The sequence below is a fragment of the Pelodiscus sinensis genome, chromosome 4, assembly GCF_049634645.1.
Source record: "Pelodiscus sinensis isolate JC-2024 chromosome 4, ASM4963464v1, whole genome shotgun sequence".
NCBI classification, from domain to species: domain Eukaryota; kingdom Metazoa; phylum Chordata; order Testudines; family Trionychidae; genus Pelodiscus; species Pelodiscus sinensis.
The window spans coordinates 125,141,928-125,264,324 of NC_134714.1; the positions used below are offsets into that span (position 1 = coordinate 125,141,928).

At 54.4% G+C, this 122,397-nt stretch overlaps 7 protein-coding genes across 11 annotated transcripts; 5 read left to right on the forward strand and 2 right to left on the reverse strand.

The window, feature by feature from the left end:
• Nucleotides 1-9,167: 9,167 nt before the first annotated feature.
• On the forward strand, nt 9,168-17,289 carry LOC102443439 (zona pellucida sperm-binding protein 1-like). The gene is made up of 12 exons (XM_075928393.1): nt 9,168-9,400; nt 10,743-10,864; nt 11,137-11,542; nt 12,634-12,777; nt 13,437-13,621; nt 13,706-13,803; nt 14,667-14,794; nt 14,888-15,077; nt 15,163-15,313; nt 16,059-16,143; nt 16,553-16,675; nt 17,112-17,289. Exons 1-12 carry the CDS (start codon nt 9,208-9,210, stop codon nt 17,258-17,260), a joined length of 1,974 nt encoding a protein of 657 aa, XP_075784508.1. The 5' UTR covers nt 9,168-9,207; the 3' UTR covers nt 17,261-17,289.
• Nucleotides 17,290-25,554: 8,265 nt separating this feature from the next.
• On the forward strand, nt 25,555-50,861 carry LOC106732265 (uncharacterized). The gene is made up of 24 exons (XM_025187329.2): nt 25,555-25,756; nt 26,453-26,574; nt 26,981-27,164; nt 28,122-28,265; nt 28,983-29,167; nt 29,249-29,346; nt 30,071-30,198; nt 30,279-30,468; nt 30,540-30,690; nt 30,848-30,932; nt 31,749-31,871; nt 32,386-32,528; nt 42,904-43,108; nt 43,768-43,889; nt 44,880-45,102; nt 45,751-45,894; nt 46,680-46,864; nt 46,944-47,041; nt 47,328-47,455; nt 47,536-47,725; nt 47,809-47,959; nt 48,705-48,789; nt 49,294-49,419; nt 50,678-50,861. The coding sequence occupies exons 1-24, from the start codon at nt 25,570-25,572 to the stop codon at nt 50,839-50,841; spliced, it is 3,561 nt and encodes a 1,186-aa protein (XP_025043114.2). The 5' UTR covers nt 25,555-25,569; the 3' UTR covers nt 50,842-50,861.
• A 3,634-nt stretch (nt 50,862-54,495) lies between these two features.
• LOC102443930 (zona pellucida sperm-binding protein 1-like) lies at nt 54,496-65,295 on the forward strand. Its single transcript, XM_075928397.1, has 13 exons — nt 54,496-54,758; nt 56,212-56,333; nt 56,575-56,775; nt 58,066-58,528; nt 59,218-59,361; nt 60,177-60,361; nt 60,446-60,543; nt 60,830-60,957; nt 61,038-61,227; nt 61,315-61,465; nt 63,505-63,589; nt 64,083-64,200; nt 65,158-65,295. Exons 1-12 carry the CDS (start codon nt 54,572-54,574, stop codon nt 64,190-64,192), a joined length of 2,064 nt encoding a protein of 687 aa, XP_075784512.1. The 5' UTR covers nt 54,496-54,571; the 3' UTR covers nt 64,193-64,200; nt 65,158-65,295.
• A 2,523-nt stretch (nt 65,296-67,818) lies between these two features.
• Nucleotides 67,819-76,495, reverse strand: PRPF19 (pre-mRNA processing factor 19). Its single transcript, XM_075928394.1, has 16 exons — nt 76,276-76,495; nt 74,935-75,084; nt 73,885-73,961; nt 73,523-73,664; nt 73,221-73,294; nt 73,067-73,129; nt 72,818-72,859; nt 72,484-72,558; nt 71,929-72,004; nt 71,532-71,641; nt 71,148-71,303; nt 70,942-71,011; nt 69,973-70,058; nt 69,021-69,191; nt 68,535-68,640; nt 67,819-68,317 (listed from the first exon to the last, which is right to left on the reverse strand). Exons 1-16 carry the CDS (start codon nt 76,292-76,294, stop codon nt 68,220-68,222), a joined length of 1,515 nt encoding a protein of 504 aa, XP_075784509.1. The 5' UTR covers nt 76,295-76,495; the 3' UTR covers nt 67,819-68,219.
• A 586-nt stretch (nt 76,496-77,081) lies between these two features.
• TMEM109 (transmembrane protein 109) lies at nt 77,082-85,309 on the forward strand. 4 transcript variants are annotated; one of them, XM_075928395.1, is made up of 4 exons: nt 77,082-77,154; nt 77,950-78,206; nt 81,873-81,975; nt 83,267-85,309. In XM_075928395.1, the coding sequence occupies exons 1-4, from the start codon at nt 77,097-77,099 to the stop codon at nt 83,653-83,655; spliced, it is 807 nt and encodes a 268-aa protein (XP_075784510.1). In that variant the 5' UTR covers nt 77,082-77,096; the 3' UTR covers nt 83,656-85,309. The 4 variants fall into 4 exon arrangements, with proteins under 4 accessions (XP_075784510.1, XP_006110342.2, XP_014429649.1 ...); XM_006110280.4 differs by lacking the exon at nt 77,082-77,154 and adding an exon at nt 77,535-77,631; XM_014574163.3 differs by lacking the exon at nt 77,082-77,154 and adding an exon at nt 77,538-77,645.
• Nucleotides 85,310-87,682: 2,373 nt separating this feature from the next.
• On the forward strand, nt 87,683-103,608 carry TMEM132A (transmembrane protein 132A). 2 transcript variants are annotated; one of them, XM_075928399.1, is made up of 11 exons: nt 87,683-87,925; nt 93,653-93,867; nt 93,984-94,202; nt 94,500-94,897; nt 95,045-95,194; nt 95,953-96,145; nt 96,234-96,377; nt 97,026-97,231; nt 99,856-100,132; nt 100,607-100,798; nt 101,719-103,608. In XM_075928399.1, exons 1-11 carry the CDS (start codon nt 87,775-87,777, stop codon nt 102,916-102,918), a joined length of 3,345 nt encoding a protein of 1,114 aa, XP_075784514.1. In that variant the 5' UTR covers nt 87,683-87,774; the 3' UTR covers nt 102,919-103,608. The 2 variants fall into 2 exon arrangements, with proteins under 2 accessions (XP_075784514.1, XP_075784513.1); XM_075928398.1 differs by having other exon boundaries at nt 87,685-87,925; nt 99,853-100,132.
• A 132-nt stretch (nt 103,609-103,740) lies between these two features.
• SLC15A3 (solute carrier family 15 member 3) lies at nt 103,741-118,023 on the reverse strand. The gene is made up of 8 exons (XM_006110321.4): nt 117,231-118,023; nt 115,831-116,114; nt 115,577-115,742; nt 110,970-111,053; nt 108,605-108,773; nt 108,262-108,420; nt 106,945-107,103; nt 103,741-106,621 (listed from the first exon to the last, which is right to left on the reverse strand). Exons 1-8 carry the CDS (start codon nt 117,792-117,794, stop codon nt 106,470-106,472), a joined length of 1,737 nt encoding a protein of 578 aa, XP_006110383.2. The 5' UTR covers nt 117,795-118,023; the 3' UTR covers nt 103,741-106,469.
• Nucleotides 118,024-122,397: the final 4,374 nt, after the last annotated feature.

Here is a 122,397-nt window from a genome sequence, read left to right on the forward strand (position 1 = left end):
CATCACATGTACGTAAAAATCACAAAAATAATAGAAATTTCTTTTCTCCTTGTTTTTGACTCCTGGCCTCCTCACCCACTCTCACTGTGCTGCGGGGAGACAACATGGCCTGATCTGACCCCAGGAAAAAGAACCAGGGCTCCTGGATTCTGATTCCAAGTCTGACACTGGCCCACCACTGGGCTATGCCGGTTTGCTGGGTTTCGTATAGTTCGCTGAGTCACTTCCACTCTCCTGCGACTCCAGCTCGGGGCACCTCCATAATTCTGCCAGGGGGGTCAATCCTGCCCTGCTACTGCCCCACCTCCCATATTCTTGGGCCCACTCAACACTCACTTCTATTGTCAGTTCTGTACATGCGCTCACACTTGCGGACAGGTGCTGGGCTCTCACACTTGTAGACAGATGCTGGGCACCAACACTTGCAGGGGGTGCTGGGCGCTCTCACTTGCAGAGGGGTGCTAGGAGGTCACACTTGCAGAGGGATGCTGGGAGGTCACACTCGCAGGCAGGTGCTGGGTTCTCACACTTGCAGACTGGGGCTGGGCGCTCACACTTGCAGACTTGTGCTGGGCTCTCACACTTGCAGAGGGAGTCAGTGGGAGTGGCAGATGCTACATCTCTGAAAAATCAGATTCTAGGCTTCTCATATGGGGCACTGGATTATTGAGGCACTCACAAGCAGTGGACGAATGTGGCCCTTGCCCTCTTTATGCTTCCATTCTCTTCCCCCAAAATGGGGATAACAGTACCTTTTACCTATCAGGGTGGGGTGCTGAGAATAAGCCCATTAATGCTGGTGGAGGGCACGGGGCTGGGGCGATGGCTGCCATAGAAAAGCCCAGGAGGAGAGTCATTTATTCTGTATTGTGGGCAGGAACCCAGGCACACACATTGCATGAGGTCACAGAGAAGTATTATGCATTGGTCATAGCTGTGACTGCTGACGCACTGAAAGAGGTGGGGAGCCCACAGAAGAGAACAGCATGTGATGGTGCAATAAAGACCATCATAATGTAAATGCACGAGGGAATGTGGCTATAATTTACCTAAATCCAGGTCTGAGCTTCACAGGGACAGCGAAATGCACCTCTGTGACTCCAGGGCTAATACCCTACCATGTTTTCAAGTACCTGTCCCCATCCTCCCACTCCAGGGACTAGACTTCTTAAAAAAAGATGTGGAAAATGTGCCTGGAATTGGGCAAAAATCCCTATTTTTCCTAACAGTGTGAGTGAGGTCAGAGCCATTTGTGAGGAAAGCTGGCCAAAAACATTAAGCCGTGGGAGGGAGCAAATAAGGGATGTTTTATCCTAGTTAACGTTTGGCCAGTGGTGAAAGTAACTTAAAATGTCTTACAGGGACTATCCTATTGCAGCCCAGGTCCCTGCCAGCTCTTTAAATAGCTCCCCGCTAGCTTTTTCCACAACTCAGCCAGCTCTTGCCAGAGCCGCGCACCAGGGCGCACCCACGTACTTTTGCCTCTGCGTTTGGCTAAGTTATAAGCCACTGGAAGCAAGTGAGGAGGTGGGTGGGGGTAGGGCAGTGATCTTTACTCCACTTATAATACTTTGGGCCATTTCCAGGATTCGCCCATTTTTGAACAGCGATATTGACGAGCCAAGATGATCAAAGTTGACTGAGGGCTCTTATCTCTGGCAAACTCTGCAGCCTGAGTCTGGTTAGTGACAGGCGGTGGCAGTCACAGGGACTCTTGCAATTGGCCTCCCAGTGAGTGGGAAGGCAACAGTGTGAGGAAAACCCACTTGGAGGCCAAAACATCGGATTAACCTTTGCTAGGGTGCTTAGGTTCCCGACTTTCTCTCTCCTGAGCATGCTCATTGTCTTCATCACACTTGGAGCTTCCATGGCCCGGCTGGACCCCTGTATCCTTGGTGCAGCATCACTGATCACGTGGGGGATAGATTCAGCGTATATCTCTACACCACTGTACAAGCACTAGTGCATTCATCCTCCTGGCTCCGCAGCACATTGCAAGGGAGCATCACTGAGACACAATAGCTCCAGGAAGGCTCTGAAGCAATGCTCAGACATGGGCTCACGCTGCAAAGCCCCAGTCCAAAGCCACATCCAGATTTCAGATCTCTCAGAGGTAGGGGTGCTGCAAACCGAAGAGCCAGTTCTTTCCATGTCATTGGGAGTTATTATTACCCTGCTGGGGGCAAATGGGTTTCCAGGGTTGGTCCAGGCTAATATGGACACTCAGAGCCAACCGTACCCATACGCAGAATATGCAGCTGTATAGAGCACCTGAACATCCATCCACCCATCTCTTCCTATCCCCAATCTGTGGCTCTGCTTCCTCTGGAGAGGAGCTAGTTAACTTAAAAGTGAGTAAGTGCACCAGACCCATCAGTGCAACACGGAACCCGTGAAAGAGTCAGCCAGTTTCACAGGCATTGCCAACCCCAGGTACATACTGTCAGTTTCTGAATGTGCTGGGTTAAGCTCCGGGGCCTTAGTTTAACGTTGTTTTAAAACGTCTCACTAGTGTGTTCCTGATGATTATAAAATCACATCTCTAAAAAATCATTCCCCCTCCCCCAGCTGCCATCAGGCATAGGGGCACCAAGTTACTAGCACTGCGTGGGGCCCCATAAATCCTAAGGACCACCCGGAGGGCCCAGGTGACATGCAGATCCAGAGCTGGGTTCAGATTTCGGACACCCTCAAAGTTTGCATCTAGGTATCTTGGGACAGGCCTGTCTCTGGTGATGTTTGAGCTAAGGCAGCAGAAAACACTCCCACCCCTCCCCCATCTCCCCTTCCTGTCCTCTTAGGTTGTACAGCGGTGAACCATCTCAGGGACTTTCCTGGGACCTGAATGCAGAGAAAACACTTTCTTTTTTGGTCACGTAGGCACTTTTGCACACAGATAAAATGGCCAGGTTGACCAGACAGGCAGCACACAGCAAGGCCAGGAAGGACACTGACAGCTACAGAAACTGCCTGACAGTGGGCTAGAAGAGCAGGCAGGAAAGTCTCTTGCTACCTTCCTCCATTTTCTTCTCTTGACACTGTCAGTCAAGAAGCAGATCACACAGGAGAGGTGTTTGGGGGCTCAGAGGCCGGCTCTCTGGGAGTCAGGCATCGATTCTCTTTCCTTCACCGTGTTACTATGGGGCTTTTTTAGCCTAGCACCGATTAGTAGGCTCAATGTGGGGACCATGGGGAGGATGATCTGTGGTACACAGGAGGGCAGACACAGTTATTGAACGGTCGCTTTCCTGGCCTTAATAATATCTATATAGCAGGGCAGAGCTAAGGTGGTTGGATGCCTCCCCTTCATAAATAGGGGGGGGGGGGGTGAGGGACAGTGCTGTGTGGAGTTAGCTGCTCTGTGTCAGCGGTGTAGACGGCTTCAGACAGGGAAGGATGAGGGGGCTAAGGAAGGGTGGAAAGAGTTAGGTCAGAGAAGTGAGAAATTGCCTCTTTTATCCACCACCCCATTAATTCTGCTCTCCCATCTTACCCATTCCCAAGCCAGACTAACCACAGTTTTCTACATAGCCTGCTTCTTCTATGGGGAGGGATAGCTCAGTGGTTTGAGCATTGGCCTGCTAAATCCAGGAGTGTGAGTTCAATCCTTGCAGAGGCCATTTGGGCAAAAAATTCATTAGGGAGGGTACTTGGTCTTGCTGTGAAGGCAGGGGACTGGACTTGATGGTCCCTTCCAGTTCTAGGAGACAGGCAATCTCCATTTGTTTATTCTCCTTCATTTTACAATAGGAAGGGGGGAACCTCAGAAGGACAAGGGACGCTGGAGGGACAGAGCCCTCCCCTCTTGGCACTCAGCTCCCCCCACCGAGCTAGAACCAGGACAACCCTTCTATCATCCCAATGAGCAAAGAGCTTCCCTGCACTCCCCATCCCGCTGGGGCCATATAAGCCTGTGACTAACCACACACAGATGTGAGGCTTCGGTGCAGACACGCCCACGCCCAGGCTGAACAAACACTGTGAGTGTCATGAGAGGGCTCTCCCAGGCAAAGGGGTATTACCCATACCCTGCACCCCTGCACCCGGAGGGGAGCTGGAAGTTGCGTTTCCAGGGCAAATGTTTTTAATTTCAAACACACATTGACCCCAAGTTAGGACCCATCTCATGGATTTTTTTCAAGCACGGTAATGGGATCAAGTCCCCTGCCCCTTGGTTCCTGTTTGTCACTTGCAGATTCTCTGCTCTCCCAGCTGCTGAACTTTCGACCCTGAGACAACACCTTTTGCTTTCGGTTTCTGTAAGCTGGGAATTATAGCCTCAAACTCCAGGGGTTTTCTATGGTGGTGACTCCAACATCCCCAGGGAATGTCCTAGGGCCCACCAAACAACACAGCAGAGCTTAAAGGCAATAGCCATCAGAAAAATAAAGTGTGGATAGGAGACAGCTGTGACGTAAAGCTAGTGGGCAAGGCGGTTCTGCTGGCTAACAAGGACAGCCCGAAAAAAGGGGTGAAGGAGGAACCAGGACAACCATGCAAAGGAACGAATAAAATAAAGTTGGGTTTAATTTTGCAAACCTGCCAACCCAGATTTTCTCTTTATCAGTCTTTGTTTTTCTCTCCTCTTTCTCCCTATTCACAGTCTCACCATTCCCCTCCCCCTCCCCCAGCCGCTTTTCTCTTGTCCCCGATCCCTGTTTGATCATTGACTCAGAGTATCTTTGTGTCTCTGTGCCTTTGAGACCTATACTGATCTGGGTTGCCAAAAACAGAGGGGAAAATGAGCAACTTTATTCTCAATCAGAGCTAAAATCCTCACCTTGCAAATTATAGAATTGTAGGAATAGAAGGGCCCTCGAGATGTCATCAGTTCAATCCCTTGGACCGTCATGCAAGGACTATGTAAGGACCATCTTTGGCAGGTGTTTGTCTAAACTGCTCTTAAAAAACACCAATACAGAGATTCCACAACCTCCCTAGGCAATTTATTCCAGTGACAACAGGAAGTTTATCCTAATGTCCAACCTAAACCCACCTTGCTGCAATTTACATCTGTTGCTTCTTATCCTATCCTCAGAAGTTAAGAAGGGAAATAAGGACAACCCAGGAAACTACACACCCACGTGGGTGTCCGGTATGTTAGGCAGGGGAAGGCTTTGCCTTCCCAAACAGCCAGACTGGCCCCGCCCACACTCCACCCCCAAAACTCCTTGCTGCCCCCAGCACTCATCCTCCCTGTGATCCATAGCTGGGGAGGGGAGGAGAAGAAAGAGGAGGGGAGGACCATGCACCACCTGCCTTTGCCGTGCTCTGGGGCCAGAAAGGCTGGGGCTGTGGGTCACCCACTTTCCCTGTGCTCTGGGCTGGAGAGACTGGGGCACACACACACCCACCTGTACTCCCCTCCTCATGGTGGAGGGCACCACACACACCCACTCAGTGCATTGGCCTGGTTCCCCATGGTGGGGGAGACGGCTTGGTTCCCATGCGGGCGGGGCCTCAATGGAAGGGACAGAGCTGGGGGGGAGGCTGGGGGCTTGCCTCTCCCAGCCCTAGCTTCACCGACTGCCCATGCAAACCAGTCAGCTTAACTTCTGTTCCCAGAAAGATAATGGAGCTAATAATCTAGGATGCCACCTGTAAACATCTGGAGGATAATAAGGTGATAGGTAACAGCCAGCATGGATTTGTAGTGAACAAATCATATCAAACCAACCTGATAGCTCTCTTTGATAGTCTAGCAAGCCTTGTGGCTAAGAGGGAAGCTATAGATGTGGTATACTTGGACTTCAGTAAAGCATTTGATACCGTGGGCCATATGGCTCCCCAGGGGGCACGCCCTACTTCTAGAGGGACACATGGAAAAAACGGAACATTAGGTAAATAACGTACCTTTTTTTCCAACTAACAGCAGCTATGAGGGGTTCGCAGGGGTAAACGAGGCTCAGAAGGGGCCATGAGCAAAAAAAGGTTGAGAAACACTCTAGAGAAATGCAACCTAGATGGGTGCTACTAAAAGATGGGTGAATAACTGGCTAGGTAACCATTCACAGAGATTAATTATCAATGGTCCACAGTCATGCTGGAAGGGTATAACAAGGGGATCCACAGGGTCAGTTTTGGGCCCTAACCTACCAGTTCCCTGAGTTTGCTAAAGTCTGACTTCCTAAAATCCATTGTCTTTACTTTGCTGTTTTCCCTCCTACCATTCTTTAGAATCATGAGATCTATCGTTTCATTATCACTTGCACCCAAACTGCCTTTTTCTTTCAGATTTTCAACCCATTCCTTCCTGTTTGTTAAAATCAAACCGAGAACAGTCTCCCCCTGTAGCTTTCTCTAGCTTCTGAATTTTTTTTAAAAAAATTGTTTCCAATACATTCCAAGAATTTGTTGAATAATCTGTGCCCTGCTGCGTTATTTTCCCAACAGATGTCTGGATAGTTGAAGTCCCCAATCACACCAAGTTCTGTGCCTTGGATGATTTTGTTAGTTGTCCAAAAAAAGCTTCAGCCACCTCTTTTTCCTGGTTAGGTGGTCTATAGTAGACCCCTAACATGACATCACCCTTGTTTTTAACCCTTTTATCCTTATCCAGAGACTCGCAATAAGTCGGTCTCCTACGTGCACCTCAACCTCAATCCAAGTATATGCATTTTAATATATAAGGTAACACCTCCTTCCTTTTTCCCTGCCTGTCCTTCCTGTGCAAGTTGTATCCTATCATATTCCAGTCATGTATATTATCCCACCAACTCTTTGTAATGCCAACCATGGGGTTTGTTTACTAACAGTACGAGTTCTTCCTGTTTATTTCCCATACTTCTCACATTAGTATACAGACAACTAAGATATTGATTTGATTGCCCCCCAGTTCATAGAATCATAGTACACTAGAACTGGAAGGGACCTCAAGAGGTCATCAAGTCCAGTCCCCTGCCCTCAGGGCAGGACCAAGCACCGTCTAGATCATCCCTGACAAGTGTCTGTCTAACCTGCTCTAAAATATTTCCAGTGGTGGAGATTCCACGGCCTTCCTAGGCAATTTATTCCAGTGTTTAATCACCCTGACAGGCAGGAAGTTTTTCCTGATGTCCAACCTAAACCCACCTTGCTGCAACTTAAGCCCATAGCTTCTTGTACTATCCTCAGAGGCCAAGGAGAACAATTTTTCTCCCTCCTCCTTGTAACACCCTTTTAGAAACTTGAGAACTACTATCATGTCCCTTCTCAGTCTTCTCCTTTCCAAACTAAACAACCTCAGTTCTTTCAGTCTCCCCTCATAGTTCATGATTTCTAGACCTTTAATAATTTTTGTTGCTCTTCTCTGGACCTTCTCCAATTTCTCCACATCTTTCCTGAAATACGGTGGCCAGAGCTGGACACAATACTCCAACTGAGGTCTATTGAGTTTCTGTCTTGTCCTTTCAATTTCTAACCCTTCTCCCAGGCTTCCATGTTTTTCACTTACTTGTGGGCTTTGCTCACCTGCCCCCCGTCAAACCTGGTTTAAAGCCCTCCTCACTAGGTTAGCCAGTCTGTGTCCAATACTCTCTTCCCTTTCCTCCATAGGCAGACCCTATCTTTGCTTTACAGACCTTCTTCCTGGAACAGCATCCTATGACCAAGGAAGCTGAAACCATGTTGGTGACACCATCTTCGCAGCCAGGCATTTGCCTCCAGGATGCATCTCTCTTTGCCTGATCCCCTACCTCGGAGTCCATTGGTCTCATACAAGCTGAGAACTAAAAGGGCCAGAGAACGTGGGGCAGCAGGGAGTGAAGAACCAGGCCAACCTGGTCAGCCTATTCAGATGCGTGGGGGAGGGGGCTGGGAAGGGGAAGCAGGAAAAGGCTGAGAGGAGAAGGTCCTTAATCATAAAAGCTGGAAGCTGTTGGTATTGGAGAGACGCCAAACCACTTCTAGGCCCTTCTAGGGTGCCAGCCTACACCACATTCTAGGCACTGGTTGCTGGGCCTCGCTTTTCACGCCAGGAAGGTTTGAAAAAATGCCATTTCAAAGACTGTCTTGCAAAGCTGTTGGTTTGTTTTCAAAATACACCCCCTGGGTGGAAAGTGGAAATAGACTAAGACCACTATTAGCCAACCAACCGGATTCCTTTTCTCCCAGGGCTTCCTTTCCCCTTTTCACTTTCATTTCCAGGCATACTCCCGTCAAACTTCCACGTTGAAAGAGAGGCAGCACGGCCTACTGGTCTGCATATGGCACATGCAGTCATGACCCCTGAGCTCTAATCTTCAGACTGGCGCTGCTCCAGCTCCATGACCTGGGGCATGTGGCTGTGCTGCTCCATGCCTCAGTTTCCCCTTCTCTTTAATGGGGATAACGATACGTCTCTCACCAGAGGTGTAGTGAGGCTCAGTGAATGTGTGTGGAGAGCTCCGAGCCACTTGGCAGGATGAGGAAGTGGAAGAGGGAAAGAGTAGGAAAGTAGGCAAGGGAGGGAAATACCTGAAAAGAAAGGACCTCAAGTGCAGCTCCCTGCTGTCACAGGCAACCCCACCAACCATGCCAGCTCCCCAGCCTGTTGCCTGACAGTCCATGATCTAAGGGGTGGGAACCTTGGCTTACCTGAATCAGGACTCTGAGGGTTGGGGCTCCCCCCCACAGCACTGTGGGACCCCCGCCCCCCCCCCCCCGCCCCAGTACACAAAATCTACTAGCCTAGGGGAAATGTCTTTCTCCTTCCCATTTGGGGGCCGTCAGTCAGTCCGAGGTGGGGTGGTTTGTTTTTTGTTTAGTTTTGTTTTCTTGGAGGTTTGGGGGGTTTTCGTTCGTTTGGTTTTTGTTTTTGCTTCTCATTTGTGTGCGGCTCCCAACTGATTTTTCTGTGGGTCAGCAGTTCCCAGTCCAAAATAGATTCTTCACCCGGGCCTACATGAAGGAGGATCACAGGGAACGGGAGTGGGAAGAACAAGGGGAGATGGAATTTTCAAATCCATCCAAGATACCCACACAAGAACCAGGAGGGAGGGAAGGAGGAACCAGGGTGACATTTGGAGATGGGGGAGGGTCGGAGCTGTGCTGATGTTTCCCTTTCACCCAGAGCTTTGTAATTTTCACCAAGACCCTCTGCAGCTGCTGGCAACTCTCCAGGTGCAGCCTCTCTGCTCACCTGGTTCACACCCCGCCCCTTCCCATACTGATCCTATAAAGCCTCAGCCCCACAATCCAGTAATGAGAAGTGGTTGCTTGGTAGGGTTTTTTCTAGCAGTCCCTGGAGCTATGGGGTGGGGCTGTAGGTATTTTGGGAGCATAGTGCTGCTCTGGTCCCTGGGATTAGCCCTGGGGCAGGGGGAGTTCCGCAGGGTCAGTTTCTCTGTCTTGCAGCATGGGTATGAGTATGAGTGTGGAGACTATGGGATGCAGCTGCTGGTCTTTCCCAGCCAGGGCCACACTGTCCGCTTCAAAGTTGTGGGTAAGTGGCTGCTTGGATGCCTTCTCATCTGCTAATGGTGCTCACTTGCTTCTGTTGGGCAGGCTAGAGAAGGGAGGTGATTCTTAGTTTTAGTAACTTGCCTCTTGCTGTGATCTCAGCTGGCTTGTCTATTTCCACTTAAGCTCCCAAGTGCCTGGACTAGTATGCAGCAAGTTGCCCAGCCAGGTCTGGGGAGGCCTGTGTTTAATGCAATAAGTAACTTCCAGTGCATTGTTCTGCCTGGCTTACGGCAGCTGTGCAGCTTAAAAACAGTGAGAGGTGACTGTGTAACTCCCAGAGAGGTGGTACCACCTGGAGCTGCCACTGGAAACTAGTTCAACCAGGGGACCAACAGTCAAAGGACTCTTGGACAAAAATCTGGAGTCTTAAATGGACCCAGGGCTGCTTTTCTGCTCAGCAAAGAGGCAGGCCCTTCTCCCTGGCATTGGGGGCAAGGCTTGTAGGAAGCCTGGAAGGAGTGATTCTTATTAGTGCCGGAGCTGGCAGTTGGGTTGCCCTCTGGTCCGCTTCTTGGCAATATTTGGCTGGCTGAGTGTGCTTAGCTTGCTACAGCAGAACTGGCTGGACACCTCCGCTGTAGGGCCTTGCTGAACTTCTCCTGTCTCAAGAATAAACAGGCTGGCTTAGAAGGTGCTGATATACATTCTCCACGGAGAGAAAGTGAAATGCAGCCACTGGCCAGTCTGGCTTGCTGGGGATACCTCTGTCTCGGCAGGGAACATGCTGGTCAGGAGGCAGAGGTGCAGGCTTCTGGGCAAGAGGTGGTGGCTGTGGAACCAGGGGCCTAGAGTGATGTTCTCAAGGGGCCCCAAGGAGGGGATACAGCTGCATTCACTCTGAACGGACATGCCTGTGATCCAATGGTCCTGAGGTGTAGCTGGATGTTCTAAATGAATGGACCCAGCCCTCTTCCTCCTTGCTGATATCACTGCACGTGCTCCTGTCCCCAACAGACCTCTGGGTTGTAAGTGCTGGAGGGAAGGCACAGGACACGCCTTGTGAGCGCACAAGGCTGAGGAGTCGTAACTAGTCTAGTCGGGTGGGAGAACACTCCCCTGCGATCACTGCAGTGTCCTACTATGGCTGTGCCTCAACTTCACTGGGGTGTCAGCTGATCCTCTCTAGAACAGGGAGATCCCCGTTTATAACTGGGCCTCCCTGAGCTGCACTGAGATGACACAATATGGTGGGCTGCTGCCCCTGCTCCACATAAGAGTACCTAAGACGCTGGTCGTCTCCACTACTGGGGGGGGGGGGGGGGGGGGCGGATGGAGCCATTTCATGGCAAATGCTACTTGCCCCAATCCTGCTATCCCCACAGATGAGTTTGGGACTGCCTTTGAGGTTACCAACTGCTCCATCTGCCTCCACTGGGTCACCTCTACCCAGGAAGGGGTTGTGATCTTCTCAGCGCGCTACAATGGCTGTCACATGCTGAAGAAGGTGAGTCTGTGTCTGGCATCCTTGGTGCTCCTGTTAGGAAGACCTGGGCCTGTATCTCAGCAAACCATGGTCCCTGGCTCTGGTCCAGAAAGTGTTGCTGAGCTGTCACAACCATAAGTGCCGACTCTGGGATGTCCAGCTAATCTGCATGTTTTCCATAACCCCCAGCAGAAAGATACAGCTGGTGACCCCCACAAGTTCCCCTGCTCCTTGGGGGTATGAATGCCTTGGGGTTGATTGATACAAACTGTCACTCTTTATTTTTTGGACAGGATGGCCGTAACCACCTGAAGGTCCGAGTGGAGGAGCTGCAGAGCACTGGGACTGTCGCTGCTGCCTACGATGTGAACATGATCTGCCCCAAACCCACTGAACATGACTTAAGCCCAGAGGAGACCATGCGTGCGGTGCCGCAGCCCGGCCTGGTGCGCCCGGGGCCCGTGCCGCAGCCCGGCCTGGTGCGCCCGGGGCCCGTGCCGCAGCCCGGCCTGGTGCGCCCGGGGCCCGTGCCGCAGCCCGGCCTGGTGCGCCCGGGGCCCGTGCCGCAGCCCGGCCTGGTGCGCCCGGGGCCCGTGCCGCAGCCCGGCCTGGTGCGCCCGGGGCCCGTGCCGCAGCCCGGCCTGGTGCGCCCGGGGCCCGTGCCGCAGCCCGGCCTTTATCCTCAACCGTGGGCTATAGGTAAGTTTTTCTATACATCCACCAATGGGATTCAAGGAAGCTGGTTTTGGCCTTTCATGCTTTTCCTGGGACACTTCTGAATTTTAATGTTTTTCTGCACTTAATTCACCTAGATTCTGAAGTATCTACTGAGAACTAATATGGCTTGTTGGGCTAGATGACACGGTGCAGCTACATCCTTACCCACCCCAAGCACTCAGTCACATAAGTGTCAGTACAAGTATCGAATGCCTGCGGTCACTGGGCCTGCAAACTTATTTTGAGTTTGAATGTCCCCTATCTTAGCCAATAAAACTTCACCTCTATTTCTGAGGGATGGGGCAGAGGAATTTAAAGAGTTCATATTAGTCTAGTCTAAATAAAAGCCTCACTGAACTCAAAGCCTGAGTTGAAATCCTACTCGGTGAAAACAGATGCAGAGCCAAACACAAATGGACATCTGATCAATGGAGCCTGAAAAGATGAGTTGGTCTACCCACCACTTCCTTTTGGGTTGTTTAAGACTTTGGCTGTGGAGGAAGATAACAGAGGGAGGCTATGAAAGTGAGCTTCATCATGACCACCACCCATGGGCTCCTAGGCTCCTTGATCTCTGCTCTAATCCTGAGGCATATCTGAGATGTCTTTGGGGTTTCACTACAGAGTGGGTGAGATTAGACAAGGTTGGGTTTCAGTGACTCTAGCATGAGCCACTTCAGTTCATCTCCCTAACTTTCCCCAGAAGGGCCACCTTTGATCTGCTCTAAGATGCTTTCAAACAAGGAGCTTGTTCCCTTTAGCTGGAGAAGTTTTAGGAGCAAGAGGAAGCCAATTGATGTGTCCTTCAAGGCTAAAACCACTTAATGGTACTACAATACTAAGCAGACCGAAGTCTACATTCCCAACACCAACTCGCATTCTCAACTGTGGAATGGTGGATAGTGCCTGTGGGGTTCTAACACCTTTGGCCCGCCCCTTCCATCTAAACTGCAAGGTCTCTTGTCCAGGGACGCTGATGTTCCTCTGCAGTGGTATCTTGGGGGTGGCAGAGTAGCCATGTACTGGGCTCAAGCCATTTCCTGTGCTCAGGGGACTGTACCTTGCTTTTCCAGGGGCCCACCTGACTCAGGAGCAATGCCAAGAGGTGTCTGGGAAGATCCCCTGTGTGAACGGCCATGATCCAGCTGCATGCGTCCATGCTGGCTGCTGCTATGATGGGACTGACATGACAGCTCCCTGCTACTATGGCAACACAGGTAAGAGACCACCTGAAAACTTGCACTGAGCTCTGGAGGGCATGTAGACAAAATTATGGGAATTGTTGGAGGGAGGAGAGGTGAGGCCAAGGGACAGTGATGGCTGCTATCTTGCTCTATCTCCATTGGGTGGGGGTATAGATGCAGGGATCAAATGTCCTTGGGTCACTTACTCATTCAAGGCCCAATCTGATCTAAAGTGAGTGCACCTGTAGATGTTCACACCTGGGCTCATGCTCTTTCCACTTGAAGCAAGGGAGCTCTCCAGTGATTCCCACTGCCCCAACTCTAGAGGTGGAGAGGAAATGGCTGAAGAATACAAGCCTGAACTCTACCACAACATTTGAGAAACTTCAGTCAGTTTAAAGGCCTACACATGAACATCTCCCTGCAAGGCTCTTGCTTATCCCGGGGGGGTCCCATTGGGAATATGACCCCAATGCTCCTTTTCAGTCTTGTGTTTTTCCTTGAGGGAGACAATGGTGGGGGAGGTGTATTAATATCGCCTCTGCAGCATAGTGAATATTGGCCTATTCCCTCAGCATGTCTCAACCCAGACCTTACTCTCCATTGTAGTAATGGACTTGAGGTTTCTGCCCCACATGTTCCAGCATCATTAGGCTGCACTTGCCGTGCTTAACCTTTCTGCTTTGTTCCAGTCACTGTACAGTGCCTTGTGGATGGTCACTTCGTGCTGGTGGTCTCCAGGGACATGTCTGACTACCCCATCGTCCTGGACAGCGTCCGGCTAGCCTACGCCCAGACTGGGTGTGAGCCCATCAAGAAGACTGAGGCTTTTGTGCTTTTCCGCTTCCTTCTCTCTCAATGTGGCACCACAGTCCAGGTGAGAATACCTCCCCTAACATCTAGTGTAGACTGCCTCCTACCTCTCAGAAGGGATTAAACAGCCCTTTCCATTCCCCTCCAGGTGGCTAGAGACAAACTGATCTATGAGAATCAGCTGATCTCTGGCATTGACATACGGGCTGGGCCAGATGGCTCCATCACCCGGGATAGCACCTTCATGTGAGTTGGCTCATTTCTCTCCGGCTTAAACAAGTCTTCCATTCTGTCTGTGAGGGACACATTCTTTCTGAGGAATCTACTAGACTTGTCAGCTCCCTTAGTTTTTAGCTGCTTCAGGACAGAAGAATCTCAAACTAAAGATTTCCCCCTTCCCCACTCAGATGGTTGACTCACCATAGAAAGACTAATACCACCAAGTTACCCTACCTGCCAGTTAGAACTTGACCACTCCACTTTTCAGTGGAAGGCAAAGTTCTTCTCTGGAAGAACCAGCAATCAAACCTGGTCTCTGAGTATTTGTAGAACTCTAATTTTGATTAAAATATTCTAAAACAGGTCAGTGTCTCTTTTTCCAGCACTGCAATTGCCTATGCTGGGGGGGGGAGGGGGGCGGGAAGACTAACAAGACCGAAATGAGGCTGGGAAACTAGGATAATAGCTTCTACTGTAGCATACCTAGGAATACTCTAGTTGTTCACTTGCTGAATCTGAGCAGTGCCTGCACACCTGGGTCCCTAATTAGGTGCTGACCTCAGAACCTGTCAGACTGAATTGTCAATTCTTCATTGAAGATATCCAAGAGAACCTTCAAAGGGCTGACTCTTTAAATCAGCCAGTGAGGTTCCATGTGATGCTAAATCCCAACTTGAGACGTCAAGGCCCAAAAACCTCAAACTGGGGCAAGGAGTGAGCAATTGGGCAGGACCTTATGCAGTCAGAGAGTGGCACTGGGGTCTTGCCTGTTGAGCAGTGGTTGGCATTAAGCTGAATGGATGAAAGCTACAGGGCAGGGGAGTGAAGATGCACAAAGTGACTCTTAAAACATTTTGACCTGACCATCCTCCCTCTGCTCTCTCCTGCAGCCTCCATGCTCGCTGCATCTACAATGCCAGTGACTTCCTGCCACTGCAGGTCCAGGTCTTCCTGCCCCCCTCACCTGTTCCAGTCACCCAGGCAGGACCCCTCCGCCTTGAGCTGCGCATTGCCGCAGGTAGGCTGCCCCTCTTGCTCCAGGGTAGAGATTCCAGCCCCTGGAGGGCCCCGGTGTCTTAGCTCTGCTCGACTCCTGCCCTCTTCCCCGCAGACCTGAGCTACACATCCTACCTTGAGGAGGGAGACTACCCTGTGCTGAAGGTGCTCAGGGACCCTGTCTACGTGGAGGTTCGCATCCTGCAGAGAACAGACCCTGCCTTGGTTCTGGTTCTGCACCAGTGCTGGGCCACCCCTAGTGCGAACCCCCTGGAGCAGCCGCAGTGGCCCATCCTGGTGGACGGGTGAGTGGCCGGAGGTGAAGGGATCACTGTGCTCAAGCAGAGGTACTCTAGAGAACCAGCTTCAAATTTTAATCCTTGTTCCCAGGTGCCCGTTCCTGGGAGACAACTATAGAACCCAGCTCATGCCCGTGGGCCCAGCCTCCTCTGAGCTGCCCTTCCCGGTGCACCACCAGCGCTTTGTCCTCTCCACCTTTGCCTTTGTGGACTCTAGCACTCAGATGATGATGGAGGGACTGGTAAGGGGGGGGGGGATTCTTATAGCTTGTAACAACCATTCCTACCTCAGCTGGGGGGGCGGGGGGGAGGAGGAGAGACCTGAACAGCTGCTGCCAGCTCAGCCCACCCAACTGGCAAGCTCCATTTCTAGGGGTGGGGGTGTTTAGCACAGCACCTGAATGGGTTGCAGGCTGAATCCCAGTGCCTGGGTCACCTTGTGGTAGGAGTGTGGGGCCAGCTGGCTCGAGCTCTGCTCCTCAGGAGCAGTAGAGCATGAAGTGCTGAGAGAATGGGTCCTGAGCCCTATGGCTGCTGGACTATGCTGTTCTGGCCACTGCTGACCTGTATATAGCACTGATCTTGGGTGGCAGCAGCTTTAGCACAACCTGCCTCTCTATTTCCAACACATGTATGTGAAGAAAATATGGAACTCTGGCCCCCCTCCAGTGGGGTCTCCTTGGGTGAACAAACATCCCAATACCAAATCCAAAACCAGAATAACCAAGCTTTTCCTGTTCGGAAAAATCTTCCTGAAATCCTCCAGTGACTTGTATGCACTGGCCCCTCCTTGGATAATGTACCAGGGAGGCATTGCCCTCTGAATACCGTGACTAATACTGGGCTTGTAACATCACTGGGGAAGTGCCTAATCCTGGCATCAAGAAGGGCTGGCCTTCTAGGCATGTTGGAGGTGCTGCACATGCTGACTGAGCCTAGACTGGCCAGTGCATTATCTGACTTGGGTTCCTCACATGTCTGGCTTAGGTCTACATCTTCTGCAGTGCCTCCGCCTGCTCCCCATCCCTGCTGGAGCCCTGCAGGACTGTCTGCCCATCAGGGGTGACAGCAAGTAAGTCTGGCCTTCATGCTAGGCATGGGGGGGGGGGGGCATGCTGATCTGGTTCCAGACCCTCCCCGGTCAGAGCGCACCTGACGGTAGAAGAAGCTCACACCAAGCTGGGGTTAACTGAGTGGTAGCTGAGTTGCATGAGTAAGTTGCTCCACATCCCCTACAGAGTCACCTCTCATGCCGACAGACCAGTCAGGCCCCCCTCCCATGGCAGCCATGAAGGGACAATGAGCTGACCTGCTCATGTAGCTACACAGGAACCAGCCAACATACCTGGCACTCCACAGCTCTTGTCTTTAGCCCTTGCCCCACGACACCCATGAGTGGAGGTCAGCAGCCCAGCCTGAATGAGCTCAGCTTGCACTGCAGACTAATTCTCTGCCTCTTTTTTTAACCCCGTCCACCCCAGGAGGTCGCCGGTTCCTCACTGCCCACAATGGAACAGAGTCTCTCAATGTGGTGAGCTCTCCTGGGCCTATCATCTTCCAGGACAGTCCAGGAGCACCTAAAGAGCTAGTCCATGGCAATGGAGGTGAGTGACTCAGTTCTGGTCCCCAGCATGGCCTGGCTCGTGGCACCTTAAAGGGATGACCTTACAGAGGCACCCCTTCCTGTGAAGAGGCAAATGGACTGACTCAGTAACCAGCATTGTAGGAACAGAAGCTTCCCATTTGTCCTGGCTCTTGGCCAGCTGTCCTGCCTCCAGGGGAGGGGAACATGGGACTGAGCCAAGGGAGTAACTGAGGTCCATTACAAAAGTCTGTAGCCGGAGTTCAGAGGCCACTGAGGGGGCAGGGAGTAGTAGAAAGAACCGTCTGCCTGCTGCTAGCTTGGGATAGGAGTAGGGGTGGAGTCTGTCCAAGTGCAGGTGTGGACAAGACAGTATCCTTCTCTAGCCCCACCAGGGATGGCTCCGATTCCTATCTCCTGACACCCTAGTGGAGCTGGTATCTCCTCTTTCCCCACAGACCAAAGCTCTAGACCAGACCTGTCCCCAGTGCTCCTGGCTGGGCTCTCATTGATGGCTGTGGCCTCCATCCTCACAGCTGTGCTCATCCTCTGGAGGAGGAAAGGCTGGAAGATCAGCTCTCCCAATCCTGATGAAGGAACATTGTAGCAAAAACCAATAAAACTGGTTGGATTGTGCTTGTGGTCCCCATGCTTTTTGGGGGTGGACCAGGACATGCAGTAGTCAGAGCAGCTAGATTTCTGTAGGCAAGTTTCAGGGCAAGTAACAAAGGTGGTATCCTTCCCCACTGCCCCAGGCAAAGCCTTCAAAGGGACCCTGTCCCTTAGTGATACAGAGGGGACTTAACTCTAAGGAGATCCCTAGGAGAATCCCATCACTGCTCTTAGATCTCTGTGCATTAGAGCTACCCAGCAACAAGGCTTTGTCTCTGAAGGGATGGTAGCTGGCCTTGGCAGTCGCGCCTTCTGAAGCAGAGGTCAAACAAAGGCAGCAAATTCTAAGGATGGAGCAGCCTAGAGCTGACACTAACTTCCTGGGTTTTTCCATACACTGCTGGGTGAGAGCCACTATCCCGCTGCCTAGATCACAATGCATCTCTTGAGGTCGTGTGATTGTAAGGGGAGATTCCTGACAACCCAGCAAAATGCTTGGGCTGCTGCTAGTATGGGAGTAGCTATTGTAAGCTCTGCCTAGCAGGCTCAATGACTAGAAGTCCACATGACCATGCTGCCTGCCTTTGTTTAGCAAGTGCAAAAGTGCACAAGCAAAATCTAGCCTTCTCTAAAAATAGATCTTTGGGTGGTTTTGTGTAGAAGTACAGCTGTATTCCTACACCAGCCTAGAACTAAATGGTTTTTTCTTAGCCTGGTGTGGTGGTGTAAGTTCCATCACCACAAACTAAGACTTACCCAGCATTGCCTGACTCCTTCAGGGTAGAGGCTAGCTGGGGGGGAGGGGGGTGCATGCAGAGAGCAGGGTCTTGAGGCTGGGGTGGGGAGGCTCAGGATAGGAGGGTAGGGAATCCACACATCCAGGTGGGGAGTTGAGGAGCTCAGGGGTTGGGGATGCAGGGGCTTGTTGCTGGGGAAGCAGGCAACTACCCCACCCCACCCACTAATTTGCCCCTTGGGGAGAGGAATAAATCCTGACCACCAAATTCTCAAGGGCTGGTCCATAGGGGTAGTGGCCATACAGCCCACCCACCAACTTGTGCCTGGAGCTTAGGACAAGCCCATTCTGGCACTGCATCCAAGAGCAGAAGGGAGGAGTTTGGGCCAAGGTCACTTGACCAGCCACCACACTGGTTAAGTGGAGCCCTGTCCCAGCTGGCTGATCTCTTGGTAGGGCGGTCCCCCTCTACTCCACCCTATCCTGGCCATTCTGCATAGCACTCTTCTCTGGTCAGCCCTCTCCCTTTCCATCTTATGGAAAACAATTCCATTCTAGGCAGATCCTATTTTTCCCAACAATGAAACCCTAATCTCTTTGTCAGAGGAAACTACATAGCAAATTTGGCCCTAGCTTGTACTAGTTTCTGAAACTCATGGACAGACACTTCTAAAATAGATTTAAGAGGTAGACTGGCTTGTTGGGCATTGACAACTTGTACATTTCTTGGCAGCCCTAGTGATGGGTGGATAGTTTGCCACTTGAACCTTGTTTGACCACTTGAGACAGGTAACTATTGTTTGGGGTAGCGTTGCCTGCCAGCTTTGTGTTCCAGGACAACCTGGGCATAATATCCTGCCTGTGTGACTCTCAAAAGATCTCTGCCTTCCAATTTCTACTCAAACCAACACTGATCAGAAGAGACTTTGGCTGTATCTACATTGGCACGATCTTGCACCAAAGCGGCCACTCTAGCACACAAACTTGTTGCCTGTCTACACTGGCAGGGAGCTCTTGCGCAAGAACACTGACATTCTAATGTGTGAAATCAGTGCTTCTGGTGCAAGAACTATGATGCTCCTGCTCAGGAATAAGCCTTCTTGCACAAGAGGCCAGTGTAGACAGACAACATGAATTTCTTGTGCAAGAAAACCCTACAGTTAAAATGGCCATCAGAGCTTTCTTGCACAAGAGTGCCTACACTAGCACAGATGCTCTTGCACAAAGCACATCTTGCACAAAGGCACATGCCAGTGTAGACACACACTTGTGCAAATACTTTAACGCAAGAAGTCTTGCATTAAAGTATTTGCACAATATCATGCCAATGTAGACATAGCCTTTAAGTGTTCAATTAAAAGGCAGCTGAAAACATACCTAATCCCCTCCACTCCAGAAACAGCCCTTGCCTTATTTGCATAGAGGCGCAAAGGCATTTATTAGCATTCAGATTGGAGAACAGATAGTCAAAGGCAGGAACCACACTAAACTCTGGGACACAAAGCAGGGAAGCAGTGCTGGGGGGGGGGGGGGAGAGGAGAATCCTCTGCTCTAGATGTTAATGAACCCACACCTGCATAGTTTTCAGGCCAATTCTAGTAATAAATTCTCCATGGGTATCCAAAATACTGAAGCTGCCTGATTGCAATATGAGCTGTCTGGAAGGAACACTGCCCACAGCTGGGAATGAACAGTTCTTATTGTCTAGCCTAAATAAAGCAATTGTAGAATACTTCCTTTAGATTGGTTTATGGGTAAACTAACTTATCTCCTTTGAACCATTATTCTTTCCCTACCCCCCAAAAAATCCCTTTGTTCAAGTAAAGCATTCTGGTACCTGGGTCTAAAGTCTGCATCAATTACATTGAAACTTCATCTTTCACTGACTGATTATGCTGGGGCATTTCCTCTCCCTGGCTCTAGCCACCCCTTACCATCACCACCTAGTAATCCTGATCCGCTCAAACCTTCAAAGAGTGGTGAGATCTCTCTCTCTCGGCATAGCCTCCTGCCTTATGGTGTCAGTTATGGTTTGCTAGCCCTAACTTTTGTGGTCAGATTTAATATTACAGGGTGAGCCTCTGTCCTGCACCATGCATGGTTTGGCATGATTTTAGTTAGCCAGATGTCTACTTATCATGCATGTGGCTAAGTGTCCTGTGGGCCCATAAAGTTTGTTTAAAGCCACCAGTCCTGGCTCTGTGTTCTCTGCTGTTCAGCTATAATTTACCCCTGGGCTGTGTCTAGAGTGGCCAGTTTTTTCCAGAAAAGCAGCCGCTTTTTCGGAAAAACTTGCCGGCTGTCTACACTGGCCGCTTGAATTTCCGCAAAAGCACTGACTTCCTACTGTAAGAAATCAGTGCTTCTTGCGGAAATACTATGCTGCTCCCGTTCAGGTAAAAGTCCTTCTGCACAAATTTTGTGCAAAAGGGCCAGTGTAGACAGCTGAGATTTGTTTTTCCCCAAAAAAAGCCCCGATGGCTAAAATGGGGATCAGGGCTTTTTTTGCGGAAAAGCGCGTCTAGATTGGCATGAACACTTTTCCGCAAAAGCGCTTTTTGCGGAAAAGCGTCCGTACCAATCTAGACACTCTTTTCTGAAAATGCTTTTAATGGAAAAGTTTTCCGTTAAAAGCATTTCCGGAAAATCATGCCAGTCTAGACGTAGCCCTGATGTTTTCTAAAAGCCCTGTAACCAGTAGAAATGTTGGGGATGCTGCCACATAATACAGATCTCTGATGGTTTGGCAAATTCTGTGCTTGGTACCGGTTAGGTCACGAGGGTGCTAGGCTAGAGAGGTTCAACCCGTAAAACTATTTTGTTTGGCTTCCCTTGCATGGTTACTATCTGACTAACTTCCATGGTTAATAGTGGTGTCTCTCTCCCACCTCTGCTTTGGGAATGTTGTTTTTAGCTTCTCCATTCACTCTGCAGTGAAGCCCCTTGTCCCTAAGCTAAACTTGCCCAAAAATCATGTGGGGTTTGTTCATTGAGTGGGTTGCTAGCAGAAAGGTGGTGGTGTGAAAGTGGGGACAGGGATGTGCTGAACCTGGGGGCACACAAGTAACCCTAATAAAGGAACATATCCCAATGTAACGGGCGAATCTGGTAACCATTTTGCATATCTGATGTGCTTGAGCTCTAATAAAATAAGTTTGGATGAAAGCCATTTGGATTTGTGACACTCCTGAATCAGAGGCCTTACGTCCCCCCGTTGATTTGTTCCTGACATGGCCTCCCGAAGAGTACAGTTACCCTAAGCTGTGAGTTAACTCGGTAACTGACTCATCAAATGAAGCAAGTTCCAGGCTGCCATGCTAGCGCCTAGTCACTGAGCCAATAACCCAGTAGCAGGCATAGCCAGTACTCCAGGGAGAATTCTGCACAAGCTATTTTCAAATTCTGCATCTTTTATTTGACAAAATAACACACTAGAATCACACTAGTGTCAATTATTTTGTTTTTTTTTAAATAATCAGCAAGTATGACTGCAAACAATACAGACAAAAATGATTCAGACAATGTTTTGATACAGATTCTCACTAGGCATATTAAATGAGTTTGGTATTAAATTATACTACCAGCCCATATTTCCCATACACCTGACAAGCATGCTGTGTCTACATTGGCATGATCTTGCGCAAATACACTTTAACGCAAGAGTTCTTGCATTAAAGTATTTGCACAAGAGAGCGTCTACACTGGCATGTGCCTTTGCACAAGAGCATCCGTGCCAGTGTAGATGCTCTCTTGCACAAGAAAGTGCAGATGGCCATTTTAGCCATCGGGCTTTCTTGCGCAAGAAATTCATGTTGCCTGTCTACACTGAGCAAGTACAGTTGTGCAAGAGGGCTTATTCCTGAGCAGGAGCATCATAGTTCTTGCACCAGAAGCACTGATTTCATACATTAGAACGTCAGTGTTCTTGCTCAAGAACTCCCTGCCAGTGTAGACAGGCAGCATGTTTTTGCGCAAAAGCGGCTGTTTTGGCGCAAGATCATGCCAATGTAGACACAGCCGCAGGGCGAAAGCTGTGGGGAATTGAAGATAATGGAGGAGCTGAGGGAGAGGAAAATAATTGCTGGGAAGGAGCCTGGGTGTGAAATTGGAGGGATACTGGGGGTGTGTGGGAAAAGTATTGAGCATGGTTTTTCAAGAGGGGGGACTGTTAGGGAGTTTCCCTGATAAAATCTCTATCTGACCCCTCGTCTCTCCCATTCAGTCAGGTACATGTGTCCTGACACCCATTCCCTTGTGTCCTTGCACCCCCTATCCACATGTGCCCCTCCGCTCTCACATTCGGTTGCCGGGTATCTGGTTTTCACACAGAGTGTCCATTATTTCTGGCCCCTGCCCGGTAAAAAACCCAGAAAATACCAGACATGTAAAAGGTCTGGCATTTTCTGTTTTTCTCGGACAGAAAGCTGGCAGAGACATTGTTCCCTTGCCATGTCTGGTATGGGTGGGGGGGAGCGAGCAGTGGGGGGCTTCTTAAAAGTGCAGCAACTATTTTGTTCTCTTTCCTCCCCCCCTTTTTTTTTTGCTCAAGGAGTTTGGTGTTTTGTTTTGGTTTTGCTCTTGCTCAACCAAGTTTTTTTCCTGCCATGTTCAGGATTTTTGGTGAAAGCATCTGGCAAGCCTACTCACACACCCCATCCCTTGTGGCCCTGAGCCTCTACCCCCATTCAGCCCCCGCCCCAGTCTCTCTTCCCTTACTAGCCCTTATGAGCCCCCTGTCTGACCCTCCCCCCCCCCCCCCATACTTTTGTCTCCCAACCTGGCCCAACAGGTGCTGTGAAGAAGGCAGGCTCTATCTCCTCTCTCACTGTGCTGTGGTCTAGTGCCACAGAGCCCTCTGGTGGGCAAATGACAGGACTGCAGCCACGTGAGCCAAACATTGTGTCTGAGCAAAAAATTAAAAATATGTACAACTTGTTAATTATGCGCACGCACACTGGTGCCGGGTTCTCCCAGGAATGCCTGACCAAAAGGCCAATGCGCGCTCAAGGGCACAGAGAAGGGGCCTTATTACGTGCTACGCACACACATTCCTGGGTCCACTCACCTGTTTCACCAAGGTTCCCCTTCTCCCGCCAGGCTCTGGCTCAAAGGAAGCGAACAACGCAGGCTCCTTTTCTTCCTTTGACAATCCCAGCCTCTCTCACTCCCTAGTGATGCCACCTCCCCTCATCTTCCTGCTCCTCTTAGGTGGTTGTTTGCGCCTTTGCTCCGCTTCCCCAAGCAGCCCCCTTTCCCTGTTCCTTTAGAGCCGAAAGGTTCACATCCTACAAGACGAAATAGAAGCCCAGTTGTATTTCTCGCATCTAAGGCATGGTGAGCATGTGGCGCTAGCAGCGTTGTGCACCCATCCTGCGTCTGACACTAAGAGCCAGGTGCCTGTGATAGAGATGACACTAGAACACAGGGGTCTTGACTCCAAGCACTCTATGGGCTATCCCCCAAGAAGCAGAGCTCTAGCAACTGCAAAGAAGATAGACTGGGAGGTGGGGGTGGAAAATGGCCAGAGCCAACATATAGGAGGAAGGTGTGAAGGGTCATGTGCCCCCTTGCCCCCATGCAGAGGCCTGAAGGCAATCTGGCCATTGGATGGTTCAGGGCAACCACCCCGGGCTCTGCATGTCGGTCAGAGGCTGCTGAGATTGTCCATGAACGACACACTATGCCTTGGGGGAGCACCCTGGAGAACCCTCCTATTCCTCACGTGTGTATGACTGTGATATTGCATATAGCGCCTAAAGCTAACTGACAGGACAGTCCCCTGTTCCATAAAGTGTAGCTCAGCCAAAATTTGTCTCCCTGCATCATACAGCCTTATCAGCTGTGATCTTCTGTTCATAGCACAAGCCAACCAGCAGCTTGCTTGTTTCCCTGTGAAAGATAAGTGGGTGTGTCTCGGCACCCGCAGATGTGATCCCACTGAGCCATTGTCTTCACTTGCACACAGCGTGACCTCCTACTAGCTTATTTCTCCCTGTAAACTCCCTCTCTGGAAGCTGCTACACTCCCTTCGTGAGTATTTGGCTCAGACTGTAGGTGGGCATCCGCTATGCTTTTAATATGGTCAGACAGCCAAGCATCTCTGGCTGGAAAGAAACTTGTTTATCGCCTTCTGGTGACCAGCCCCAAGACACAGACCTGAAGAAGATAATTTTCTGTCTAGATTCATATCTACACATGACCCATCCATCCATTGCTGTTGCAAGGCTTATGAGGACCTATGAGAGACAGGCTTTCAAGAAAGACCTTCCATGATACCTTGTGGCAAACTAGGATGTTGTCACCAGACCCGGGGATCCCTGTGACTCTGCACCGCTCTGCCAATTGGCACCAATAGGTTCCATTCTCCCATTGCCCAATGCGGTACCTCAGCCAGGGAGAAGTGTATCATGGGAGATGTAGTCCTTCCAGAGAGCACAGCCCAGAGGAGAAAGGGAGCAGGAAGACCTGAACTATACCCCCCACAAGACAGAATGGTGGCATTGCCCCATCAAAACGTTCACTTTTCAGTTAAAAATTATGGGCAAGAAATGTTGATTTTTCAACCAACTTTTTTTTTCTCAGTTTTAGTCTGAAAAATCTGAACATTTTGACTTTTCATCAAATAGTTAACATTTTTCTACTGGGGAAAAAAATGGCAGAGTTGCCTAACCCTTATTCAGGCTGATCAGTAGTTTGCACCAGTCGCGGTCCCAGCCTGGGATGCAGAATCTGGCCCTTTGACCAGAATGTCTTTGGAGGCAGGAACCGTTTCTTACAATGCATATATTCAGCGTCCAGCACGATGGGGCCTTGATCTCAGTTGGAGCTTTTGGATGCTGCTGTAATACAAATAATAATATCAGTCGAGTGATGTGCCCAAGGATACACAAAATCTGTGGCAGAGCCACATTCATATTCAGGCCATAGTGACCCACTGCCAGACCTGGCTGCCCCCAAAAGTCACTGTACTGAACTGCGGCTAGTGTGCTGCCCCATTCCTGTGTGTACTGCAGAATTGGTCACAGGCCAGGAATGGCTCTCACGGCAATAGCAGAGGGCACAGGCTAGGATGGATAATGACTGGAAGCGATGGGCACTAGGCCTTGCTCAGAGCAGAACTCCAAATTAGTCCCTCTCAGTAGCAGTTTCTTTAGTTCCTCCTCACCCACTGGGAAGCAAATGAATACTGGAATGAGTCCCCCTTTCCCTCCCATGTGAGAGAGAAAAGTGGGAGTCAGGCAGGGAGAGAGAGAGAAAGCCAGAGCAGGAGAGGGGACAGCCAGGGGGCATCCCAAAAGGAAGATATAACAGTAGGAGTAACTGGGAGAGACTTTAGTTTGTTTTCATTTGGGGGATTCAATGGCTATGGTTCTCTTTCACCCTCAGCTTTGCACTTTTCACCCGGCCCCTCAGCAGCAGCCAGCCGCTCCCCAGGTGCAGCCCCTCTGCTCACCTGGTTCACACGCCGCCCACTCCTCTCTGCTCATCCTTCAAAGCCCCAGTTCCCCAGCTTCCCTAGCTATGAGAAGGGCCTCTTGGGTAGGGCATCTTCCTTAGTTCTGCCAGCCATGGGATGGGGCTATAGGTCCTTTGTGGGCTTAGTGCTGCTTTGGTGCCTGGGGACAACCCTGGGGCAGAGGGACTTCCGCAGGGTTAGTTCCTCTGTCTTGCAGCATGAGTATGAGTGTGGAGACTATGGGATGCAGCTGCTGGTCTTTCCCAGCCAGGGCCGCACTGTCCGCTTCAAAGTTGTAGGTAAGTGGCTTCCTGGCTGCTTAATAAGCAGCCAAACCCACTTCCATCTGTGCTCAGGCTCCCTCTCAAACACACACACATGGGAGGGGTTCTGAGGCTATTGCTATTTCTCCTGTCTCTTGTGTGCAGCTCTCTCCCAGCATGTGCAGTGCCTTGCTCTGTCATTGGGGGTGCTAATCTTTCAGTGTGTCTTACAGCTGTCTGGCTTAGCTGCAGTCCTGAACCCCTAGCTGGTGTTGCTGGGACTGGGGAAGGGTGGGGGTACTGTAGGTGTTATCCAGCTGCTTCAAGTAGAGCCTCTCCTTGTAAGATGAAGGCTTGACCCGGTAAGTAATCTCAAAAGCTTGTGAATGTGTCTCCCCATGCAGGTAAGTCTCCCAACTCTGGCTTGGCTTCCTGAGACTTCCCTGCTTTGGGACATGCATAGTCGGCTGCAGTAGCTGCTAATATTGCTGCTGCAAGACAGCCCTTGTGCTGCTGGGATTCAGGGCTTGTCCATGCTCCTTGATAGTTTTAAGAGGAACTAGATCTTTATTTGCCAAGCTGAGTTTGGGGAGTTCGATGTAACCCAAAGACATCCCTGGTAGAATAAGTCCCAGCTTCGTGCCCTGCAGCCTTCCTATGCATCTGAACGAGCCTGCCATAACTTGTCTTTCCCCCTGGTGATGGTTGTCCTGAGTGTGGCTTCTTCCACAGATGAGTTTGGGACTCCCTTTGAAGTAACCAACTGCTCCATCTGCCTCCACTGGGTCACCTCTGGTGAGGAAGGTGCTGTGATCTTCTCAGCAGGCTACAATGGCTGTCATGTGGTCAGGAAGGTGAGAGGGTGGGCACAAGAGGCTCTGATGTCTCTATCTTGGCTACTTCTGCCTTGAACGCTTGACTCTAACATCCAATGTATCACCATGGAGAGGTTTCTGGCCTCTGACCTAGGATGCATGATTGTTCTGTTCTTGGGGAGGTCCAGCTGACGTACTTGGGCTTTTGTAATGACTGCAGATTCCTCCTACCCGCTGTCGCAGCAGCCTGTGCCAGGGCTGTTAACTGGATTGCCTAGAATATCTGGGAACTAAAGATTAGTTGTAATGAAATACTGTCAAGTGCTGAACTATCCAGGGATATGCTGAACCAAAACTGGCAACCCTAGCCAATGCATATGGGCTGAGCAGCCATGGCTACTCCACCACACAAACAGTCTTGCTAATCATTGTGCTGCCATTGCAGGACAGCCGTTACCACCTGAGGGTTCAAGTGGAGGAGCTGCAGAGCACTGGGACTGTCGCTGCTGCCTATGATGTGAACATGATCTGCCCCAAGCCCACTGAACATGACTTAAGCCCAGAGGAGACCATGCGTGCCGTGCCGCAGCCCGGCCTGGTGCGCCCGGGGCCCGTGCCGCACAACATAGGTGTGTGTGCTCAAAATTGTTGGTCTTCAGGGAATCGGCACTTATCTCTTGCTTGTGGCTGCCATGTTAGAGCTGGTATTGGCAACACTACAATATGTACTCTAAAATGTGATTAGCGTACAAATGTTGCTTCACTAAACTTAGTCTGGGGGAGGGTGTCTGTGCTTTCTGACTTTTTTTTTTTTTTCCTCAGAGCTTTGGGGGGGGCTCTTCCTCCCTTCCCAATTCTGTGTGGGTTTTATGGGGGCAAAATCCAGCTAGACATTCAGTAAACCAGAATAGCAGCCATTTTACTTGTAAGTGCAAGTTCAGTGTCCCTGAAGAAAGTGTGGGTAGCAGATGTTAGGGACATGTCTTTGGCCACTATTTCCCCAATAGCCTTTTTGCTAGCTTCTTCCCCGTTGGGAATGGGGAGATGGTGACTCTTTTGGGGCAAGGGTGGCACATAAGGGAAAACTCAGAGTAGCCGTCAGCTCTGTTTCATGAGCTAGCTAGAAAAACCTGCTCCAGAATTGCTGGCTGTGATAGGTTCGGGTCGAGTCAACACTGTAGAGTGGTCTTGTTTTTTGTTTGGGGGGGGAGGGGGGGCGGCAGCAGCTCTCCTATCACTCAGCAGCCTATCAAGACCCTGAATTCGTATGTGACATTTTTAAGCCTAGTATCAGACTTAATGCTAAGAAGAGCAACCTGCTACATCTGGAGGCCTGGGTGGGGATCTGGGCACTATGCTGTATGAGATGTGACTTGAGGCTATAACTTGCAGGGGGGGAATAAGTGTTATCTGGTAAGGAGGGCCCGTGTGGGAGCTCTTGCAGTCCCTTTGGGGAGGGTTGGACTGGTGTTGAGGTCAGCTATTCATTCAGAGGTCTCTCTAGATACTCAAGTCTCTGGGGAAGAGCCTGCTGAGATCCTTTCAGAGGATCTCCAGCTCTCCTTAATCCACTGCTGCCACCCTAGGTGCCCATCTCACGCAGGAGCAGTGCCGGGTGGCGGCTGGGAAGATCCCCTGTGCAGATGCCCCCGGCCGCACTGCTTGCGCGCAGGCTGGCTGCTGTTATGATGAGACGGACCCAACGACTCCCTGCTACTATGGCAACACAGGTAGGAGACCTGCCCTTGTGTTGGCTCATAGAGCCTTTAGCTGTCAGTCTGGAAAGCGTGGGGAGACCCCCATCCTTCTCAGATGTTTGGTCGCTATCGGCTACTAACACAGCGAGCTAGGCTCGGCTACAATTTCTCTGTACCTCTTCCTGTGGGCTGTAGCTGGCACCATTGTGTGAGACGGGATTCCTGCGCCTGACGGGATTCCTGCGCCCGGTTGGCCAATGCAAATCTTGAGAGCAAGCGCCAAATGTGTGGTGGCAGAAGAACATCCAATCAATGTGCAGCTACTGAGTTCTCATTCTCTCCCATAGGCTTTCCCTATTTCACAAATTCCAAAGCCAGCAGGGGCCATGGTGCTACACAGAAATTCCTAGAGCAAATCTGTTGGCAAACATCACGTTCTGACTTCTCAGTGATGGTGGACTCTCCATGACCATGGACAAATCATTCCAATGACTCACTATCCTGGCGAATCTATACCCAGTTTAAATACTAATCCCCATCTAGCCATTTAGTAGGTTAAAAGGATAACTTGACTAGCCTCAAATCTATAAACTCAGAATTTGGTCACTACAGGCCATGATTTCCAGGCCTCTTCATGGCACTCCTCCACCCCTCACCAATCGATCAATTATAGGTTAGTGTGGCATGGAACACTTGCTCCACCCCTGTATGAGGAGTGTCTACACTTAATCTTGTTCCCTTGTGTTGCAGTTACTGCTCAGTGCCTCCTGGATGGTCACTTTGTTCTGGTGGTCTCCAGGGACATGTCTGCCCACCCCATCATCCTGGACAGTGTCCGGCTAGCCTACGCCCAGACTGGGTGTGAGCCCATCAGGAAGACTGAGGCTTTTGTGATCTTCCACTTTCCCTTCATGCAGTGCGGCACCACAGCTCAGGTGGGGAGATGCCCAATGGAAGCCAGGGTGAGCTCTGCTCAGGGTTATGGGGGCTAGCTTACCCCATGTCTAATCTGCCAGGTGACTGGGGACAAACTGATCTACGAGAACCAGCTGGTCTCTGGCATTGACATCCAGACTGGGCCAGATGGCTCCATCACCCGGGACAGCACCTTCATGTGAGTTGGCCTGCTCTGTTGAAAAGCAAAGCGGTGGTGGTAAGTAGTCCTCCACCCTGGAAGTGGGGAGAAGGGCTGAAGCAGATACTTTCCCTGGGTGAAGTAGTCGTTGCTATAGGAACAGAGTTGAGGGAACCATCTCCTGGACATCCCCGGGCCCTCTTATCCTGTAGGGTCATGATTATGCAGTTACTGAAGTCACCTTCTGAGGTGTGGTGCAGGGGAGATGATCCTTCCTATGACACGAAGGATGCATGTGTAGTTCAGACACAAAATAAAATCCTCTCCTTAGTGGGGGTAGATAATACTGCTTGCTATGCAATCTCCATTGACCACAAGTAGGCCCAGCCAGTCTCCCCTCCCCACAGGACTAGGGGTAACTCGCTACAGGGCTGGCAGGGAGAAACTTGGATGACAGTTGGTGGCCAACTTGATCCTGCCAGAGGGATGTGAACAGGCACTTCTGGCCTGACTCAGAAGGCCCCCGTGTGGCCATGCCTAGGCACAACTACAGCTCAGGGATTAAGCAGGGAAGAACATCTGAGTTTCTGGAGGTGTTGATGCAGTAGTGTGGTCCCATCCAAGTGCAGACTGGCTGGGAGGGAGGGGGGCTGACCTTGTTGATCTCCAGCACTAATAAACTCACTGGCAGACGCAGCCTTGGCTCAGTCTGAATTCAGTGAGCATCAACCCCCACCTCCTCCCTCTGCTCTCTCCTCTGCAGCCTCCATGCTCGCTGCATCTACAATGCCAGTGACTTCCTGCCACTGCAGGTTCAGATCTTCATGCCCCCTTCACCTGCTTCAGTCACCCAGGAAGGACCCCTCCACCTTGAGCTGCGCATTGCCACAGGTAGGCAGCCCCCCTCACTCCAGGGCAGAGATCCCAGCCCCTGGAGGGATCCAGTGTCTCAGCTCTGCTCTCCCCTGCAGACCTGAGCTACAGATCCTACCTTGAGGAGGGAGACTACCCTGTGCTGAAGGTGCTCAGGGACCCTGTCTACGTGGAGGTTCGCATCCTGCAGAGAACAGACCCCGCCCTGGTCCTGGTTCTGCACCAGTGCTGGGCCACCCCCAGTGCAAACCCCCTGGAGCAGCCGCAGTGGCCCATCCTGGTGGACGCGTGAGTGGCTGGAGTTGAAGGGATCATTGGTGCTCTTGGAACCTGCTTAAATCTTACCCCCTTGTTCCCAGGTGCCCGTTCCTGGGAGACAACTACAGAACCCAGCTTGTGCCCATGGGCCCGGCCTCCTCTGAGCTGCCCTTCCTGATGCACCACCAGCGCTTCGTCCTCTCCACCTTTGCCTTTGTGGACTCTGCTGCCCAGATGGTGCTTGAAGGACTGGTGAGAAGGGGCCTGGATCTAGAAGGGGTGGGGCAGGAGTTCCTATTTTAGTCAGGTGCAGAGCTTCAAGAAGCAAATGAGTAGCTGTGGATTCACTTCCTGGCTCCCAGCAGCCCTGGATGGCCACTCACTCGATTCTCACTTGCGTGGATTTTAGGTGTACATTTACTGCAGTGCCTCTGCCTGCCACCCCTCCCAGCTGGAGCCCTGCCGGACCACGTGCCCATCAGGAGCTGCTATAAGTAAGTCTCCAAGGCTGCCACTTTGTACCAGTGGCCTGAAATGCGGGTTTCTATAAGCTCCCAGCCCAAACAGCAGAGTACCTCAGTGACCAGAGCTCTGCCTGTCCTGCTACATGCATCCTGCAGCAAACACCATCCAGCTGTTCATGTAGCTCTACCACATACTGCAGAGCTAGCTAGGGTCTGAGGGGCAACATTGGTAAAGAGTCAATCTCCTACAACTGCCCTGTGTAGGAGACAATGTTCCATTAAGCTCTCCAGAGGCGATTGCTAGTGTCTGCTACTCCTAATGAAATTAGGGTTGCCAGGTGTCCAGTATTGAACTGGACAGTCCGGTACTTGGACAGAAGGTGCAGTAAAGTGAGGAAAATGCCAGACTTATAAAATGTCCAGTATCTTCTGCTTTTCCTGGCTCGGTGCCCGACAGACATGTGGTGGGGAAGTGGCCTGGCAACTAACGGGGCTGCAAATGCATTTCGGCAGCCTGGTGCCCTTTTTGGGGGTCTGGTATTTTTGGTGAAGCAATTGGGCAACTCTAGATGAAATGGCCTTGCGTCTTGTCTTTTCCCACATGTCAAGCAAGTTATGAAGACCAACACCTGAAATCACTGGAGATATTGGGGGGGGGGGGGGGGTCAAGATGGTGCTTGGTCCTACTGTGAGGGCAGGGGACTGGACTTGATCTCTTGAGGTTCCTTCCAGTTCTAGTGTTCCATGATTCTACCTATCAGGAGGGCTGCAAGGATTCATGGTGACCCTGCCTCCTCAGGGCACCCACATGACCCGAGGGCCTAATCTCTTAACTTCCTCTCCCAGGAGGCCGCCGGTTCCTAGATCTCAATAGGACAGGAGAGCCCCAGGACCTGGTGAGTTCTCATGGTCCTGTGATCTTTGGGGAGGGCACCAAGCTGTGGAGAGAACAAGTCTATGAGACCAAAGGTGAGTGGATGTAGCCTGGAATACAGCAAGTGCCAATCTAAACATGTTAAAGGTTCCTGGGTCTAGATGCAGCTGATCAAGCAGTGCTACCCTGCATTAGCTTAGGTAAGGGTCATGTCATCCCTACCTAAGTGCATCCCATGAGTGGACAAGTCTCCAAAGAGGGATATAAATAACCCAACAGTCATAGATGCCATGAACAAGAGAACTCAAAGCCATGATAGCATCTTGCTAGTGACTTGTATGTTCCTGAGCCTCCTTGGCTCCTAGTGTAGAGTCTGTCTTGTCCAGTAGAGGGCAGAGACAGCAATTCGGGGGGGGGGGGGGGGGGGGGGGGGGGTGCTGATTCAGGGTCTATAAGTTAGCTGACCACTCCCAAGTATCTTTCTGGTAGACTCTAAACTAATGAGGGCAGGGGTTGCACCACTGGGGTAGGGAAGTCCCAAGTGTCACCTCTAACCTTTGGACCCTACAAAAATCAGGATTATCTTAACTGCTCTTCCTCCTCCCGTAGGCCCTGTCTCCAGACTGGACCTGACCCTGGTACTTCTGGCCATATTGTCGGTGGTGGTGGTGGTCTCCCTTATTGTTCTGACTCTCTTCTGTAGGAGAAGCAGCTGGATGACAAGGTCCCAAAGCTTTCATGGCAGATCACTATAAAAAAAAAAATGGATTGCACTTTTGTCTTGTAGCATGTGTCCTTCTGGGGGAGGAATGGCAGGCACTTGGGGCCAATGGGAGAGCCAAGGCCTCATTGACTTCCCAAATTCAGCAGTAGAACAGAACTCCTTGCAGAGATGGTCCACATCTTACTCTCCTGTTTAGATGGCACAAGACAGCAAGCTAGCACTAGACAAGGTAAATCAGATGGCTTATTTCGGGGGGGAGGAGAGGAGTCAATGACAGGGGAGCCATTCAACCAAAAAGTTCTGACTTGTCCCCTCTGGGCATAAACAGGCTCTTGTGGTAGCTTGACAAGCTCCACATTAGTCCCTGGCTCTCATTGATTTTTTTGGTAAGTCTGGTAACTACAGCTTTGAGGCTTGTTTCTATGGGGTGAGAGTGGTGGAGACTTCCCCATGGTGTGACTATAAAATTTGATGCTTCAAGACTCTAGGCATCCTGCCTCCCAACTTATGGGGAGATCCTAGTTGAATCTTCTGCTTCTAGACACTTTAGATTGATCCCTGGACTGTCTATGGAACAGACTTCAGTGGGTCTGAAGTCTGGTGAAACAGCAAAAATTAAGATGTTTGTACACCAATGTGAGGAGCCTAGGTAACAGTGGAGGAACTAGAGCTACTGGTCCAGGAAGTGAAACCAGATATTATAGGAATAACAAACATGGTGGAATACTAGGTATGACTGGAGTACAGGTATTGAAGGGTATGTACTGTTTAGGAAAGAGAAGTAAAGGTGGTGGAGTAGCATTGTGTATCAATGATGGGGTAGATTGCAAAGAATTAAAGTGAAAGAATGGAAAAGACAGTCTGTCTAGGCAAAAATCACATTGGGGAAGAAAACTATTAGATCCTCCCCTGGGATAGTGCTTGGGTTGTGCTATAGGCCACCAGGATCTAATTTGGATATGGATAGAGACCTCTTTAATGTTTTTAAAGAAGTAAATACTAATGGAAACTGTGTGTAATCATGGGAGACTTCAACTTTCCAGATACAGACTGGAGAACAAATACTGGTAATAATAGGGCTCAGATTTTCCTAGATGTGATAGCTGATGAATTCCTTCATCAAGTAGTTGTTGAATGAACAAGGGGGGGAAGCCACTTTAGATTTGGTTTTGGAGAGTAGCGAGGACCTCATAGAAGAAATGGTTGTAGGAGACAATCTTGGCTCAAGCGATCAGGAGATAAATCAGTTCAAACTAAATGGAAAGATAAATAAAAAACCCTAGTCTCGGATTTATTTTTGTTTCAAAAGGGCTAATTTTAATAAATTAGGGAAGTGGATTGGACTAAAGAATTTATGGATCTAAAAGTGGAGGAGGCCTGGGATTATTTTAAGTTACAGGCTTCTGATAGCTTCTGCAACTTTATCCCAAGAAAGAGGAAAAAATGCATAGGTAGATGTGTTAGACCAAGTTGGATGAGCAAGAATCTCAGGGAGGTGATTAAGAAAAAGCATATAAGGAGTGGAAGATGGGAGGGATCAGCAAAGAAAGCTACCTTATTGAGGTTCAAACATGTAGGGACAAAGTGAGAGGCTAAAAGTCATGTTGCGTTGGACCTTGCAAAGGGAATTAAAACCAATAGTAAAAGGTTTTATAGCCATATAAATAGGAAGAAAACAAAGAGGAAGCGGGATGGCTAATCACTGAGGATGGAGTGGAGGTTAAGGATAATCTAGGCATGGCCCAATATCTAAATGAATACTTTGCTTCAGTATTTAATGAAGAGCTTAGGGATAATGGCAACATAACAAATGGGAATAAGGATGTGGAGGTAGATATTACCAAGTCTGAGGTAGAAGCCAGACTCGAACATCTTAATGGGAGTAAATCAGGGGGTCCAGATAATCTTCATCCAAGAATAGTACAGGAACTAGCACATGAAAGTGCAAGTCCGTTAGCAAAAATTGTTAACGAATCTCTAAACTCAGGGGCTACATCTAGACTACATCCCTCTTTTGTAAAAGGGATGTAAATTAGACATGTTGCAACTGCTAATGAAGTGGGGATTTAAATCTCCCCCACTTCATTAGCATAAAAATGGCTGCCACTTTTTTCCATACTGAAAGGTGAACTGTCAGGCTGGAGAGAGGTTACTAGCGGAGTTCCTCAGGGATCAGTTCTGGGACCATTATTATTTAATCTTTTTATTACTGACCTCAGCACTAAAAGTGGGAGTGTGCTAATAAAGTTTGTGGATGACACAAAGTTGGGAGTTATTGCCAATTCAGAAAAAGATCAGGATATCATACAGGAAGATCTGGATGATCTTCTAAATTAGAGTAATAGTAATAGGATGAAATTTAATAGTGAGAAGTGTAAGGTTATACATTTAGGGATTAATAACAAGAATTTTAGTTATAAGCAGGGGACACATCCGTTGGAAGTAACGGAAGCGAAGGACCTCTGAGTCCTGGTTGATCACAGGATGACTATGAGCTGCCATTATGACATGGCTGTGAAAAAGGCTGATACGGTCTTGGGATGCATTAGGCGAGGTATTTCTGGTAGGGATAAGGAGTGTTAGTGCTGTTTTAAAAGGCATTGGTGAGATCTCATTTGAAATACTGTGTGCAGTTCTGGGCTCCCATGTTTAAGAAGGATGAATTCAAACTGGAACAGGTACAAAGAAGAACCACTAGGATGATCCAAGGAATGGAAAACCTGTCTTATGAAAGGAGACTCAAGGAGCTTGGCTTCTTTACATTAATCAAAAGAAGGCTGAGGGGGGACATGATTGCACTCTTTAAATATATTAGAGGGATAAATGCCAGGGAGGGAGAGCAATTATTTAAGCTCAATACCAATGTGAACACAAGAACAAATGGATATAAGCTGGCTATTAGGAAGCTTAGACTCAAAATTAGGCGAAGGTTTCTAACCATCAGAGGAGTGAAGTTCTAGAACAGCCTTCCAAGGGAAGTAGGTCTTTTGTCCCCACTATCTGGCTTCAAGATAAAGCTAGATGGGCTTATGACAGGGATGGTTTGATGAGGTAACATGATCTTGGCAATTAATTGACCTTTCACTATCAGTGGTAAATAGGCCAATGGTGGTGTGGAGGCAGGAAAAGGGAATAAGGGAATTTGTGTGCAGCCATTTTGGTCTTGTTAACAAGAGAGCAAGAGTCAGGTTAAGTCTGTGGCCTGGCAACGCGAGATCTGTGATTAGACGCTGCCTTTGCCTCTCGCCTCCATACAGAGATAAGGATAGAATGCTGACTCCGGCAGAGACCTTGGGATAAGGAGCATCTGGGTGGAACTAAATAACTGTTAACCATTGGTGTTAGTAATAGGAAGGAGACTAATTGTTATTGTTATTATATCAAATAGACAGTATATAAACTGCTTCATAATTGCTTGTATTTGAAGATCTGCCTTGGAGGGGGGGGCTCCCCCCCCCCCCCCCCCCCATCCGAACCAGTTTTTCCCTTGCTGCAGCTCGTAATAAAACTGCCTCTGGCTACTTGTTGCTTAAACACAACGCAGAGTGAAGGCTTGTTTTCTTCCACAGTGGGAAGATAGGAGTTGCTATAGAGAACTTTTTTCTGGGTGTCTGGCTCGTGAGTCTTGCCCACATGCTCAGGGTTCAGCTGATCACCATATTTGGGGTCGGGAAGGAATTTTCCTCCAGGGTCGATTGGCAGAGGCCCTGGAGGTTTTTTGCCTTCCTCTGTAGCATGGGGCATGGGTCGCTAATGGGAGGATTCTCTGCATCTTGGGGTCTTTGAACCATTGTTTCAAGGACTTCAATATCTGAGATCTAGGTGAGAGGATTATTCTAGCAGTGGGTGGGTGAGATTCTGTAGCCTGCCTTGTCCCTTCTGACCTTAAAGTCTATAGGTCAAGAGACAAATCAACCATCCCAGTAGTGTGAAACCATGGTTTCACTCTAACATGCTACATAATCATACTTGGCATGACAGGGGACATACTTTGCTGTGAGAAGTCTAAATGAAATGACTGGCCAAGTGCGTATCAACTAATGCTTTTTAAACAAAGCATCCTGATAAACAGGCAAGCAGACAGTGGTCAGGCCCATGGGCAAAGTTGGGGAGAGGTGGCTGCATCACCTTGAGCAGGAGGTGTGTGGGGGGAGAGGGTGGGCAGCCAGCCCTCCAGAGCTACCTGGACCATATTTCTCCACACACCCAAGCACTGTCCAGAGCATTCTGCATGGCGCTCCCGCACCAATTTAAAGGGGCCTGGAGCCCACAGCAACCAACAGGCTAAGTGGGGGGGATTCCCTGAATTACTCAGGCCCTAGGGCAACTCCCCACCCTCTGCAGTTGGCCTGCTGATAGTAACACCTTACTTGAATTACCAGTCTGCATTAACTTTTGTGCTGCAAAGAGTCACATGAGATGTATTAAGTCAGTTGACTTGAGCCTCAGTATCACAGACACAGCCTATACATGGCTGTAGCACACAGCCACAGGAGCTAGCTTGGCTCTTGTTCAAGGGTAGGCAAATCTTCAGTGTTTGTGTAGGGGGGTGGGGGTGTTTTTTGTTTTTAAATCCAGTCCGCCAAGCTTCTGCTGAGAAATAGGGTCTAGGACTCATCTCCCTCCACAGGCCATGACTCTGCACAATTACTGGAAGTAACAGCATATCTCTTCTCTCCCCCACTTTCCCTGTGTATAGAGTCCTCTGGCTGCCCCTAGGCACTGCCCCCTACCCTATAGGCCAGCCCAAAGGAAGACATTCCTCCAGGAGCTGCTCAAGGGCATAAGCACAGCCTGGAGCCAGAACTTTTCTCTCCTCCCCCTTTCTTCCTCTTCCCCCCTCCCCCATACTACTCTATCCTCCAAACTCCTAATACCCCTGACAGAGCCCCCCCCCCCCCCCCCAATTTCATGAGCATCCCTTGCCCTCAGTACAAAAGTTTTCCCAGCCCTGGTCAAGCTTGTTGAACCAGCAGTTCTGTAGGGGGAGAGTTTTTAGCAAAGCAGTGAAGTTGTCTGAACTATTCCTGTTTATTGCTAAAAGCAGCCAAGCTAATATCATCAATAGGCCTAGGCAGCAACCTTAGCATGACCCAGTTCGGTGGGGGGAGATGGGGTTGGGTGCCACACAAAAATCCACTTGACCCTATGTCCTTCCTGATAAGATACACATTTAGGAAGCTTGTCGATAGGTGTCCTTGGGGATGTCGGTTGATGCCTCAAGGCATGCAAATACTGGACAAAACACACATCTCACTAATTCATGATCAGAAGGATCCTTTTTGTTTCACTTTTGGAAGGGCTTGCTTAACAAGTTCTTTGATACGTTATTGTAATAAGGGGGAAAGTTTGGGGTAGTGGGCCTCTACAGAGATTCTCCCTGGGAGTTATTTGTGATCCCCTCCAGCAAACAGACTGGCTGTTGGAAGATTGTACGTGTGTCACTTGAGCCGCACAGCTAGAGGAATTTATTGAGGATTGGAGGTATTTTACTAACCTGCTGCAGAACCATGTAAGTGCTTGAGACTAAGCAAAGCCCAGCTTTAAGGGAAAGCGCTTGTGTTGTCCTGTTTGTGCCACCCACCGATGAGTCAGACAGTTGTGTCCCCCTTGATTGACTTCCTCACATAAGAGAGTAGTTACCAAAAGTTTTGTGTTAAAAGAACTCCAGGTCACTGTGGAAGCATGGACCTTGCAAGATTACCTAGGACTTCAGGCACTACTCCAGTGGGTAGCCTGTACGGCTGTTTGATCTGGCTAAGCCAAAGCTACCTCAGGAACATCCACGCATTCTGCATGCTCACCTCTGGCTGATTATGGTTACTCTGCAGTCTACCCTCCTCCACACTCGCCTTAGTTTCCTTCTCTCTCATCTGGGAAAACTACCGCCTCCAGCTCCTCTCCAAATCACCTTTCATATACCTCACAACCACCAGTTAACACTTCCTCCCCCACTGCCCCTACCATGTCCACCCCTTCCACCCACCACAGACCCCCCCCCTACCCCCCAGCGACGGTCTCTCTCTACATGGCAACATAAAGGCCCGGGGATCCAGCCATTGCTGCTGTAGTAGCAGAGGCATGGAACCCCGGACTCTTTTGAATGGCAAGGCACGCTGGCACCAGTCCCTTCTGCCCTCCCTTTCGGCAACCCTGGGTACAGAGACGATCATGTCACACGCACGAGGCTCTGTTGCTCTCTAATGGATGGCTCATGGGAGAGGTTAATGAGCGTGCTACAGCAACTAGTCCTTTAGCTCGGGAAGTAGAAACTCTTGGGCTATGTCTACACTCACGGCTTCTTGTGCAAGAAATATGCAAATGAGGCTAAGCATGGAATATTGCTGAGCCACATTTGCCTACCTAATGAGCCGCCATTTTTGCAGAAGAGGCTCTTGCGCCAGAAGGAGCTGTCTACACTGCCCCTTCATGCGCAAGAAAAACCCTCTTGTACAATGCCGTTACGCTGATTATTTTCAGGAATAATGGCGTTGCGCAAGAGGGTTTTTCTTGCGCAAGAAGGGGCAGTGTAGACAGCTCCTTCTGGTGCAAGAGCCTCTTCTGCAAAAATGGTGGCTCATTAGGTATGCAAATGAGGCTCAGCGATATTCCACGCTTAGCCTCATTTGCATATTTATTGCGCAAGAAACCACGAGAGTAGACATACCCTTAGTTTTTTGCTTTGAAGATCAAACCTCAGTGTGGGCCCAAGCAAGGACACTTAAAATTGCAAACCAGAGATTGATGTACAGGGCAAAGGGGGTACTGAGCAGTGGGACCAGATTAGCAACAGATGCTGCAGGAGGTCAGAGTTATGGGCACTAGCAGACATGTGGGGGAGGCTTGTCTGGCACCTGCTAGCCTCAGGCTCAGGGTCCCACTTTCAACTCCCCGGTCTCAGGAGCAGTTTCTCTTCGCACCTTCTCTGCTGCAAAGATAAAGCATCTTCAAGTAAATTTTATCTACCTTTCAGGCAAGCACCCTAGGCCACACCAGAGCCCACCCCACCTTCAGGGACTCCCTTATCCAGCCTCTCCCAGCATGGCTAGGACTTGAATCCGTTCCACCACCCCACCTTCAGGGCACCCTTTATCCCACTTCTTCCTGGATGTGGAGGGAGACTTGAACCCACCACCCTGACCTCCCCAGGGGTCATACCAGAATCCACCCTACTACTATACATTCAGGGAATCCCTTATCCTGCTGCTCCCATAGTGGCCGGGACTTAAACCCGACCCATTACCTCACCTTCAGGGCCTCCCTTTATCCTGCCTCTCCCTGGGTGTGGGGAACATGGAAGAAGCAGAGAAACCATTACCAACCCTCCTCAGGTTCTTGCCAACGATGTGATACGTGGTGCTTTTCCTATAACGCCAGTTCCTGGAGTCTTGTGAACGCAGTAGACGGTCAGCTTTGGTTTTCATAAAAGGGTTTTAAACCTGCACCTTTTTGTGTTAGAATCACAGGGCTGGAAGAAACCTCAGGAGGTCATCGAGTCCAGCCTCCTGCTCAAAGCAGGACCAATCCCAACTACATCATCCCAGCCAGGGCTTTGTCAAGCTGGGACTTAAACTGCAGCAAGGGAGGTTTAGGTTGGACATAAGGAAAAACTTCCTGTCAGGGTGGTCAAACACTGGAATAAATTGCCCAGGGAGGTTGTGGAATCCCCATCTCTGGAGATATTTAAGAGTAGGTTAGATAAATGTCTATCAGGGATGGTCTAGACAGTTTGGTCCTGCCATGAGGGCAGGGGACTGGACCCGATGACCTCTCGAGGTCCCTTCCAGTCCTAGTATTCTATGATTCTATGACTTAAAAACTTCTAGGGATGGAGATTCCACCACCTCCCTAGATAACCCATTCCAGTGCTTCACCACCCTCCTAGGGAAATAGTTTTCCCTAATATCCAACCTAGACCTCTCCCAGTGCAACTTGAGAGCAGCCTCTCTCCATCCTCTTTGGAACCCCCCTTCAGGCAATTGAAGGCTGCTATCAAATCCCCCTCTTCTGTAGACTAAATAAACCCAAATTCTTCTGCCTCCCCTCATAAATCATGTGCTCCAGGGCCCTAATAATTTTTGTTGCCCTCCACTGAACTCTCTCCATTGTGTCTACATTCTTTCTATAAGGGGGAGAGGGGCAGAATTGAATGCACTACTCCAGATGTAGCCTCACCAGTGCCAAATGAAGGGGAATCATCACTTTCTTAGATTTGCTGGCATGCTCCTACTAATGCAACCCAATATACAGTTAGCCCTCTTGACTACAAGGGCACAATGTTGACTGATATCCAGGTTACCTTGCCATAGAAGGCAATCAGGATGGTCAGGCATGGCTTGCCCTTGGTGAATCCGTGTTGACTGTTCCTGATCGCTTGCCTCTCTTCCAAGTACTTCAAAATGGATTCCTTGAGGATCCCCGCCATGATTTTTCTGGGGACTGAAGAGAGGCTGCCTGGTCTGTAGCGCCCCAGATTCTCCTTCTTCCCTTTTCTAGAGACGGGCCCTAAATCAATGTTCTGTTATATTGGCATAGTGCCTGGCACTTGGGGGCCCTGCGCCAGAGCCGGAGCTCTTTAGTATGGCAGAGTGTCCCCCCATTACTCTGCACGGAGCCCAATAACATCTGTCTGGGTAAAGCATCTTTCAGTCAGGTCACCTGCAGGCTGGTCTACACTAGAGAGTCAGGGCAGCCTCGGGGTTTCCCTCAGGGCTGTGAAAAGTGAACCCCCCTGAGAGATGTAGTTAATCCAACTCATCTCCCAGCGTAGACGCCGTGAGCTCACTGGAGAAACTCTTCCATCATCCGTGTTACCACCTCTCCAAGGGGTGGATTGAGATCTACTGCAGCTGCAGCATTTCTGGTGTAGACATAGCCTGATGGAGAATCTACCACTTCCCACTGGCTGTTTGTTCCAAACAGCTTGCGCTGTTAAAATGTCTGCCTTACGTCTGCCTTATATTTCCATGGGAAGTGGGGGGTGAACCATAAGCTCAGAGAGGCGACTCCCTGGCCTGGCCCACCCCTTCCACTTGAGGCCCCATCCCTCATAGTCCTCTGCCCCCTCAAAGGCCAGCACCCCAGCCTGAGGTCTCCCAAGTACCTCCAGCCCCAAAGCACCAGGGAGACAGAATGTGGCCGCACCCCAGGTGCAGAGCACTGGGTGCTCATGCCCCTCCAGCGTCAGTACAATGGGCAGGCACCACATAACTCACCTCCCTCAGCCCCGGAGCACTGGGTGGTGTGGTCCCAGCACCAGGGCCCCCCTAGTTCTGGCTGGCCCCAGCCACCGCAAGTTCTAGCCATCCTCGCTCCAGCCCCAGCTGACTTTCCAGAAGAGGAGCAACCTGCTTGCCTACGCAGGGGTCCAGTAGCAGCAGCAGGAGGGGGCCTCAGGGCAGAGAGTGTGTGGGGCCATGTGGGGCTGTTTGCAGAGGCCCAGCCTTTCCTAGCATACTCTACATGCTACCTCTGGATTGGGCTGGCTCCAGCTTCCCGCTGCTGGCTCGTGTTCTCCCTTTCTCCACTCCATCAAAGAGCCCTTTAACAGCCAATCTTTTCTCCCTGTGCATGTACTTGTATGGGCGGCCAGACAGCACGTATGAACAATCTGGACAAGGCTGGGTGGACATAGACTCCTGTATAAGGCAAAGCTCCAAATCTCAGGGCTGTCTCTCAAATTGGGACCACTGGTTGCCCCAGTACTCGTGCACTAGAGCCACTTCTTCATCTCCTAAACGGAGTGAGTGCTAAACGTCTCTTGCAATCTGGGGCTTTTCCCAGTTGGCACACTGCATTTCCGTGTGTCCACTCCCATGGTTCAATAACCTAACCCCGTGGTAGGGTCTCACTCAATACCATGCCCACCTGCACAGCAGGCAAGACCTTGCACCCACCTGCTTCCTGCAACTCAGTAGGAGACACTGACTAGAGCCCTCAGATTACAAGGCTGCTACTCTCCAGGTGAACTGTTCCAGCAGCAGCTGGGACATCCATGCACTTGTGCCTTGTCTTTGAGCTTCTCTCTGCATCTCTGAGGACAGGAAACTTACTTTTAGTTTGAATGCATGCTGAGGTGCTCAGCTAGTCCCTTGTTTCCAGGAGCTGGGGCTTGAAGTAAAACATCAGTTACCATGGGACATGCAATAAAATCCTGAGAATTCCTAAAGTGTAGCATAACAGGAAGATTCAATGGGGCGGAGGGAGGCTTAGGGCCGAAATGGTTCCATTCCCCTTTCACCTGAGCTTTGCACTTTTCACCCGGCCCCTCCACAGCAGCTAGCAGTGCCCAGGTGCAGCCTCTCTGCTCATCTGGTTCACTCCCCTCCACTCACCCTACAAAGCCAGGTCCCACAGCTTCCCTAGCTATGAGAAGTAGCTGCTGGGTAGGGCTTCTTTCTTAGCTCTTTTCAGCCATGGGGTGGGGCTGTTGGTCTTTTGGGGGCTTACTGCTGCTCTGGTTCCTGGGATCAGCCCTGGGACAGGGGGAGTTCCGCAGGGTCAGTTTCACTGTCTTGCAGCATGGGTATGAGTATGAGTGTGGTGACTATGGGATGCAGCTGCTGGTCTTTCCTCGGCAGGGCCGCCCTGTCCGCTTCAAAGTTGTGGGTAAGTAGCTGCCTGGTGGCTTCTTAGAAACTTAAGAAGCTCCTATTTGTCTGCCCCCTTAGATGTGCAAGAGGGATTTTATGGGGGCTCCCCTGGAAATGTATTATGGAAACAATGTGGGGGGAACCTTTTCTATTTTCAAAGTTTCTACTCCAGTGCCCCTTGGTGGCCTGGCTGCTACCCTCAAATCTTTACTTCACTGGAAATGAGTCTGTATCTTTTGTACCTGGGAGAGCCCTAACAGTTGGATCTTGCTAGTGAAGTCTTTCCAACAGCCTGATTACCCTCTGCTGTCCCCACCCCTTAGGTCACAGAGGAAATGGAGTGTGTGTGTGTGGCCAGGGGGAAAGGAGAACAATCATGTTTTGGCATGGCCTTTTTATCTCCAGCTTGGCTCTTGTTCAGCCCCCTGGGGCTCCAGGCACCTGAATCCTGTGTCATCTGTGAGCTATTAGCTCATTGTCCTGCACCTGTGTGGGATGGTCTGGTCACTTTCAGGGCTCCTGGCTGGAGGCCACACTTCTGAGCTGCTCGCTAGTATGTTAAAACGCCACTCAAACTGAAGGATGTGACAAACCACGGTCACGTTCCACACTTAGCCAAGCTTCAGCAAGGGCTTTACTCCTCCCTTTACCCATGATGTGCAACTCCCTCCACAGATGAGTTTGGGACGCCCTTCGAAGTTACCAACTGCTCCATTTGTCTCCATTGGATCACCTCTGGCGAGCAGGGAGCAGTGATCTTCTCGGCTGGCTATGCTGGCTGCCATGTGCAACATAAGGTGAGGGAGATGGCATGCCTCACCCCAGTGTACCTGAGCCGCTACACAGTCTGTAGTCAGTGCCATGCCTGCTGCCCCACAGCCTGTGCAGATGGGCCTGGGCACCAAGCTTGTATGATTTGTGGTAGTACCCAGAATGTGTCCAAGCCAGCCGGGCCCACCATCACCACAGGCCCTGGGGCAGGGTGAAGGGAGCAGCTCTGTGCTGTGGAAGGGGTGGTGCCAAGAACAGACAGTCCTTAGTGTAGCCCAGACTGTGGTGCTGGGGGGGGCCCCCCCCGGTCAAAAGTCATGTGGAGGGGCGCTCCAGCACTAGCACAAGTCCAGAGGGGCCTGATGCTCCAGCTGCTGCAGTAGCAGCAGTGAGGCCTGGGAGCTCTGGGACTCTTTAATAGCTGTGCCCTGGAGAGAATTAATCCCTTCCCCACCTTCTGTTGACAGGCCTGGTCCAAGCAGAAACCATAGACTGGATGTGGGGGGAGGGCAATTGCCCCAAGCTCTATGCTTGGAGGGGGGGTGGGGAGGGTGTCTGTGCTTCAGGAGGCTGTGAGGTCCAGGGTGGCCTGGGCAGTTAACAGAGACACTGGCAAAAGCTCGGGCTGCCATGCTCTACCGACTCCCAGCATCCCAGAGAGGGTGACAGCTGGAAAGAGGCAGGGTGTGAGTTAGTGGGGGAGGCTAGTGGTGGGTCACTTAATGCTGCTGGTGCCAGGACCCTTCCTTCCCCAGCCCATCCAGACTGCCCTCAACCCTGTGTTCCCCTGATGCACAGCTCCCCCCTGAGCAGTTATCCCAGTTCATCCTATGGACAGGACCGAGCTGAAGATAAATTGAAACAAAGGTGGAGCCAAACCCACTTCTGAAATATTGGTGGGCCCATGGTGCCTGCACTCATACAGCTTGCTGCCTATAAGGCAAGGGGATCTATGCTTAGCACCTATGTGGTCCGCATTCTGGCATGGCATAGACTAACTGGAGTCTCCATTGCAGGATGGTCGTCATCACCTGAGGGTCCGAGTGGAGGAGCTACAGAGCACCGGGACTGTCGCCGCTGCCTATTATGTGAACATGATCTGCCCCAAGCCCACTGAACGTGACTTAAGCCCAGAGGAGACCATGCGTGCCGTGCCGCAGCCCGGCCTGGTGCGCCCGGGGCCCGTGCCGCAGCCCAGCCTGGTGCGCCCGGGGCCCGTGCCACAGCCCAGCAACATAGGTAGGTCAGGCCAGTGTAGTTTCCCATTGGAGAATGCATGATCTACTGTGGCAGCTTTCAATGGAACTGTTCCATCTCTCCAGGCCCACTGACCGGTCCCTAGGACAGTAGGCCTCTCCTGTCCCTGGCAATTCAAAAGGGCCAGGGTTTCCAGCTGCCATGGCTACTGCATCAGCCAGAGCCTCAGGCGCTGTAAATCGCCACCACAGCTTTGTGGCATGCTCTGGTCAATACTGAGGGCTGTCTGGGGAAGGCTGATCTTGCTGGGCACTAGGCTCCCAAGGGGCAAGTGTGACGGCTCCACAGCTTGTCTCCTCCCAGGTGCTACGTTCCACAGGAGTGGCCCTGGGGAGAAGGGAAGGGATGCAAGTTGAGCAATGCAGCTTTTCTCCCATGACAGTAGGAAAGAGCAGTGATATCACACAGCAAATTGTCACGGCTTTCTGCTCAATGCTGAGTGACAAGCCACACCTTGCACCTTTTGAGGCCGGTCTCGGCCATGTTGTGCTGTGAGGATACTGGAATGACTGGGGATCTGCAGTGCAGGGCTATCTGAGGGGCTAGGGGACCAGCAGATGACTTGGCAGCTGGAACATTGGTGCGCACAAATGGCTAAATTGTATGGTTCATCCAAGGATTTTGCCCTAGGTGCCTATCTCACACCGGAGCAGTGCCGTGTGGTTACTGGGAAGATCCCCTGTGCAGATGCCCCCGGCCACGCTGCTTGTGCACAGGCTGGCTGCTGTTACGATGAGACGGACCCAACGACTCCCTGCTACTATGGCAACACAGGTAAGAGACCTGCCCTCGTGTTGGCTCATGGAGGCAGGGATCCCTGAGCACAGTCAGGCTTCCTAAGACAACACGTTCTTAGGCCATGTCCACACTGCTTGCTGCCCTGCAACTTTCTCATTCAGGGATGTGAGCATAAACCCCTCCTATCCCACCCCCATGTAGTGGTGGATTTAAACAGTGTGTTGGAAGAGCTCCTGGTGCTGTCACCATACTTCCAGTTTACAGTGCTGCCACAGCAACACTTTAAATGTTTGAAGTGTTGCTTTAGCTGCTAGCGAGATGGGTCAGCACTTAATCACATGGGAGTCTAAGCTGGCTGTTAGCTGCTGCTCAAGGATTCTCCAGTGGAAACTACTGGAATGTGCCCTTAACTCAAGGCTGCAGTTACTTTCCAGAGTGTATGACTGGCACTAACTCAGTCTCTCTCTCCTCTGATCTTTCTCAAAAGCAGCCAGAGAACAGATCTGCCTTTGCTAGAGCTGAGGATGAGAAACAGTATGTGTAGGGGGGATCTTATAAGAGACATCTGCTGCTATTTGACTAGCAGAGGAACCCAATTTTCTAGCTCCGGGGGTTTACATTGTGGGTTAGTTGGGCCCAGAACCTGTCTTTGGTGCTCTGCTGGCTCTTGCCTTATAGAGCAGAAGCTTGAATCTCAAAATATGCATTAGTATTTCATAATCTCCATATCAAGTAGGGTGGGATCCAGGATGCTAGATCTGGAACACTAAGGAGCAATTGTCCTATGTCCTCTGTACTTAACCTGCTCCCCTGTCTTGCAGTCACTGTTCAGTGCCTCCTGGATGGTCACTTTGTTCTGGTGGTCTCCAGGGACATGTCTGCCCACCCCATCGTTCTGGACAGTGTCCGGCTAGCCTACGCCCAGACTGGGTGTGAGCCCATCAGGAAGACCGAGGCTTTTGTGATCTTCCACTTTCCCCTCATGCAGTGTGGCACCACAGCTCAGGTGAGAAGCCCCCAGGACTCCAGAGTGAGAGCTCTGCTAAGGGCCTTGGAACTAATTTACCCCATGTCTAACCTGCCAGGTGATCGGGGATAAACTGATCTATGAGAACCAGCTGGTCTCTGGCATTGACATCCGGACTGGGCCAGATGGCTCCATCACCCGGGACAGCACCTTCATGTGAGTTGGCCTGGCTAGTGTGGGAGAAATGATTCCAACCTTCCCCGTATCTGAAGGGGAAGGCAATAGGCTGCTTCATTGAATAGGGAGATGTTGTGACTTCCTCCGTTGGGGTTACCCGGGCCTCAGCCCTTCCAGCAGCTTTGAATGCCTCCCTTGCAGGTACTTACTGGGCCTGACCCTGTTTGTCTCCAGTGCTAAAACTCACAGGCAGACACAGCCTTGGGTCAGTCTGAATTCACTGAGCATCAGCCCCAACCTCCTCCCTCTGCTCTCTCCTCTGCAGCCTCCATGCTCGCTGCATCTACAATGCCAGTGACTTCCTGCCACTGCAGGTCCAGGTCTTCCTGTCCCCCTCACCTGCTCCAGTCACCCAGGAAGGACCCCTCCACCTTGAGCTGCGCATTGCCACAGGTAGGCAGCCCCCCTCGCTCCAGGGCAGAGATCCCAGCCCCTGGAGGGCCCCAGTCTCTCAGCTCTGCTCTCCCCTGCAGACCTGAGCTACACATCCTACCTTGAGGAGGGAGACTACCCTGTGCTGAAGGTGCTCAGGGACCCTGTCTACGTGGAGGTTCGCATCCTGCAGAGAACAGACCCCACCCTGGTCCTGGTTCTGCACCAGTGCTGGGCCACCCCCAGTGCGAACCCCCTGGAGCAGCCGCAGTGGCCCATCCTGGTGGACGGGTGAGTGGCTGGCATGGGAGGGGAAACAGCTTGGAGGAGGAAAGAAGCTTTTGTTCCACCATTCTCTTGTGTCTGGCTCTCAGGTGCCCGTTCCTGGGAGACAATTACAGAACCGAGCTCGTGCCCATGGGCCCGGCTTCCTCTGAGCTGCCCTTCCCGACCCACCACCAGCGCTTCGTCCTCTCCACCTTTGCCTTTGTGGACTCTGCCGCCCAGATGGCACTTGATGGACTGGTGAGACCTCTAGAGTGGGAGGGGTCCTCTTTCTGCCAGGCAATGATCTCTACCCTGTGTGCTCCTCTCAGTGGGGGGAGGAGGGGTACAAAACAAACCACTGTCCCCACCCTTATGAAACTTGGATCTACATGAATCCCTAGCCCAGTGCAAGGGGGTGGCTTTAAGAAAATCCCTCCCTTCCATCCCCATGCCTCAGGCTAAGACCAAGGGAACACGTTCCTAGCCTATCATGCTTCTAGACTGTTTCTTGGGTCTGACACTTGTAACCCTTACTCCCCAAAAGGGCAGAGCATGATGACTGCTTTAGGGACACTGTCCTCTACCTGTGATCCAGGCTGTAGATGCAGAAACTCCCAGCTACTCACTATTCATCTCAGCTTTATGTCCTAGCTCCAGCTACCTGATTGAGAATTCCTGGGGAACATGATCAGAATATCCCCTTGCTAGTCACATTTGAGAACTTGCATAGCAATGCCATGGCTCAGGTGCATGTCTGGGACCTTCACTGTGCTCATCTACTGGTCTTGGCTGGATGGAATGTCTCTTTGGAAGAATCTCTTTCCAATGGAGTAGACAAGCCCTACTGCAGAGGAGTCCTCCATTTAAGCCACGTGAGAGCAACTAGCTGTCCTGTAGCCACAGACCCCACATAGGCTGCCTCCCTTGGTGCTATGTGCAGGGAAGCTGGTGACAAGCTGCTGGCTCAGCTACTCAACTCAACTTTCACTTGTGTGGATTTCAGGTGTACCTCTTCTGCAGTGCCTCTGCCTGCCACCCCTCCCAGCTGGAGCCCTGCAGGACCTGGTGCCCCTCGGGGGCTGCTATAAGTAAGTCTCCATGGCTGCCAGCATACTAGCAGTAAGGTCTGCCCTTCATCTAGGTTTCGGCACCCAAATCCACTTCTGACCTATCTGAGTGCATCGGAGCTTGTTGCCTAGAGCTCGAGCTGTCCCATTAGTCAGTGCAGTGTGAACTCAGCAGGTCCCATGTAGACTTGGTGCATTCTGTATTGGGTGGGACCATCTAGTCTGGGACCATCTAGTCTGGGATCTTGCCGCTGCCACCTCCTTGGTAAGTACACCCTTCCTATATGGGAGCTGTAATAGGCTACTGGAATCCCTAGAGCAGATTTCTAACATGGGTTAAAATTGCTTCTTCCTGCCTGATCCCAATCCTCCAATGACCCACTCAGGACTGCTCCACACCTACTGAACAGAAGCCACTTATCTGGGCAAGTGGGTCTACAGTGTCCTCATCAAATGCTGCACCCTCCACCTACCATTGAAGAGCTAGGTAGAGGTGACTCCCAAACTCTCTTCTACATCTTCTAGGAGGCCGTCGGTTTCTGCATATTGGCAATGGGACAGGAGAGCCCCAGGACCTAGTGAGTTCTCATGGACCTCTGATCTTCCAGGAAAGTCCTAGACCACATGGAGAGCAAGTCTATGTCTACTCAGGTGAGTTGTCCTGCCCTTCTTGGCTAACTATCTTGCTTAGAGGGAAGTATTGACTTGAAGGCTACTAATAGGAGTGCTACTCCAAGTGTGGCCCAAGTATGTATAGTACACAGATGAGCAAGGGGTGATCATGTTGACTGCTGTAGCAACATTTTAGTCCTGGAAATCATCTTCCCTGCTCCCCACATACCCCACCCCCCGAAAGTGGTGAGGGATAGACAATCAACCCATCCTCCAAAACCAGGCAGAGCCAACTGGGGCATGAACCCCTTAATTTCCAAGCTAGGGACTATCGAAGCAAAAACACACTCCTCTGTGTTTAGGCAGCTAACAAACAGCTTTATTTATTAATAAAGCACAGCATGAGCCAAACGTGGTCACAGCAGAGCCAGGCCCAGTAAGGCTGCTAATACAATCAATCCTAGTATCTTTATACCCTTAGCCAAACAGTCTGACATCAGGGCATCCAACTACAGAAATCCTCAATTAAATTTGGAAAAACAAAGCCTTATCAACAAGATGGCAGACAGGTACGAGGGAGTACTTCTCCTGTCCCAACCAGCCCAATTAACACATACCAATAGCCCATCCTGTAGGCCTCTTCTCACGGGGTGACAAAGTTCACTCTGGTCTACGTGCTTGAGAGAAGCTGAAATGGTTTCTGATATACAAGATGGCTTCTAGCTAAACATAAAATAGCTTCTACAGGACTGAGCCCTGGTGTGTATTGTAGGCATTATGGGCATGCCTACACAGCAGGGCTAAAGCTGAGACGAGCTATGTCAGTTGCGTAACTGAAGTTGAAATAGCTTCTCTTGGTGCTGTTTACATAGCAGGAAGTTTGGGGTGGAGCAGTCTTCCTCATAGTAGGATGAGTAAGGGAAGTTGGAGGGTTACAGGAGTATGAGCAAGTCCTCCAGCTTGCTGTCTTAAGATGTTCTTCTGAACATGTCATTGCAACAAGAGTCTGCATCTACAGCTGTTCTGAAATAAGGCTGCTGTGTAGACATAGCCTCAGTGCTGCCCTCTGATGGAATCCTGCAAAGAACAGAGGTTGTCTCTAAAGAGTGACTTGATGCAGTTGCTTGCCTGACAAGCAGAGCTCATCAGGTGTAATAACACATGGAAGAGGTGAAGGCCAACACACTGTTAATGGGTAGCAATAATGTTAGGGCAGGGATCCCTAGTCCTGCCTGCACTGCCATGGATGTGGGCACATGGTCTCTTGCCTTAACAACCCTTCTTCTTCCTCCCACAGACCCTGCCTCCAGACTGGACCTGGCTTCTCTACTTCTGGCTGTGATCTCCCTGGGGGTGGCCATTTCCCTCATCATTGTGGCTCTGCTCTGCAGGAGAAAGGGCTGGGTTTCAAGATCCCAAAGACTCCATCGTGACTTACTGTCAAACCAAGGTGGAAAATAAAAATTGAATGAACAGCATAATGGCTTGTGGTGGACTTTGTCTGGAAGGCAGATGGAGCCAGATGGCTGGCTCCATCCCTGCAGAAGAGGAGGGCCCTCCCCTTCCTGCATAAAGCTCTATCCTTGCCCTGCCTGGGATCTGCAGTGGTCAAAGGCAGCTGGAGAGCCTGCTTGGGTGGGCCAATAAGAGCTTTCTCATCCATCCCCTGAGTCTAGGATGGAAACAAACCTACCTGAGGTCAGCTGGAGGGCTAAAGCCCAACTCTACTGGCCATGATGCCAAAATGTCTGAGGCTTGCCAAGTTTTGGAAGAGGAACAGGCCAGACTTGGATCACAAGCTTGTATCTGGGCCTATGACACTGGCCTCTGATACTTAGCACAGCAGCTAACAGAGGGTATGTCTACGCTTGCAGCCTATTTTGGAATAGGGCTGCAAATGTAGGCATTCAGAATGGCAAATCAAGCCTGAGATTTAAATATCCCACACTTAATTTGCATCTTCACAGCCAGGAGCCATTTTTTTGGAACTTACAAGCCCAGAATAACTGCCTGCATCTACATGCGGCAGTGAAATGGGCATTCAAAATAAAGCCCTATTTCGAACTACCTCATTGCAGGAAGAATGTACCAGCAATGGAAAAAGGGCAGGCAGCTGTAGATCAGAAATGGGGGACATCATGAGATGTTTAGGAACCTCTGCTCTAGATTGTCCTATGATCATTTGCACAAGGGCTCCTTAAGGAAGCCCTTTGTCTCCTCACTGTGTTGTAACCATCCTCTGGTCCTTCTCTCTTGCTAACTGCACCTCTGTTGGCTGCTTTCCATCCCTGATTATCCCCAATGGAGCTGACTCTAGTCCTTCCAGTCACTGGCTGCCTTTTGTGTAGCCCCTATTGACAGGCTAGTAGTTTAGAGGTTACATACATCAGACTCAGTCCAGGCTCCATGGATGCCCCACAACTGCACCTCAGCTTCCTCTGGCACAATGTTCTCTCCACCCTCTTTCTTAGCCTCTGCTGTTGGCCTGACTCTTTCTGCCACTCCAGCATGCACCTTTGACTGCTGCTCTTCTCTCACACTGTCCCCTCGGACAGGCAGACTTCAGAAATCTCCCTCCCCCACTCCCCGGCTGCTATTGCCTTCTGTCTGCTGGATGTCTAGTGCAACTTCTCTGACCCGCCTTCCCTATCCTGCTGCTCCTAATGTAAGTAATGTGTCTAGAAGAAGACAGAACTACCATAGTAATAGAAATGTAGCCGTGTTAGTCGTAAAGCAAAATGCAGGACTATGTAGCACTGTAAAGACTGACAAGATGGTTTATTAGATGATGAGCTTTCGTGGGCCAGACCCACTTCCTCAGACCAAAAAAAGTATCAGACACCCTGATCTTCACTCTAAGAGCCTTCACATATCACCTTAGTGCTGCTCAACTATGCTGTGTGCTGTTTTGCTTGAAAAACACTCTAGACCAGAACTTCCTGCTGCAGAAGCTGTAACACATACAAAAATGTTCTGCCACTGCCCATGCAGCTCCTTGCACTGATTTAACCATCTCTGCATGAAATCACGCTTCTTCCCAAGAAAGATGGATTAGCACAAAAATCTGCCTTCATCTCACATAGCAGTTGAGAAGACAGAGGGGCAACAGCAATCTCTTGTGCCTTTCTCCCATTGCATCCTTCTCATCCAGCCTAGTATTATTCTTCCTCTATCCCAAGCATCCATGCTCCTCTTTGGAAACCATCATTGAGGCTCAGTAATTCTATTGTGGTTAGGGAGGGATCTCAGAAGTTTTCCTCTACTCTAAGCTAGTTGGGAAAATCAAACTTAAACTTTCTTCACTCAACACAAATTCAAACAATCTTCCTACTTCTTCCAACTGCAGTTTATCTTGAGTTGTAGTCACTTCAATCTAGCGGCCATGATATCTGGGTAGGGATTTTATCTGCTTCTGTCTGTCACCTCCTCATGCTCTAAATACAGTCATCAGAATCAGAGGGCTAGCCGTGTTAGTCTGAATCTGCAAAAGCGGCGAGGAGTCCAGTGGCACCTTATGGACTAACTGAAGCGTTGGAGTATAAGCTTTCGTGGGCAAAGACCCACTTCGTCAGATGCATTTTGTGGTGTTTGCCCACGAAAGCTTTGCTCCAACACTTTGGGTAGCCATCAGAATGGCTCTGACAACTTGCTGGCATCCGCACAGGATTTCATTTTAAGAAAGAGGACCTCTACACAAAAAAGTAAATGTGGTAAAGAACCCCTAACCACCAGCCCCAAACCCTTAGCCCTCCATTGAATCTAATGTGATTGCATCAGGGCTGCAGACCTTGTAAAGTATTTCCTTGCTCTACTTAGCAGTGACGGAAGGTGCCATAGGCCCTAGGGATGGGAGGACAGATGCAAAGTGCCGGAGAGGGGGGAGGGCCCTGCATCTTGGTGAATGCAGGACAGGAAATAGCACAGACATTACAGGGGGAGATCTAACCTGTCTCCTTGAAGAGAAATTATTCTCATACTGTCTCCATATTTCTCGTGCAACTAAGCACTAGGGTGCCATCAGAGGAACTGGGACTTGCCGGTGTCCATGAGAGAAGCTTGATAAGAAATGAGCTGCTGCAGCCCGCACCATCAGCCCATCCACTGCACCGTACAGCGGTTCCAAAAGCAGCATCAGTAACCGGAGCCTCAGCGTCCCAACTCACGAGAACAACGGCGCCTCCAGCAGCCTACGCTGTCCCGGCTCCATCCCTGAGCATCAGCTCAAAGCTGCTCCAGAGAGAGCGGTGACCCGTCCCCTACTGAATGAACGCTGCTGCTTTCTGACCACCTGGGTTTTCCCTGCTAATCCCCCAGCACAGACCGGACCGGACCCTCTCCACGGTGAGGTAGGTGTCGCTAATGTTGCAGTGAGGGTCCAAAGCACTAGAATGAGCCCCAGAGAGACCCAGGTCCAGAACTGCACAGACTACCCAGAGTGATCATGTCACCCACGTGAGGGGAACACGGGCGTCTGTCATCGCTAGTGGCTGGACCAGCAGGGGGGATTCACAGGGCTTTAGCACTGACGATCAAGGAGCCGAAACCCCTCTCTGGGCCCAAGCAGGGACAGTCAGACTGCGAGCCGGAGACAGGCACATGGGGCAAGGGGTCCAGGCCACGGCGGAGGAGCCCGCGCAGAGGGAGCCGAGACCAGACTCGCGAAAGACACTGCAGGCCGGGATTGCAGGGCCCTGGCAGAGCTGCAGGGGAAGCTTGCTGGTTGCCTGGCGCCCGTCAGCACCAGGGCAGGTCTAAAGTCCCCATTCTCAGGAACAAGTGTTTGCACATGCCTGGCCCATGTTTCCCGTCCCTCTGCCCATGCCCCACGGTGTCAGGGACCCTGGGGAAGAGCGCAAGAGCCAGGGGCAGGGAGAGGGCTAAGAAGAGTGGGGGAGGTGGGTCCTGAGGCAGGGAGATCCCCAAATGTAGCATGGCAGGCGGGTTCAATGAGGGGGGAGGGGGTCTCTTAGGGCTGAGGGGTTGTTAGGACCGAAATGGTTCCATTTCCCTTTCACCCTGAGCTTTGCACTTTTCACCCGGCCCCTCCACAGCAGCTAGCAGCGCCCAGGCACAGCCTCTCTGCTCATCTGGTTCACGCCCCTCCGCTCACCCTATAAAGCCAGGTCCCACAGCCTCCCTGGCTAGGAGAAGTGGCTGTTGGGCAGGGCTTCTTTCTGAGTGCCCTTCAGCCATGGGCTGGGGCTGTAGGTTTATTGGGGGCTTAGTGCTGCTTTGGTTGCTGGGGGCAGCCCTGGGGCAGGGGGAGTTGCACGGGGTCAGTTTCTCTGTCTTGCAGTATGAGTATGAGTGTGGAGACTATGGGATGCAGCTGCTGGTCTTTCCCACCCAGGGCCGCCCCGTCCGCTTCAAAGTTGTGGGTAAGTAGCTGCCTGGCTACTTCTCGAGAAAGTGAAGTAGCCTCCTGTTTGTCTGCCCCCTTCCGTGTGCAATAGAGATGTATGAGCCTTATTGGAAATCTCTTACACGGTGGGAGCTTCTGCTTTTCTCCCTAAGGCAGCTATTCCAGCGCTGCTTGGTGTCTGGCTGGACACTCATATGCTGAGGTTTCTGGAGGCAGGTGTTCTCCATCTAAGGTGCCGGTCAGCCTTCCCCCCTGCAAATCCCCTTGCCTTGTCCAATGGCCTGACTGTGCCTCCCACCTGGCAGGATGAGGGTGATATGTCACAGGGCCATGGCATTGTATGGGAGGCGGCATATGTCTGGGACTCCCCATCCTCTGCTGCTGTCTGTGCCCAATATGCCACGTCCCATTCTGGGTGCAGTCCAGACTAGTGTGAGGCTTTCACTGTCTGCACCGTAACCCTGGCTGCCTTACTGGCTCTGCTGCTGTGCCTCACAGTGTCTGTGCAAAACAGCTGTGGCTCGGCATCTCTGCTTCTTGCATCCCTGCCTCTGCCTGGCCCATATCAGCTCTGGTTACACGCAGCAAGATAACGGGCAACCATGTGTTCTGCAAGCGCCACGCAGGGGCACTCGGCATCCAATGCAGAACTGACACGATTCAGGTTGAAAGTAAAACAGACCCATTCACACAAGGAGCCGCATCTTCAGTGAGTTCTTATATTCGGGAGAGTTAGGAGTGGACTCACGTGGGTGGCAGACCATTTTCCTTTCCCTGGGAAGGGGTGACTCCAGCTTGGCCTGGCATAAACGTTTAAAATGTAATTTCTAATTTCAAAATGGTCTTGGCGTGCCATAGTGCTAATGATCGGTGTATTTACATGTTTAGCCATGCCTTGCATGACAGCACTTAGATCCAGATTGTGATAGGAGTGAATTGGGAGCGTTGAGTTGCTCTGGCCAGCCGGCTCTCACTGTCTGTTGGCTGTGAGCCCCTTGCATTGGGATGATGTTAGGGTCGCAGACGATCATGCATTTTGGGATGGGGTCAGATGGAGTCCTAGATCAGATGCAATAAAAAGTCGTGGGGCTCCAGCTCCACATCTCAAAGGTGATGTCGACACTCACGGCGTCTTGCGCCAGAAATATGCAAATGAGGCTAAGCATGGAATATTGCCGGGCCTCATTTGCAGACCTAATGAGCCGCCGTTTTTGCGGAAGAGGCTCTTGCGCCAGAAGGAGCCGTCTACACTGCCCCTTCTTGCGCAAGAAAAACCCTCTTGCGCAATGCTGTTACGCCAGTTATTTTTCAGGAAAAACGGCGTAGCGCAAGAAGGGGCAGTGTAGACAGCTCCTTCTGGTGCAAGAAGCCACAAGTGTAGACATAACAAAAGTTCCCCTCTCTGTCTACACTTCCTCTCTTGTCTTAACCCTTCCTTACCTATCCTGGGTGTGTCACTCTCTCCACAGATGAGTTTGGGACTCCCTTTGAAGTAACCAACTGCTCCATCTGCCTCCACTGGGTCACTGCTGGCAGGGAAGGCTCTGTGATCTTCTCAGCAGGCTACAACGGCTGTCATGTGCTCAGGAAGGTGAGATTCTTGGTGCTCCTAAACGTCTCTAGCAATAAGATGGTGATGCTGGGAACCTTGCCTCAGCTGTCAAGAGTAGCATGGAAACAGTCCTTGGAACTGGCCTGTAAAAAGCTTATGTTCCCAGCCTGCTCCACAGGACATAGCTGTCACCAGCTGCTGGTCAAGAGATGGAGATGACCAGTTCAGGCACTCCAGTACACAACCTTGCTGACTGACTGCCCTGCTGCTGCCATTGCAGGATGGCCGGAACCACCTGAGGATCCGAGTGGAGGAGCTGCAGAGCACCGGGACTGTCGCTGCTGCCTACGATTTGAACATGATCTGCCCCAAGGCCACTGAACATGACTTAAGGCCAGAGGAGACCATGCGTGCCGTGCCGCAGCCCGGCCTGGTGCTCCCGGGGCTCATGCCACAACCCGGCCTGGTGCGCCCAGACCCTGTGCCGCAGCCCGGCCTGGTGCACCCGGGGTCCATACCGCAGCCCGGCCTGGTGCACCCGGGGTCCATACCGCAGCCCGGCCTGGTGCACCCGGGGTCCGTCCTGCAGCCCGGCCAGGTGCGCCCGGAGCTAGTGCCACAGCCCGGCCTGGTGCGCCCGGGGCTCGAGCCGCAGCCCGGCCTGGTGCGCCCGGAGCCCATGCCGCAGCCCGGCCTGCTGCGCCCGGGGCTCGTGCCGCAGCCCAGCCTGGTGCGCCCAGGGCTCGTGCCGCAGCCCGGCCTGGTGCGCCCGGGGCTCGAGCCACAGCCCGGCCTGGTGCGCCCGGAGCCCGTGCCGCAGCCCGGCCTGGTGCGCCCGGGGTCCGTGCCGCAGCCCGGCCTGGTGCGCCCGGGGTCCGTGCCGCAGCCCGGCCTGGTGCGCCCGGGGTCCGTGCCGCAGCCCGGCCTGGTGCGCCCGGGGCTCGAGCCGCAGCCCGGCCTGGTGCGCCCGGGGCTCGAGCCGCAGCCCGGCCTGGTGCGCCCGGGGCTCGAGCCGCAGCCCGGCCTGGTGCGCCCGGGGCTCGTCCCGCAGCCCGGCCTGGTGCGCCCGGGGCTCGTCCCGCAGCCCGGCCTGGTGCGCCCGGAGCTCGTGCCGCAGCACGGCCAGGTGCGCCCGGGATCCGTGCCGCAGCCCGGCCAGGTGCGCCCGGGATCCGTGCCGCAGCCCGGCCAGGTGCGCCCGGGATCCGTGCCGCAGCCCGGCCAGGTGCGCCCGGGATCCGTGCCGCAGCCCGGCCTGGTGCGCCCGGGGTCCGAGCCGCAGCCCGGCCTGGTGCGCCCGGGATCCGTGCCGCAGCCCGGCCTGGTGCGCCCGGGGTCCGTGCCGCAGCCCGGCCTGGTGCGCCCGGGGTCCGTGCCGCAGCCCGGCCTGGTGCGCCCGGGGTCCGTGCCGCAGCCCGGCCTGGTGCGCCCGGGGTCCGTGCCGCAGCCCGGCCTGGTGCGCCCGGGGTCCGTGCCGCAGCCCGGCCAGGTGCGCCCGGGGTCCGTGCCGCAGCCCGGCCTGGTGCGCCCGGGGTCCGTGCCGCAGCCCGGCCTGGTGCGCCCGGGGTCCGTGCCGCAGCCCGGCCTGGTGCGCCCGGGGTCCGTGCCGCAGCCCGGCCTGGTGCGCCCGGGGTCCGTGCCGCAGCCCGGCCTGGTGCGCCCGGGGTCCGTGCCGCAGCCCGGCCTGGTGCGCCCGGGGTCCGTGCCGCAGCCCGGCCTGGTGCGCCCGGGGTCCGTGCCGCAGCCCGGCCTGGTGCGCCCGGGGTCCGAGCCGCAGCCCGGCCTGGTGCGCCCGGGGTCCGAGCCGCAGCCCGGCCTGGTGCGCCCGGGGTCCGAGCCGCAGCCCGGCCTGGTGCGCCCGGGGTCCGAGCCGCAGCCCGGCCTGGTGCGCCCGGGGTCCGAGCCGCAGCCCGGCCTGGTGCGCCCGGGGTCCGAGCCGCAGCCCGGCCTGGTGCGCCCGGGGTCCGAGCCGCAGCCCGGCCTGGTGCGCCCGGGGTCCGTGCCGCAGCCCGGCCTGGTGCGCCCGGGGTTCGAGCCGCAGCCCGGCCTGGTGCGCCCGGGGTTCGAGCCGCAGCCCGGCCTGGTGCGCCCGGGGTTCGAGCCGCAGCCCGGCCTGGTGCGCCCGGGGTTTGAGCCGCAGCCCGGCCTGGTGCGCCCGGGGTCCGTGCCGCAGCCCGGCCTGGTGCGCCCACCTGGCCTGGTGCATCCGGGGCCCGTGCTCCCAAGTAATATAGGTAGGTCTGTCTTCTAAGTGGAGTGAATTTGAGAGTGCGGTCAATGCAGCTTCCCATTAGCGAATGTATGATCCAGTGTGGCAGCCTTCGGTGGCACTGTTCCATTCCCCCACCCCACAGGGTCTGGAGATACGGAAGAAGGCTACTGCCCCAGGGCCCAGCAATTGAAAATGGCTCAGGAGTCCCAGCCACTGTAGCTAGGGCACCGGCCAGAGCTGTATGTGCCTCAATCCGGGCAGCAATGTGGGATGCCTGAGGGAGGCTGACCGAGGCTCTTCTGGGCTGAGGGGTCCAGCAAGTCAGTCAGCACCACAGCTTGTGTCCTTCCGGGGACTGTGCTCAGAATGAGTGGTTGGGGAAGCGGGGGGGGGGGGAAGCGAGGAGGGCGGGGGAGAGTTGTGAGATGGGAGAGAAGCCACATGACAGTAGAAAAGGGCCATGGGATCCCACAGCACACTCTCTCGGCTCCTTGCTTAATGCCAAGAAGATGACAGGTCACATCTTGCGCCTTTCTGAGGCCTGTCTGGGCCGAGCTGTGCTGTGACGATAGTGGAATGACTGGGCTATTTCAGGGGTTGGGGACTTGGCAGCTGGAGCAATGTTGTGCACAAATGGCTGAACTGGCTGGCTTGTCCAAAGGCTTTTGGGGCAGACCTACAGCAATCCCTAATCCAGCCCTGCCGCCCTAGGTGCCCATGTCACACAGGAGCAGTGCCGTGTGGGGGCTGGGAAGATCCCCTGTGCGGATGCCTCAGACTACACTGCTTGCGTGCAGGCTGGCTGCTGTTACGATGAGACGGACCCAACAACTCCCTGCTACTATGGCAACACAGGTAGGAGACCTGCTCCCATGTTGGCTCGTGTGGGGGGAAGTGGGGAGAGACCGAGCCTGGGTGCTCTGCCCCGGAAAGCCTGGCAACACTCAGGCCACGTTTGCAGTAAACGTTCTCAAGCGTGGAAGCGCGTGCACACACCAGCAAGTGCAGCACGTTCTAGTGCTGTAAAGCACCCGTGTGAACCGGGTCCCGGCACTAGATGTGCCCCTCATTTTGACGGCTTACAGAGCACATTGCAAGGGCGCGATCGGTGCTGGCGCTGTGGCTGGGCTTCCAGTCTAGACCACTGCCACCTGCTAGGAGAGGTCGCCACGTGAGTAAATGGTGACCTAGGCTGCCCTCCAACTTCTGCTCTAGTACTCCCTCCGATGGAAACTCCTGCAATGTGGCCTGACTCCGGACTGCGGTCACTGTCAGCTGTGTGCAGACTGGGTTACTTTCCGGAGAGTGGCCTTGCTGCTCCGACCTTGAGACTTTTCTGGAAGAAAGCAGCCAGTGAGCCTTGTCTGGCCTTGGCAGATCTGAGAGTAAGGAAAAGGCCGTGTATGTGGATCCTACATGACCGATATCTGCCACCTCACTAGGAACCCAATTTTCTAGCTCCAGGGAGTTACGTTGTGGGATAGTCTGGCCCAGAACCTGCTGGTTCTGCCAGATTCAAGTGCCTCCTCTGCAAGGCATGTGAAGTATTAATGCACACCTTAACAACAATGCCCATAAAAACCAGGGTGAGATCCAGGACTCTTGCTCCTTAGTGTTCCAGATCTATTGTCCTATGTCCTCTGGACTTAACCTGCTCCCCTGTCTTGCAGTCACTATTCAGTGCCTCCTGGATGGTCACTTTATTCTGGTGGTCTCCAGGGACATGTCTGCCCACCCCATCGTTCTGGACAGTGTCCGGCTAGCCTACGCCCAGACTGGGTGTGAGCCCATCAGGAAGACCGAGGCTTTTGTGATCTTCTACTTTCCCTTCACACAGTGCGGCACCACAGCTCAGGTGAGGAGATGCCCCCAGGACTCCAGAGTGAGAGCTCTGCTAAGGGCCTTGGGGGACTAATTTGCCCCATGTCTAACCTGCCAGGTGATTGGGGACAAACTGATCTATGAGAACCAGCTGATCTCTGGCATCGACATCCGAACGGGGCCAAGTGGCTCCATCACCCGGGACAGCCCCTTCATGTGAGTTGGCCTGGCTAGTGTGGGAGAAATGATTCCAACCTTCCCCGTATCTGAAGGGGAAGGCAATAGGCTGCTTCATTGAATAGGGAGATGTTGTGACTTCCTCCGTTGGGGTTACCCGGGCCTCAGCCCTTCCAGCAGCTTTGAATGCCTCCCTTGCAGGCACTCACTGGGCCTGATTCTGTTTGTCTCCAGTGCTAAAACTCACAGGCAGACGCAGCCTTGGCTCAGTCTGAATTCACTGAGCATCAGCCCCAACCTCCTCCCTCTGCTCTCTCCTCTGCAGCCTCCATGCTCGCTGCATCTACAATGCCAGTGACTTCCTGCCACTGCAGGTTCAGATCTTCCTGCCCCCCTCACCTGCTCCAGTCACCCAGGAAGGACCCCTCCACCTTGAGCTGCGCATTGCCACAGGTAGGCAGCCCCCCTCGCTCCAGGGCAGAGATCCCAGCCCCTGGAGGGCCCCAGTCTCTCAGCTCTGCTCTCCCCTGCAGACCTGAGCTACACATCCTACTTTGAGGAGGGAGACTACCCTGTGCTGAAGGTGCTCAGAGACCTGATCTACGTGGAGGTTCGCATCCTGCAGAGAACAGACCCCGCCCTGGTCCTGGTTCTGCACCAGTGCTGGGCCACCCCCAGTGCGAACCCCCTGGAGCAGCCACAGTGGCCCATCCTGGTGGACGGGTGAGTGGCCGGAGGTGAAGGGATCATTGGTGCGCTCGAGCAGTGGCCAGCTGATTTTTAGAATTAAACCTTCCCCTCTGTTCCCAGGTGCCCGTTTCTGGGAGACAACTACAGAACCCAGCTTGTGCCCGTGGGCCCGGCCTCCTCTGAGCTGCCCTTCCCGACCCATCACCAGCGCTTCGTCCTCTCCACCTTTGCCTTTGTGGACTCTGCCTCCCAGATGGTGCTTGATGGACTGGTGAGGATGGCCAGGCAGTGACCTGCACCCTTTGTGCCCCTCTCCAACTACTGTCCCCACCCTTGCATTTAGATGACTCCCTAACAGAGGGGGAGGGAGGGTCTCTACACAGTCTCTGGTGCTTCTAAATGACCATTGCTTGGATCTGGCACTGAGTCGTCCCCCAAAATGGGAACAGCATCATAGCTGCTTTAGGGACACTGCCCCTAACTAGCTGGATCCAGGCTGTATATCAGTGGTCACCATCCAGTCGATCGGGATCTACCAGTAGATCTTGGAGCCTCTGACAGGTGATCCTGACTGGTTTGGCCGGGAAGCTATTAAGAGCTGGCACTACAGTTGCCTATTTCTCTACTGTCATTCTACTCCTGTTCTCTGCCTTGGAGTTCCCCTTGGGAGCCTCCTGCTTCTCATGCAGGAGGGAGAAGAGGGGGGTGCTGATGTCAGGGTGTCCTTCTCCCCCCACTCCTGTACCCTGTCTCCACACAGAGAGAAGAGGATGGTGGGAGCTTGGCAATGCAAATCTCTGTCACTCTCACACAGTGTGTGTTCCCCAGGCAAATGCAGTATCCCCTAGGCCACTCCAGAACCCACTCCACCTCCCTACCTTCAGCAGGTCCCTTATCCTGCTTTCCTAATACAGGAGCCAGGTATTGGCAACCCTGGGGCAGCCTGTGTTGGCAGGACTCGACCCCATCACCCTGTGCTCCAGAGGCTGATGCCCTAACTCTGAGATCCCACTCCACCTCCTGCGGGTCCCTTATCCTGCCTTCCTAATGCGGGAGCCAGGTCCATCCCGGGGGCAGCAGATGTTGGCTGCCCATGTGGGTATAGGGATCGAGCCCACCTCCCTGTGTTTCAGAGGCTGATGCCCCTTAGTCCCCTCCAGAACCCAGCCTACCTTCAGAGTGTCCCCTCCCACATGCTCTACCCCTTTGCCCAAGACCAGTGCCTGGACTCCAACCCCAGCCTGGTGAAAATGAATGAGATTCGGGGAGCGAGCAGGGTGAGGCCTCGGAGAAGGGCTGGAGCAGCGGAGGGATCTCAGAGAATGGGGGGAAGAAACCTGGGTATTTGGCAAGGGTTGTGGGGTTTGAGGTAGATCTTACATTGCATCTAAATTGAAAAAGTGATCTTGTGGTTAAAAAGGTTGGGGACCACTGCTGTATATGAACAGTGATGAACATCTGAGATGCAGAGACTCCCAGTTAACTTCCTAGCTCCAGCTACCTAATGGATAATGCTTGCCAGGATTTCACCTGCATTGGAGGGAGTATCCACTTGCTAACCACACCTGATGCTAAATTTGCTACACCTGGGGGCTGTGTCTACACTGGCATGAATTTCCGGAACTGCTTAAAACGGAATACTATTCCGTTTTCAGTTTTTCCGGAAAAGGAGCGTCTACATTGGCAGGCTGCTTTTCCGGAAAAGCCCCTTTTCCAGAAAAGCGTCTGTGGCCAATGTAGACGCCCTTTTTCGGAAAAGAGCCCCGATCACCATTTTCGCAATCGGGGCTTTTTTCCGGAAAAGACTACTGGGCTGTCTACACTGGCCCTTTTCCGGAACAGTGTTCCGGAATAAGGACTTATGCCCGAGCGGGAGCAGAATAGTTTTTCTGGAATAGCAGCTGATTTTGTACAGTAGAGCGTCGTTGCTTTTCCGGAAATTCAAGGGCCAGCGTAGACAGCTCGCAGCTTATTCCAGAAAAGCGGCTGATTTTCCGGAATAAGTGGCCCAGTGTAGACACAGCCCAGATGTCTGGTTCCTTCACTGTGGACATAACCTAGTGCCCTTTGCTGGATGGAGTGTATTCTGGGAAGCAGCTTTCCAATGACCAGCGGCCCGTGAAGACTGTCCCTACTGCAGCTACACGAGTCCTATCACATGGTTTAAATGGAGCAGCTAGCAGTTCTGGAGCTAAAGATCCAAATTCCTTCCCTTGGTGCTGCCTATGTGCAGGGAAGCCAGTGACCAGCGTTACTACTTGCCGGCTCAGAGCTGCTCACGAATTCATTTTCCACTTGTGTGGTTTGCAGGTGTACCTCTTCTGCAGTGCCTCTGCCTGCCACCCCTCCCAGCTGGAGCCCTGCCAGACCATGTGCCCATCAGGGGCTGCTATAAGTAAGTTTCTGTGTACCAGTGGCAAGGTCTGCCATTGATCTGGGTTTGAGTGCTCCGCCCTACTCCTCCTCTCCACCTCAATATTTGGGTACAGCATGGGGGCATGTCACCCAGTGCCTTAACTGTCCCATTAGTCACTGCAATGTCAACTCAGCCAGAGATGCTAAGTGTGATCTGCTAGATTGGCTCGGTGCATTCTGCAATAGGAAGCAAGTGCCCAGGATAGATGTTATCTACTTGGTGACTGCACCCTTCTCCCCACCCCCATAGGAACTATAATGGGCCACTAGAATCCCCAGAGCAGATTTCAAATGGGGGTTAAAATTGCTGCCTCCCACCTGATCCCAACCCTCCAATGACCATCTCAGGAGGACTGCTCCACACATACTGAGCAGACGCCAACTAGAGTGGCCCCATCAAAAGCTCTCCAATACCAGGTGGAGGGTGCAGCATTTAGAGAACTCCCTAATTCTCTCTCCTCTCCATCTTCTAGGCCACCGGTTTCTGCATATTGGCAGTGGGACAGAGCCCCAGGACCTAGTGCGTTCTCATGGAACGCTGATCTTCCAGGAGAGTCCTGGGTCACACCGAGAGCACGTCTGACTACCCAGGTGAGTTGGCCTGCCGTTCTTGGCTGTTTGTCTTATTGATACTTGTAGTAGCCTGAAACGCTACTTTCCCTGTAGTACGTCTACATTGGCATGATTGCCGGTCTACACTGGCGGGGAATTCTTGCGCAAGTACACTGATGTTCTAATGTGTGAAATCAGTGCTTCTTGTGCAAGAACTATGATGCTCCCGCTCAGCTATAAGCCCTCTTACGCAACTGTTCTAGTGCAAGAGGCCAGTGTAGACAGGCAACATGAATTTCTTGCGCAAGAAAAGCCCAATGGCTAAAATGGCCATCGGAGTTTCCTTGCGCAAGAGAGCGTCTACACTGGCACGGATGGTTTTGCGCAAAAGCGCATCTCTTGCGCAAAAGCACGTGCCAGCGTAGATGCTCTCTTGCACAAATACTTTAACGCAAAAACTCTTGCATTAAAAGTATTTGCGCAAAATCTTGCCAATGTAGATGTAGCCCATGTGTGGCCCCAGGAATGTATAACACACAGATGATCAATCATTCTTGCTGTTAAAATCCCAGCTATGTTGACTGCTGTACTATCTTTTTCCACTCCTGGGAATCAGACCTTCCCTCATCCCATTTCCTCCCCCCCACCAAAAAAAATGTGGTGAGGGATGGAGGGTCAACCCATTCTTTGAAGCAAGCCAAAGCCCACTGGGGCATGAACCCCTTGATTTGCAAGCCAGGGACACAGAGCCCTGGTGTAGGCAGGATCAGTGCTGCCCTCTGCTGGAATCCTGCAAAGAACAGAAGTCTCCCCTAGTGCAGATGCTTGCCTGGTACGCTGAGCTGGTCAGGTGCAAGAACACATGGAAGGGGAGAAGGCCCAACCCACTGTTAATGGGTAGTAGTAACTTTAGGGCAGGGATCCTTACTCCTGCCTGCACTATCGTTTATGCGCACATCCACTGTATTGCCTAGCACCCTCTTCCTCTTCCCGCAGAGCCTGCCTCCAGACTGGACCCAGCTCCTGTGCTTCTGGCTGTGCACTCTCCCTGGGAGCAGTGACCTCCCTCATTGCTGTGGCTCGGCTCTGCAGAAGGGGCCGGGTGACAAGATCCCAACACCTCCATCATGACTGTCAAACCAAGTAGGAAAATAAAATTGTGACCCACATTAACTGAGTGTGGTGGACTTTGTCTGGAAGGAGCCTACCGCCAGCAGCTGCTGTCTCTTCTGAAGAGATTGAGTTGTTCTTCTGCATAAAGCTCTAGGCCCTGCCCAGAATGGGATCTGCATTGGGCAGGGGCAGCCAGAGAATCTGCTGGGTGGACCTATAAGACTTCTCCTTCCTCGCCTGGGTCTAAGATGGAAACTACCTCTCCCTGGATGTCTTAGACTCCAGCCGTCCTCAGGTAGGTTTAAGCCCAACTCCACTGGGCATAGTGCCAAAGTGGCAAGCCTCAGACAAGCTCTGGAAAAGGAATAGGGGCCAAACCTGGCTCCCCGTCTTCACTGTTTCCACCAGACTGGCTTTGGGGGCTTGGCACAGCAGCTAACAGCTGGCAGCATCTAGTCCCACCTCTAAAAGATCCTGTCCACTTCCACGTGATACCCCCCTGCACAGTGCAGTCTCTAGGGGCTCCTTGTGCAGGCATGTTTGGCCTCACTTATACAGGCTTAACCCCACTTTCCCTACTTGGTCCTGAAAGATAACCTTTTAAAACTGCCAATCTCTCTCCTGAGTCTAAGGCTTCTGAGCCTGATCCCAGTAGGCACCAGGTGAGGCCATTCAATTAGGATTCACTTCAAGCAAAAGGGGTAGATAAATAGCTGGCAGAAATTCCATCACTGAGATTTAGCCAGACAGCTTCTGCTTTGGCTCACTGGTGCCTCAGAAGTGCAAACAAAGCCGTTCCTTTAAGGAACCCAGCCTCAGGCCTTCATTCATGTACCAAATAAATTACTAATCTCTTTCCTATAAATGGAAAGGTTCTTCTGACGTCAAAAAGCCAGCCCTACAGCCAGGTGAATATGGCTTAAGAGCTAACCCTAAAACCCAGGCTGATAGCCAACTACTAACTAAACCTTTTTAAAGAGTATTAAAAGATCACTAGACATGAGTTCAGTTCTTGCAGTTCACACCCAAGAACTGCAATGGGACCTGACTGAATAACAGGCAGCCAAGATCCCTGCTCATTCCAATAACCCCACACCACTGCCTGGAAGTTCACGGGAAGGCTTTTCCTAAACTCTTAGCCATAGCAATGGAAACGCCTGTATCTGTGCTAGGGGCGTGTCTGAGAAAGTAGGACTGCTAGCACTAGGGTAAATGCGCCTCTTCTCCATCCCCAACCATGTGTCACAGGCGGGTTTTCTCTAGGAGGCAGCAGTTGCACAGCAGCTGGCTCAGTACATTGGGAGGGCCTGGCCACACTTAACTAGCTCCTTGCTTGTGGATTTCAGGCATACATTTTCTGTAGCCCATCTACCTGTCACTCTTCTCAACAGGAGGCCTGCAGTACCACTTGTCCAGCAGGGGCTGCTACAAGTAAGTCTGAGTGATGTGAGGCAGTGGTATGCCAACCTCAGCTCACTATCTCTGGGGACCTAACTACCAGAAGTTGGCATGTTGTACAACTAAGATCTTACACCACAAGCACAGCCTGACTTCTCCCGAATCAGTATCTAGAGAAGGCGGGGGGGGGGGGAAGGGGAGGAGGGCGGGGAGAGCTCTGGAAAAGGAATAGGGGCCAAACCTGGCTCCCCGTCTTCACTGTTCCCACCAGACTGGCTTTGGGGGCTTGGCACAGCAGCTAACAGCTGGCAGCATCTAGTCCCACCTCTAAAAGATCCTGTCCACTTCCACGTGATAGCCCCCTGCACAGTGCAGTCTCTAGGGGCTCCTTGTGCAGGCATGTTTTCATGCCTGATCAGCTGTTTGTCGGCAGAGTGGGGCAGCCATTTACATTTAAAATGAAGCCACGATTATTTTAATCGCGGCTTCATTTCCCTTTTTTGAATAAACTAATCTACATGCCTCCGACGACGGAGACATGTAGTTTAGACGTACCCCTAGTGCCCTCTGCCATACAAATAAGTTACTACTCAGTTGGAACTGTTAGTGGCCTCATCTGGTGGTTAAAACAAGGACTGAGGCTTCAGATCTGCCACCCTCCAGTCCTAGTCCTGCTGTGACCTCTGCCATGTTTACTGTCACATGAAATTGCAATGCATTCGGTGCCTCCTCTGCAGATGACAGGTGGGGATTCATACTCTTAAAGGAGTTGTTGAGGTCATTAGCTGAGGAGAACATGAGAAATAGTAAAAGCCTGTCTCTATGAAGCTACAGCAAGTCCAGTGCAACAGCTGCTATCCCACAAACTCCAATGGGGTTGGCTAAATTTCACAGCTCAGCCATGCAGCAGGACTCTAATCAGCTGAGAACGGTGGGGAGATGGGGCAAGCTGGCCGGATGCAGGCCCCCACCTCTCTTCCTGTCATCACTATTCAAACAGCACTGACAGAAGCACTTGAGATGATGGGGATAGCAGGATAGCCCCTCCTGGCCTTGGATCTCCTCCGAGAAGGCCCAGTTCTTTCCCCTCCAAGCTCTACCCCACAGCTCCTCTGGGAGGAGTTGCACACAATTCCCACACCCCTAGATGGTTCAACATTCTTTATTTTTTTTAATGAAACTAGATAGCTGCTTACAAAAAAAAACCACACACATTTTCCCCATCCCCCTCTTCTCTCCCATTCCTATGTCACCCCCTCTTTTCCCCAGGCTAGCCTCTCATTCACAGTTGTCCATCGGTGGATGGGTTTGGTTCCATTTCGTTTGTTACAATCACAGAACAAAGTCTAAGCTGGAAAGACAAACACGAAACTGGAAAAACAAAGCCTTTGAGTACAGGGAAGGGAGTGCACTAGGTTGGCCTCCTCCTGATACCCCAAAGTAAAGCCATGATAACCCGCCCATGTTACCCCCCCCCTTGCCTCCCACAATAATCCCCACACTACAGTGAAGAACACACCCCATCCCCCATGTTTGGGGAACAGAGGCTACAGACTGTAGAATTTCAGGCTCCTGTCCATGCCTGTGGAAGCGATGAATTTAGCATGGTGGCCAAAGGCCACACCTGTAGTCAGGCCACTGTGCTCTGTGGGGAGAGACATGAGAGGCGGTTAGGGGGGAGAGACTGCGCGGTTCATTTGCAACTCATCCTACTAGATCATCTTCCCCTCCACCCCAGGGCCATACCACACTGCACATTCCCTGGGAACGGGATCTCTGGGACACAGGGAGAGGAGCAACCTGTTCTCCCACTCCAGGATACCAGCACAGGCCTGTTAGCGTCTCCCAGCTGGGCACCTCACCTGTGAAGTGGAGAATCTCCGTCCACTGCTTGCAGATGTAGATCTGGACGTCTGTGCCGCCCAGGGCCAAGTAGGTACCGCTCTGGTCAAATATGAGGGACTTCACCTACAGAGAAGAGTGAGATCTAAGCCCTGGGCACAACTTTGTGCCAGATCCAGAGGGCTCTCTCCCTCCATCCCCAGGCTGCCAGGTGCAGAGGGCACCCATCTCTCTCTCGCACACACAACACCTGTGTCTATGCAGGCAACACCCTCCCCTGCACGCTCACCTACCAGACACCAGTTTCTGGATGGGGACCTTCCCCCTTCCTCTCAACACACACACTGGGATCCCTGGTGCAGGGAGAAGCCCAGCCAGATGAGGACACACAACAAGGACACAGAGGAAGAATTCCCCCAGGCCACACCCCTCAGCTGGATCCTCTCATCAGGAAGAGGCTGGGGAAGCAAGGACAGGGCTTGATGCAGCAGGAAGGTCGCACGCACCTCAAAGTTATTGTCCAGCTGCAAAGTCTTGAAGTTCTTTAGCTTGCGCAGATCCCAGAGTTTGACAGAGGAGTCATCAGCGGCCGTGGCCAGGTAGTAGCCGTTCTCGGAGAACGCGATGCTGGTGATGGGGCCAGAGTGCCCCGGGAAGTTGGCCACATTGGTGCGTTCCTGAGACAGACAGAGAGTTAGTCACCTGTTGCTGGCAGGCAAGGACAGTGACCAGCTTGGGCCAGCTGGGAAAAGACCGGGGGCAGCAGATTGTGGGAACGGAAGATCCAGCCTAACAGAGCCAGATCCAGAGGACAGGAGCCATCTCCACACCCCTTTGTGCTATGAGTCCAACCCCTCACATTAGCAGGCTCTGGCTAGAGTGTGACTCTCCCCTGGTGAGACCACCCAAGCTATGGCACCTACACACACGCCCCCTTAGGAGGACTGTGCACATTATCAGACGGGGCCAGAGTGGAAGACATGTGATATCCAAGCTCCCCCTACTCAGCCCAGCAAAATGAGTCAACTGGCAAGCTCTCCAGAGTGAACTCCTACCCCCTCTCTCCCTGTGTGCTTCGACTAGCGCTGAACACAGTTAATGCCAACGTGCAGCATCATTTCAGAGCAAACATCATTGAGCTGAATGGGTCGCTTCACCCTCACTGGCTCAGGCTCTCTGCACGCTCAGGCAGCCCCTGCTGCGTCGCTTGCGCGCCAGTCACATGGGGAGTGGTTGTGACAAGGGGTAAAGACATTTTTCTTTAAATGAAATCAGAGATCCTAGTGCATAAAGGAGGAGGCCCTAGCGGCCCCATGCTCTACCTACAATGTATATAGGGACCCAACCTCAGTCTGAACATGCTCCTAGCCATGAAGCTGGACGTGCCAATATGCGTAAGAGCCTAGAAACCTCCAGCACCAGACTTTGAAGCTGTTGGGCACACCCAGCCAGCCCTACCTTCAAGTCCCAGATCTTGATTTGAGAGTCCATAGTCCCCGTCCCGAAAATGAGCCCATCAGGGTGGAACTGAGCACAGGTGAGAGCTGCAGAGACCCAAAAAAGGACCGAGTGAGGATCACATCTCACTGGGATAACAGGAGAACACAGCAGAAAGCAAGGCCCCCTCCCAGCCTTCCCCAACACAGGTTCCCTAGGCCTTGTGTAACACAGAATATGGCCCTTCCTGCAGCCTTTTACCCAGGGTGAATACAGAAAGATTATCTAGGTAGGGCTGTCAAGTGATTAAAGAATGTAATCGCGTGCACTGAGGTTCTGCACTGAACCTGGGGTCAGCTGAGACCTCCAGTTGATCCTGGGCTCCCTTGGTGCTGCAGAGGCATTTCAAAGGGGCAGCACCATGGGAGCCCAGGATCAGCTGGAGTTCTCAGCTGATCCCAGGCTCAGTGCAGCTGCCCCTTGGAAAGGCCGCCTTGGTGTTTCCAAGGGGCAGCACCACGTTAATCGCAGGCAGCGCATCCCCGACTCCTAACGTGCTGCCCTTTGGAAGTGCCGGAGCAGCGCTTCAAAGGGGCAGTGCGGCATTAATGCCTGCGATTAACACGTTAAAAAAATTAACGCATTAATCCTTCCCTGCTTTAATCGCAGATGTTACCGCACATCAATTGACAGCCCTATATCTAGGACAAAATATTTTTCCAACGTATCGTTTCTTTAGAAGTATTACAGAAAGCTCATTTTTAAAATATGTTAGACACCTCTTAGACTATCCACTAGATCGACATGCAGGTAGTGAGAAATGTAACCTAAGGTTAATAGTGAACATATTTCACGGTTATTTCTGAAACAAACATTCTTAACAAGCTTCTCTTCTTATGTGCTACCCCACTGCGAAAATTCAGTGAAGCACAGTGACCCCTGTGAGCCAGCCTCCGCCTCCCTCCCGCCCTGCCAATACCGAACCCTTACCACAGCCAGAGGTTTCATCTGTGACCTTGGTGAGCACACGACCCGTCTGGATATCAGAGAAAGCCCAGTACTGAAAGAGAGGACAAGGCGTGAGTGCCTCCCACAGCAGCCTGCCCTCCGCTGCTTCTGCCTGTGCCACCTCGCTGATCAAGATGAGCTCCCACAACACGGGGGGCAAGGAGAGGTTGGGGCGATCCAGGTCTCACCTGGTCATCAGAGGAGCTCAGGAGATAGTCGCCGGTGGCGTGCAGACTCAGCCCCGTCACGGCGTTCTCGTGGGCCCGGACAACCTGCACGCAAGTGGCGCTTGGGACCGACCAGATCCGGATAGTGGCATCGGGAGAGGCGGAGAACACCAGCTCCTAGATGTGAGGGCAGAACACGCCTGGCGGTCAGAACATCGACAGTGGGAGGAGTGAGACAGCGTTAATGCTGAGGCGCGGCTTCAGCAGAAGCCTTCCCCTCCCCATGCAGGGATATGGAGAAAAGTCCGCCGTACACTGGGCTATGGGCCTGGAGACCCCGCAATCCATCCCCTTGGGATGTTACACCGTAAGGTAAATGGGGCGGGAGCTGGCACTGGCCCTTACCTGGGATGGATGGAACACCACGCTGGTGACTTTCTTGGCGTGCCCTTTGAGGGTTGCCAGGATCTGCTCCGAGCTCTTGTCAAAGACGATGACATTTTTATCCGCCCCGCCTAGAACACAAACAGAGATGGGTGGGGCCCAGAGACCCATTTCCCCTCAACATCCAGCCCCCTGGAACTGATGGGGACTCTCAATCTCCAAAAGCTGGAAAGAGAGAGCTCTGCTGCCCTCCACCCCTCCGGACCAGCCCAAGCCAGACGAGCGGTGTGCCCAGCAAACAGGGAGACTTTTGACCCACATCCCTGCCCTCTGGCAAACAGCAGCAGTGGCTCCCAGAGGCCACCATCCATCCCTGCCAGCCTGGTGGCAGAAGCTGGCGCCAAGGCAGCTGCCTTACCGGTGAGGATCTTGTTGGTGTCGGAAGGACAGAGGTCCAGGGCGAGGATCCCTGGGATGCTGGCGCTGTGCAAGCCCTGTGCACAAAGACGGGTGTCAGACAGAACCACTGCTGAGCAGGAAGGGCCCCTCGAGACTGGTTCAGATGCCATAATCACCAGGGCTCTTTGCTATCCCCTCCTCCCCCGCAATGCCTGAGAGCCAGCACCTGTTCAGCTCTGTCTGTTAGCAGCAGCGCTGATGGCCAAGGAGGGGAGAAGCAGACAGGAGGCAGCTCAGGATTCAGGTGCTGGGCTTAGAGCTCAGCTGCCGAGAGGACACTCCAGAGCCTCAGAGGACCGAGAGGAAGAAGCAGTGACTGATCCCTAGCAGCACAGCGTCCCCGCTACCACTCCAGGACGGGGACCAAGCGTGCCCAGGTTCTGAAGAGCAGCACAGCCCCAGGTAGTTGCATAAGGGACTGTGCCATTGGGGGAAGCCTGACTGAGCATTCACAGGCATCACCAAGCTTTGAGGCCCCAAGTTAGCTTGCAGCCCTCTGCATCAGAGAACTCACCACGTGTGAGGCCACCTGCCGGTACTTGCTGAGCTCCTCTGGCTTCACCAGCTCCTCTGGAACCGTCTTACCTCTCTACAGCAAGGAGAGCATCCAAAGAGAAATGAGCATCCTCCTGGGAGAGCACCAAGCCCCTGCATCCCTCCCCTGACCTGCTTTGCCACCCCACCCCAGGGATCAGAGAAATTCCCTCCATAGAGACCTCCAAAACAACAGTTCCTACTTTCCTGCTTCTTTTCCCCTGCCCCAAAGGAGAGCACCCTCCCACCTCAAAGCCCCTACATCCTGCCCCCCACTGCAGGGAAGGAAGAGAAACTGGGGAACAGCCACTCACCTTCTTACGCTCCGTGGTCAGCACCGTGGCTTTGTCTTGAAGCTGGAAAACAAGAGAATGAACTCAGGCACTGAGACACTTGTCAGCAAAAAGACTGGCATCTGACAACCTGCACCATGCAGCGACAGGGTGCAACAGATGAGGCAGGGAGATGAAAAAGGAGCAACTACATGGGGGACAGGGATGGTGGACAAGAGAATTGCTCCTGTAGTGGAGCGAAGGGCGAATCTGGAACAGAGGGCTCCTTACCTTCTGGATGATCTCGGGGGTCATGCCCACCAGCTCTCCCAGATCCATTGGCTCGCCAGCACCCTGGATTGGGGAGAGAAGAAGCCCATGAGTACAGCAGGCATGACAGCACAGACAGGAGGCGCACGGAGAGAGCTACGCAGGAGGGACTCACCGTGATGTTGGGCTGGGAAGACGGCACAGCCTGGGGGACAATGAGGCCAGCCTGGGGTTTCAGAGTCGCCAACGCTGTGGAGACACAAGCAGCAGTTTGAAGGGTTGACATGGGTGCCAACTGCAGATTCACAGGAGTGGCGCAGAGATTTTGTTACCTCTTCCCTTGGGCGCTGACTCCTGCCTGCTCCACAAGCTGCACCCCTCCCCGCCGGCTCCCAGGGCGCTAGAATTAGAATCCCCTCAGACTGTCCCCATGGTGCTGCAGCCTTGTCCTCAATCAGTGCCATCTCCCCGACTTACCTTCTCTGGCAGCAGTGACCTCTTTGGTGAGACGGGCGATGACGCGGCAGGCAGCGTCGTGCTGGTACAGAGCGTGCGACAGCTCCTGGCGGGTGGTCTGCAGCTGCTGGCGGAGTGTGAAGCTGTGCAGCATGACGGCATCCTGGGGGAGGAGCCGCACGGTGAGGGAGCCCACCAGAACTCAATGCTCTGTCCACCCCAGCTCAGCAAGCTCTGCCTACCTGGGTAAGTAGAGTGGGGGACTCCTCCCACCCAACCTCTGCGAGCAAAAAAGGCAGCCCACCTCCCCAGCCAATCAGAAGAGAACCTGTTCTCTCCATTGCCCCAACACCCACCCCATCTCTCCCCACGAGGGCACTTACCCACTCATCCTGAAGGGCTTTCAGAATGGCCGGGATGCTGGTGGCCGAAGGTGGTTTGGGCCGGATCGGGTGGGCAACTGTGAATGGGGCACGTGGACCTGTTAGCCTCAGCAGTGAGGATTAATCTCCTTTCCTGTCTCTTGCCTCTCTACTTCTTCTCCACCCTCAAACACATCCATTCACCCATCCCTTTATCCAGATCCATGTGCACCCTTACTTGATCCTCTGCTTTAAGCCTACGTGAGCCACTTGTGGAAGAGACCCATTAGACAATGAGGATGTTAATGTATCTCTGACGTGAGCATCCTGGATCCTACCATGCCAATCAGGCTAGTGGCTCAGCCAATGCAGTAGCCTGCCAACGACAAGGTTCAGCAGAGCCCCCAAATCCCCAAGATACATCTCTTGTGACAGCGTGAATTGCCCAGAGGAGAACAGAAATCCCCAAGCAGCTGACTCTATTTAACAAGTCCTCTCAGAGGCTGCTGGGAGTGGGAGGAATCTGGGCCTATACCAGCCAAACCCAGATCATTCCAACAAGAGAGAAGAGGAAAAGGCAGCATTCAAAAGGGCTGAAGGCAGAAAGGGGCCAGAGGAGAGCCAAAGTCTTTGACGGATGAAAATATGAAGAGTTTGAGGCACCAAGTTGGCCTACTTCCCCAGGAATTTTTAGACTTTGCCTGAGAGGTAAGAGGACACTAGGGACATGCTAAAGATTTTGGATGTAGATGATTAAACTCAATACTGATTTGCCCCTTTTATAAGGATTCCTACATTCTCTTGGTGTCTTTTCTTCCCCAACACTTTTGCGGAAAAGCGTCCGTGCCAATCTAGACGCTCTTTTCCGCAAATGCTTTTAACAGAAAACTAGACGTAGCCTTTCTGTAATGATCATATCTTCCTGGCCCACCAGGCAATTGCTTGGTGAGCAGTGGAAGCTAAGGCTTAGTCAGAAGGCCAAGTGATGGTAGTGATGATCCACCCAACTTCCTACAGCTGGTGAGACTCGACCATGTCACACCTCTAAATCTTCTCCCCACCGCTTGATACCTTTGATATCTATCAGCTGCTCTTCAGACAGTGGCTGGTTGTTCACTGGGTCAGTCCCATTTTCTGCAATGTACTTTTCAATCAATCTTCGCTCATAGACATGGTTTGAGACTGGCGATACACAAGGGTGCTCTGGCACCTCATTTGAGACTGCAAAAAATAAAAAGATTGCAGTGGTGACAAGTGGACAAACAAAAGAACCTAGGTCCTTACACAAACCCCTTGCTTACCAGAAGACAGAGAAGCTCCAAGACAAAGGTAACGGACACAGACCAATCTTTCCTACAGCCTCTACATGTATAGCACTGTTACCATGCCTTCCCTGTTTATATGTAAGCTATTGTCATCATCCTCATTTATCTTTATTGATTCAAGCTTCTGTGCACCATCTTTCTGTCCAAGGTCTGTTTTCTAATAACGTAGTTAGTCCCTGAATGACACACACATGCCTTTCAACAAGTAGCTAGGTCTCCCTCCGGGCAGATCAGGCAGTTAATGATGAATCTAACCTAACTATGAATTCCATGGCTCTTCATCTGTGCTGTTATATGTAATCTCTAGCATAAGCTGCAAAAGCTTGACTTGCTTTATACATCACAAGCTGTCAGATGTGCACAGACCAGCAGTACCTACATTTGTACAGGGCAAAAAATGTGAGACACACTCAGAAGTGTAACTGTCACGGTTTATGTGCCTAAGGGGAAGGAGCTACCATGGAAAGCTCTCTGAGCTCGTTTCCACGGGAACTGGTAGGATCAGCAGCACTGAAAACCGTACATGCAGATTTTCATCCAGATATCTTAAGTCCCTCCCTCGTGCACCTTTATTTAGTTCTCAGCACCGTGGCAGAGCGGCTCAGGTGCCCAACTACAAGCCTAAAAGGTGCAGGTTCAAGCTGCACTTGACTCCCCCCCCCCCCCGCCCCGCACGAAAGACCACTTCCAATTCACCCCGCTGCAAAATGGGTATCGGGTGAGGCCGGCCATCGCCGCCTGGCTGTGACACCCCCGGCCTGGCCCCGGCCCACCAGCCCGGTGAGCCGGGAGGAGGGGGGGGGGCTTGTCTGTGCTTCAGCCTGCCCAGCCCAGGCGCTGCGCCTCCCGGGACACGGGCCGGGCAGCCGCGGCCTTGCAGGGGCGGACTCAGGTGCAGACTCGGGCGCCGAGGGGCTCGGCACGAACCGGGATCGGGGCCCCCAGGGGACACCCAGCGGGGGGGGGGGGGGGTCTGCAGTCTCCTCCTGGGTCCGCTGCAGAGACACCGGGCCCGCGGGGAGGATCGGTCACCGGGGGGCGACTCAAGCCCGGCCCCTCCCCCCGCGGCCCCCGGCCCGTCACTCACTCGAGCAGATCAGGGACATGGCGGCGTCTCCTTAAGGGTCCCGGTTCTGCTTCCGGGTCACGGGCCCCGTTTCCGGGAAGGAGAAGGGGGGCGGGGGGGAGAGAGAGAGTTTGCGTCCCGACCGAGACCGGCCTCGCGCCGCGTCCACTCGCTCACGCGGGGCCCCAGAGAAGCGCGGCAGACTCCACAGCCCCGCCCCCGCCGGAAACGGAACTCTTCTCCGCATGCTCCGGGCAGGCGCAGCTCGGCAACTTCCGGCTGCCGCTCGGGCATTTCCGGAGGGGGCGAGGTGGTTGGAACTGCCACTCCCGGCATGCCGCGCTTCGTTCCTAGAATGCACTGGGTGCCGCCCAGGGCTGAAACTCCCACAATGCTCTGCGCGGGGACACACTCACACACCTCTATGACTACAATTCCCAGCGGCCCCCGCGCCAGGTGCTAGATTTGAATTGCGCGCCCAGCGTTCTGGCCAGCAGCTGGGCAGAGCTGCCCCCACCCCCACCCCCAGGGTGAGCTGCGGTGCTGGGGCCTGGCAGCCAGGGTGAGGTGCCCAGCCTGGAGCATCCCCCCTGCGCCCCACAGCAGCTTCCCAGAGGCTTTGTGGGCTGCGCCGTGGCAGCCACGGCCAAGGCGCCTGGTTCTGGGGTGGCAGGAGGGGGCAGCCGCTGTGCTGCCAGGGGAGCTTGGCTTCTGGGCTGCCCTCGCCGCTGGCCCCTGGGCTTTGCAGCACGCTGCTCTGCGGGCCCTTGGCAGCAGGCCGGGAGCAAGCCCAGGGCCGAGTTTCCGTGACTCTTCCCAAAGATGGCGAGGAGTCCTGTGGCATGCGTGCATGGGACGAAGTGGGTCTTTGCCCACGAAAGCTTATGCTCCAACGCTTCGGTGAGTCTATAAGGTGCCACAGGACTCCTCGCCGCTTCTGCAGATTCAGACTCACACGGCTACCTCATCTAATACTTGTTCCCAAAGATGGCATTTCTGGCGCTTGCCTCAGCGCTGCCCCTGAAGCACAGAGAGACTCTCCTTTCCCATCAGCAGGCTTGCAGCACCCAGCTGTTCTTTCAGTCTCGCCCAAGCACTGTCAGCTCGCTCTGCCAGAGCTGTGTGTGATGTGATCACTGCCTAAGATGGGTGCAGGTTTGACCTTTGACCTCATTTCCACATGCTATGAGTGCCTGGGGGTCCAGAAGGGTGGGGCTTGGGTGTTGAATTTCTCCCTCTGACTGGCTTGATGCCCTGTCTGTCTGCATAACCACAGCTCACTCACTGGCTGAAACATGAGTCATCCTTTCCAGGAGGCTAGGCAGTTTACAGGGGAGTGTGGGGGGGAGGGAAGCCTGGGGAGAGGTCAGGAAGCCGGTAAGTGGGTATTGGTAAGTGGCTGATTCTCAACTAAAAGGCGAGATCACAGTTACCCTGGTGTCGCTGGGATGTTGTTTGCCTGCTTGACATTCCTGACATTGCGGTGCTGGCCTGGGGCCAACAGAAACACAGGGATTCTATAACTTTGTTAAGTATCAGAGGGGTAGCTGTGTTAGTCTCAATCTGCAAAAGTGGCAAGGAGTCCTATGGCACCTTATAGACTAACCAAAGTGTTGGGAGCATAAGCTTTTGTGGGCAAAGACCCACTTCGTTATGCTCTGTGCCTTTAGTCATCTTTCTCTTTTCCGTTGGCAGAGACTCCTGGGGCAGAGAGGAGAGCCAGAGAAATGACTGGGCGGGATCTTAAGTCCTCATGCTGCCGCCAAGCCCTGCTCCGACTAGCCATGGCTCTCCTGATGTCAATCGCTTTCCTTCATGTGGCTGGGGCCAGCACTCATGGCGAAACCTGGAAAGCAGCCGTCCATTCTGACTTCCTGTCCCAGCTGGCTCAGGGCTTGAGGGAGACTCTGGAGGAGTGGATTGGCCAGGATGCACTTCAACTCGTGACAGAGGTAAGGCTGGAATCCTAGCTGAATCAGGAAAGAAGGGGGGCTGTATTTATTTGTGTGGGGTGCTTGACTGACTGCTCTCTGGGATCAATTGAAATAACTTTGAGCATTGTCAGAGCTGTCATAAGAGGCGAATGTAGGAAGGCAGCATAGTCTAGTGGGTAGAGCAGCCACTGGCACTCAGGAGACCAGGTTTCTCTTCCCAGCTGGACTGGGTGATCTTGAGCAAGGATCCCCCCGTGCCTGTTTCCCCATTTGTAAAATGAGGCAAATGATACTGGGAAGTGTTGTGAGATCTAGTGATGGCAGGTGATTAGATAATACTATCGCCACCACTTAGCTCTTTTTTATTACATACTTTAGGCAAAATAAGTGGCACATGGAGGTATGAATCACTGCTCAGGTTGCACTCCCTGTCTATATCTGCCCTGGGCTGGGGAAGCTAATGACCCAAGCAGCGGACCAAATTCAGTGATGAATCCTAGTCTCGTGCCACCTGCGGCATGATGTGCATACACTGAGAAGAAGGCTAGTACAAGCTGAACCTCTCTAGTCTGGCACTCTCTAGTCCAGCAACATCCGTGGTCTGGCATGATTTTAGTTAGCTGGATGTCCAGTTCTCATGGGTGTGGCCACGTTTCCTGCAGTCCCATAAAGTTTGTTTACAGCCACCAGTTCTGGCTCTCAATGTTCTGTGCTGTTCAGCTCTAATTTACCCCTAAATATCTTCTAGGAGCCCAGTAAGCAGTGGAAGTGCTGGTAATGCCACTAAACAATATTGACCTTCTCTGGTCACCAGTCAGCTCCCAAGGGTCCCAGACTAGAGAGGTTGAACCTGTATAATCCATTTCCAGTGCAGCCTGTATTGGTCAAACCTAGCTTACCCATTTCTAGAAGCTTGGTATTTCTCCCTCTTCCCCTCCCCTCCCAACCCCTGGGATTTCTGACCAGGGAAGTTTAGTTCAACTCAGCCAGCTGCTCTGCCAGTAGGCAATATGTGTGCCAGAGTCTTGGTTCTGCCATTAGAGACATAAGTTCTATTCCTAGCTCTTCTGGCAGCAGCTCCTTGCAACCTCTTGCTTATCCGATCAGTCGAGTGACAGCTGCTTCCCAAGGTTGGGGGTGGGTGAGACTTTGCTTTATTAAGGGCTGATAAGTGCCCAGAAAGGATAAGAGCATAAGGATGGTCCCACAGTTAGGATATTGGTCTGAGGCCCAGGGATCGGGATTGAATTCCCTGCTCTGCCCCAGCTTTCACTTGGTGACCTTTGTCAAGTCCTGTAGCCTCTCTGTGTATCAGCTCCCCAGTTATCAAAGGGGGACAACAGTCCAGCCCTGTTTGGGCTGTGAGGATAAATACACTGAAGGTTGCAAGGAGCTCAGATACTATGGTAAAGGGGGTTGCAAAAGCACGTTAGACAGAAGGAGCTTCCTTTTTTTCTTTCCTTCTGGGGTGATGGAGCCAGCTGGCTGGTTCAGTAGCACTTCAGAGCATAAGATCTTATCAAGTGAGTGTGATATCAACATCCGGACCAACTTGTGCATTGGAGGGACTGGCACACTGACACCAGTGGAACTTTGAAACAGGATGCGCTGGCATCTGATTAGCTGAAGGTTTGGCATATATTTCCTAAATACTTGTGTCTCACAGGGTATGGCTACACTGGTGGGGGGGGGTGCATTTCAGAAGAGATACACAAATAGCACTCGCATTTGCATACCTTCTTCAGGTTTTTTCCTTGGAAGAGGCTTTTCTGCTATTTGGCTCCGTCTACACCTCTTCTGAAAAAAAACCCTCTTTTGGAAGCCCCCGTAAGCCTCATTTTATGAGGAAGAAGGGGGCTTTTGAAAAAGGGGGAGGAGGGTTCCGACTTTTGGCCACATGTAGATGGGGCCAAATGGCGGAAAAGCCTCTTTCGGGGGGAAAAAGGCTAGCACTATTTGCATACTTCTTCCGAAACCCCTCCCACAGTTTAGCCGTACCCTGTGAGATACAAGTATTTAGGAAATATGTTATCTTGGATTCAGGAGCCACAGGTAGCCTGTTTGCTCTGGGCTGGATTGCAATCAGCTGGATATAGTTGTATGGGTTATTTTTGGTTTTTCAACTGGATGTTTTTAATTTATTTAGATCAGTTTCTTTATTTTTTTTAAAAAATCTGGTTAAAATCCTGAATTTCAAACTATATTAAGACCCACATGTCATCTCTTAGAACATTTAAATGAAAAATCAAGTTGCTGTAGCCCTGAGCCTCTCGCGAAAATGTGTTAATGACGGCTTTCCTAGATAAAGAATAAGGGGTAAAATTCTCACTTGAAATCATGCTTTCTACATGTGGCAGAACAGGTCATGTCATGTATTAAGGGGGGGCGGGAGACACAGGCTGTGCTACTAGGAGCAAGAATCTGATCTAGTCATATGGGTGTTGAGATCATCTGGCCTCTGATTCTGAGCCACTGCCATGTGCCTTCGCACTAGGGAACAAACAGATGTACCAAATGTAGTGTCGAGGCTCTATGTAGTTATAAATCAGCATGTTCGAAGGGTAGCTCAACCAAGAAGAACACGCTTCTGTTCTTTAGAAAATAACTGTACTACAAGTGGAACTGTTAATTAAAACTGATTTAAAACCGTGGCTTTCCACTTGATGATCCAAATTACTGATGTAAATTGGCTTGATATAAATCAGTCCACCCTAATTGCAGCCATGCTGAGCTTGGCACCAGGCCCAGGGGATGGTGGGAAAGGGGACCCCGCACCACCTGTGTGGTTTTCCTGGGAGGGGACTATTTCAGGCCCTAGTGAAGTTAGAGCAGTTTCAGGGGCTGCCCAAGGCCCCAAGAGGCTGCCCTCGCAGTCAGGAACAGCCAAAGCCTTGTGGCACTTCCCCAAGAAAGACCATAGCACTGTACCTACACTGGGAGCTGCTGGTGTAGAGCTTGCGTTAGGCTCCCCTGTGATGGGAGCTCTGCAGGTCCCTTTCACCCCTGTGCCTCTCCTCTCAGAGCCAAGGATCTGGGTTGATCTGAAAGGCCACCAAGCCTCCAGACAGGCTCAAAGGCCGTGTGGAGGAATAGCCTTTGCTCTCCCCCTCTTACAGCTGGGCTCTGCAGAGATGCAGTGACTTGCAGGTCACACTGGGGTCTGTGGCAGAGCTAGGAATGAGCCCCAGTCCTTTCCCCACAGCCCAGCCATCCCTCCTTCCTTTACAGCTGGGGAGAGGGACCTCCTGGGGCCTCTCAGGCTTCTGCAAATGGTAAGCGAAGGCGAGGTCTCCCCTTCACCCTGGCATGGAGAGGGGCTCAGCTGGCACATGGGGCTTCCTGTACAAGGCAGCGTGGCCACATCTCCGATGCCAGGTGCTGCTCCATTTACTGGCAGGGAAGGCTGCATTCACCCAGCCAGGCACCACATCCTGTGGGGATTCCCATGTGCCTGATGTGTCCTCATCTGCCCAGGCAGCAAAGTGGCTCTCAGCCCAATCAGGCAGGAGGTTCTGACCTGGTGCCTTTAGCAGACACAAAGGAGGAACATGCCCCCCCCCCCCCCACACACACACACACACACTCTTCCCTTACATTCTTCCATGGCCCTGTGTCCTCTCTCTCCCACCGGGGTATCTCGGCACTTTTAGGCGGAGTCTGAGACCTGCTCTCTTTTCCCTGCAGAACGTCTCATCCGTGTTCTGGATTGTGTCCTCCGGCATCTCGGCAGGTCTGATCACCCTGTCCGGAATTGCAGGGCAGATCCTAAGCGCTTTCGGGGTCAATGGTAAGTTGTTATTTACCAGCGTCACTGAGAGATCCCAGCTGAGATCAGGGCCCAGTTTGGGCAGCACCCCAGAGGCGCCCAGTGAGAGATGCACCCTGCCCCAGAGAGTTTACAGTCTAAACTGAGTAAATAAAGCTTCAGAGGGGTTGCCAAATTAGTCTGTAACAGGAAAAACTTGAAAAACAACAAATAGTCTAGCAGCACCTTAGAGAGTAAAAAATCATGTAGATGGTGTCATGAGCTTTCGTGGGCACAGCCCACTTCTTCAGATGAAGAAAGGAGGGGAAGGGGTGAGAGGCATAAAGAGGATGAGGAGGGTGGCCAAGATCACCCAGCAGCCTAGTGGCAGAGTTAAGAATAAAACCCAAGTCTCCTGCGCCCCAGTTCAGTGCCTGATCCACGGTTTGACACTGAGCCCTCCGGGCATGTCCCTCCCCTGCATGCAGCCGAGGACAGTGTGGGGACTGGTCTGTTCTTTCATCATTCTCTCTCCTTGGAGCATGAGAGTCCAGTCCTGCCCTCCACAGCAAAGAGAGGTGTGTCCCAATCTGCACTCTGTGCCCGTCCCGCAGTAGGGGGAAAGGGAAGAAGCTTTGTCCTTCCCCTCCTGCATTTGATGGCTTGAAAACGGGCCTTCCGGTCTGGTGGGGAGGAAAGGAGAGAGGGGCCTTCCAGGCTGGTGGGGGTGGGTTATGTCTCTTAAGCAGCTCTCCCCCTCCAGCACAATGAGGTTACTTCACACATGCCGCCCTTAGTTCGGCACCCCAGGGAAGACCTTGCCCAAGCCTGTGAGGGGAGATTAGGAGTCGCCACTGTTTCTCTGTCTAGCACAGAAGGAGTTCCTCCTGAAACCAGTCCTCCCCCTCCCTCCCCCATCATGCCCTTCTCTTGAGGAGCAACCTGTCCTTGCCTAGTTGGGCTGGAGATCCTCCTTCCAGCCCAAGCGTTATCACTTGGCCTAGCCTGGCCCAGCCCTATTGGGGCTAGGGATCCTATTTAATTAACCAGTTAAACGTTATGTTCAACCCATTAAATGAGGGTAGATGGGAGCTGCTTTAGTGGGACTGGAGCACCCCCGCCTGTGGCAAGCCGTGGAGCAGAACTCGGCCTGTGGCGGGCCCCCGCCAGATAACCGTAACCAGTAAGCATCACCCAGTTAACCATTCACGTCCCTAATTGGGGTGGCTATCGTGGGGGTTACCTCAGCCCCATAGGTCAGTCATAGGGGGTCAGTAAAGCATCAGGTCTCACCTATGTCTAATCGCTTTCCTTCTCCTCCTTCCCTTTCCAGGGGATCAAGTGGTCCAGCCCCTTAAGTTGGGCCCTGCTCAAGTACAGACCCTGCTGCTGTGGGGCCTGGTGGCTGTGGTGGGCTACTGGCTGCTCTCACAGCTGCTGGGCTTGGTGCTGGCCATCCTGGGACATGTCATGTGGGGGCTGAAGGTGGTGGTCTTCCTGGGCTGCTTCCTGCTGATCGTCTCAGCGGTGCCCAACCGCTCGGTGCAGGCCCTGCTGCTGCTGTGCCTGCTCACCCTGTACGCCCTGCTGGGGCGGCTGAGCAGCGCACGCCGCTCCGGGAGCCAGCTGGAGGCCAAGGTGCGCAACCTGGAGTGGCAAGTGGAGGAGCTGCGGCGCCGGCAGAGGCGGGGGTCCCCGTGGAACGTGGAGCAGGATGAGTGAGGGGCAGGAAGTAGCCCCTCCCAGCCCTCGACAGACTCTCACCCCACAACCCGCAGCTGCCGTAACCCTCTGCACATGAGGGGCTCCATCCATGGGTGCTCACAACCCTTCCCATGGGACAGGCCCCACCCACTGCATGCTCATAGACCCCAACCACTTTGTGGCCCTTCTCAGGCCGCTCCCCACTGTGCTTGCTCATAGACCCCACCTATTTCGTGGGTCTTCTCAGGCTCCTCCCCACTGAGCATGCTCATAGACCTCACCCACCTCCTGGCCCTTCTCAGGCCCCTTCCTACTGTGAGTCCTTAGGGACTCATAGGCCCCATCCCTATGCACTAATTTACATCCCCCCATTCCCCAGGCACTTGCAGGCTGCCCCCTCCCAGCCACCCTAGGACCCAGGGAAGCCAAAAGGGATCTCGCCGGGGGTGATGTGATTTCCCCAGCCTATCGTGGTCCCAGGAGTGACTGGGGGGGAGGGGCGAGGATGCCTCCACTCCTGCCATCTCCCCTGGGGCTTAAAGGGGCCACTTTGGTGTTGGTGAGTCTGGAACCAAGTGGGGTTTGATGCTGAATTTTTTCCCTTCCTATTTCCCTCTTGTCCCCTTCCCAGGGCTTCTCCTCTTCACCCACTGCCTGTGCCCACTTCCCCCTCCACCTCTGCCTCCTCCTGTCCCCACCTGCTCCCCTAGTGCAACACCAGCCTTGCTAAGAGGGTTGGGTCCAAAGGGCTTGATGTGCAGAGGTGCTGAGCTTTTGCTGCTCCCTTGGACTCTGGCTGGAGCGGAGATGCTGGATGGATAAAGGGGGTTGGGAGTGGGGGCAGGGGCACCATATCCCATTGCAGGAGGGGGTGATTTCTGGTGATCAGGGGCAGGGTTTCCCTAAGTGCCTTGATCAAGCCAACAGTGCCTTCTTATGCTACGAGTGGATGTTGTGGGGGGGGGGGAGGGGGCAGGAGAGGAAACTGCGTGTGCGTGGGAAGATGTTTACAGGTCCTTTCTAAGGACCACCCCCAACACCGTCCAAGCCAAAGACGCACAGCACACAGGAGGGGCGCAGGGCAGTCCCCCCAACGTTTGTCAGAGCCGGGGTGAGAGTTGTGTCTCGTTGCCACATCAGGCATGGAGGGCGACCTTTGTGCTCATCTACCCAGGGAGGAGCGGGTCCCAACCGATCAGAAAGGAGGGGTGCAGAGCAATTCCTGTTCATCCTCCCGCGAGCGCCATGGGAAGGTGGAGCAAGGGGGCTGATTCTCAGTCCGTGTGGATTGCTGCGCTGGCTCTCGCTCAGCATGCACAGGCCAGTCGTGGAGAGGACCCGGCTGAGTTACACACCCTCCTGAACTCCTGGGGTAAAGACTCAGCCAGCGAGCCTCCGTAGCTCCCGCTACCCCGTCTATGCTGCTCTTTGTATTGTGCTCACTCCATGAGAGCTAGGGTGAGCATCTCTGCAAGCTCCGGGGTGTGCAGCCCCCTCCTATCATGGCGGTGATGAGCTGAGCTGTTCTGTCCCCTGGGGCTGGAGCTGAGGCCAGGAAGCTGGACCGGGCCTGGCTGGGTGTGTGCTGTCAGCTGCCAATCTGTGTTTTGACCATTCTATTTTAAACAGGCCATTTTGTTATCAGGTTCCAAATAAAATCTACTGAACCACATTCTGTCCAGCCCGTGGGCGAGTCTGGATTTCTTTCTTCCTCTGCTCCTGGAAGGAACACTGCAGGCCCAGTCCTTCCCAGCAGGGGGTGCTGTGGGAACAGTGCACAGGAGTACGGGGGTGAACACTGGGTTACTCCAGTCCCAGCCTTTGCCAGCAGAGGATGCAGCAGGAAGTGGGGACTGGAGCAGTGGGATATTAGAGAGTAGAGGGGGGGCCCTGGCAGTGGGGGGAGGGAAGGTGCCGGAGGAGGGCTGGCTGCTAGGCAAGGACAGCAGCTGAGAGCCTTGAGGGGCGGGGGAATTTTTGCCAACACCCTGGCTAGGCCCTTTCTTCTCTCCGGGCCCAGCTGTCGGGAAAGGGATTGCCAGCGTGCCTCATGTTACAATCTGGAGTTCTAGACAACGGCGTCCCAGTGTCTTGGGAGGGGATTAACGTCCTCCAAGCTGCCTGTGCTCATCCCTGACCACGTGGATCCCCCAGGCGCTCCAGGAATGGACGGGCTATGATGGGGAACAGGGAGAGATGTTGTGCTGCCATTCTCACCCTGCTCTGTAGGAGAAGGGCAGGTTACAGGGGCTGTGTGCGTTACAGTCCCCCCGGGGCTGGGGAGGGCAGGACACGCCATGGGGCAGTGGGGATACCATCCAGCAGCAAGGGAGCGGGAAGGCTGGAGCCTCAGAGCTCCCCCCAGCTTTGGGTGTGATCACAGCACTGGGGGCAGCCAACAGCCAGGTGGGACCCCCATCTTCTTGCCCCTGCAGGCTGGATGGGTAAAGGGGGGGATGTCTCAGATATTGGCCCATCTCGCTCCCTGCTAGACCCTGCCTCTGGCACACACTTGCTGTGTCTTCAACAGGCTGTAATATCTTGGGGTTTGCATTTAGTGAGGACTGTAGAGGAGGCCAGGCTCACTGATCTGAGGGCCTTGTAGCCTAAACTCTGACACTTCCAGTCCTACCCCTGGCCCAGCCCCCATTACTCTCTGTAGGGCCAGAGAACAGAAAGGGGTGGGGGCTATGTCTGGCGAGTCTGCTCCTGATCCTATAGCTGCTGTGTCTGGACTCACTGTTGCCCTCACACAGCCTCCCTTCCATGCTCTCATTTGCTTATCCTTGTATTCCGATCCCCCAGTGCCTCTCCATAGGTCTCCCCCTCCGGGTCACCCAGCTGTTCTCTGCTGCAGGCTGATGGCAGATCCCAATAGAGTGATAGTGAAGTGGGGTCCGTGCCAGCCCCCTCTCTCCCAGAGCCCCAGCGCACAGCCGACCGGCTGCAGCTCCATGCTGCTGGCTGGCTCTTTATGGAGGGAGGCAAGTCGGAGCAAGAGGGCTGCGTGTGAGCTCTCCATGGCACCCAGCACTGCTCGGGTGCCTGAGGCTCTGGCAGGCTGGGACTGGCCCTGATGCAGCTGGGCTTAGCGAGCCGCAGGGCAACAGGCTTAAGGCACGCTCAGGAATCCACTCGCTCTGTCCCACCAGCCTGTCCGGCTCTATACAAAGCACCAGTCACCAAAGGCCTGAATTGGAGGCTGGGCTCCCTCCCCCCCCCGCCCTCTCTTTCCATCTGCCTGCCTGCCTGTCCCTGAGGGTCTCTGTCAGTCTGTCCACCTCCCCGTTCCCTCGCTCTGTCTCCTACCACTCTGCCTTGCTGCCTCTCGCTCTCTTGTCCTTTCTCTTTCTGTTTGTGTTGCACTCGGGGCTCCTGTTCTCTCTCTTTTGCCCTCTCTCTTTGTTGCTGCCTGGATCTAACAGGTTCCCTTTATAGCCTGCATGATGCTGGGGCCCCAGCACCCATCCGGGATCCAGGCTCTCTACTGCCAGCCTGTACACACAGCACGGTAGCCTTCCCCCAAACAGCTTCCAGTCTCTGAAGCACAGGGGAGCCCCAACCCCGCCTCTAGCTCACGTGCCCGGCCCCTCCTGCCTCTCTCTGCCCATCCTTGGCTCCTTCGGCCCCTTGCTCCGCTGCTAACAGCCCTGGCTGCCCTCCCGTTGGTCTCCTCCTTCAATGGCTTCTTGCTCGTCCCTTGTGCTACCCCCTTCCTGTTGCTTCTCCCCTCACTCGCTCCTTCTCTCCTTCATTTTCTCCCGTCCTCTCTCTCCCTCCTTCCATCTCTCCCTCGCCCTCTGTCTTGCCCTAACTTGTTCTTCTCTGCCGCTTGCTTTCCCTCTGGGCTCCTGTCCTCTCCCTTGCTCTGTCCTCGGCTCCATCCCAGGCCCCGGCTGTTGCTGTTCCTCTGGGATTGGCACTGCCTGTTTCCCTGCGGTGCTAGGCGCTGTACCCGGGCGCCAGAATGCCGGCTGGGAAGCCGAGGGGTTTAGGACCCGGCCGGGGCGGCAGGCGGGCAGCCCATGTGCTCCCTCCCAAGCCGTCCCTCTATTGTCTGGGAGCTGCAGCCCCGAGCTGCCGGCTGCCGCAGACGGAGGCGCGGTCGGGGCGCGGCGTGGCGCTCGGGGGCCGGGCATGGTGCGGGCCGGGGGATCTGAGCCCCGCGCCAGCCCCATGGCCCCGGGGCGGGCTGGGATGGGCCCCCCGCTGCTCGCTGCCCCCCTGGCCTCCGGCCGCGGCTGCCTGGTGCTGCTGGCCGCGCTGCTGGCGCTGGAGACGGCGAGAGGTGAGTGCGGGGCGCGTCCCTCCCTCGGGTACCCCGCAGCGCCGCGGAGACACCCCCCCGCAATGGGCTGCAGCCGGGACAGCTGTCCTAGTGCGCCCCGGCCCGGCGGGTCAAAGGGAACCCGGCAAACCGGCTCCGAGCCCCCCAAAACCCGTGCACGCCCTGTCCCCCGTGGGACCCAGCGGGGGGGTGACCCCACAGAACCAGTGCGCCCCGTGTATTCCGGGGAACCCGTCACCTGGCTGCGACCCCCCCCGAACCAGTGCGCCCCGTGTATTCCGGGGAACCCGTCACCTGGCTGCGACCCCCCCCAGAACCAGTGCGCCCCGTGTATTCCGGGGAACCCGTCACCTGGCTGTGACCCCCCAGAACCAGTGCGCCCCGTGTATTCCGGGGAACCCGTCACCTGGCTGCGACCCCCCCCCGAACCAGTGCGCCCCGTGTATTCCGGGGAACCCGTCACCTGGCTGTGACCCCCCCCCGAACCAGTGCGCCCCGTGTATTCCGGGGAACCCGTCACCTGGCTGCGACCCCCCCCAGAACCAGTGCGCCCCGTGTATTCCGGGGAACCCGTCACCTGGCTGTGACCCCCCAGAACCAGTGCGCCCCGTGTATTCCGGGGAACCCCTGTCACCTGGCGGGGAGCCCCTGTCACCTGGCTGCGACCCCCCCACAGAACCAGTGCGCCCCGTGTATTCCGGGGAGCCCCTGTCACCTGGCAGGGAGCCCCTGTCACCTGGCTGCGACCCTCCCACAGAACCAGTGCGCCCCGTGTATTCTGGGGGGGCCCTGTCCCTGTCACCTGGCTGCAACCCCCCACAGAACCAGTGCGCCCTGTGTATTCCGGGGGGGCCCTATCCCAGTCACCTGGCTGTGATCCCACTGGGCCCAAATGCTCTCTTTGATCCAGGGAGGACCCTGGCCCCATTGACCTAACTCCGAGCCCCATCGGTCCTTACAGGACCCATGTTCCTTCTTCCAGTGTGACTCCTGCCCCAGCGACGTGACTTTGAGCCTCACGGAACTTGTGCCCTCTCCTAAAATCCATCCTGCCCAGTGGTCCCGCCTTGTACCGCTCAGAGGCAGCAAGGCCCCTTGTCTTTCCCAGTAGGTCACAGCAGGTAACCCCGCAGGCTTCCCCGCCCCACGTCCCCCTTAGAGTCTGGTGCTGGTGGAACCTCAGGCCCTCCTCAGGAGCCAGCCAGGGTCCCAGCGCTCCCCCCAGCTCCTCTGAATCGTACCAAGCTCTTCCTGAGCTCTCCCCAGCTCCTCTGAGTCGTGCCAAGCCAGGGAGACCCCACCCCTCCCTGGGTCCCCTGCTCAGGACAACCCAGGCTGGAGCAATGACACCAAGACTCCCCCCAGGAGGAAGCCAGTGAATCTTCTCTGATGTAGTTAGGCCTGAGGGCAGGACAGGGCAGAGCAGGCCCTGGCCAGGCAGAGATTGTGAAGGTCTGAAGCCATGGAGCTGACCCCCCCCCCCATCCCTTGCAAGGCTGCTCCCCCAGCTAATGCATCTCTCTGTTAAAACGCTCCCTGGGGTACACTGACTAGTCTCACCGCTACTCACCCTCCCCAGTCCTTTCTGCCACCTCCCCCCGAATCTTTGCAGCTCTGACATGCTCACCCTCCAGCACTCAATGTGCAGTGGGAGTCAAACTGTGCAGGGCTTGGTGGCCCCCATGCTGGGACAGTGTGTTAGATCTGGCGGAGCAGGGGGTCCCCAGAGCCAAATGATTCTCTGTTGCATTGCTCCTGATTCTTCAGGGTCCATTCCTGGTCCTTTGGGTCCCACATGTGATGGGGAGCTTCTGGGGTCCCCAGGTACTACATGAGCTGGTGCTCAGAGCAAGCCATCTCTGAGGGGTTTGTTCTGTCCCATGGGGCTGGTGCCTGCGGTGGGATTGCAGCATTTCATGGTGACTCCTGACCTCTGTGGGCCCAAACTGGGAAGAGATTGGGCCGTATGAGAGAGAAGGAGCCCTGGGCTGAGTAGGAAGGGGTGGGTTTGGAGGGGGGACTGGGAAGGGAGGCATGGAGCCAGGCCCACCAAGAAAAAGGGCGATATGGGAGGCAGGGAGCTAGGCTGGAGCTGTCAGCTTGAGGAGAGTGCAATGTAATTAGCAGGCCAATCAAGCCAGGGGAGGGGAGATGGCAGAGGTCACTGCCTGTGGGAGGCAGATACCAGGCTTGTGATGAACCCACCTGTTTCTCCTCCCCCACTTCCACCCACTGGATCTTGGGATGTGCTGAACCGGAGGGCAGAGGGGAAGTATCACAATATCTCTCAGCCACCTGCTCCCTCCCGGGGGGACAGGGGCTGGGGCAGGCGTGATAAGGAATCACAGCAGAGGGGAAAGCAGCATTCAGTAGGCTGACTGATTGAGGGGGGAAGCAGAAATCTTGGTGCTGGCTGTGCTGGTGTAACCTAGTGGGGGCGCTGTCTATTTTTGTAATCCTGTGTTTGTTCTGGTGTTGCATTCACCGTTTGTCTTAGGGGGTTATATGTGATCCTACTCTACTATGCTGCTCTGTAGTGACGCTGTGTGTGTGTGTGCACGCGCACGCATGCCTCAGTTTCCCCAGGCCCTGTAGCTGCATGAGGAGGGGGAGGCTGGGTGTGACTCACTGGGGAAGTATGTGCAGTCTCTCACATCCTGAGGCCCAGGTGACCGCTTATAGCACCTTGGGCCTGGAAGGAGGGCAAGTGAGCAGGGACTGTTGGGGTGAGTCAGTCTCTGCTGGGCTAGGAGGAGGGAGGAAGTTTTAGACCAAGGAAGGGAGTGAAGGCCCTCCTCCCCCGAGAGGAATAGAGCCATCTGCCCTGGCTCTGTGCTAACATCGACCCTAAGCTACGCTGCATCTCTGTGAACCAATAAACCTACTCTACTGGCTGGCTGAGTGTCACATCTGGCTGCGGATGGGGGTGCAGGGTTGGGGACCCCCGACGTGTCGTCCCAGCTGGGGAGGAAGGGTTGGTGAGCTCCAGGCCTGTGTGTGGCTGGAGCTGGCTTGTCTGGAAGAACCGTCATGGAGTGTCTTACCACATACGTCTGACCCCTTGCCCCCGTGATCTGTGACCGGTACCACGTTGGCCCATTGGGGGCTTAAGCAGGAATATTTTAGGGGGCCCCATACAGCCCCCTAAAATAAAAGGGAACCGGGGAGCTGCTTGGGGCCCTATGCAGCTGCTTTGTTGGCTTGCAGCTCGCCCCAGCTCTGAACTGACCCTCGCGATTGAATCGGGGACCGTCGGAGGTAAAAGCAGGAGCTAAGCCCAGGGCTGTGGATTGGGCACAGATGGGAAGCTTGCCCGGTGGGTTAATGTACAAAGCTGCAGGGCTTGAGAGACAGACCTAGGGCCTTGACCCACAGCCCTTTCTGCTGGTGGGTCTGCCTGCCCCACTGCTGGGGCCAAAGGGCTGGACTCTGAGTTCCCCCTCTCCCCCGTACACTTCAGACAGATCAGTGCTGGGCAGCCAGTTTCCCGCTCATTAATAGGACTGGGTTGGCTTTACACACAGCACCCGCTGCTGGAATGGCATGGGACTGAGGGCTCCCTCTCCTGGACCAGGCCACCTCATGCTAAGGAGCTGGGGTCCACGGGTGACTGGGCCCCCTGCCTGGCAGCCTCGCTGAGGTGTCTTCAGGAAGGGCCAAAGGGAGCCATTAAGCAGGGGCCGCACATTCCCAGAATCCTCTGCTGAGATGGCACTTGTCCTTTGCAGGGCATGTGGGGTAGCATCATGGGGTCCCCTGCATGTGCAGGCCTGTCTGCTGGATGGCTGCCCTGCACCCCCACACCCCTTCTTCAGGAGGTCGCGGTTATAGCCGTTACGCTTCAAGCCTCCTCCCTTAGGCAGTGGTAACCCAGCCTCTCGGCCTTCTCCCCACCGTCCCTCCTGTCCTCACACGGGGCTCAGCGCCGCAGCTGTGTCTCTGCAGACGGGAGCAGGCATCTTTTTTGACAAAAGGCATCTACTCTAGAGCTGGGTGAAGAATAAAATAACTCTTTTTGCAAACGGTGTAGTGTTTTGGCATTTTGTTTTTAGATGGGAGGGGTGATTGTATTTTTTATTGAAAATTATATATCAGCTTTTTTGTTATTGGAAACCTGGCTGATGGAAAAACTCGATTATTTTCATTATTTTTGTAGGGACTTTGAAGCTTTGTTTTTTTGCAGGAGGTGGGTGGGAATCAACCGTATTTTTTTTACATACGGGGAAAAAGTAAGTGGCTCTACTGGCATGCTGTGTTGTGTGTTCAATTGATGTGCTTGGCACCGTACCGACCCAGAACAAAAACACAGCCTGTGCCCCAAAGAGCGATAGCAAGGCCCCTTCCTCTCTTAGGCACCCAGCTTTGGTCCTCCTGCCTCTTATCATGTCAGAGCCCCACTGAAACTCCCAGTGTCTGTGGAAGCCCTGGAGAAACATCTGAATTTTAACTGGCTCTGTACATCTCAAAGAACGGAGCAAGCACAAGGCTGCTTGTGTTACAATTGCACTTACACCCTGCAAGTGAGATAGTGGGACTCCTTTGCGCAAGGTGCTACATGTTAGGGATGTTAAAAAGTGGGTAATTGGGTAACCGTGTATCTGCTGAAAATTACACGCATCCGCAGCAGGGGGCTGCAGCCAGCTTCCCAGGGAGTCGGCTGCTGGCTCCCCAGGAGCCGGTATGTGCCAGAAGCCAGCTTTTAAGCCAGCTCCTGCCCCGCTCCCAGAGAGCCGGCTGTATCCGAGCCAGCAGCGCAGGGTGGCAGCCAGGTCCCCGGGAGCGGGGCAGGAGCCTGCATGTTACCATTCACGGTAACTGCTAAGCACAGGCTAATCGGTTAACTGTGTGGACGGATATCCTATTATATCCCTATGGCATATGCCCACAGAAGGGACAGTCCCTGCCCAGCAGAACTAGGAGGATAAGAGACAGGGCAGACAGAGCCTAGGAGAAGGGAAATGTTTATCTGTTTTCAAGGGCTCCGGCTCTCTGCTGAGCACTTTTGATTTGGCCGCTGAGCCGTAGACGGTCTGGCCTTACGCATCTCGACAAAGATTTTCTTAGATTCAGAGGGTGAAAGCCTGGCCCCATTACAGCTCCTGTCAGCTTTCCCACTAACTGTCGTGAGGTCAGGATTGCACCCCCCGAAGGGACCAACGCCATCAGCCAGTCTTAGCTGCAGGGCAGGGAATTGCATCCAGAGCCTGGGTTGTAAGAGAGGTTGGATTAACGCCCAGGGCTGGTTTGTGTCCAAAGGCCAGTGCTGCTATAGAAACTCCCTGGGGCAGCCACTCAACATCGTTTGGTGCCTCAGTTTCCCACCTGTAAAATGGGAGCAATAATAATGTTGTGAGCTCTTTGGAGCAGGGCCCTTCTCACTGTGTGTCTGGGCAGCGCCCGGCACAACGGGGCCCTGATCTCAGCTGGGACAGGGTTTGTCTCTAGTTGGGTGTTTGGGCAGTGCCCAACACAACCGGGCCCTGATCTCAGCAGGAGCTCTAGGTGCTGCTGTAATACAAATCATGTAGCCCCCTTTTCTCCAGCAGGGGGCAGGCTTCATCCACCCCCTTGAATAGCTTGGGGACTGTGACGCTCCAGATCCTAGTGACACCCAGTCCTTGTGTCTCCTCCCCTCGGAAGGGGCTGGGCGTGGGGAGGACGTGTGCCCTGGAGGGGTGGGGGGTACAGGCTTGCTGGCAGCAGCCCAAGTTTTTCCTCTCCCCGCAGTGAACGGCGAATCGGACCCCTCCGACCTGGTGTACCTGCCAGCCGAACTCAAGGTGTTGGACGTCCCGGACCATTTCCGGCTGCAGCGGGTGGATCAGTACCTGCCGGGAAACACTTCCCTGGGCTCCCACTCTGAGACCTACCTCCTCCTCGGTCGCCCGCCCACGGCAAAGCCTGTCGTCCAAGCCACCTACCTGCCCTTCACTGCCAAGCAGGTAACCCCGCCCACCCCCCGGGGGAGGCGCTCCCCTCTGGGCTCAGTGGGGCTCCTCCCTGTCCTGCAGGACCTGCCTCGCCCGGGCTCAGCCTGCGTCTCTCTTCCCCCTGCCAGGCAGTGCCGGCAGCCGATCCGCACCTCAGGGACGGCGCCTCGGCCTGGGAGGTGCGCGCCGTGTCCCTCGAGGGCGCCGTGTCGCCCGCCGAGCCCTCTGCCAGGGTCCTCTTCCACCTCAAGGGGCAGGACTGGCTGCCGCGACGGCACGACCTGCCCTGCGTCTCCCTGCACGCGTTCCACCGCACGCAGGCTGCCCACGGAGCCTGCCGCCTCCAGGTCAGTACCGGACCCCACCCCCTCGGAGCCTCCTCCAGTCTCATCATGGAGAAGATGAAGGCTGCGTGTCCTGAAGGGGTCGGGGGCTGCCTGGGACAAGGCTAGCTCATCTTCAGGGGGTGGTCTTGGGGGTCCAGGTGATCTAGGACTGGGGAAAAGTGGGGTGCTGTGTGCTGAGAACGGAAGCACGGTGTAGGTTAGGCTGGAGCAGAGGTTGGTGTCACCCCTGGGGGTGTGATGGAGACTTTGGGACTAGACCCCTGGTCTCTGAGCCCGCTCCTTGCTCTTCCCACTCAGGCGCCCCTGGGGGTGTGCGTGGTGGAGCTGGCGTTCCCCCCACGCTGGTTCTCCGCCACCCCCCCCTCCTCTCACAGCCGGCGCAGAGCTGCGGAGCCGGCCGGGCCCCCCGAGCGAGCCGAGTTGTACTACAGCCTGGGGCCAGGAGACATGTCCGTGGAGTGCGGCCACGCAGGGCCACGGGAGAGGCCCCGGCCGGGCAGCGAGGGCACCAAAGAGAGGCTGCACTATGTGGCTGCGGTGGAGCTGCGAGCCACGGACCCGCCGCGGCGCCAGGAGGTGCGGCTGGACGACAACGTGCACATCCGGGTCCCCGACATGGCGCTGCGGCCGGGGCAACTCTTCACGGCCACCTTGATCCTCCAGCAGAACTTCACTGCCAACCTGCTGACCCTCAGGTGAGACCCTGTGGGATGTACGGACCCAGCCTGCGACACACGCCCTGGCTGGCCTCACATGGTTCCCCATGGGGTTCAAAGGGTCTCTGCTGTGGGGCACGTCTCCTCAGGAGTCCCTGCTGGGACTCAGCACTGTGCTGCTTTCAGGATCAAGGTGAAGAAGGGGCTGCAGGTCCTAGCTGCCCGCCCTGCCGTCCCCGAGGCCTGGACGGCCAAGCTGGACAAGTTCAAGGGCTCCAAGCACCACACTGCTCTGGTCACCTGTCGCCGGCTGGACGCTGGCCAGTTGGACTGGAGGTAAGAATCACCCAACTCGTGGAGGAGATCGACTGACATATCCTCTCCCGGGCAGAGCCGGTCTTAGGGGCAGGCAAGCCAGGCGGCTGCCTGGAGTCGCCATTTTCAAGGGGCCGGCAACAGAGCCTGTCTTAGGGGTCAGGCCGCAACTGTATTTCAGCCCAACCTCCCGAATCCACTCCAGCCTTGTTATTTATTTATTTTTTGCGCTTGACAAATTTTCCCTGGTTGGTTGGGGTTGGGTTTTTTTTTTTTTTGCTTGACAAATTTTTTTGTCTCTTAAACCATCTGGCAACCATACGGGCAAGCCAGGCGGTCGCTCGGGGCCACCAATTGGTTAGGGCCGGCCCTGCTCCCGGGCATTGGCCAGGTGGGCAGGACATAAGGAACCATGCGACTCGTGCGGGGGGACTGACAGGAATATACTCCGGGGTGTCAGCCAGTTGAATGGAAGCAGGAGGCCACGCAATTATGTTTTTATTCTCCCGGCATCCAGCCAATCAGACTACAAGTCTGATGCCATTGGCTAGGGACAGGATAGCTGTTCCTACTCCCCCAGATCCTGACCAATCAGATCAGAGGAGGGTATCATGGGCAGCTGAACTGGACAGTCGCTCTCTCTGGTCGCCTTCCATTTGTGTCTGGGTGGAATTTGTCTGGCTTGGGATGGAGCAGGCGTGAGATGCCACAGCCCCATGGGGACACCGTATCTGTCGTCTGCTCCTCCTCCTCCTCACTTCCCTCCTGCCTCCGTCTAGGGCAGCAGATTTCCCTGAGTTCCTCTACCTGGACTTGGCAGTGGAGAACGGCACAAGCGGCCTGGCCTCCACGCGCCCCGTCACCTGGCAGGTGGAGTACCCCGGCCAGGACCCCGAGGCGGAGAAGGACAAGATGGTGTGGGAGATCCAGGTGGCGGAGCGTGACGTCCGGGCGCTGGTGCCGCTGGTGAAGGTAAGGCCTTGTGGTTCTGTCCCCACGCCGGGCAGCCCCTCCCCCCGGAGGCAAGGTCTCATTCTGTATCCCCTCTTGGTCTCCCCAGGAGCAGGAGATTGTGAACACCGCCCCCCTGACAGGGATCCCCCAGGCGGTGCCGGTGAAGCTGGTTGCTGTGGAGACAGGGGGAGCTGTGTTTGAGGTCACTGAGCAGATGGGGTGTGAGTCCGCCAACAAGCAGGTCCTGAAGGTGAGGAATAAGTGACCCGCGCACTGCCCCACAGGGAGGTGCCCTCCTGCACCATCACCCCCCATCCTTGCCTTCTGAGACGCCAGCTCCCTCTCACCACCCTCAGGTGCCCTCATGGGCCAGCACGCCCTGTCCTCGCCCTCTGAGACGCCAGCTCTCCCCCTACCCTTCAGGCTGGCAAAGGAGCAGGGATTACCAGGTCAATGTTTACATGGGAGTCTGGTGGGACTACTGACCAGGTCGTCAGCCAGTGGGGCAGCACAGAAACCTGAGCCCCCTGCTGCTCCCCTTCAGGCTCTCAGCCCCCCACATTTCCCTCAAGCCCAATCCACAGCCCAACCTTTCCACCAGCCACCTCCAGTCCCCTCCCCACATCCCCACTGGCCCCAGCCCCTTTCTCCTCCAGCTCTGGCTCCGTAACCAAGTGCCCTTGGCTCCCCACACCATTTGGGGCTCAGCCCCTGGGTGGTCTCCATCACTTTGTGGTAAGGAGGTGCTGGCCCCCTTCTGCTCTCTTTCCTCTTTGCTAGCTGCTGCCCACACCCTCTCCCTGGTTCCTGGAGTGTCCCCAGCGGCTGGCAGGGGGGAGGCAGAGGGATGGGGGTGTCTGAGCAGGTGTCCGCATTTCCACGCCCTCCTGGCCCGCAGGTGGCAGACAGGTGCGACTCCGTCTACGTGGGGGGCAAGGAGAACCGGGGCGCCCGCGGGGCCCGGGTCGATTTCTGGTTCCGCCGGCTCCACGCCTCGCTGCTCTTCACCGTCTGGGTGCCGCTGCTGCCCCTGCGCGTGGAGCTCACCGACACCACCCTGGAGCAGGTGCGCAGCTGGAGGGTGCCTGGCACCGCTCCGGACAGGTCAGTCCCGCGGGCTCCCTTCCTAGCGCAGGGATCAGAGCTGCCGGTGGGCGGGCGGGAAGGGGGCTGAGGCCTGGCCAGCAGAGACGGCTCGGAGGAGGCCGCTGGTGCCGGGACTGGGTGCATGATGCCCAGACTGTAGGGTGTGCTCGGGGGCGTTCAGATGCCACCATGAGGGGCAGAGTGTAAGAACCTGGCTGGACTAGAACGGGAGAGGGAGAGCCCCAGATGCTCTGATGGGGCAGCGGCCGGGGCAGGGGTGTCACGAGTCCCCACAATCGGCGCTGTGGCCTGGCTTTAGAACAGTCTCTAGGACAGGGGTGACCAACCTAAGGCCCGGGGGCCAGATGTGGCCCTCAGCTTCCCTGGATCTGGCCCCCAAGTCTCGAAGTTTATCCCCCCTCCCCCCCAACATTGGGAGCCCACATGGGTGCTCCAGCTCCTCTGCCCTCCTGCCCCTGGGGCTGAAGCACACAGTCTGCTAGCCTGGGCTCTGATGTGTGAGGGGAATGTGGGGAGCGTCTGTCTCCTCAGCGGGGGACCGTGTCAGTGAGGGGGTGGGTTGGTTTTTGTTTGTGGTGTTTGCGTCTCACTTGTGCGCAGTCCCCACCCCTGCTCTAGCAGGAAACCCCTTCACGGGGCCAGACCCTCGAGGGTCTCGTTCTGCCAGGCGCACAGCCTCGCTGTCTCCTCAGACTGGAGCTCTGGGCCCACAGCGCCCCTGCTCCGCACCGTGGGCTCCGTTCAGCGAGCCCTCTCGGGACGCATCCTGCTGGAAGCTTGTCCACCCTTGGGGGTTAATGCACCTCCCCACGCATGGGCAGGGACCCCAGGCAGGCTTGTCAGAGCAGCCGGGTTTCTCAGCCCGCCGGAACGAGGGATGCAATAGCGTAGTCGATGAACTGAGAAACAAAAGCTTATAGGTTAATGCTATAGACATGCGTTTCCACCCCCCCACCCCTCCCTGTCTTGCCAGTATACTTTTTAGCAGGTTGGCCAGCAACCTGGCTCCATGCTGGCTCATACCGGGTCCAGGACCTCTCCCCGCTGCAGCTCTGCATTTGAAGTGTATTAGGATCCAGGTCTCAGTTCTGGCTTGCGCCAGATCCAGGAGCTCAGCCCCCCTTCAATAGGAGCTTCTGCCACACCACGCTGCTGCCTGTGTATCAGCTCGGGGCGACAGGCTGGTCTGCACAGGGAGCTGGTTTTTAAACTGGCTCCTCTCACGGACTAGCTCCCACCTGGCACCCCGCGTTGCTGCCTCTGATACAGAGGCAGCAGCACAGAGTGACGGGGTGGGGGGCTCCTCAGGAGTGGGGGCCAGAGCGCGCTGGCTGCCTGCCCCACCCCTGGGGACTATAGACGACCCAAGTAACCGATAAAAATTCATGGGGTTACTGGACTATTGAGTTAACCGATACTTAACATCCCTAGCCGGAACACCACACTGGCCTTAGGTTAGCACAGAGGGATGAAGGCCAAAGCTCTTCCGGGGAGCCCAGCCACGCTGTAGTGGATCCCAGTGTTCAAGCTCCATGTCTCCGTCTGGGCTGGAGCCAGGCTCTGGGGACCCTGCAAAGCGCAGCCTCTGCCCAACCATCTTCGCTGCAGACCCGAGTCCATTGGCACAGACCAGACACGGGCGCCTAACCACAGCGTAGCTGTGCCCTCAGAGACTCCGCTGGGGAGCAAGGCCCGGACGTGGGGCAACACCCACCTCGACCTCTCTTCAGCTGCCCTGAGAGCAAAGGGCCCTTTACCACTCCCTAGGGAACTCGGGGGAAACTGAGGCACCTCCCGCCTTCATACAGAAAATTCCCCCTTCCTGGCAGGGAATCTCTGATGGGGCAGAGGCTGGAGATGGGGTGGGGGGCAGAGTCTCTGATGGCAGGGCAGAGGTTGGGGGGTGTCCCAGAGACGAGGCAGATGGGGCAGGCTCTTCATGGCAGGGAAGAAGCTGGCCAGGCTGGGACCTAGAGGCTATGGGCAGATGAACAGAGAGCAAGTTCTCTGAGGCAGGGCAGAGGCTGGGAGGGAGGGTCCTGGGGGTGGAGGGAGAGAGGGCAGGCTCTCCGTGGCAGGGGACAGGGTCCCAGGGGCTGGGGGCGAGGGACAGAGGGCAGGACAGGGTCCCAGGGGCTGGGGGCGAGGGACAGAGGGCAGGACAGGGTCCCAGGGGCTGGGGGCGAGGGACAGAGGGCAGGACAGGGTCCCAGGGGCTGGGGGCGAGGGACAGAGGGCAGGACAGGGTCCCAGGGGCTGGGGGCGAGGGACAGAGGGCAGGACAGGGTCCCAGGGGCTGGGGGCGAGGGACAGAGGGCAGGACAGGGTCCCAGGGGCTGGGGGCGAGGGACAGAGGGCAGGACAGGGTCCCAGGGGCTGGGGGCGAGGGACAGAGGGCAGGACAGGGTCCCAGGGGCTGGGGGCGAGGGACAGAGGGCAGGACAGGGTCCCAGGGGCTGGGGGCGAGGGACAGAGGGCAGGCTTTCCGTGGCAGGGCAGAGGCTGGCAGGGGGCAGGGTCCCAGAGGCAATGGCCCTGGGATAGGGTAACTCTTGGCTGCCTGCCCAGCCCCATGCCTGTGCACTCCCCGCTGAGACTGCCTCTCTCTCCTCTGCTAGCAGCGGCCTGGCGGAGCCTGAGGAGGCCGGGGAGGAGGGGGAGCGGCGAGCTCGTGGCTGCCGGCTCCAGTACCAGCGCGCTGGCGTCCGCTTCCTGGCCCACTTTGTGGCTCACCCGCTGGACGGCGGCCGGCACCTGACCTACATGCCAAGCTCAGACTGGCTCTTGGACGTCTCCCACCTGGTGGGTGGGCAAGCCAGGGTGCAGGACCCCCGCGTGGCCACGCTGGAGGGCGGGAGCGTGGTGATTGGCCGTGAGCCGGGAGTGACGTCCGTGGAGGTAGGGGCCGGGGGGTGCCCAGGGAGACGGGGGAGGGGCATGGGGGTTGGGGAGGGGGAGCTGGGGGATGCGTGGGGCAGCAGGGGATGGCATGGGAGCAGGGTAGGGGGACAGCTGAGCAGAGGGATGGTGTGATGTGAGGCACACGGTGAGAGGGGGGCATGAGGGCTGCTGTGGGGGCCCCAGGGAAGCTATGGGGGAGGCAAGAGGATGGCGGGCGGGTTTTGGCCGGGGGAACCGTGGGAGATGGGGGGTGGCTGGGGGAGGCTCAGGGGGTGAGTGGCACAGGGGAAGTGTGGGAAATAGATGAGAAGTGAGGGAGTGGCTGGAGTTGGGGAGGCACAGGGGGCAAGTGGCAGAACCTGCGGGAACCAAGGGAAATAGGGGGTGCCTGGGAGAGGTTTTCTGTCCTGCCCAGAGTTGCTGTTAGTGCCGGTCTCCCCCCTTCCCCTCCCCCCCCGTCCCCCTGTGCAGGTTCGCTCCCCCGTCTCAGACTCCATTCTGGGCGAGCAGACCCTGGTGGTGTCCGACGAGAAGGTGGCTGTGTTGGAGCTGCAGGCCCAGCTGGTATCGGGCCTCTCGCTGGCCCTGAGCATGGAGCCAGGACACCCCGATATCCTCACGGCCACCTGCCGGGCACTCACAGCCCTGCACTCCCCAAAGCAGGTGAGGGGGCACTCGGGGGTGGGGGGCAGAGTGCAGGGCTGGAGACACGGGGTGGAGCCATGTGGGCCGAGTGAGCAGAGATGTGCCAGCCCTTTAAAACTGCAGCTTCCTCCCTGCCGGTGCTGGGCCCTGGTTGGACTTTAGGGGTACGTCTAGATTACAGGCTTTTGTCGACAGAGGCTTTGTCAACAGATACTGTCGAAAAAGAGCATCTAGACTACAGCCAGTTCTGTCGACAAAGCAAAGCCGCTTTTTGAGAGTCTAGATGCTCTCTTGAAAAAGCAAAGTGTGGATGCAATAGCGCCTATTTTCGACAGAACTCTGTCGAGAAAAGGCGTTATTCCTCGTAGAATGAGGTTAACCACCATCGACAAAACTGCCGCGTTCTGTCGACTTACTGTGGTGTAGAGGCAGGTATAGTTTTGTCGATAAAACCCTGTAGTCTAGACACGCCCTACCTGTCAGGATGGCCAAACACTGGAATAAGTTGCTTAGGGAGGTTGTGCAATCTCCATCACTGGAAATATTTCAGAGCAGGTTGGATGGACCCCTGTCAGGGATGGTCTAGACGGTGCTTGGTCCTGCCGTGAGGGCAGGGGACTGGACTCGATGACCTCTCGAGGTCCCTTCCAGTTCTAGTGTTCTGTGATTTTGAGTCTATGACCTGGTGGGTGGAGACCCCGGCGTCCAGCAGGGCCCTCAGGGTTGGACCTTGCACGGGTCTCTCCTTACTGCAGGCAGGGGTGGGCGTGGGAGTCAGGCGCACGCCGCTGGGGGCAGCTGGGGAGTGGGCCTGGTGTAACCAGCCCCCACGCAAAGTAGAATGGTGGCAGCACAGGGCTTACTGGTTTCTCCCTTCTCACGCCCTCCGTTGGCCCCCACCCCTGCCTGAACCCTGTGGCCCTTGATTTCCCGTCCAGGAAGCAGCAATCAGTGTCTGGCTGGTGTTCACCGACCACACCGTGGCCCCAGTGGAGCTCTATGGCTGGCAGGACGTTGCGCTCTCCATCTCCTCAGTGGACCCTGGCGTGGCCTGGGTGCAGCCGGATGAGGAGCTGGCTCGCCCACTGATTGTGGCCAAAGGGCCGGGCCGGGGCCCCCTCCTGCAGCTGGGCCTGCACACTGCGGACTCCTGCCGCAAAGGCAAACACCGGGCACCGCTGGCAACCGGCACCGCTTGGCTGGAGGTGGGCGTCAGCCGGCGGCTCCCGACCCCCGATGGCCCACGGCCCCACGATCCCCACCCCGAGTCTCCCTTCCAGCGAGCCGAGGGGGCCATGTCTGGGGAGGCGGTGACGGCAGCCGCTACGCAGACTGTGGTGGGGCCTCAGAGGCGAGCCCCAGCCGGGGTGGGACCCGACCTGACCAAGTTTGAGGGACCCCTGGGTGGTGACTCCTCTGAGGATGACAGGCCTGGGGAGGAGGAGGAGGAGGAGGAGATGGTGAAGGCCCCGGAGCGGGTGACGGACTTGGAGATCGGGATGTACGTTCTCCTGGGCGTCTTCTGCCTGGCCATCTTCATCTTCCTCGTCAACTGCGTGGTCTTTGTGCTGCGCTACCAGCGCAAGGAGCCCCCCGACGCCGGGCCCGGCCCGGCCTCTTCCGTCCAGCAGCCCCACAACTGGGTATGGCTGGGCACCGACCAGGAGGAGCTGAACCGCCAGTTGGATCGCCGCGGCCAGCACCCACAGCACAGCCCCGATCCCACCCCCAACCCCTCTGCCGCCGCCAAGGATGGCAGCTGTCGTTGCTGCGGGACTCCCCCGGGCACGGAGGGGGGCAGAGGAGAAGCCAGGCCCCTGGAGGTCATGGGGCCTGAGGGGGGAGTTTCTGCCAGCACTTTCTTCCCTGTGGCTCCAGGAAGCCCGGCTCCCTCCAGCACCTTGTCCCGGAAAGAGGTGAGCGCGCCAGGGGGCAGGCGTAAGCGGGTGGAGTTTGTGACCTTTGCCTCCCCCCGGGCCTCTGAGGGCCCTGCATCCCCCCCACCCCCTTCCGCCCCCACCGTCCAGTCCATCCTAGTAGCCAGCGAGGACGACATCCGCTGGGTGTGCGAGGACATGGGGCTGCGGGACCCCGACGAGCTGAGGAGCTACATGGAGCGGATCCGGGGCAGCTCCTGACCTCGGGCCCCTGTGCCCGACTGGCACCGCACAGGGCACAGCAGTCAGGGACCAGTCTCCCCTTTCATTGGCTGCCTTCCCAGGGGTCTGCCCTGGGATCCACTGCCCAAACCTGCTCCCTCCCAGTCAGTGTTAGGAGAACCCTGCCCCGGGGGCAGGACTCTCCCCTCTAGGGATGAGCCCTAGGGCTGCAGCCCTGCACCCTGCCATAGAACTGACTCCGACGCGCTCTCTGTCCTGGAGGTCCGCCCTGGGCCCCAGCGGAGGCCTGTCTCTTACTATCTCCCTGGAAGGAGTCTGCGATTGAACCCAGCGTCCTGGCATTGCCCAGCTTCCGGGGGGTGCTTTCCCTGCTGGCTTCCAAGCCGCCGAGGGGCGCGCCGGGGCCGGCTTCCTGTTTTGCTTTGGTTCTCGTTGCGACGTTGTGTTGATTGTGGTGGTTTTTCATGGCGAGTGTCCTTCCTGTGGTCTGACCCTCTGCTTAGTCTCCCCACCCCTGCCCACCACGTGGGGTGGGCGTCCCCTGCCCCTCAGGCGCCAGCCCGTCTCCTTCACCCCAGCCCCGCCTTCATTTTGTACGACTGACATTTTATACCTGTAGCGTCGGGAGGCGGCCACGGCGGGTCCTTTATTTATGGAAGATTTTTAATTCTTATGTTGTTACAAAAATAAAATATTTAAAAAACCAAATTCTCCAGCCTCTGGGCAGGATGGGGGGGGGGGCGTTCCTTTCCTCCTGGCCTTTGTGTTCGGAGCATCCCTGGGGGACGGGAAGAGAAGCCGCTTCTGGCTTCCCCCTGCTGTCAAACTCCTACAGCTGTGATGTCCAACCAGTTCTGAAGCAGTAGCCACTCCGGCTACTGCTAATAGTGAACTAGCCACACTCAATTGGCCAAATAGCCACATGTGGCTAGTGTGTTGGACATCATGGTCCTACAGTCTCTGCCTCATTTTCTGTCCCATCTGCCCTAACAGGCCATTCTTCCACTGGACTGTACAAGGGAAGAGGGGTGGGCCCTTCAGCATACCCCCTGCAGGGAGGGACTTCCCCAGCTGGTGTGGAAGTGGGAGAAGAGCCTAGCTCCCAGCCGGCTTTGGGGCGTGGCTGGATTGCATTACATGTGGCTATTCCCAGGGCTGGCCTTACCCACACGCAGAATATGTAGTTGCATAGGAACATTTGGGGCACCACTGGGTCTTGGTGTCCACCCTCCTGCCTCTCCCTGTTCTGTGGCTTTGCTTCCTCCAGAGAGGATCTAATTAACTTACAAGTGAAGACGCCTGCCCGACCGATGAGCGGAAAGAGCCATTCAAGTGGCCATGAAGCCATTTAACAGGCATTTGCCAGCCCCGGGTGCACACTGTCAGCTTCTGAATTTACTGTGATAGACGACAGGACCTTCATTTAAAATTTGCTTTAGAAATATTTCGTTAGTGTGTTGCTGAAGACTATAAAATCTAAACAATCATCGTTCCTCCACCCTGGCTGCCGTTGGGCATAGGGACACCAGTTTAACAGTGCCGCGTAAATCCCAAGGTCGGCCATGGCTGCTACCTGCTTGCCACGGGAAGCACCTTATGAATCAGCAGCCCTAAGGCTGCTCTAACTTGCCCCTGGGCTAGGCAAAGCCTGAGAACACAGGGGCTGTGTCTACACTGGCGCGATCTCGTGCCAAAGCAGCTGCTCTTGCACAAAAACTTGCTGCCTGTCTACACTGGCCGCGTGTTCTTGCGCAAGTAAACTGACGTTCTAATGTATAAAATCAGGGCTTCTTGCACCAGAACTCTGACACTCCCGCTCAGGAATAAGCCCTCGTGTGCAACAGCTCTTCCAGAAGAGGCTGGGGTAGACAGGCAACGTGAATTTCTTGCGCAAGAAAGCCCTATGGTTAAAATGGCCATCAGAGCTTTCTTGCGCAAGAGAACGTCTACACTGGCATGGATGCTCTTGCGCAAAAGCACATGGCAGTGTAGACACTCTCTTCTGGAAGAGTTTTTGCACAAGAACTCTTCCTCAAAAGAGTTCTTCCGCAAGAAGCTGCCAGTGTAGACGTAGCCAGGCAGTACAGCAGTGGCTTAACACTAGCCTGTTACTAGAGGCTTGAAAGGGTGAGGAGAGGAATCTCTACAAAGATGTTATCATGCTGGCTGTGAGATCAGCAAGGACAGGCATATACCGGGTCACCTCTTGGAGGTGGGAAATTCACACCCCACACAGCCGAACAGAGAGAAGGAGCCTTTTCCGAACACCCTTCGTCTAAAAAGGAGAAGTTTCAGAGGGGTAGCCAAGTTCGTCTGTAACAGGAAAAACTTAAGAAACAACAAACAGGCTGGTAGCACTTTCCAGACTACCAAAACATGTAGATGGGATCATGAGTTTTTTGTGGGCACAGATCGCTTCAGATGACCTGAAGAAGTGGGCTGTGCCCACGAAAGCTCATGATACCATCTGCATGTTTTGGTAATCTGGAAAGTACTACCAGACTATTTGTTGTTTCTTAAGTTTTTCCTAAAAGGGAAAGTTTCCCTTAGGGCTGGGGCCAAGTGGCAGGGTTCTCCCTGCCCCTCCCCCTCCCTCCCCACTGCCCCAGCTTCCTCTCCCCTCTGCTGGCAACTCCAGCGTGTTTCACAGCCTGCCCCGATGATCCTTCCTTTTTCATTGCCAAGAAAAGCAGCGGCCAGTTCCCTCGCTGGCTCTGCCGAAGGCGTCTCGTGCTGGAATCTATGCTTTTAAGCCTGCAAATGGGGGATCCCCCATAGTGGAGGCTGCCGGCTGAGCGCTTCAAGGCACTGCAATTACCCCTCTGTCTTCCCCACCATGTGCTGTGGGCTGGGAATGCCTTTACGCACCACCAGTGCACTCCTCCAACCGGAATAAATCCACGCCTGCAGTCTCCAAGCCCATCTTTACCAACCCCCTCTACCTGGACCAATCTCAAGAGACCAGCCAGGCAAAACCCACCACTGCCAGCCTCTTCCCCGACGAGCCCCTTTGGCATTACTTTGTAACGAGGGCCATGGCCGTGGGGAGGGCCCACCGGCCATTTTATCAGGTCAGGTCCAGCTTTTGCCCAGTTGAGCCTGATTTTGTGCAATCTGAGGAGACGGTGCCCCCATGCACAGCATGGTGCAAATCTTCCATCTGGGATTCATCCCCCCAGCCCTTCATGTCCAGTTCCTTCTGCCTGTGGATTTAACCCATTACTGGTGATGGGGCAAGTCAGGACCCAGGCAAGAGAGGGCGTCCTTAGGAATTCTGGGTACTGGGGGGGATCTTCGACTGAGGGTAGCCAAGGAGGCAGGACTAGATTTCACAAGGGCCTCCAGCAAGGAAAAAGGAGGAGGCCCTGAGCTCCCCTCCTCCTCCCACTTACAGCAGCCCCTGTGGATCTGTCCCTACCCCCACACCTGGTGTCCTGCTAGGGAGGGTCTTTCCTCCTCCCCATTCTCCAGAGAAGGTGCTAATCCAGCTGTCCTGCCTGGGCACAGCTCCACCCACCAGCCCAAGTCACAGAGTGGACAGGGGCAGTTGGAGGAGGGGTAGGGTGCCCTCAGTCCCCCTCGGGGCCCACACAGGCGCGGCAGTTGTGGGGCGGCTGCCTCTCATAGCGAACAGAAATCCAGAAAAAGAGCACGCAGGTCACCGTCTGGATCCCAGCCAGGAGGAAGAAGTAATAGTCCATGTGGCAATTGTTAATGTTCCCTGGGGAAACAAGGGGGGGACACCTGTCAGAGCACCCCCTACTGGCACCAGGTGGACCCCCTCACAGTCCGTGTACACCATTTTCTGCCACGTCCCCAGCCCCAGGGACCTATCTGCCCTGGCACAGGTGCCAGAATCCCCAGCATGCAACGCTCCCCCACCTAGCAGTCAGACAGGCCCGGTCTCCACTTTTGGCCTTCATCTCCCAACCTGCCTGGGGCACCCCCTGTTGTCCCCAGGGATACATTCCCCCTTCCCCACCCCGCTTTGGGGCTGCCTCTCTCCCTTCTGCTTCGTATTCGCCCCCGGGGCCTCACACTCACCGAAGTCCTCAGGACAGTGCATCCAGCCGTGCTCTGGCACCGAGAGGAGAGTCAGCAGCCCCGAGCCCAGGAGCGAGCCCACGCCAGAAATGAAGAAAAAGAGCCCCATGATGGCTCCTTGCATGGACTTGGGGGCCTCTGAGTAGGCAAATTCCAGGCCTGGGGGGAGAGCAGGGAGCTCTGAAGGATGCCAGTGTTTCCAGGGCAAACAGTACTGCTTCAAGCCATCCGGGGATGGGCTCAAACAACAGCCTGTTTGCTCACATACCAGCTGAGTGATGAGCCGACCACCCCAACCCAACCCCTAGCCTTGAACCTCTCGGTCCCCTCTCCAGTTACAGCTCAAGCCTTACATTAAGAACATAAGAGCAGCCACACTGGGTCAGACCAAAGATCCATCTATCCTGGTATACTGTCTGCCGACAGTGGCCAATGCCAGATGCCCCAGAGGGCGTGAACAGAACGGAATTACAGTGTGATCCCTCTCCTGTCATCCATTCCCAGCCTCTGACAAACAGAGGCTAGGGGCACCATTCCTACCTATCCTGGCTTAATAGCCATTGATGGACCTATCCTCTGTGAATTTATCTAGTTGTTTTCTGACCCCTGTTAAAGTCCTGGTCTTCGCAACATCCTTTGGCAAGGAGTTCCACAGGTTGACGCTGCACTGCGTGAAGAAAAACTTCCTTTTGTTTGTTTTAGAGCAGCTACCCATTACTTTCATTTGGTGACCCTAGTTCTTGTGTTATGGGAAATAACTTTTCCTTATTCACTTTCTCCACACCAGTCATGATTTTACAGACCTCTATCATAGCCACCCTTAGTTTCCTCTTTTCTAAGCTGAAAAGTCCCGGCCTTGCTAATCTCTCTTCATTCAGCTGCTGTGCCAAACTCCTAATCATTTTTGTTGCCCTTTTCTGAACTGTTTCCAATGCCAATATATCTCTTTTGAGATGAGGCGACCACATCTGTACGCAATATTCAAGATGTGGGCATACCATGGATTTATGAGAGACAATAAGATAGTCTCTGTCCTATTCTCTATCCCTTTTTTAATGATTCCCAACCTTCTGTTTGCTTTTTTGACTGCTGCTGCACGTTACTTAGCTTCCCAAAATTAGAGCCACTCACCTCCTGAACAGATACCACAGCTCTTGCGGCTCTCTGTCCCCATCCAGCATGGCGGGAGGGGCTATTTCTCAACCTGGCTGCAGGTGCTCAGCCTAGCCCCAGCCCTGGTTGCTTCACACCCCACCCGTGCTGCCCTATTGTGAATGGGCTCCATTGGCAGGCAGGACCCAAACCCAGTGCCATTACCTGGAATGCTGGCGAAGATTTCGCTGATGCCAATGAGCAGGTACTGGGGAATCTGCCACCAGATGGGCAGGGAGGCAGCTGTGTATATGTCCTCACCAATATGCTGCTGGATGGTCTGGTTGTTCTTCACAAACTGCAGCCTCTTGGTCTCCAGGACACCTGCCGAGGAGGGGCAGGACGGGTCAATGTGGCATCCCCCACATGTGCTAAGAATGGGACGGTCCCAGCTCTCCATAGGGGAGTCTTTGGCCCCTGATATCAGGGCAGCGACAGTCTATCAGCCCCCCCCCCTCCTGGGATCCCCCACACTGCCAGTCCGCTCCAGCCTGGCACCAGGTGTTACCTGCCACAATGATAGAGGTGAGACCGAAGAACATGCCCAGAGCCATCCTCTTCAGTGCCGAGGGCAGCAGCTTCCGCCTCACCAGGAACGGGTCAATCACTCGATCCTTCAGCGGGACCAGAACCAGCAGGACCACCACATTGGCTAACAAGAGCCAGGCATCAGGGAACTGAGGAGAAAGAACTGGGTCAGAACCAGCCCCTGGGCTATCAGAACTGGGCACCTGAGATTTAAGGAGAGAGAACTGGATCAGAACCAGTCCTGGGCTAACAGAACCAGGTACTGGGGATCTGAGGAGATTGAACTGGGTCAGAACCATTTCCTGAGCTAAGAGAACCAGGCACTGGCGATCTGAGGAGAGAGAACTGGGTCAGAACCAGTCCTTGGGCTAACAGAACTGGGCATCTGAGATTTAAGGAGAGAGAACTGGATCAGAACCAGTCCTGGGCTAACAGAACCAGGTACCGAGGATCTGAGGAGATTGAACTGGGTCAGAACCAGCCCTGGGCTAACACAACCAGGTACCGGGGATCTGAGGAGATTGAACTGGGTCAGAACCAGCCCTGGGCTAACAGAACCAGGTACCGGGGATCTGAGGAGATTGAACTGGGTCAGAACCAGCCCTGGGCTAACAGAACCAGGTACCGGGGATCTGAGGAGATTGAACTAGGTCAGAACCAGCCCTGGGCTAACAGAACTAGTCATCCCCCTTGAGAAATGACTCTACAGCATCTGAAAGCCCTAACTGTGAACCTCCTCCCTCTCCCAGCCCTGACTGACCCCTGCTTCCTCCTCCCCCCTCCCTGTAGGCTGGTGCTAGGAACGCCACACCCTCTGGCTCTTCCCACCAGACACAGGGTTTACAGCAGGGTTCAGTGACTCTTAGCGCCCCCACTATACACATTGCTCCAGCCCCCCTGCTCCCTTCTGCTGCCCGAGGCCTGAGGAGAAGCGGAAGCAGCTGGGACAGTTTCTGTTCTGTCTCCAGCCAGGCTGGTGACCACAAGCAGCATCACATGCAGCTCAGGCTGGGCGGGTCACAAAGCAGGGATTGTGCTGCTAGGGGAAGCTGGTATCCGGACCTTGCCTCCCTGCCCAGGCTGGGGACATCCCCCTATATGAGTGGGCGGCATCTGGAACAAAGGCGGGGGGGCTTGTAGGTCCGTGCTGGCAGCACTCTGTGGTGGGGGGAGGGTCTGACAATCACAGACCCAGTAGGTCTCCCCGCCCGGCCCCCTGCACTGAGACAGAGCGGAGTCCTACCTAGGCCCATGGTCTCCAACCTTCCAAAGCACAAGATCATGTTTTGAATGTAAGTCAATGCAGGATCTACCTCAAACCCAACTATCCTTAGAATCGCAGGGCTGGAAGAGACCTCAGGAAATCCTCGCGTGCAACCTCCTGCTGAAAGCAGGACTGATCCCAACTTAATCATCCCAGCCAGGGCTTTGTCAAGATGGGGCTTACAATCCTCTAGGGGTGGAGAGTCCACCCCCTCCCTAGGGAACCCATCCCTGTGCTACAACATCCTGCTAGTAAAACAGTTTTTTCCTAATATCCCACCTAGACCTCCCCCACTGCAACTGGAGACCAGTGCGCCTTGTTCTGTCATCCATCACTACTGAGAACAGCCTCTCTCCATCCTCTTTGGAACCCCCTTCAGGAAGTTGAAGGCTGCTATCAAATCCCCCCTCGCTCTTCTCTTCTGCAGACTAAAGAAACCCAAATCCCTCAAGTCTCCCCTCATAAGTCATGTGCTCCATCCCCCTAATCATTTTGGTTGCCCTCGGCTGGACCCTCTCCAATGCGTCCACATCCCTTCTATAGTGGGGGCCTCAGAATTGGTCACAATACTCCAGATATGGCCTCACCAGAGCCAGATAAAGGGGAATAATCACTTCCCTAGAGCTGCTGGCAGTCCTCCTTGCTCCACCCCCGTCCCCTCCCCTTCTCCGAGGCCCTGCTCTGCTCACTCTGTGGAGATAGAGCGCAGGGCAGGGGGAAGGGGACATCTCAGCATCCCCCTCCCCAGTCTGTCTCCACATGCACACTCTGCACAAGCAGCTCCCGGGGGGCAGCTCCTAGATCCCAGTCCTAGACCCAGACCACTGACCTAGACCGTCCCTGACAGATGTTTGTCTAGCTTGTTCTTCAAAACCTCCAGTCCTGGAAACTCCCCAGCCAGGGCTGTCCCTAGGAGGGTGCGGGGCCCAGGCCACATGTACCCTCATCCCAGGCCCTGCCCCTGCTCCTGCTGTGCCTCCACCGGCCCCACCCCCACTCCCCTCCTTCCCCAAAGCCCCTGACCCCTCCTCCCCTGAGCAATGCTGACAGCCAGCAAGGTGGAGCGGAGCTGGGCCCTCACCGCGTAGCTGCTGCCTGTGCTGTTGTGCTGGAAGATGTTGGGGATGAAGAGGTGCAGGCCTTGCAGATAGTAAGTCGACTGCATCTGAAATGTAACGTGGAGGGGGTCAATGTGGGGCCCAGATCTGAGGGACAGCCTTTCCCCCATCACACCTCTTGGGGCTTCTCCCCCGTGAACTCACCCCCCTCCCCCCACCAGGGGGCACGGTTCCTCCCCCACTCCTTGAAGTTGGTGTCATTATCTGCCACCCCCACTGCCTGCCATGGTGCCCCGGGGAGCTGATCCCCTCTCCTGCCCCCTGAAGTAGGGCAGAGATGCCCAGCAGGAGGGGATGGGCTGAACCCCCGACATCCCACCCCAGGGAACTCTGCCAACCCTTACCCAGGACTGGGGGACTGGTGTGGGGCCCTGGGAGAGGGGGAATGGGTCCTACCAACAGCCAATGGCCACTGTTTTTAAGCAGTGCCCCAGCCCCCGAGAGAGGGGGCGGACCCGCGAGGAAGGAAATGAAGAGGGACTCTTTGGAAGGTGTGACGCTGGAGGGAAGGTGGGGGAGACGTTAGGACCTTGGGAGTGTCGGTTTTATAGAAGCTGTGCCCGACGGGCCATGTCAGAGCTCTGCAAAAAATAGCATCCCCGGGCAAAGATGCTGAGCTCATGTATCTGGGTGTGGTTTGGGCTACGGCTGTGCCCATCTGTCTGTATTACAAACGGGTGCTGTGTGGCCGGGGGGCACCCACAGTCCGGTGATACATGGCCTAGTCTGCTTGGTGGCCCTTCAGCTACTCAGTGACCCCCTGGCTACGTCTAGACTGGCATGATTTTCCGGAAATGCTTTTAACGGAAAAGTTTTCCGTTAAAAGCATTTTCGGAACAGAGCGTCTAGATTGGCACGGATGCTTTTCCGCAAAAGCACTTTTTGCGGAAAAGCGTCCGTGCCAATCTAGACGTGCTTTTCCGCAAAAAAGTCCCGATTGCCATTTTCGTGATCGGGGCTTTTTTGCGGAAAACAAATCTGAGCTGTCTACACTGGCCCTTTTGTGCAAAAGGGCTTTTGCCCGAATGGGAGCAACATAGTATTTCCGCAAGAACACTGACAATCTTACATGAGATCGTCAGTGCTTTTGCGGAAATTCAAGCGGCCAGTGTAGACAGCTGGCAAGTTTTTCCGGAAAAGCAGCTGATTTTCCGGAAAAACTGGCCAGTCTAGACACAGCCCCTGAGAGAAGGCCAGGGCTGCGCCTTATGACTCAGCAAGGCATGGAGGGGCATGCCGAGGGGCAGAACTCTAAGGTGGGGTAGGGGAACTTTCGGCCCGCTCAGGGCTCACTCTCCCCCAGTGCCGGCTTCCCACTGCAGGGGTGGGGGAGAGCTGCGAGCTTTGCAAAGCAAGCCAGGGCCGGATCTGGCTCATGGGTTCTGCCCGGCCCAGGGGAGGAAGTGCTCTGGGCAGACACCGCCCCTGTTGCTCCTATGGGCTGGGAATTGATAGTGGCAGGGAGCGCAAAGACACCTGCACCACCCCCCAGCTGTGCCAGGTAAGAACCTAAAAATGGCCGTACTGGGTCAGACCAAAGGTCCATCTAGCCCAGTAGCCTGTCTGCCCACAGTGGCCAGCACCAGGTGCCCCAGAGGTGGTGGACTGAAGACAATGATCAAGCGATTTGTCTCCTGCCATCCCTCTCCAGCCTCTGACAAACAGAGGCCAGGGACATCATTCCTACCCCTGGCTAATAGCCTTTTATGGACCTAACCTCCATGAAATGATCTAGCTTCTCTTTAAACTCTGTTATAGTTCTAGCCTTCACAGCCTCCTCTGGCAAGGAGTTCCACAGGTTGAGAGTAGGTGCCCCATTCCTGCTCCCTTCCTTCCAGACCCTCCCACCCCGTTCCTGCACCCTCTCTCCCAGCGAGACTAGGGATGTGAATGGTTAACCGGTTAACTCCCCCCACCTCAGCCCATTCCTGCACCCTCCCTCCCGCCCAGACCCTGTACCTCCACCCTAGCTCGTTCCTGCACCCTCCCTCCCGCCCAGACCCTGTACCTCCACCCCAGCTCGTTCCTGCACCCTCCCTGAGCCTTGGCACCCCCCCCCCCCCCCCATGGAGCTGGAGCTTGAGGGGCGTGAGGCGACTGTCTTTTTTTCCCTGCTTCTCAGTTGGGGGCCACGTCAGTGAGGTGGGTTTTTTGTGGGTTTGTTTGTGGTTGGTTGGTTGGTTGTGTTAGGGACAAAGGAAGTGGAAGCCACCTGGCAACGGAATATAAAAGACAGCTGCATCTTCTCCATCTTGTTTTCATTCCTGCTTCTTACCTCTGGAGGCACGTTTCTATAAATGAAGCTCTGAACAATAGACCAAATGACCCATCCAGTGTTCCAGGGAGGACTTTCAAGCCAGCAGATTCACCGGTACTGCTAAGAACCTGATGGCCTTTGAAGTTTTTGCACGAATGTGACTGCTTTGCCATTTAACAAGCTCTCTTCTTGTTCTCTCTTCATAATACGCCTTTCCTTTTAGACACTAAAGGATTGGCTGGCAACATGGTATTTTGGGCCCAAGGCTACTGGGGCCTGGTAAAGCGGCTGGCCCTTTGTACAAGTGAGCAGAGTTTTAAAATCACGTCTCACTGTACAGGACCTAGGTGCTGACTGGGAGCCAGAGAACTGCCATGCAATAAAAGGGGCTGGGTGATTTCTTTTTTGCTTTTTGATAACCAGTGTAGAGGATGAGAAGCACCGTTTGGGAAGATTAATATCAGTGTTATCCATCACCTTGGGAGCAGGGCCGACTTATCCATTAAGCACAGTGCCTAGGGCCTATGATACTTTTAGGGGCCCACGAAAATGTTTTAATTTCTTTTAAAATCAGAAGGAAAAAAATGAACTTTTAGGGTCGAAGAAAATGTTTTAAATTTTTTCTCACAGCAGAAAAAAATGAAACTTTTAGGGCCCACGAAAATCTATTAAATTTTGCCTAAAACAGAAAAAAAATAAAATGTTGAAGTATTTAAAGTGATATCAAAAATAATTTTAATATTGATATTGTTATGGTGGGAGGGGCCCCCAAAGGCAAAAGTGCCTAGGGCCCACGAAAGTCATAATGCGGCCCTGCTTGGAAGTGCCTGCTCCTCCTTTGCAGCCTCCCCTGACCTTGGTATTGCCAATAAGGACTGCCCCAGGAACCACGGAGTTCCAGAAGGGGTCCCTGTCCCAGGCCAGGTGGCTAGCCCTTTAAGGGGAAATGAGTCTCAGAGCCACCTGGAACATGGCTTACGCCCCAATCCAGGTGGGGAAAGTCAAGTTGGGCCATGTGACTCCTCTGGGCTACATAAAGCTGGGTAGGGCGGCAGAAGGTTGCTGGGCTATGCCTGCATCTTGAATATTGTATACAGATGTTGTTGCTTCATCTCAAAATAAAGATATCTTAGTATTGGAGGAAGTTTAGAAAAGGGCAATAAAAATGATGAGGGGTTTGGAATGGGTCCCATATGAGGAGAGATTAAAAAGACTGGGACTTTTCATCTTAGAAAAGAGGAGACTGAGGGGCAATATGACAGAGGTCTATAAAATCAGTATTGGTGTGGAGAAAGTGAATAAGGAAAAGTTATTTACTTGTTCCCATAAGAACTAGGGGCCACCAAATGACAATAGATAGCAGGTTTTAAGCACAAAAAAAAAGAAGTTTGTCTTCATGCAACACAGTCAACCTGTGGAACTCCTTGCCAGAGGATGTTGCAAAGACCAGGAGTTTTAATAGGGTTCCAAAAGAACTAGATAAATTTATGGTTGGCCCATCAATGGCTATTAGCCAGGATGGGTAGGAAAGGTGTCCCTAGCCTTTGTCAGAGGCTGCGAATGGGTGACAGTGGAGGTATCATTTGATAATTGCCTGTTCTGTTCGTTCCCTCTGAGGCATCTGCCGTTGGCCACAGGATACTGGGCTAGATGGACCTTTGGTCTGACCTGGTATGGCCGTTCTTATGCTAACAGGGGCTGGACAAGAGAGTAGTAGATCAGTACAACTTTGTATCTGCAGCCACATCCACATCTGTATCTGCAAAACTGAACCGTGGATATCTGCATTCACATCTGTGGATTTGCAGGGCTCTACAGATAGGGAGATGAGCTGCTGGCTTCTCGGAGCCAGAGACAGGACAACTCAGGGAGAGCCCAGGCACTTCTTACGGGGGGAAGGATAACCTTAGGCTGGGGGAGGGGAGAGGACAGTTGTTTGCTGAAGAGCAGACTCAGACCAACAGGACTGGGAGCAGCTGCCGGGGCTGAGGAGCTGTGGGACACACTCGAGGGACTGTTCTGCGTTGTTCATGGGATGAAGCCAGCCTCAAGCAAGGAGGGGCAACGTTCCGAAGAAGCTTTTGTGGATTATTTTTGGCACAGCGAGGCTGAGCCGGCTCTGGCCAGGACGGGGTACCCTGGAGGCAGCGCTCCTGTTTGCAGCCCCCACCACCCTTGGGTCAGAGAGTCTCACAAGCGTTGACGGTGCTCACCCCCAACTCCAAGCTCCGTGAAGACAGCCAATACCGACCCCATTGCCAGCCCCCTCTGTGCATCAACACCCCCAGTGTAGCTGCTCTGCCGGCTCCCTACCTGGAAGTAGACCATCCAGTAGGGAATGAAGGTCAGTAGCACCGGCAGGATCTTGGCCATCACCTGGAAGTTGGCAAGATCCTCCTCCGGCGAAGGGGCCCAGGGCTGCGATTTGCCATCGGGGAGGACATCCGGGTCCTGGGTTTCCGACTGGAGAGGGCCCAGCCTGCCGCGAAGGGGGAGAGCACAGATGGCATGAGGAGGCAAGCGCAGCATGGCCGAGAGGGGCTGGGGGCGGCTGGTCTCCACCCTACCTGGTGCGTCGCGCTCGGCCGTGGCACCTGCCCCGGAAGGCCAGCCTGAGCATGGTGGAGACCTGGCTGCCCGTGGGGGGCTTGGTGATGAAGGTGGGGGCAGCCACGAGGAAGACGAGGAGGGCCAGGATCACGCAGGCGGTGGGGATGGTGTAACCGATGAGGAAGTCGATGTTCTGCTGGATGAAGGCCACCACGAGCAGCGCGATCACCGCCCCGATGTTAATGCTCCAGTAGAACCAGTTGAAAAAGCGCCGTGTGGCGTCGCGGCCACGGTCAGTCACCTGCCGGGACGCAAGGCAGCGAAGCATAAGCCGGGCCCTCCCCCGCTAGTGCCGGTTGGGACTCATCCCCTGCCCCCCTCCCGTGGGAAGAGGGGGAGAGGGCCCAAAGGACATGGGAAAAGGGGGGAATTAACCCTTTATGGGTTGTGAGGAAGGAAAGTCGACATCCCTGGCAGGGGTGGCCTCCCATCTCTCCTGCTCTTTGGGGAGTCAAGCAGACCCTCGGCCTGGCAGGGGAGCACTCACCCCCCAGGCCCACCTCAGGGGCTGCCCCCCACAGGAAGTGCCAGGCCACCCTGAGCCACAAACATAAAGAGGAGGGAAACTCATCTCCCCTCCTCCCCCATCCTTAACCTAGACGCAGCCTCCCTCCTTCCTGTCCTCCCCTCCCTGCTCCCTCTGCCCTTCAGTCCTCCCCCATCTCCATTTCCTCGGGACCGGAAAAAAAATCCTCTTCCCCCAGTTAGACCCCTCACCTTCCACACTGCGGGGGTGGGGAGACAGAGGATTATTCCCTTGTGCTTGGGGAGGCAAGATCAACCCAAGGGAGGTCCTACCTGCCCCCAGCCAGGCCTGGGAGTTCTGGCTTGTTCCTGGAGTCGAGGGTGGTAGAGAGGGGACTTTATCCCCATCCTCCTCTGGGGGTGGAGGTAGAGAGAAACAGCCCCCCCCCCCCGCATGATAGGGAAAGGCCCCCTCATTCGTGGGCAAGTGTTAGCGTGTGTGCACACAGGTGGGGTGGCATGTGCCTGTTTCCACGTGTGCACTTCTGCATGCATGGGCGTGCACGCACCCGTGTGCTTGCCCAGGAGAGTGTCAGTGTTTGCACTTGCTTGTGTGGCTGCGTTTGTGCAAGCAGGGGTGGGCCCGATGTCGTTACATGGGCGTGCGCGGGGATACAATGGGCAAGCTTGGCTGTGGGTGCCCGGTTGCATGCAGAGGCTGTGCACGTGCAATTGAATGCATTGCCTGTGCGTGCACGCTCATGCATGCGTGTGCAATGTTAACCCTTTGGGGGCTAGCCAGGGCGAGGGGGATCTCTTTGGGCGCTTGCTGGACGTACTGCTCTCCGGCTCGCTGACCCCGGCGGCGTGCAGGGGAGGGCATGCCTGTTACCTGATCAGCGCCGAAAGGGGTGAGGTTGGCTTTGACGGAGCTGATGCCCAGGGCCAGCAGCAGCAGGCCGGTGTACATCAGGGGGGCGCAGTACTGGCCGGGCGCAGACTGCTGGCACTGACCGCTCTGGTTCTGGCAGGACTTCTGCAAGTCGTAGGTTGGCATCTCCCCGCAGAAGAAAAGCCGCCCGTCCGAGGAGGCCGTGGCGGGCAGCAGGCAGGCCGACGCCACGTAGAGCAGGAAGCTCAGCACGATGGTCCAGTAGCGGCCCAGGTAGACGTCGGCCAGCCAGCCCCCCACGGGCGAGAGCAGGTAGGAGGCGCCCAAGAAGAGGAGGGTGGCCCGCGAAGCCTGCGACCCCCCCCAGTTGAAGTTGCTGCTGTTGAGGTAAAGGACGAGGTTGGAGACGATGCCGAAGAAAGCCGCCCGCTCCAGGATCTCCACCAGCAGCACGGCCGCGCAGGCTGCCTTCCGGCCCTCGAAGGCGGCCCATAAACCCCCAGCTGGGGCCCTCTCCTGCTGCAGCAGGGGCTGGCGCTCCTCTTGGGCAGCATTGCGGGCCATGCACCACCCTGCCTGGGCTCCGCACGGGTCTCTCCTGCTCCCCCGGCCTTCTCCGCCTGTGCTCCGTCTGTCTGCCTGCCCTGCTCCGTCTGTCGGGGGGGCTAGGCCTTCCCTTCCCACCCGCTGTCTGGCTTTCTCTCTGCCCTGGCAGACTCTATCTCACCCTTCCTGGGCGTGTTTTCTCTGCGCTCTCAGGCCAGCTCCTACTTCCCCATTTCACGGCTGAACAGAGATATCATATGACACCTCACTGCCCAGAAATGAAACTTCCATCCCTTGGGTTCCCCATTCCCAGGGGATTGCTGCCCCGCCCTCCGAGGGACACGCCTCTTCACGCTTTTCCAAGCCCTCCTCAAACTTTCCCTTTCTCCGGACTTCACACAGGAGGGTTCTCTCTGGGCAGCCATCACACCTCACACTTCTTATCAGTGGCTCTCCACAGTGCTTTGCAAAGGCCCTCACTGTCATTAGCCCCAGATAGAGAAACTGAGGCACGCTAGGGTAAAGTGACTCGTCCAAGGTCACCCTGCAGCACAGTCTTGAACAGCTGGGTCTTGACCCCACCTCTCTCCCATGAGTCCCAGTCCAGTGCTCTATCCACTAGGCAGCACTGCTGCCCCCTCCCACAGTATCTGGCCTTCTTAAAGCCAGGAGGAGTGGAAGCAGAGGGGCTACTGTCCAGGGACAGGGCCTCCCATCACAACCATGAATCACTCATTGTGGGGGAGAGACATTAAACTCCTTTTACAAAAAACCCACCAGCGTTCGGTAGCAAAGGACATTCAGGCAAACAGGAAACAATCGCTCATTCTAGTAGCTCTTGCCCAAGAGACATTCTCACCAAACACGAACGGGTGCAAGGACCGAGCTCCCAATGAGAGGCATTTAGCCCATAACCCCACCAAGCCACACCCAGGGGGAGGAGCCAGAGAATAGAAGACAAGCCAATTAATTCATAAGAGTTTTCAAGCTAAGAGGGGCCTGGTCTGACCCACTGCAGCACAGAGGCCAAAAAACTTTCATCGTGACCAAAGCGCCTTCCAGCATCTCACTTTGGCTATGTCTACACTGCGGGAGTTTTCCGGGATCCCAGAAAACCCCACTGTGTCCAGGAACACGTTTGCTCTTCCGATTTTTTTTGCAGAAGAGCAAACGCACTCTTTCAGGGAGCCCTGTATTCCTCGTTTCACGAGGAATAAGGGCTCCTTCAAAAGAGGAAGCTTTTCCGCCATTTGGCACCATCTAGACAGGGCCAAATGGCGGAAAAGCCTCTTCCAGAAGAACAATTTGAAAAAGCTACGCAAATTGCAGAGCTCAATTTGCGTAGCTTTTTCCGATAAAACCCAATAGTGTGAGGGCTGCCAGGTGTCCGGTTTTGAACTGGACAGTACAGTATTTGAGCTTTCTGTTCAGGAAACAAATTGAGAAAATAGAAATGAGAAAATATCAATATCCTGTATTTTCTAAATAAGATGGGATGTAGATGGTGATGTCATGGCAAGGGTATCCGGTATTTTTGTTGAAACCATCTGGCAAACCCTAGCCTTTGTCTGGTTCCAGCTTCCAGACGCTGGGTTTTGTTCCGCCATTTTATGGGAAGTAGAAACCCCTTCAGCCCCCAGGGTTTCCTCCCCTCAAGCGTCCTACTGCCTCATAGTCCCACTCCGATGCAGCACTGAGCTTTGGAAGCAGAAGGAGAAGCCATCCTGACAATGCCCATCGGCTTTGTGGGGCGGGGAGGAAATATTTGGGGCAATCCCTGACCTATTCTGCAGTCTAACCCCAGGCCCTCGTCTGAGGAGGGACCATGGAGGAGGTCCGATGACTCCAAGCTTACCACTGGTAAGCGGTGTGTGACTCCGTGTGTGCGCCACTTGCCCCCGTGTGAGGCCGGATCTGGCTCATTGCTGATCTGAGCGGCACTGTGCGCCCATGCCAAGGAGTTTGGGCCTCTCCCCCTCCCAGCCCAGGTACACGGGCTGCGCTTAGCCACTTCCCACCGCGGAGCTAGAGAGGCAGGCCGCAAATGACTCCAGCTCCACCCGCTCACTGGCCACAGCCTCGGAGAAGGAGCAGAAACGGTGCTGCAGAGGCGTGTGCCTGCGGGACAGCCCCTCTCGGAGTGTGGGACACGGTCTGTCCCCATCGCACCGAGGCAGTTCTGGAACTGCGGATGAGCCTTTTCTTATGGGATTTCTGCCCCGCGTGCTGCTCGGCCCCTCGCGGCTGTGAGCATGGCCATGCAGCTCTCACAAAGGCCCTTTCCAGCCTTCTGCCCATATGGCAGGTGTGGGCAAGATCCTGTCCAGGAGCCAGATCCGGCCCATCAGATGTTTCAGTGTGGCCCACCCCCACAGGACCCACAGGCGGGGAGCAGCCCCAGGGCTCAGAGCAGCTGGCTGATCCATCTGCCTCATTGTGCTGGAGGGATGGGGAAGCTTCGTGCTCTGCGAACCCCCTCCACCCAAACTCCCTCTCAGACCCCGCTCCCTGTCCTGCACCCCTGCCCAGAGCTCCCTTCTGTACCCAACCTCCATCCCAGAACCTGCACCCCTCCATAGAAAAGTGCAGCCCTTGACCACTTACCTAAATTTTGGCGTGGCCCTGCCCCCATCAAAAATTATTGCCCACCCCTGCCCTATGGCATTTGCAAATCAAGTGGCTCTCCAAAGCCCTTAATTTTCACATCAGAAAGGGCCTCTCCTCCCTCCTTCCTTTCCCACCCCACGGCCCAGTGCCCCCCGCTGTGCCAACACACAGGAGACTCCCTCCGCCATTTTGGATCAGGGCAGAGAGCCCTCTGTGCTATCTCCGGCCAGTGCCAGCTGCTTCAAAAAGGCCAGGACCTCCACTGCTGGCGGTTGTAGGGCCACTGCCTTCCCAGCCCCCATTAACTTATGCCCAGAAGCAAGAAGCCTGAAAGCAGGCCCTTTGTGGCTGCACATCAGCACGGGCCCCCAGAAGTCAGCGCTTGTTGATGGGCATCAATTGAGAATCGGGCCCTTGTCGTTTTTTTTTTTTTTGAAGTTGTTCCAACTCTAAGCTCTCCCATCCTGCCTGAGTCCCTCTGCCCCCCATGGGTAAATAGTGCTGCCACAGCCCCCTGTCACCGGCAAAACGCCAGCAACGTTGTCCGTCCCCGGCTGACAGCGTGCCTCAGGAAAGCTCACTCTCCACATTACTCCCGGTTGGTTTGTATGGCAACACAGTCATGTGGATTGACATCTGGCAGACAGCTCTTCCTGGGAGCTGTTATCTCTGGCGCTGATATTTCAGCAACAGCTGCTGTGAAAAATGTCCCTCTCTCCTCCCCAAAGTTTCTATTACAGTTTGTGATTTCTCCTCCGGATGCTGCATCTTACGGAGCATGGCATGACGTCTTCTCCAGTTTGGTTCAAGAAGGGCAGGTATTTGGGCCAATAGTGTGAAAAAGACATTGTCATCCCCTGCTGCTTATTGGAGGTGCTACAATGGGGCAGAGTGAAGGTGACTGGTACAGAATGCCTATCCCAGTCCCTGGACAGAGGTGGCCACAAACAACATGCTAGATTCTGTCCAGGATCTCAGCCCCAAACCCAGGACGTGGTGCCCATGGAGCAGCTCTGCCCACAACGTGATGCTAGATAAAGAGAGGAAGGCAAACAGCAAACACTCCTGCAGATTGCCAAGCTAGGAGGGGAGGAGTTACCTAGCTGGATCAGAGCCAATGTCCATCAAATCCATTGTCCTGTTGAAGAGCACCAGCCCCAGAGCTTCTGGGGAAGGTGAAAGAACCCTGCATGAGGGTCAATTTGCTCCCAAACAGGGCTTCCGCTGGTCTTACTACAGATCGATTTATACCTTGGAACATGAAACATGCCCCTGCCAATGGCTTTGCTATCACTAATTACAATAGCCCCGGAAGTGCTTGAGTGCCACATAAACATCCAGTCCCGTCTGGACGCTTGTTAGATTCTGAACCTCAGCAACATGCATGCTCGCTGCACGTTGTATGGGAAAGTATGTCCTTTCACTGGCTTTGGATCTGCCCCCTTCATCTAGTGCCTCCTTGTTCTTATGCTAGGAGGCAAGGAGAGCAAAAGCACCAGACCGACCCTGTCTAGACGAGTCATGAGTTGGTAGGCGGGTATCACGTCCCCTTTCGAGTGCTCGGCCTGTAGGTTCCTACGGTCTGATCCTGCACCACTGGCATTTAGCAACTGACCTCAGTGGGCTTGACGTAGGTTTACAAGGCAGACTAGGTCACCCCTCTGGGGAGCTACCCCCTCACGCTTCAGCTGAACATGATGGAACCACGGGGGAGTGTGAGTTTCAGATTCTCCCCCACCCACCTCTTGTGCCCGGACGGCAGCAGTTCTCAGTCTGTGACAGCCCAGCTCGGGCACCTTTGGTTTTTAGCACCTGCTGCAAGCACTAAAGGTTCCCTGGTTCAGTTCCTGGCCGGCGTGCCAGTCAGGAGGGCTGCTATTGCAGTGACATCCTTGAAGTATTCAGAGCCAAAGGCCACTGAGCTCAGTGGGTAGATTCCTGTGACTTCCCTGCCTGGGCTTTGGGCTGAGATGTGGATGTGGTGGCGTGTGCACCCCGTGCTGGCAACGATCGG

Bases quoted from the DNA above. Each gene is read 5' to 3' on its own strand.
- LOC102443439 (XM_075928393.1), top strand. From the start codon at position 9,208: ATGGGGTGGGGCTGTAGGTATTTTGGGAGCATAGTGCTGCTCTGGTCC. The intron at 11,543-12,633 runs GTAAGTTTTTCT...TTGCTTTTCCAG, and splicing joins TCCTCAACCGTGGGCTATAG to GGGCCCACCTGACTCAGGAG. The intron at 16,144-16,552 runs GTAAGTCTGGCC...CGTCCACCCCAG, and splicing joins CCCATCAGGGGTGACAGCAA to GAGGTCGCCGGTTCCTCACT.
- LOC106732265 (XM_025187329.2), top strand. From the start codon at position 25,570: ATGGGATGGGGCTATAGGTCCTTTGTGGGCTTAGTGCTGCTTTGGTGC. The intron at 26,575-26,980 runs GTGAGAGGGTGG...CTGCCATTGCAG, and splicing joins GCTGTCATGTGGTCAGGAAG to GACAGCCGTTACCACCTGAG. The intron at 48,790-49,293 runs GTAAGTCTCCAT...TACATCTTCTAG, and splicing joins CCCCTCGGGGGCTGCTATAA to GAGGCCGTCGGTTTCTGCAT.
- LOC102443930 (XM_075928397.1), top strand. From the start codon at position 54,572: ATGGGCTGGGGCTGTAGGTTTATTGGGGGCTTAGTGCTGCTTTGGTTG. The intron at 54,759-56,211 runs GTAAGTAGCTGC...CTCTCTCCACAG, and splicing joins CGTCCGCTTCAAAGTTGTGG to ATGAGTTTGGGACTCCCTTT. The intron at 59,362-60,176 runs GTAGGAGACCTG...CCTGTCTTGCAG, and splicing joins CTGCTACTATGGCAACACAG to TCACTATTCAGTGCCTCCTG.
- PRPF19 (XM_075928394.1), bottom strand. The intron at 71,642-71,928 runs GTAAGGCAGCTG...TTTGTGTTCTAG, and splicing joins CACCAACAAGATCCTCACCG to GCGGGGCGGATAAAAATGTC. The intron at 71,304-71,531 runs GTAAGGGCCAGT...CCTCACATCTAG, and splicing joins TGGTGTTCCATCCATCCCAG to GAGCTGGTGTTCTCCGCCTC.
- TMEM109 (XM_006110280.4), top strand. From the start codon at position 77,550: ATGAGTCATCCTTTCCAGGAGGCTAGGCAGTTTACAGGGGAGTGTGGG. The intron at 77,632-77,949 runs GTAAGTGGGTAT...TTCCGTTGGCAG, and splicing joins GGGGAGAGGTCAGGAAGCCG to AGACTCCTGGGGCAGAGAGG. The intron at 78,207-81,872 runs GTAAGGCTGGAA...TTTTCCCTGCAG, and splicing joins CACTTCAACTCGTGACAGAG to AACGTCTCATCCGTGTTCTG.
- TMEM132A (XM_075928398.1), top strand. From the start codon at position 87,775: ATGGTGCGGGCCGGGGGATCTGAGCCCCGCGCCAGCCCCATGGCCCCG. The intron at 93,868-93,983 runs GTAACCCCGCCC...TCCCCCTGCCAG, and splicing joins TGCCCTTCACTGCCAAGCAG to GCAGTGCCGGCAGCCGATCC. The intron at 96,146-96,233 runs GTAAGGCCTTGT...TGGTCTCCCCAG, and splicing joins CGCTGGTGCCGCTGGTGAAG to GAGCAGGAGATTGTGAACAC.
- SLC15A3 (XM_006110321.4), bottom strand. From the start codon at position 117,794: ATGGCCCGCAATGCTGCCCAAGAGGAGCGCCAGCCCCTGCTGCAGCAG. The intron at 115,743-115,830 runs GTAGGGTGGAGA...CCTTCGCGGCAG, and splicing joins GGCCGAGCGCGACGCACCAG to GCTGGGCCCTCTCCAGTCGG. The intron at 111,054-115,576 runs GTAGGGAGCCGG...GTTACATTTCAG, and splicing joins ACTGGATGGTCTACTTCCAG to ATGCAGTCGACTTACTATCT.